We start from the raw sequence: 144,179 nt of genomic DNA, 5'->3' as shown, positions 1-144,179 counted from the left end.
GCGACTCTGAGATTGAAATGGTCAAACAGCTGTAGTTGAAATACGAGGTACGTTCTTCCGGCTTATCTATATTCCTTCAGCCCCCAAGTCTTCAGATTATGAGAGAACTAGAATGATCTGTAGACTTTAAAATATAGGCCGAGATCTTTACCTTTGAAACTTTTCTTGAATTCAATAGACACTGGTAGAAAAAGGGCCTATAGTCCCGGTTCTTAAGGGCCTTTAGTCCCGGTTCCTGAACCGGGACTAAAGTGTCGGTACTAATGCCCTGACCCTTTAGTCCTGGTTCAATCCAGAACCGGGACTAAAGGGCGCGGCCACGTGGAGCTCCACCTTTAGTCCCGGTTGGTAACACCAACCGGGACTAAAGGAAATTTTATGATTTTTTTTTTGAAAAAAAAATTTGAAATTTTTTTTTGATTTTTTTTTATTTTCAAACTTCTGAATTATTTTAACCTCTAGTCTGTAATCACCACCCCTCATCACTTCTCAATTTATCCTCTAATCACCCCTCATCATTTCAAATCATCTAACTTCCCGAACGGTCACCCATCCTCCCACTCCCCCAGCCTGAGCACGCTTATCTTCCGGGTTCTATTCTCCCTCGCTCCAAGTCTGCACTTGTTGTTTTCCTGACAATAGTAAGATGTCAATCCTATTAACCTTCAGGAATTTTGCTTGAGCATGAAGTGACACATTTCACTGTTTGAGTTTGAAACTATTGTTTTAAAAAACAATAATTATTTAGTAACACTAATATTTCTTGAATAATTAGTTTGACCATTGTTTGACCACAGTTTGACCAGATTTGACCAAAATTGAAATAACTAAAATAATTATTTAGTAACACTAATATTCTAGAATAATTAGTTTGACCATTGTTTGACCACAGTTTGCCCACTATTTGAATATTTTTCAATTTTTTCCACTCTAGATCTTAAAAGCCCCGTAACTTTTTTTCTATTAGGTTTTTGAGGATTTTGAAAATGTTTAACGGGGTTCCCCCGATTAAATTTGGATGTAACTTTTTGAGTAGATGATTTTTCATATAAAAAACTTTTTCATCCGAGTTAGTATGCAAAAGTTATGCCCATTTCTACAAATTTCAGAGAGATTTTGCAAATAAAGTCAAAATTCACATTTGCAAATTTTCCCAACAACTAGACCACATATCACATGAGAAACTTATTTTCTTTTATTTTTTTGACATTTCCATTATTTTCTTTTATTTTTTTTAAAACTGAAAAGGCGATCCACAGGGGGGGGGTAGAGTTTGAAAATGGGACCTTTAGTACCGGTTCGTGGCACGAACCGGGACTAAAGGTCTCAACCCCATTAGTCCTGGTTCGTGCCTCAAACCGGGACTAAAGGTCTAATCTTTAGTCCCGGTTTGAGGCACGAACCGTGACTAAAGGTCATCGCACCCTTTAGTCCTGGTTCATGTCTTAAACCGGGACTAAAGGGCCCGAGTGAACCGGGACTAATGCCTTAGCCGCACGAACCGGGACCAATGCTCACATTAGTCCCGGTTCTAGACTGAACCGGGACTAATGGGCTGAGCCGGCCTGGACCATAGCCCTGTTTTCTACTAGTGAGAACAAAGCTTCACCTGTAGTCCCCAAGGGCCGGTTCATTTTGATCATAAGTGAGCCGGTACTTTAAATTGTTTGGTACCGTATTCAAAGGACTTAATACTCCGGCTTAACCTTGAGAAACTTGCTGAACTGCATACATTAGCCCCCAAGTGCCAAGTGATGTTACTTTGTAAGGTACTTGGGACTTAAAGTATGTCTTTAGTCATAAAATTTTGATTTGGCATACATTAGCCCCCAAGTGTCAAGTGGTTTTTTGTAAAGTACTTGAGACTTGAATATTGATTTTTGAACTTGAAGCAAAATCTTGACTCATCAGAATGTTTTGTAGAATGCCTTATCTGAATTGAACTCGCAATTGACTAATGCAAAGACCCGGCTAGCGAGTCAGGAGGCAGAAATCAAATCTGCTAACTCCAAACTGCAAATAAGTCTCTCTGAGACGGAAAATTTAAAGACCAGCTTCGCTGCCAAGAAGGAAACTTGGGAAGAGGAAAAAACGCTTCTGACCCAACGCGCTGAGAAGACCGAAACAGCACTTGAAGAGATTTCAACAGAGCTGAACGAGTTAAAGGGCCGGGTGTCTCAAATGGTGGCTGCCATCTTTGGTAAGCCATTCGACTTTAATTTTATGTGCTTTTTACTGATCCGGAGTATAAGCCGCCATCTGACCTTGTGTATAAAATATGTGCAGGCCCACGAAGCAAAAATCTGAGCCAAGATCCTTTGATTAAACTGAAGGCAGTGTATACTTTGGTAGAACAACTATATATTGGCGCACAGCGGGCACTTGCCGCCATCTCTCCTGCCAATCAAGGACCAAATTGGCTCAGCGACATCCTGAAGAAACTGTCAATCCTGCCTGCCAGATTTCAAGAAGTGAAACGCTCCTATGCGCGAGCCGGGGCTTTGACTGCCCTGAGCCATTCCAAGGCTTGGGTGCCAGACCTAGACCCGGCGGACGTGGCCAGAGGCTATCCCACCGTGAAGGAAGACGGATCTCCCTTTGAGCGGATAACTTCATGGCTTGCGTGCGTGGAGTCCGGCCTCAGGCAACTACCCTTGGAGATGATACCAATATTGACAAATATCAGCCGGGTTTTGATAGTGAGAATAAGAAGATGGCCACTCCCTCTTACAAGGTAATAGATTTGATCCCACCGGTAAGAGAAAACACATTTGCCCCGGAAGTTGACTCGGTCGTCCTGATCGACGACAAAGCCGAATTTGTCGCCGTGAATGGTTTTGATTGGTCAAAACCCAACTTCCAGCCAACAGAAGGTGGTGAACCGGCACAGGAGGAACAATGATCATCTTCGTGGGCTTATAAAGACTTGTAATAGCTTAGCTGTGAAAACACTGTATGCTTTGCTTATGCCATCATGCATAAAACACTTCTATGTGATTCTGTGTTTCCTGATGCCAATGTATGCATCGTATTTAATGTTTGTTTCTGCAACATTTGAACTCTGTTCTTGTATATACAAAGAAAAGACTGGCTTGGCGGCTTAGAACCAAACGGGTTAAAACACCCGATTTATAGCCAACATGTTTACCATAATAGGAACCAGAGACAGATATAAACAAAGGACAAGGGCTGAGACTAACTCTTTTAGTTAATGCAGCAGGTAATTGTGTATAAGTAATAACCATACCTTGTACCTTTTGATCCTTAGACCGCCGGCTTGAATAACCCGGGTGATGAAATTAATAATTCAAACTTTATGAGAAGTCAATGCTTTTGAATAATCAATGATCATTATACCTTGGTAGCTGTGTTGGCAAATAGTCGAGCCGGTGAAGAAGACCAGGCTAATTATTTGTAATATTGATACAACAAAAAAACTAAAAGGCAAACAACAGATAATAAGCATAATTTAACCTTGTATTCAAAAGGTTGGGGGCTTCTGATTCGAATACGATCAGTAAACCGGACCAAAGGGGTTAAGCTAAGGTTCAAATACGACCATATAGCCCCCAGTGGTTTTGGCGTTGCGCCGATCAAGAGGGTACCGACAGCTATGTTCTCTTTGGTTCGAATATGACCTATGTTTGAACAGAAAGCCCCCAAATGACCTTGAGAGGTTTTTAACGACCCTGATTCGAATACGATCCAAGTCGGACCCAAAAGGAGTTAAGCTATGATTCGGATATGATCAATAAGCCCCCAAGTGAGTTTGGCCTTGAGCCGATCAAGAGGGTTACGACAACTATGTTCTCTTTGGTTCGAATACGACCTATGTTTGAACAGGAAGCCCCCAAGTGACCATCAGATTTGCAGCTAGATTCGGATACGGTCATAAGCCGGAACAAAAAAGGTTAAACTTGATTCAAATATGATCGGCTCCTAAATAGTCATTTGAAAATAAGAAATAACAAAGATGCATAATCTTTGAAAAGAAAAGAGACCGATATCGGTCTTACTTTATTACTTATCATGGTATATACAATGTCAAAGTATGTACATGATGAGAGCCAGTGGCTCAAGTGTAGTATGGCCGAAGTTGAGCAATGTTCCACGGCCGGCGGGTCTCCTCCTCCGACTTACGTGAGTCTTTGTGCTCTCGAACATCAATGAGGTAATATGACCTGTTGTTTAAGTTCTTACTGACCACAAAGGGTCCTTCCCAGGGTGGGGATAACTTGTGTGCATCTGACAGATCCTGGATGAGCCGGAGCACCAGGTCGCCTTCCTGAAAAGTCCTGGGCTTAACCCGGCGGCTGTGATAACGGCGCAGGTCCTGTTGATAAATTGCTGACCGGGCCGCTGCTAAGTCTCTTTCTTCATCCAACAAGTCAAGTGCATCCTGTCTGGCTTGTTCATTATTAGCTTCAACATAAGCCGCCACACGGGGCGAGTCATGACGGATGTCACTAGGCAACACAGCTTCTGCTCCATAAACCATGAAGAAAGGTGTGTAACCGGTCGACCTGTTAGGTGTGGTGTTGATACTCCACAACACCGAGGGTAATTCCTCTACCCAACAACCCAGCATTCGCTGTAAGGGAACCATAAGCCGGGGTTTGAGACCTTTCAAAATTTCCTGATTGGCTCTCTCAGCTTGACCATTGGATTGAGTATGAGCTATAGAAGAAACATCAATCCGGATGTTCTCACGTTGACAAAACTCCTCCATAGCCCCTTGGGATAGATTAGTGCCATTGTCAGTGATAATGCTGTGTGGAAAACCAAAACGGAAGATCACCTTTTTCATGAACTGAACCGTCGTGGCCGCGTCACACTTACTCACTGGCTCCGCCTCAACCCACTTAGTGAATTTATCAACTGCCACCAAGAGATGTGTCTTTTTATCCTTAGACCTTTTGAAAGGTCCCACCATGTCAAGCCCCCAGACCGCAAATGGCCAAGTGATTGGAATCATCCGGAGCTCCTGAGCCGTCACATGCGCCCATTGTGCAAACTTTTGACATCCATCACATCTGCTGACCAGATCTTCTGCATCAGCGTGAACCGTCAACCAGTAAAAACCATGACGAAAAGCCTTGGCCACCAGAGATTTTGACCCGGCGTGATGACCACAATTGCCTTCATGGATCTCATGAAGGATTTCTTAACCTTCTTCGGGGGAAACACACCGCTGAAACGCTCCGGAAACGCTGCGATGGTATAACTCTCCATCCGAAACCGTCATTGACTTAGACCGCCGGGTTATTTGTCGAGCCAGGGTCTCATCCGCTGGTAACTCTCCTCGGGTCATGTAGGCCAAGAACGGCACTGTCCAATCTAGGATGACATGAAGATCCGCCACCAACTGCGCCTCCGGGTCAGGAACAGCTAAATCTTCTTCTGTGGGCAACTTGACAGAGGGGTTATGCAAAACATCCAAAAAGGTGTTAGGTGGTACCGGCTTACGCTGAGACCCCAACCGGCTTAAGGCAGCAGCCGCTTCGTTCTTTCGATGGTCAATGTGCTCCACCTGATAACCTTTAAAATGCCTTGCAACAGCATCAACCTCCCGGCGATGAGCCGCCATGAGAGGGTCCTTGGAATCCCACTTGCCTGATACCTGTTGAGCCACTAGATCTGAGTCGCCAAGACATCTGACTCGACTCAAACTCATCTCTTTTGCCACTCGGAGACCATGGAGCAAGGCTTCATACTCTGCTGCGTTGTTAGTGCAAGGACACATCAACCGTAACACATAACAAAAAATTTCACCTCGCGGAGAGGTTAACACAACTCCAGCCCCCGAGCCTTCCAACTGTCTGGACCCATCAAAATGAATAGTCCTATACGTGTTGTCTGGTTTCTCTTCTGGCATCTGCATCTCTGTCCAGTCATTAATGAAGTCAACCAGTGCTTGAGATTTGATCGCAGTACGTGGCACATACTTCAACCCATGAGACCCCAAGCTCAATTGCCCACTTGGCGACTCGCCCAGTGGCTTCTCTGTTTTGAATGATGTCTCCCAAAGGAGCAGAGCTAACCATGGTGATTGGACGTGCCTGAAAGTAATGCTTAAGCTTCCGGCTTGCCATGAACACCCCATATACGAGCTTCTCCCAATGTGGATATCGTTGCTTGGATTCAATTAGCACCTCACTAACGTAGTAAACCGGCCATTGAACCGGATGCTCCTTGCCAGCCTCCTTGCGCTCAACCACAATAGCCACACTAACAGCTCGTGAGTTGGCGGCCACGTATAACAACAGCGGCTCTTTCTCAACTGGAGCAGCCAGGACCGGCGGCTTAGCAAGCTGTGTTTTCAGATCTTCAAAAGCTGAGTTTGCAGCATCGCTCCAAACAAAATCATTTGTTTTCTTCATCATCTGGTACAGAGGCATTGCCTTCTCCCCTAACCGGCTTATGAACCGGCTCAAAGCAGCAACACGGCCCGCCAGTCGTTGAACATCATTGATGCATGTTGGTTTGGCCAGGGATGTAATTGCCTTGATTTTCTCCGGGTTAGCCTCAATACCTCGGTTAGACACCAAAAAACCCAAGAGCTTGCCGGCTGGGACTCCAAAAACACACTTGGCTGGGTTAAGCATCATTTTATAGACCTAGAGATTATCGAAAGTGTCTTTCAGATCTGTGACCAAGGTTTCCTCTTTCCTGGATTTTACCACTATATCATCCACATAAGCATGAACATTACGCCCAATTTGATCGTGAAGACAATTCTGTACGCACCGTTGGTAAGTCGCCCGGGCACTCTTAAGCCCAAAAGGCATAGACACATAGCAGAAAGCCCCAAAAGGAGTGATAAAAGCCGTCTTCTCCTGATCCTTAACTGCCATCTTGATCTGATGATAACAAGAATAAGCATCCAAGAAACTCAAACGTGCGCAACCCGCCGTAGCATCAATGATCTGATCGATACGGGGGAGGGAAAAAGGATCAGCCGGACAAGCCTTGTTCAGATCGGTGTAATCCACACACATACGCCAGGTGCCATTCTTTTTTAGTACAAGCACCGGGTTGGCTAACCACTCTGGGTGAAAGACTTCTACAATGAACCCAGCCGCCAAAAGCCGGGCCACCTCTTCTCCAATGGCCTTGCGCCTTTCTTCATTGAACCGTCAGAGAAATTGTCTGACAGGTTTAAACTTTGAATCAATATTGAGAGTGTGCTCAGCGAGTTCCCTCGGGACACCCGGCATGTCTGAAGGTTTCCATGTGAAGATGTCCTGGTTCTCACGGATGAACTCGATGAGCGCGCTTTCCTATTTTGGATCCAAGTTAGCACTGATGATGAACTGCTTGGATGAGTCGCCAGGCACAAAGTCAACCATCTTGGTGTCATCAGTTGATTTGAACTTCAACACCGGCTCATGCTCTGTTGTTGGTTTCTTTAATGACGTCATGTCTGCCGGGTCAACATGATCTTTGTAAAATTTTAACTCCTCTGTTGCACAGACAGATTCAGCATAGGCAGCATCACCTTCTTCACACTCCAAGGCTATTTTCCGGCTCCCGTGTACTGTGATGGTGCCCTTATAACCCGGCATCTTAAGCTGCAAATACACATAACACGGCTGAGCCATGAATTTGGCATAAGCCGGCCGTCCAAACAGAGCATGATACGGGCTTTTGATCTTAACCACCTCAAAGGTTAATTTTTCTGCTCTGGAGTCATACTCATCCCCAAAGGCTACTTCCAGTTCAATCTTACCCACTAGGTATGCCGACTTGCCAGGAACCACACCGTGAAAAACAGTGTTGGATTGTTTAAGACTCTTATCAGTCAATCCCATCCGGCGGAACATCTCATAATAGAGGATGTTGATGATGCTGCCTCCATCCATGAGTACTTTAGTGAATTTGTATCCACCAACCTGAGGTGCTACCACCAGAGCCAAGTGTCCCGGATTATCGACCCGGGGTGGGTGATCCTCTCTGCTCCACACAATAGGCTACTCTGACCAACGTAAGTAACATGGAACCACCGGCTCAACGGCATTGACGGCCCTCTTGTGAAGTTTCTGGTCTCTCTTACATAAGCTAGTGGTAAATACATGGTATTGCCCGCTATTCAGCTGCTTTGCATTGCTCTGATATCCGGACTGATGTTGCTGATTACCTTGGCCGGGTTGCGGATTATACCCCCCTTGGTTACCAGGATGACCCTGACCGTGGAAACCTCCTCCACCTAAGCCCGCGCCTGGGCCTTGGAAACCGCCTCCACCTGAGCCGCCACCTGGGCCGTGACCTCCATCAAACGCGTTTGATTTTTTAAACACCTTCATGATCGTACAATCTTTCCACAGGTGGGTGGCTGGCTTCTCCCGGGTGTCGTGTTTTGGACAAGGCTCATTCAATTATTGCTCAAGGGTGGGACCTAACCCGCCCGACCGAGGGGGTTGTCTGCCCTTGCGCCATTGATTTCCGCCCTGTGCATTGGTGTTAGCAACAAACTCATCAGCCTTACGTTTATTACCTACTTGATTTGCCGGGTTATGCTGGTGACCCTTGCTGTTGCCTTTCTTCTTTTCCTTCGTTGCCTTTTCTTCATCAGACACCAGGTCCTTAGTAGTATCAGAATCAGCATACTTGACGAAAGCCGCCATTAACATTCCCATGTCATTACAGTCACGCTTGAGCTGCCCCAGCTTCTGCTTCAGAGGTTCAAAACGGCAATTTTTCTCCAACATCAAGACCGCTGATCCGGCATCCACCTTATCAGATGAATGTATTATCTCCTTGACCCGGCGCACCCAATGGGTTGTGGATTCACCATCCTCTTGCTTGCAATTGGTCAGGTCCACAATCGACATAGGCTGCTTACACGTGTCTTTAAAGTTCTGGATGAACCGGGCCTTCAACTCCGCCCATGAGCCGATAGAATTGGGTGGCCATCCCTTCAACCAAGTACGAGTTGTTCCATCTAACATCATAGTGAAATACTTGGCCATTGCTGTATCGCTGACCTCCAATAACTCCATAGCCATCTCATAACTCTCAATCCAAGCCTCGGGCTGTAAGTCGGCCGTGTAATTAGGTACCTTACGAGGCCCCTTAAAGTCCTTTGGCAAACGCTCATTACGTATGGCCGGCACCAAGCAAGGAACGCCTCCGGTTCTTGTGGCCACTCCTGCCTCAACCGAGGTTGCTGGATAAGCCGGAAAAGTTTGATGAGCCGCCTGGTCTGCTGCCATTTGAACTGCTCATTGCGCCTCTTGACGAATCCTCTCCTGATCTGCCAAGTTAAGGGCTCCAGCCCGTATCGGCTCATGCCTGTATGGACGGTTGTGGCGTTGAGCATTTCTTGACATATCTGCGGATTCCATATGCCTACTGTAACTCGGGCTCCGGCTTGGGCGAGGAGTTGAATGGATCCTGTCTCGACTGTAGGAGTATGCATCCTGCTGCGCCAGAGCTGTTTGAAGAAGTTCTCTTACCCTCCGTGTTTCAATTGCCACCAGTGAGTCACCTTCCATCAAAAGAGCTGCCAGACGAGCCGATGTTGCGATGAGGTTTTCCAAAGGGTTGGAGAAGTGTCCCGGCGGCGTTGGGACGTAATGTGGCGGAGCGGTAATTATACAAGGCGGATCCATGGCGCGCGGCTGGATGGGTGCGCCGGGTGTTGTAATCCAAGGTGCCTCCGGCGGGTTACTTCCCCCGGCTCCGGGTGTGTGAAAAAGATTCCTAGGATCGAGCGTCAGAGGCAGACGTGATTGGGTTTTCTGATGCCTCCTCCTCATGACCTCGTTCGACGCGTTCAGATCCACCGAGAGCCGGAAGGTCCCCGCTTGAAGCTGTTGAGCACGAACGTCCAAAGCCGCCCACTCTGCTGCCATCCTGACTTCCTCTGCGGCTAGATTTTCTTTAGCTTGCACCATCTCTTCACGTACGCGTGCCACCTCTACGTCATGTTGGGCTTTATCCGCCGGCTCTACCACGGCAGTCAACAGAGTCATCAGTTTATCCATGAGGTCCATCAAGATCTGAGCTGGGGGGCACGCGGGGTCTCTTGACCTGGCTGCGGCCGACCTGGTAGCTGTTGCCGCCACTGCTGTAGAGTTCTGCCCGGGCTGTGTCCCTGTCATGAAGACTCTGGCCCAATTCGGCGGCTCAAGAGGGTCCGGAATACTCCTGCCATCGAAACAGCCCCCGAGCATGCCGTCTTGCAGTTGGTATAAAGAGTTCGTCTCGCCCGTTGATGAAGCAGTATCAGAACAGACGGCCGTCTCACAGCCCTCCACCGATCCTTCAGAGTATTCACCGTCGTGGACGCAGCCTACAAAGGCATGCTTTACGGTAGATTGAACACGGGCGGTCCTCGTGCGCCGAGCCGTTTCGATGAGGTTGGTGTGGACGTCCGGCTCAGGACCGGACTCACCGATCCGGCCTATGAAGACGTGAATTCCGCCGAAGGGGACCCGGTATCCGTACTCAATTGAGCCGGCCTCCGGGCCCCAGCCTTCGTCGTCGATGTAGAGCTTGCCTCAACGACTCTTGGTCATCCGGCCCACAGCGTATCCCTTGAGCACTTCGAAGTTGCCCTTCAAGAACTCAAATCCACCATGCGCTGGCCCCACGGTGGGCGCCAACTGTCGTGGAATTGTCACGGCAGATGTCCTAAAGCAAGGACTTAGTCGTAGGGCCATCGCACTAGGAAGCTTAAAGGGGTTAATCGGGACAAAGGACACGAGAGGGTTTTATACTAGTTAGGCCCCTTATGATGAAGGTAAAAGCCTATGTCTAGTTGGGATTGGTATTGCTGGGGTTTCGATCACCAAGAGGCTCAACTCGTCGGCTTGGTTATCGACTTGTTGTTTCTTGCCCTCAGCCGCCACCGGGTCGTCCCCTTATATACATGGGTTGACGCCTGGTGGCCTACAGAGTCCCGGCTGGCTCATAATCGTGTCCGGCTCGGTGACTTCCTTTACATGCCTTTCTTTAGAAGTCTTTCCTTACATACGGCAGTTTACAATATCGGGCCTTAAGCCGCCCCCAGGACTTTGGGCCTTCTATAAGGTTTAATAAACTATCATCTTGGATGTTCACTGGGCTTCTTATGTAACCCGCCATTGGGGCTGACCCGGCCCCTCCTAGGCAGGTCATACTGATAGTAATATCCCCAACAATATCAGAATAAGTTCACTCGACAAACTCTGAATGGATCAAGGCGACTGAAAATAAAGTTGAAGTTCTAGTGTGGTTCGTCGAACCAAGTAAAATGCCCCCGAAGCATAAGAATCGGGTCGGAACCATCTTCAACCTCTTCTTCCCTTGGATCTCGACCCATTCGGGGGCTAATGACGATGACATGTACCTAGGGTAGGGTAATAGGCCTGACCTAGATGCCCTTCCCAAGGACACTGCCCTAAGATCAATGGCATTCAAAGCACAGCAGCATCCACCGACTGGAATCACCTCAGAGTGCAACCCACTCGACCAACAATTCCACTCGGATAACCCAATTCCATTCGACCAGTATATCATCATTCGACCGTACTAGAAACCACTCGGAGTACAGAAGATCTAAAGTCACTCTGGATGGCAACGGTCAGGCGTTCACTCCATAGCGTTAATGATCATTTATATGTCGTTATTGTTGGCGTTACCAGTAACATCTCACCTTAATGTACAATGAACACCTTGTAACGTGGGCTGGCTGGGGTCCTGGCGCACTCTATATAAGCCACCCCCCCTCCACTGGGACAAGGGTTTGCACCCCTTATAACTTCACACATAATCCAGTCGACCGCCTCCGGGCACTGAGACGTAGGGCTATTACTTCCTCCGAGAAGGGCCTAAACTCGTAAATCTTGCGTGCACAACCTCACCATAGCTAGGATGTTGCCTCCTCCTATGTACCCACTATTCTACTGTCAGACTTAGAACCACGACAGGTGAATCAAAAGATGGTGAGCACAAGGTCAAGGGAAGAATGAAAATCCCATGGAGGTATCCCATAGGCTAAGTCCATGTTCGGGAGGGGAGGGAAGGCTATGGAAACTAAGCACCACAACCTTCTAGAGAGGGGGCAATATTATGTTCGTGAAAACTTCCATATATCTTCGGTTTGTCAAATTTGTTCCCAAATGATCAGTGTTATACGTGTGGCACAAAGTAACGTCATCCTGACATTTTTTATGCTAAAGTTGCCATCTTAAAACCCCCAAAAAACGGAAGCTTGCCATCCAAACAGAAAGTTACCATCCTCGGGTACTAAACTTGCCATCCAAAAACGTTAGGGCGGAATTGCTTCATGCCACACATGTGGCACTTATTAGGGTTCAATTTCTTTGCAACATGATGTTTTGGTAACTATTACATATTGATACTTGAATTAAGATGACATGTGCATGTACAACCTTGAGCCATAAGTTGATCCACCGATGCATTTACCATTAATAGGAGGTGAATATCGAAATTATTATTGATTTTTATTAAATTGCATTTTTTCGACATTCATATGTTCTCCTGTTCTTTGCATTTTTATCCAGATTTGTTATGATTTCTTGATTAGAAGGGATTACGAGGGGGGTGGGGTGCCCATGGCCTATTCACATATGCACACAACCTAGACTAGTCATTAGTGGAGAAGTTAAACCCTACTAACAATAAGGGAGATAATAGAGCTCTTTTGTTGGACCATGTAACCCCAACAAATCTACCAAAAAATGATGGAACATGAAATAAAGAGAATGCACACCACATTTACAATGTACCAAATCAAGTCAAACAATTACTAAAATATACAAATTGATTCATGCCAATTTTAAAACAAAGTAAAACCCTTCATATATTTGTATTAATCGTTGACATTACAATGCCAAAATGGATGGCGCAACACTAAAGGAAATATGCCCTTGAGGCAATAATAAAGTTGTTATTTATATTTACTTATATCATGATAAATGTTTATTATTCATGCTAGAATTGTATTGACCGGAAACTTAGTACATGTGGGAATACATAGACAAACAAAGTGTCACTAGTATGCCTCTACTTGACTAGCTCGTTGAATCAATGATGGTTATGTTTACTAACCATAGACATGAGTTGTCATTTGATTAACGGGATCACATCATTAGAGAATGATGTGATTGACTTGACCCATCCATTAGCTTAGCACGATGATCGTTTAGTTTGTTGCTATTGCTTTCTCCATAACTTATACATGTTCCTATGACTATGAGATCATGCAACTCCCGAATATCGGAGGAACACTTAGTGTGCTATCAAACGTCACAACATAACTGGGTGACTATAAAGATGCTCTATAGGTGTCTCCGATGGTGTTTGTTGAGTTGGCATAGATCGAGATTAGGATTTGTCACACCGAGTATCGGAGAGGTATCTCTGGGCCCTCTCGGTAATGCACATCACTACAAGCCTCGCAAGCAATGTGACTAATGAGTTAGTTGCAGGATAATGCATTATGGAACGAGTAAAGAGACTTGCCGATAACGAGATTGAACTAGGTATTGAGATACCGACGATCGAATCTCAGGCGAGTAACATACCGATGACAAAGGGAACAATGTATGTTCTTGTGCGGTTTGACCGATAAAGATCTTCATAGAATATGTAGGAACCAATATGAGCATCCAGGTTCCGCTATTGGTTATTGACAGGAGATGAGTCCCAGTCATGTCTACATAGCTCTCGAACCCGTAGGGTCCGCACGCTTAACGTTCAGTGATGATAGGTATTATGAGTTTATGTGTTTTGATGTACCAAAGGTAGTTCGGAGTCCCGGATATGATCACGGACATGATGAGGAGTCTCGAAATGGTCGAGACATAAAGATCGATATATTGGAAGCCTATGTTTGGACATATGAATGGTTCCGGATGAGTTCGAGCATTTTCCGGAGTATCGGGAGAACCCCCCGGGGAGTATATGGGCCTTATTGGGCCTTAGTGGAATAGAGGAGAGGAAGGGAAAAGGTGGGACATGCGCCCCCCCTAGCCCAATCCGAATTGGGTGGGCCCCCTTTCTTTTCCCTTCTCCTCCCCTTCCTTCTCTCCTACTCTTACTACTTGGAAGGGGGGAATCCTACTCCTGGTGGGAGTAGGACTCCCCTAGGGCGCGCCATAGAGGGTCGGCCCTCCCCCCCTCCTCCACTCCTTTATATACGGGGGAGTGGGCACCCCATAGACACACAAGTTGATCATTGTCTTAGCCGTGTGTGGTGCCCCCCTCCACCATAATCCACCTCGGTCATATCATCGTAGTGCTTAGGCGAAGCCCTGTGCCAGTAGCATCATCATCGTTGTCATCACGCCGTCGTGCCGACGAAGCTCTCCCTCGACACTCAGCAGGATCGAGAGTTCGTGGGACGTCACCGAGCTGAACGTGTGTAGATAGCGGAGGTGCCATACATTCGCACTAGGATCGGTCGGATCGTGAAGATGTACGACTACATCAACCGCATTGTCATAACGCTTCCGCTTAGGGTCTACAAGGGTACATAGACAACACTCTCCCCTCTCGTTGCTATGCATCACCTAGATAGATCTTGCGTGTGCGTAGGAAAATTTTGAAATTACTGCGTTCCCAACAGTGGCATCCGAGCCAAGTCTATGCATAGATGTTATATGCATGAGTAGAACACAAAGGAGTTGTGGGCGTAGGTATATACATATTGCTCGCCATCACTAGTTGATTCTTGATTTAGCGGTATTGTTGGATGAAGCGGCTCAGACCGACATTACGCGTACGCTTACGCGAGACTATTTCTACCGACGTGCTTCGCACACAGGTGGCTAGTGGGTGTCAGTTTCTCCAACTTTAGTTGAATTGGATTCAATGAACAAGGTTTTTCTGAAGGTCAAAAATCAATCACTATACCGCGTTGTGGTTTTTGATGTGTAGGTAAGAACGGTTCTTGCTCAGCCCGTAGCAGCCACGTAAAACTTGCAACAACAAAGTAGAGGACATCTAACTTGTTTTTGCAGGGCATGTTGTGATGTGATATGGTCAAGACATGACGCTAAATTTTATTGTATGAGATGATCATGTTTTGTAACAGAGTTATCGGCAACTGGCAGGAGCCATATGGTTGTCGATTTATTGTATGAAATGCAATCGCCACGTAATTGTTTTACTTTATCACTAAGAGGTAGCGATAGTCATAGAAGCAATAGTTGGCGAGATGACAATGATGCTTCGATGGAGATCAAGGTGTCAAGCTGGTGATGATGGTGATCATGACGGTGCTTTGGAGATGGAGATCAAAGGCACAAGATGATAATGGCCATATCATATCACTTATATTGATTGCATGTGATGTTTATCCTTTGTGCATCTTATTTTGCTTAGTTTGGCGGTAGCATTATAAGATGATCTCTCACTAAATTTCAAGGTACAGGTGTTCTCCCTGAGTATGCACCGTTGCTACAGTTCGTCGTGCCGAGACACCACGTGATGATCGGGTGTGATAAGCTCTACATTCACATACAACGGGTGCAAGCCAGTTTTGCACATGCAGAATACTCAGGTTAAACTTGACGAGCCTAGCATATGCAGATATGGCCTCAGAACACTGAGACCGAAAGGTCGAACGTGAATCATATAGTAGATATGATCAACATAGTTATGTTCACCATTGAAAACTATTGCATCTCACGTGATGATCGGACATGGTTTAGTCGATATGGATCACGTGATCACTTAGATGATTAGAGAGATGTCTATCTAAGTAGGAGTTATTAAATAATTTGATTAATTGAACTGTAATTTATCATAAACTTAGTACCTGATAGTATTTTGCATGTCTATGTTGTTGTAGATAGATGGCCCGTGCTGTTGTTCCGTTGAATTTTAATGCGTTCCTAGAGAAAGCTAAGTTGAAAGATGATGGTAGCAACTACACGGACTAGGTCTGTAACTTGAGGATTATCCTCATTGCTGCACAGAAGAATTACGTCCTGGAAGCACCGCTAGGTGACAAACCCATTGTAGGAGCAATGCCAGATGTTGTGAACACCTAGCAGAGCAAAGCTGATGACTACTCGATAGTTCAGTATGCCATGCTTTACGGCTTAGAACCAGGACTTCAACGACGTTTTGAACATCATGGAGCATATGAGATGTTCCAGGAGTTGAAGTTAATATTTCAAGCAAATGCCCAGATTGAGAGATATGAAGTCTCCAATAAGTTCTACAGCTACAAAATGGAGGAGAATAGTTCTGTCAGTGAACATATACTCAGAATGTCTGGGTACCACAACCACTTGACTCAGCTAGGAGTTAATCTCCCTGATGATAGTGTCATTGACAGAGTTCTTCAATCACTGCCACCAAGCTACAAGAGCTTCGTGATGAACTATAATACACAAGGGATGGATAAGACTATTCCCGAGCTCTTCGCAATGCTAAAGGCTGCGGAGGTAGAAATCAAGAAGGAGCATCAAGTGTTGATGGTCAACAAGACCTATAGTTTCAAGAAAAAGGGTAAAGGAAAGAAGGGGAACTTCAAGAAGAACAGCAAGCCAGTTGCTGCTCAAGTAAAGAAACCCAAGTCTGGACCTAAGCCTGAAACTGAGTGCTTCTACTGCAAAGGGACTGGTCACTGGAAGCGGAACTGCCCCAAGTATTTGGCAGAGATGAAGGATGGCAAAGTGAAAGGTATATTTGATATACATGTTATTGATGTGTACCTTACTAATGCTCGCAGTAGCACCTGGGTATTTGATACTGGTCCTGTTGCTAATATTTGCAACTTGAAACAGGGGCTACGGATTAAGTAAAGATTGGCTAAGGACGAGGTGACAATGCGTGTGGGAAATGGTTCCAAAGTCGATGTGATCGCCGTCGGCATGCTACCTCTACATCTACCTTCGGGATTAGTTTTAGACCTAAATAATTGTTATTTGGTGCTAGCGTTGAGCATGAACATTATATCTGGATCTTGTTTGATGCGAAACGGTTACTCATTTAAATCAGAGAATAATTGTTGTCCTATTTATATGAGTAATATCTTTTATGGTCATGCACCCTTGATGAGTGGCCTATTTTACTAAATCTTGATAGTAGTGATACACATGTTCATAGTATTGAAGCCAAAAGATGCAGAGTTGATTATGATAGTGCAACTTATTTGTGGCACTACCGTTTGGGTCATATTGGTGTAAAGCGCATGAAGAAACTCCATTCTGATGGACTTCTGGAATCACTTGATTATGAATCACTTGGTACTTGCTAACCATGCCTCATAGGCAAGATGACTAAAACTATGTTCTCTGGAACAATGGAGCGAGAAACAGAGTTATTGGAAATCATACATACTGATGTATGTGGTCCAATGAACATTGAGGCTCGTGGCGGATATCGTTATTTTCTTACCTTCACAGATGATTTGAGCAGATGTGGGTATATCTACTTGATGAAACATAAGTCTGAAACATTTGAAAAGTTCAAAGAATTTCAGAGTGAAGTGGAAAATCATCTTAACAAGAAAATTAAGTTTCTACGATCTGATCGTGGAGGTGAATATTTGAGTTATGAGTTTGGTCTTCATTTGAAACAATACAGAATAGTTTGGCAACTCATGCCACCTGGAACACCACAACGTAATGGTGTGTCCGAACGTCGTAATCGCACTTTATTAGATATGGTGCGATCTATGATGTCTCTCACTGATTTACCGCTATCGTTTTGGGGATATGCTTTAGAGACAGTTGCATTCACGTTAAATAGGGCACCATCAAAATCCGTCGAGACGACACCTTATGAACTGTGGTTTGGCAAGAAACCTAAGTTGTCGTTTCTTAAAGTTTGGGGCTGCGATGCTTATGTGAAAAAGCTTCAACCTGATAAGCTCGAACCCAAATCGGAGAAATGTGTCTTCATAGGATACCCAAAGGAGACTGTTGGGTACACCTTCTATCACAGATCCGAAGGCAAGATATTCGTTGCTAAGAATGGATCCTTTCTAGAGAAAGAGTTTCTCTTGAAAGAAGTGAGTGGGAGGAAAGTAGAACTTGATGAGGTAATTGTACCTTCTCCCTTATTGGAAAGTAGTTCATCACTGAAATCAGTTCCAGTGATTCCTACACCAGTAAGTGAGGAAGCTAATGATGATGATCATGAAGCTTCTGATCAAGTTACTACCGAACCTCGTAGATCAACCAGAGTAAGATCCGCACCAGAGTGGAACGGTAATCTGATACGTCTCCAACGTATCTATAATTTTTTTGGGACTAACCTATTAACCAGAGGCCCGGCCCAGAATTGCTGTTTTTTGCCTATTTTAGGGTTTCGAAGAAAAGGAATATCAAACGGAGTCCAAACGGAATGAAACCTTTGGGAACGTGATTTTCTCATCGGACATGAACCAGGAGACTTGGACCCTACGTCAAGAAACAAAGGAGGAGGCCACGAGGTAGGGGCGCGCCTACCCCCCCCCCCCAGGCGCGCCCTCCACCCTCGTGGGCCCCCTGTTGCTCCACCGATGTACTCCTTCCTCCTATATATACCTACGTACCCCCAAACGATCAGATACGGAGCCAAAAACCTAATTCCACCGCCGCAACTTTCTGTATCCACGAGATCCCATCTTGGGGCATGTTCCGGAGCTCCGCCGGAGGGGGCATCCATCACGGAGGGCTTCTACATCAACACCATAGCCTCTCCGATGAAGTGTGAGTAGTTTACCTGACCTTCGGGTCCATAGTTATTAGCTAGACGGCTTCTTCTCTTTTGGATCTCAATACAATGTTCTCCCCCTCTCTTGTGGAGATCTATTCAATGTAATCTTCTTTTTTGCGGTGTGTTTGTTGAGACCGATGAATTGTGGGTTTATGATCAAGATTATCTATGAATAATATTTGAATCTTCTCTGAATTCTTTTATGTATGATTGGTTATGTTTGCAAGTCTCTTTGAATTATCAGTTTGGTTTGGCCTACTAGATTGATCTTTCTTGCAATGGGAGAAGTGCTTAGCTTTGGGTTCAATCTTGCGGTGTCCTTTCCCAGTGACAGTAGGGGCAGCAAGGCACGTATTGTATTGTTGCCATCGAGGATAACAAGATGGGGTTTTTATCATATTGCATGAATTTATCCCTCTACATCATGTCATCTCGCTTAAGGCGTTACTCTGTTTTCATGAACTTAATACTCTAGATGCATGCTGGATAGCGGTCGATGAGTGGAGTAATAGTCGTAGATGCAGGCAGGAGTCGGTCTACTTGTCTCGGACGTGATGCCTATATACATGATCATACCTAGATATTCTCATAACTATGCTCAATTCTGTCAATTGCTCAACAGTAATTCGTTCACCCACCGTAAAATACTTATGCTCTTGAGAAAAGCCACTAGTGAAACCTATGGCCCCCGGGTCTATCTTCATCATATTAATCTTCCAATACTTAGTTATTTCCTTTGCTTTTTACTTTGCCTTTATTTTACTTTGCATCTTTATCACAAAAATACCAAAAATATTATCTTATCATATCTATCAGATCTCACTCTCGTAAGTGACCATGAAGGGATTGACAACCCCTTATCGCGTTGGTTGCGAGGAGTTATTTGTTTTGTGCAGGTACTAGGGACGCGCGCGCAACCTCCTACTAGATTGATACCTTCGTTCTCAAAAACTGAGGGAAATACTTACTCTACTTTGCTGCATCATCCTTTCCTCTTCAAGGAAATCCAACGTAGTGCTCAAGAGGTAGCAAGTAGAATTTATGGCGCCATTGCCGGGGAGTCTACGCAAAAGTCAACATACCAAGTACCCATCACAACCCTTATCTCCCACATTACATTATTTGCCATTTGCCTCTCGTTTTCCTCTCCCCCACTTCACCCTTGCCGTTTTATTCGCCCTCTCTCTCTCTATCCTCCCTCTCTTTCTCTATTTGCCTCTTTTTGCCCGCTTGCTTTTTGTTTGCTTGTGTGCTGGATTGCTTGTTTGTCACGATGGCTCGAGATAACACTAAATTGTGTGACTTTACCAATACCAACAACAATGATTTTATTAGCACTCCGATTTCTCCTCTTACCGATGCTGAATCTGGTGAAATTAATGCCACTTTGCTAAATCTTGTCATGAAAGATCCGTTTTCTGGCCTTCCTAGTGAAGATGCCGCTACCCATCTAAATAGCTTCGTTGATTTGTGTGATATGCAAAAGAAGAAAGATGTGGATAATGATATTGTTAAATTGAAGCTATTTCCTTTTTCGCTTAGAGATCGTGCTAAAACTTGGTTTTGTCTTTGCCTAAAAATAGTATTGATTCTTGGAACAAGTGCAAAGATGCTTTTATCTCTAAGTATTTTCCTCCCGCTAAGATCATCCCTCTTAGAAATGATATTATGAATTTTAAGCAACTTGATCATGAACATGTTGCACAATCTTGGGAGACGGTGAAATTAATGATACGTAATTGCCCTACTCATGGTTTGAATTTGTGGATGATTATACAAAAAATTTATGCCGGATTGAATTTTGCTTCTAGAAATCTTTTAGATTCGGCCGCGGGAGGCACTTTTATGGAAATCATATTAGGAGAAGCTACTAAACTCCTAGATAATATTATGGTTAATTATTCTCAATGGCATACTGAAAGATCCACTAATAAAAAGGTTGCATGCGATAGAAGAAATTAATGTTTTGAGTGGAAAGATGGATGAACTTATGAAATTATTTGCTAGTAAGAGTGTTTCTTCTGATCCTAATGATATGCCCTTGTCTACTTTGATTGAGAATAATAATGAATCTATGGATGTGAATTTTGTTGGTAGGAACAATTTTGGTAACAACGCGTATAGAGAAAATTTTAATCCTAGGCCTTATCCTAGTAATCCCTCTAATAATTATGGTAATTCCTACAACAATTCTTACGGAAATTATAATGAGATGCCCTCTGATTTTGAATCTAATATTAAAGAATTTATTACTTCGCAAAAGAATTTCAATGCTTTGATTGAAGAAAAATTGCTTAAGATTGATGATTTGGCTAGGAACGTTGATAGAATTTATCTTGATGTTGATTCTTTAAAGATTAGATCTATTCCTCCTAAGCATGATATCAATGAGTCTCTCAAAGCCATGAGAATTTCCATTGATGAGTGCAAAGAAAGAACCGCTAGGATGTGTGCTAAGAAAGATGCCTTTATAAGAGCATGTTCTTCTATTTCCTATGAAAATAAAGATGAAGATCTAAAAGTTATTGATGTGTCCCCTATTAAATCTTTGTTTTGGAATATGAATCTTGATGATGATGGTACTGAATATGATCCACCTTTACCTAGAAGGTGTTCCAAAAATTCGGAGTTTTTAGATCTTGATGCTAAATTTGATGAAAGTGGGATTGTAGAAATTAAAACCCTAGATGTTGCTAAACCCACTATTTTGGATTTCAAGGAATTTAATTATGAAAATTGCTCTTTGATTGGTTTTATTTCCTTGTTGCAATCCGTGCTAAATTCTCCTCACGCTTATAGTCAAAATAAAGCGTTTACTAAACATATCGTTGATGCATTGATGCAATCTTATGAAGAAAAACTTGAGTTGGAAGTTTCTATCCCTAGAAAGCTTTATGATGAGTGGGAACCAACTATTAAAATTAATATTAAAGATCATGAGTTCTATGCTTTATGTGATTTGGGTGCTAGTGTTTCCACAATTCCAAAGACTTTGTGTGATTTGTTAGGTTTCCGTGATTTTGATGATTTCTCTTTAAACTTGCACCTTGCGGATTCCACTATTAAGAAACCTATGGGAAGAATTAATGATGTTCTTATTGCTTCAAATAGGAATTATGTTCCCGTAGATTTTATCGTTCTTGATATAGATTGCAATCCTTCATGTCCTATTATTCTTGGTAGACCTTTCCTTAGAACGATTGGTGCAATTATTGATATGAAGGAAGGAAATATTAGATTCCAATTTCCGTTAAGGAAAGGCATGGAACACTTTCCTAGAAATAAAATTAAATTACCTTATGAATCTATTATGAGAGCCACTTATGGATTGCCTACCAAAGATGGCAATACTTAGATCTATCCTTGCTTTTTATGCCTAGCTAGGGGCGTTAAACGATAGCGCTTGTTGGGAGGCAACCCAATTTTATTTTTATTCCTTGGTTTTTGCTAATGTTTAGTAATAAATAATTTATCTAGCCTCTGTTTTGGTTGTGTTTTTTTTAATTAGTGTTTGTGCCAAGTAGAACCGTTGGGAAGACTTGGGGAAAGTCTTGATATCTTGCTGTAAAAAGCAGAAACTTTAGCGCTCACGAGAACTGCTGCCATTTTTATTTGAAAGTGATATTTAGTTAATTATTTTTTGTATATGATTAATAGATAGACTACTCACGTCCAGAAATTTATTTTAGAATTTTTGGGGTTCCAGATCTTGCGCTAGCTACAGATTACTACAAACTGTTCTGTTTTTGACAGATTCTGTTTTCCGTCTGTTGTTTGCTTATTTTGATCAATCTATGGCTAGTAAAATAGTTTATAAACCATAGAGAAGTTGGAATAAAGTAGCTTTAAAACCAATATAAATAAAGAATGAGTTCATTAAAGTACCTTGAAGTGGTCTTTTGTTTTCTTTCGCTAACGGAGCTCACGAGATTTTCTACTTTGAGTTGTGTGTTGTGAAGTTTTCAAGTTTTGGGTAAGGATTTGATGGATTATGGAACAAGGAGTGGCAAGAGCCTAAGCTTGGGGATGCCCATGGCACCCCCAAGATAATCTAAGGACACCTAAAAGCCAAAGCTTGGGGATGCCCCGGAAGGCATCCCCTCTTTCGTCTACTTCTATCGGTAACTTTACTTGGAGCTCTATTTTTATTCACCACATGATATGTGTTTTGCTTGGAGTGTCTTGTATGATTTGAGTATTTATTTATTAGTTTACCACAATCATCCTTGATGTACACACCTTTTGAGAGAGCCATACATGATTTGGGATTTGTTAGAATACTCTATGTGCTTCACTTATATCTTTCGAGTTATATAGTTTTGCTCTAGTACTTCACTTATATCTTTTAGAGCACGGTGGTAGATTTGTTTTATATAAACTATTGATCTCTCATAATTCACTTAGATTATTTTGAGAGTCTTAAATAGCATGGTAAATTTCTTAAATAATCATAATATGCTTGGTATTCAAGAATAGTAAAAACTTTCTTATGAGTGTGTTGAATGCTATGAGAAGTTTGATGCTTGATAATTGTTTTGAGATATGAAGATGGTGATATTAAAGTCATGCTAGTTGAGTAGTTCTGAATTTGAGAAATACTTGTGTTAAAGTTTGTGATTCCCGTAGCATGCACGTATGGTGAAGCGTTATGTGATGAAGTTGGAGCATGATTTATTTATTGATTGTCTTCCTTATGAGTGGCGGTCGGGGATGGGCGATGGTCTTTTCCTACCAATCTATCCCCCTAGGAGCATGCGCGTAATACTTTGCTTTGATAACTTGTAGATTTTTGCAATAAGTATATGAGTTCTTTATGACTAATGTTGAGTCCATGGATTATACGCATTTTTCTTCCTTCCACCATTGCTAGCCTCTCTAATACCGCGCACCTTTCGCCGGTATCATACACCCACCATATACCTTCCTCAAAACAGCCACCATACCTACCTATTATGGCATTTCCATAGCCATTCCGAGATATATTGCCATGCAACTTTCCACCGTACCATTTATTATGACACACTCCATCATTGTCATATTGCTTAGCATGATCATGTAGTTGACATTGTATTTGTGGCAAAGCCACCATTCATAATTCTTTCATACATGTCACTCATGAGTCATTGCATATCCCGGTACACCGCTGGAGGCGTTCACATAGAGTCATATTTTGTTCTAAGTATCGAGTTGTAAGAAAATAAAAGTGTGATGATCATCATTATTAGAGCATTGTCCCAGTGAGGAAAGGATGATGGAGACTATGATTCCCCCACAAGTCGGGATGAGACTCCGGACGAAATAAAAAAAGAAAGAAAAGAGGCCATAAAAAGGAGAAAAGGCCCAAATAAAAAAATGAGAGAAAAAGAGAGAAGGGGCAATGCTACTATCCTTTTACCACACTTGTGCTTCAAAGTAGCACCATGATATTCATGATAGAGAGTCTCTCATTTCGTCACTTTCATATACTAGTGGAAATTTTTCATTATAGAACTTGGCTTGTATATTCCAATGGCGGGCTTCCTCAAAATTCCCTAAGTCTTCGTGAGCAAGCAAGATGGATGCACACCCATTTAGTTTCTTTTGTTGAGCTTTCATATACTTATAGCTCTAGTGCATCCGTTGCATGGCAATCCCTACTCACTCACATTAATATCTATTGATGGGCATCTCCATAGCATGTTGATACGCCTAGTTGATGTGAGACTATCTTCTCCCTTTTTGTCTTCTCCACAACCACCATTCTATTCCACCTATAGTGCTATATCCATGGCTCACGCTCATGTATTGCGTGAAGATTGAAAAAGTTTTGAGAATGTCAAAAGTATGAAACAATTGCTTGGCTTGTCATTGGGGTTGTGCATGATTTAAATACTTTGTGTGGTGAAGATAGAGCATAGCCAGACTATATGATTTTGTAGGGATAACTTTCTTTGGCCATGTTATTTTGAGAAGACATGACTTCTTTGTTAGTATGCTTGAAGTATTATTATTTTTATGTCAATATTAAACTTTTATCTTGAATCTTTCGGATCTGAATATTCATACCACAATTAAGAAGAATTACATTAAAATTATGCCAAGTAGCATTCCACATCAAAAATTCTGTTTTTATCATTTACCTACTCGAGGACGAGCAGGAATTAAGCTTGGGTATGCTTGATACGTCTCCAACGTATCTATAATTTTTTTTATTGCTCCACTCTATATTATCTACTGTTTTGGACATTATTGGGTTTTATTATCCACTTTGATATTATTTTTGGGACTAACCTATTAACCGGAGGCCCAGCCCAGAATTGTTGTTTTTTGCCTATTTTAGGGGTTCGAAGAAAAGGAATATCAAACAGAGTCCAAACGGAATGAAACCTTCGGGAATGTGATTTTCTCACCAAACATGATCCAAGAGACTTGGACCCTACGTCAAGAAACAAAGGAGGAGGCCACGAGGTAGGGAGCGTGCCTACCCCCCCCCACCAGGTGCGCGCCCTCCACCCTCGTGGGCCCCCTGTTGCTCCACCGACGTACTCCTTCCTCCTATATATACCTACGTACCACGATCAGATACGGAGCCAAAAACCTAATTCCACCGCTGCAACTTTCTGTATCCACGAGATCCCATCTTGGGTCTTGTTCCGGAGCTCCGCCGGAGGGGGCATCCATCACGGAGGGCTTCTACATCAACACCATAGCCTCTCCGATGAAGTGTGAGTAGTTTACCTCGGACCTTCGGGTCCATAGTTATTAGCTAGATGGCTTCTTCTCTCTTTTTGGATCTCAATACAATGTTCTCCCCCTCTCTTGTGGAGATCTATTCGATGTAATCTTCTTTTTTGCGGTGTGTTTGTTGAGATCGATGAATTGTGGGTTTATGATCAATATTATCTATGAACAATATTTGAATCTTCTCTGAATTATTTTATGTATGATTGGTTATCTTTGCAAGTCTCTTCGAATTATCAGTTTGGTTTGGCCTACTAGATTGATCTTTCTTGCAATGTGATAGAAGTGCTTAGCTTTGGGTTCAATCTTGCGGTGTCCTTTCCCAGTGACAGTAGGGGCAGCAAGGCACGTATTGTATTGTTGCCATCGAGGATAACAAGATGGGGTTTTTATCATATTGCATGAATTTATCCCTCTACATCATGTCATCTCGCTTAAGGCGTTACTCTGTTTTCATGAACTTAATACTCTAGATGCATGCTGGATAGCGGTCGATGAGTGGAGTAATAGTGGTAGATGCAGGCAGGAGTCGGTCTACTTGTCTCGGACGTGATGCCTATATACATGATCATACCTAGATATTCTCATAACTATGCTCAATTCTGTCAATTGCTCAACAGTGATTCGTTCACCCACCGTAAAATACTTATGCTCTTGAGAGAAGCCTCTAGTGAAACCTATGGCCCCGGGGTCTATCTTCATCATATTAATCTTCCAATACTTAGTTATTTCCTTTGCTTTTTACTTTGCCTTTTATTTTACTTTGCATCTTTATCACAAAAATACCAAAAAAAAAATATCTTATCATATCTATCAAATCTCACTCTCGTAAGTGGCCGTGAAGGGATTGACAACCCCTTATCGCGTTGGTTGCGAGGAATCATTTGTTTTGTGCAAGTACTAGGGACGTGCGCGCAACCTCCTACTGGAATGATACCTTGGTTCTCAAAAACTGAGGGAAATACTTACTCTACTTTGCTGCATCATCCTTTCCTCTTCCAGGAAATCCAACGCAATGCTCAAGAGGTAGCATAATCCTGTTCTCGAGGTCATGTTACTTGACCATGACGAACCTATGAACTATGAGGAAGCGATGATGAGCCTAGATTCCGCAAAATGGCTTGAGGCTATGAAATCTGAGATGGGATCCATGTATGAGAACAAAGTGTGGACTTTGGTTGACTTGCCCAATGATCGGCAGGCCATAGAGAATAAATGGATCTTCAAGAAAAAAACTGACGCTGACGGTAATGTTACTGTCTAGAAAGCTCGACTTGTTGCAAAAGGTTTTCAACAAGTTCAAGGAGTTGACTACGATGAGACCTTCTCACCTGTAGCGATTCTTAAGTCCGTCCGAATCATGTTAGCAATTGCCGCATTTTATGATTATAAAATTTGGCAAATGGATGTCAAAACTGCATTCCTTAATGGATATCTTAAAGAAGAGTTGTATATGATGCAACCAGAAGGTTTTGTCGATCCAAAAGATGCTAACAAAGTGTGCAAGCTCCAGCGATCCATTTATGGACTAGTGCAAGCCTCTCGGAGTTGGAATATACGCTTTGATAGTGTGATCAAAGCATATGGTTTTATACAGACTTTTGGCGAAGCCTATATTTACAAGAAAGTGAGTGGGAGCTCTGTAGCATTTCTGATATTATATGTAGATGACTTATTGTTGATCGAAAATGATACTGAATTTATGAATAGCATACAAGGATACTTGAATATGAATTTTTCAATGAAAGACCTCAGTGAAGCTGCTTATATATTGGGCATCAAGATCTATAGAGATAGATCAAGACACTTAATTGGACTTTCACAAAGCACACACCTTGATAAAGTTTTGAATGAGTTCAAAATGGATCAATCAAAGAAAGGGTTATTGCCTGTGTTACAAGGTGTGAAGTTGAGCTAGACTCAATGCCCGACCACTGCAAAGATAGAGAGAAAATGAAAGTCATTCCCTATGCTTCAGCCATAGGTTTTATCATGTATGCAATGTTGTGTACCAGACCTGATGTGTACCTTGCTATTAGTTTAGCATGGAGGTACCAAAGTAATCCAGGAGCGGATCACTGGACAGCGGTCAAGAACATCCTGAAATACCTAAAAAGGACTAAGGATATGTTTCTCGTTTATGGAGGTGACAAAGAGCTCGTCGTAAATGGTTACGTCGACGCAAGCTTTGACACTAATCCGGAGACTCTAAGTCACAAACTGGATACATATTTTTACTAAATGGTGGAGCTGTCAGTTAGTGCAGTTCCAAGCAGAGCGTCGTGGCGGGATCTACATGTGAAGCGGAGTACATAGCTGCTTAGGAAGCAACAAATGAAGGAGTCTAGATGAAGGAGTTCATATCCGATCTAGGTGTAATACCTAGTGCATAGGATCCAATGAAAATATTTTGTGACAATACAGGTGCAATTGCCTTGGCAAAGGAATCCAGATTTCACAAAAGAACCAAGCACATCAAGAGATGCTTTAATTCTATCCGCGATCAAGTCAAGGAGGGAGACATAGAGATTTGCAAGATACATACGGATCTGAATGTTGCAGACCTGTTGACGAAGCCTCTCTCATGAGCAAAACATGATCAGCACCAAGACTCCATGGGTGTTAGAATCATTACAATGTAATCTAGATTATTGATTCTAGTGCAAGTGGGAGACTGAAGGAAATATGCCCTAGAGGCAATAATAAAGTTGTTATTTATATTTCCTTATATCATGATAAACCTTTATTATTCATGCTAGAATTGTATTAACCGGAAACTTAGTACATGTGTGAATACATAGACAAACAGAGTGTCACTAGTATGTCTCTACTTGACTAGCTCGTTGAATCAATGATGGTTATGTTTCCTGACCATAGACATGAGTTGTCATTTGATTAACGGGATTACATCATTAGAGAATGATGTGATTGACTTGACCCATTCGTTAGCTTAGCACAATGATCGTTTAGTTTGTTGTTATTGCTTTCTCCATTACTTATACATGTTCCTATGACTATGAGATCATGCAACTCCCGACTACCGGAGGAACACTTAGTGTGCTATCAAACGTCACAACATAACTAGGTGACTATAAAGATGCTCTACAGGTGTCTCCGATGGTGTTTATTGAGTTGGCCTAGATCGAGATTAGGATTTGTCACTCCGAGTATTAAAGAGGTATCTCTGGGCCCTCTCGGTAATTCACATCACTACAAGCCTTGCAAGCAATGTGACTAATGAGTTAGTTGCGGTATAATGCATTACGGAACGAGTAAAGAGACTTGCCGGTAACGAGATTGAACTAGGTATTGAGATACCGACGATTGAATCTCGGGTAAGGTACATACCGATGACAAAGGGAACAACGAATGTTGTTGTGCGGTTTGACCGATAAAGATCTTCGTAGAATATGTAGGAACCAATATGAGCATCCAGGTTCTGCTATTGGTTATTGACCTGAGATGAGTCTCGTCATGTCTACATAGTTCTTGAACCCGTAGGGTCCGCACGCTTAATGTTCGGTGACGATCGGTATTATGAGTTTATGTGTTTTGATGTACCGAAGGTAGTTCGGAGTCCCAGATATGATCACGGACATGACGAGTCTCAAAATGGTCGAGACATAACGATCGATATATCGGAAGCCTATGTTTGGACATCGAAATGGTTCCGGATGAGTTCAGGCATTTTCCGGAGTACCGGGAGGTTATCGGAACCCCCCGGGGAGTATATGAGCCTTATTGGAATTGAGGAGAGGAAGGGAAAAGGTGGGAGGCGCGCCCCCCTAGCCCAATCCGAATTGGGTGCCCCCCCTTTCCTTTCCCCTCTCCTCCCCTTCCTTCTGTCCTACTCCTACTACTTGGAAGGGATGAATCCTACTCTCGGTGGGAGTAGGACTCCCCTAGGGCGCGCCATAGAGGGCTGGCCCTCCCCCCTCCTCCACTCCTTTATATACGGGGGAGGGGGCACCCCATAGACACACAAGTTGATCATTGTCTTAGCCGTGTGCGGTGCTCCCTCCACCATAATCCACAACGGTCATATTGTCGTAGTGCTTACGCGAAGCCTTGCGCCGGTAGCATCATCATCACCGTCATCACGCCGTCGTGCTGACGAAGCTCTCCGTCAACACTCAGCTGGATCGAGAGTTCGTGGGACGTCACCGAGCTGAACGTGTGCAAATCGCGGAGGTGCCATACTTTCGGTATTACGATCGGTCGGATCATGAAGACGTACGATTACATCAACCGCGTTATCATAACGCTTCCGCTTACGGTCTACAAGGGTACGTAGATAAGACTCTCCCCTCTCGTTGCTATGCATCACCTAGATAGATCTTGCGTGTGCATAGAATTTTTTTTGAAATTATTGCGTTCCCAACAAACACTGCATGCCATCAATGATCTAGTTGCAGTAGTAAGAAGAGGAGAACAAGAGGGAATCGATGTTTATAGGGATGTCAATCGATGTCTCATCTAGTAGTTGGTGAAGATTCTTTGATTCTTATGCCTGCTGGTAGGAGGAATGCAAGTAATTTGAAGATTTTGGATCAATATTGTGCATGTTGGAAACCAAAATGGATGCCCAATTGCCCAAATTCCCAAGCACCATAATAGAAAGCCCAATGCATGGCACATGAGCCGGCTATGAATGTTTTCTTTCTTTGGGACCGCCTAAACATCACACGACTCAAAAAACTATATCAACTTTAGTCGATTATATCCGAACCGTAGGATGTCAATCCAACGGTCCTGTTCCGAGCAATGTTTATCTTCCTCATCGCAATCCATCTCCTTTCCCGCCTAGATGCCTTCTGCCTTCTCCTCGCCTTTGCCGCCCTTGGCCATCATCGTCGGACAAACAACACTCTTGCTCGTTCCACAAGACCTCACCGAGTACGCCATGGTCAACTGGGACGTTGTCAAAATGGTACGACCCATGCTAAATTCTCAGGCAACTTAGAGCAACTTCAATGGAGCGACCCATTTTGTCCACATGCGTCCGTTTGGGTCGACGCAGACAAAAATGGAGGCCCAACGCGCCGACACAAACCCAAATCTCGTCAGCCTGGCGTCCACGCCGACCCATTTCCGGCCTAAAATTGCGCCTGGAATGCATCGGCGCGGACGCGAAGCGGACGCGCCACGCGTCTCCTCGGCTTCCGCCGCGTCTCCACTTGTAGGCCACCTAACTACCGCCCGTTGTCTAATTTATGACGACCACCAATAGCGGGCTCACTAGTCAGCCAGTTGAAGCGTCCTTTTTTAACCATACGTGCGGTGGGGGGCGGCCTCATCCACTTTCGTCCACATCTAGCCCCCACCACCCCCTCGTGCTTCCTCGCTAGTGACACCAAACCCTAGCAAGCAATAGGCCTCTTCGGCATCAGCAGTGTCAAGGTAAGGGAAAGGCCAATGATGTCTAGGACAGCGTGCGGGCGCAGTATTTTTTTTATGTTTTAATTAATTTTAATTAGGTTTAAGTGGACTTTGGCCAGCAGTTGACCGGTCACTTATGTTTAATTATGTTTATTTCTGCGATTTTTTTCTACACCGGCACATTTGGGTCCATCTCCTTGTTGGACGGTCAAGCCGACCCATTTGAGAGTCTGGCTGACCCAAATGAACGAAAAGCGGATAAAGCGCGCGTCTGTTTGGGTCGTGATTACTCTTAGAAATAGCCAACCCGTTTTTCTTTACATCATTCATGTACTTGGAGTTGGAGGTGATGAACGTCTTTTTCCTGAGAAAACCCAAATACGGCGTGGTCACCGCTCTCCGGCCCCACAAGACAGCCGCCGCAGCGCAGCAAGCGGCGCGTGGGCCCATGTGATCCGGAAGGAAGCTTCCGCGAAGCAGCGACGGCTCTCTGCTCTGGCTCAAAACCCGCCCATGTCCGTCCGCTCTCCCAGCAGCACCAGAGTACCATCCACCACCGGCATGTCCGCGCCAGATCCGATCGACGATCCGGCCCCCGAGCCGCCGCCGGCGATGGACGCCGCGCTCCCGGCCGCCGTCGTCGCCACCATCCTCTCCCGCCTCGACGTCCGCTCCCTCCTCCTCGCCTCCGCCGTCTGCCGCTGCTTCCGCTCCTGCGCCTCCCACGCCCTCTCCTTCCTCCCCGCCTTCCACCTCCTCGTCAGTGCCTTCGCCTCCGCGCATCCCGTCGCCACCGCCGACCGTCCGACCGCGACTGACTGACTTACGTCTCGTGTTTGTGTGCATGTTGGCTGGACCAGGAGGTGGTGCTGACGCACAACCTGCTCCGCCCGCTGCTGCCGCGCAACCCGGCCCTGCGGAGCCTCCGGCTGGACGCCGCGCGGCTCGACGACGACGCCGTCGACTGCCTCGCCCGCCCCGGCCTGCACGAGCTCACCCTCCGCAACTGCAACAACATCAGCGGCCGCCTGCTCCGCGAGCTCAGCGCCACCTGCCCGGATCTCAGGTATTAACCCCGCTGCACACGCCCCTGTATGCATATCACAAATCGCTTGTGTATGGCAAATTATGTTTGGCTCTGTTGTGCAGTGTGAAGTTGACCTTCAGAAATAAGTATATCTTCTTTTGCTTGGATGCAGGGTGCTGTCTCTGAACTCACTTGCTGATCGGAGGGGCTTGGCCATGACATTCTCTGATCTGAGGGCGTTGCTCGATGGATGTTCCAGTTTGGAGGTAGGTCCGGGTCGGTTTGATCTCAGATTTGATTTTGTACAATCATCATCTCCTTTGACTGAACAGCACCGTGCAGGCCCATTTTGGAGCATTTAATAGTGAATGATGCTATTGCTATCAACTTCTAATTGACTTACATTGCATGATCTTCTGACTAATATACAACACACTAGCTGAAGTCAATGCTGAGGCCTTGAGAGTTTATGCTTAAACAGTTGTGTGATTTACTCTGAGATTGGAGTACCTTTATCGGTATGTAATTGAACTGACAACTTACATACTTTTTATTTGCAGACTCTCCGCTTGGCATTTGATCTCTCAAAGTTCGATAACCCCAGTTTCAGCCATGTGTGGTCATCTGCTTCTGAAGGCCTGTCCTCTCTTGAAATGGGTTTTATTCCATTGCAAATGTTACTTGCACTTCTGGCTGTGGCTATTGAGTCGCGACAACGCATTGGTTATGTCAAGGCACCTGTCTTTTTTCCTAGCCTTCAGAAGTTGCGCCTCACAGTTGAGTTCATCACCGACCATTTGATTGGGTCCATATCAACAGCACTTCCATTACTGACACATCTGGACCTTCAGGATTCACCAATTATGGAACCTGAATCTGCAACTGCAACAGATCTCACAGATGCTGGCCTTCAGCAGATCAATCCGAAGGGTAAGTTGAAGCATTTATCTCTAATTAGAAGCCAGGAGTTCATATACACGTCTTTCCGCCATGTAAATGACCTGGGAATTCTGCTAATGTCCGAGAAGTGCACAAATCTGGAGAGTATCTGTCTTGGTGGTTTCTCCCGTGTAACGGACACCGGGTTTAGGGCTATCATACACTCTTGTCCAGGTCTTCATAAGCTTAAGGTGACTAATGGAAGCCATCTCACTGATCTTGTTTTCCATGACATTGTTGCCACCTCCCTTTGCCTAACACATGTGAGTCTGAGATGGTGTACTCTACTAACTGATGCTGGGATTGAGAGGCTGTCATTCAACAAGGGTCTCAATGTTTTGGATCTTAAAGATTGCAAGAGTCTGGGTGATGAAGCTGTAAGAGCTCTGAGCTGCCTTCCCAGGCTGCGGAAATTGGTGTTGGATGGAACCATGATCACTAATCAAGCAATGGAGTATCTGGGCGTTGGAGTATGCCCGCTAGCTTCATTATCTCTGAGGGGCTGCTATAAGCTAACAAATGATTGCATACCCTTGCTGTTTGCTGGTTCTGTTAAAGAGAGCCTACATGCATTGGATCTCTCAAGAATCCCAAGTCTCACCGACGACGCTATCATGGTGATAGTGCGGACCCGAACTCCTCTTACTGAGCTGCGGCTGCGAGAGAATCCAGAAATAGGGGATGCTTCTGTCAAGGCTCTTGCATCCATGCAATTCGAGGGGGTAACTCGCGGCAGCACCTTGCAGCTGCTGGATCTCTACGACTGCGGTGGGATCACATTACTTGCAATGAAGTGGTTTAAGAAACCACTCTTCCCAAGACTGCGATGGCTCGGGCTAAAAGGCAGCTTGAACAGGATCATGGTCGACGCCCTGGTTCTAACCCGCCCTTTCTTGCGTCTAGCATGTGGCGGCGAGGAACTGGGGACACCATACCGGGACACATCCGGCGAGTGGTGTCGGCACGAGGACGATGATTCCGAAGATCTTGAGCCCTGGCACTTGGACGGTGAGGCAGTATCTGATGCCGAAACCGTCAACGAGTAATGCAGCAACTTGGCTCTATGCTGCCGTGTGCCATGTTTGCTTGCCCCAGAATGATCGAAACAGCTCTCATCAGTCATGTGTTGGTCTCTTGTTGTATTACCGGATAAGCTATATTTTCTTGCTGTTATCTTTCCTCATGTGCCCGTTCCGTGTGCATATGGCAACCTGTCTGTTGTTACATCACACTATGTATGTTGTATCCAGATTCTGGACGTTATTTATGGAAATATTTGTTCTCTCACATGTTGATGAACCTACTCCCTCTGTTCCAGAATATAAGACGTTTTTGCAAGCTATACATCGCGTTATGTACATGTCGTATCCAGATTCTGGACTGTTATTTATGGAAATATTTGTTCTTTCACATGTTGATGTGGTTCTTTCATACCTACTCCCTCTGTCTTATAATATAAGACGTTTTTGCAAGCTTTTCTCGACGCAAGCCTTTGTCCGGCCGATTTGCTGAGCTTTCTATTGATTTTTCTTGGCTTTGCCTATAGCTTTTATTTTTATCATCAGGTGGATATATTCATATGTTGTATATACAGTGTAAGTTAATCTTCCTGCTGCCATCCTCCAAATGAGCACCCTCATAAAGTGAAATAAATCCATCATCCTAAGCTAAATTGCAGTATTGTACCCCTTGTCCCAAAATAAGTATCTCAACTTTATACTAACTCTAGCACAAAGTTATACCAGATGTGAGATACGTACTTGTTTTTGAGACGAAGAGTATATAATGTATATTCGGTGCCAGATCATTTCGGCAAAAAATAGCGAGTTCCCTCGCCTCACACGTAACCTGTGTTCTGAGTGGTTGTGGCAAAAGGCAGTTCAGGCCTCCAACTTGCCTAATCACCCACGAAACGTGCGATGCTATTGTTGTGTGGCAGACGTGTGATGTTTATGCATTGTTGTTGAAAGCTCTTAAATGCATGAAGCATCCGACGTTAGTATGACATTGTTGCACAAATTTTGGCAATAAAAACATCATACGGCTTATGTTGTGCGAGTGTGTGGACTTTTCTTGTTGAGAAAGTATGTGGATAGATTTAGTTAACAAGATCAAAATTATTCGCAGTTTTTTAGAAGTACCACATTTATATTAGTAACATAAACAAATTTCAGCAAATATGACATTTCTCTGGAGTAATCCAAAGAGAAAGTATAGGAAACACTCGCAACATATGAGATTTGCAGAAAATTCCTCTTCATCCCTGTAGCCACCAACAAAATGACCAAAAACTTCGACCACCGCCCTCGCCCAAGCATCCGCCGGAAAGGAGAAGAAATGGCCTCCATTTAGTCAAGATCCAAGAGAAAGCCATGGCAGTTGCGTTGTAAGTCCACCACGACTGTCACCACACTTCTCTGTGGGTGGTCGGCCCGAGAAAATCTCCACCCCACTTGGACCACGACTCTGAAATTCTCGAGCAGGGATGTGGCCGAGAGGCTCCAGAACCGCCAACCATCTTTCGTCGCCGAAAAAACTCTTCCTGCACCATCTCTCTGACGAGACCAGCGCCTCAGCGGTAGCCACCTCCAACACAAACACTTCCGACTCCGCGTTGGCGATGGAGGAACAACCTACGTGACGGACAAAGCCAAAGAAACAGGAGCCCCAACAAGACCTCCCCCGCCCTCCGGCATCTTGAAGACCTTTCCTGGGAACAAATCCACGGCTCCTCGATGCGTCGTAGAGCGCCATCGAGGCAGTGGCCCAGAAACTTTCATTCGCGACAACGACATCGTCACCAACCGAGCACTGACACCCGACGAACCAATCATACACCTAGACAAATAGAGAGAAGGAACCGGGCTTCCCCGTCCTGCCGCTGGAGCCAGAGCGACTGACGGAGGGAAGGGGAGCCAGCGGCGTAGGAACAGGAACCGCTCGCCTCGATATCGTCCAGGAGAGACGGGGGCGAGAACCGTTGTGGGGAGTTGCAGTTGCTTCAGTAAAATGATTCACAGTTACTATGACTTAGGCATGTACAATGGTGCTATCTTAGGATAAATGATGAGGTGAAGGAGAGAGAAATCATAAAAAAGGCTTGTCTTCTCTTATTTAAGAAAAGACAAGAGATAATCTCTTAGCACAATTTGTCTCACCATGTTTTAAGGAATGGCTAGTTATTAAAGATAAGGCTAAGATATAATTTATTATAGATTTTTTTTGTTATCTCTAAATGATATGTAAGATTTAAGATAAAACTATCTTATCAATCTTAGTCCACACACCAGACGCATAAAATTCCAGAATCCAGATACACGCAGAGTAGAACAGAGTACTAGTACAACACCAAACGCACTAGTGCCAGCACCTGACGTCTGGTCTAGTGCTGGTTCGCGCAGGCGCCGAGGAGCGCGGCCAGCCGGTCCAAGAGAACCAGCGCCGTCGCGCTCGGGGGCTCCCGGAGGAAGAACTGGTGGTCCTCGCCGACGGAGTCGAGCAGCTCGGCGTCGCCCTCCGCCCACCCGCTCCCCAGCAACCCGTCGTGGTACGCCTTGCCTCGGAGCCGCAGCTCGTCCTCGGCGAGGCAGACGAGGGCGCGGTCGCAGCCGAGCCGCCGCAAGCTCGGCGCCCCGTCGGCCACCGGGTTGACCCGCGGGTCGTCCAGCCCGGCGGTGCGGCCGCCGCACGCGAACGGCCACAGCTCCTCCAGCTTGCCCCTCAGCCACGAGTGCTCGCCGTCGGCCTTCTCGGCCGAGAGGAAGTAGGGATGCAGGAGCCCGAGCCCCCTGACCCGGGCGCCGCGGGGGAGCGCGTCGGCCTCCTCGCCGGCGCGGAGCGCCACGTTGTGGGCGACGTTGCCGCCGGCGCTGTACCCGACCACGAACATCCGCGCGCGGTCGCCGCGGTCCCGGAGCCACGGTTCGGCGCCCTCGGCGGCCCACCGGAGCGCGGCCCACGCGTCGTCGTAGCAGGCCGGGACGGGGTGCTCCGGCGCGAGGCGGTACTCGACGGACACGCCGAGGACGCGCGCGCGGGCGCACAGGCGGTTGAGGAACGCGTGCTCGGGTGCGTCCGCGGCCGAGCCGCCGACGAGGCCGCCGCCGTGGAGGTACACCATGATGGGGAGCCTGTCGCCCGCGCCGTCCGGAGGGCGCGCGGGGAGGTAGAGGCGGGCCCACACGCCGGTGGCCGGGTCGAAGACGACGTCCCTGGAGGCGACTCCGGTGGCGGCGTCGACGGAGGGCGGGACGGCGTCCACGGGGAGCAGGCGCTCGACGCGGCCGCTCCTGTACTGCCGGATCACCGGCACGAACTCGAACGAGACCTCGGACTCAGGGTCCATCTGACGGGTGAAACGACACGGCAAGGAATCAGGGATGGCGCGGCGGGCGGCTATGGCAGTGGAGCAGGCGCGCGAGCGGGCAGCATCATTTGGAAGATGGAGATGGGCGACGGCGGAGCATCGGGGAATGGCACGGAGATGCTCCCGATAACCCTCTGCTCCCCGCCGTATGATAATAAACAAAACAAAAAGAGGAAGAAAGAATTGTGCTTCCCGCCGTTCTAGCTCTGTTGTACCGTGTGCCGGTCAACGATTGAGCCGAGATCTGATGGCCAACCAAGCAGCTGAGCGATGCAAAATTTGTTTAGTAAATTTTCTGTTCACGAACATGCCGGACGCCGTCTATTTGTATCCCTACTCACATGGCAATTATGAAACAGCATTCTCTAAGCCAATTATCAAACGGCCCCTGATTTTAGAGCAATTCCTACGCGCCGACCCATTTCGTTCGTATGTGTTTGTTTAGATCGTCGCGGATAGAAAAGTCCGCTCAATGTGTCGACCCAAACGAACGTGCGTTCGTTTTTCGTTCGTCTGTTGATCCATTACCAAGTCAATTTTGGGCCTGATTTGCGTCGGCACTGACACAAAGCGGACGCGCGCCTATTCTCCCCTGCCCCGTTAGTCGGTGGCACATTGGCCATCTTCTGCCCCGTCCCGTCGTCGTTGCCGCCGTCTCCCAGTTTCGGTGTCTCCGCCAACAGCTCGTGCCTCCACACCTTCCCCACGCCGCCATCTCCCATGTCGCCGCACCGCCTTGCCGCCGGGCCACCGCAGCTCCCCCCAACTCCGACGTTGTAAGGTCCACGATGCGGCTATATCTCCCACGTGTCGGAGCACGACTTAGAGGCATAACCGCATTGTAGACATGTCGCAAGAGGGGTAATCTTTACACATCCCATGTACTGAATAAGGAAAGAGATACATAGTTGGCTTACAATCGCCACTTCACACAATACATGAATAAAGCATTACAACATCCAGATACAATCAAGGTCCGACTACGGAACCAAAATAAAAGAAGACTACCCCTAATGCTACAGATCCCCGATCGTCCCAACTGGGCTCCACTACTGATCAACTGGAAATGAAACAACACAACAAACAAGATCTTCATCGAGTTCCTCCTTGAGCTCGGTTGCGTCACCTGCACGGTTCAATGACACCTGCAAGCTGGTTTTGGAAGTATCTGTGAGTCACGGGGACTCAGCAATCTCACACCCTCGTGATCAAGACTATTTAAGCTTATAGGAAGGGTAAAAGGTATGAGGTGAAGCTGCAGCAAGCACTAGCACATATGGTGGCTAACATACGCAAATGAGAGCGAGAAGAGAAGGCAAGGCACGGTCGAGAAACTATGATCAATAAGTGATCCTAGAACAACCTACGTCAAACATAACTCCAACACCGTGTTCACTTCTCGAACTCCGTCGGAAAGAGACCATCACGGTTACACACGCGGTTGATCCATTTTAATTAAGTTAAGTTTCAGGTTTTCTACAACCAGACATTAACAAATTCCCATCTGCCCATAACCGCGGGCACGGCTTTGAAAAGTTAAAAAACCCTGCTGGGGTGTCCCAACTTAGCCCATCACAAGCTCTCACGGTCAACGAAGGATATTCCTTCTCCCAGGACGACCCGATCAGACTCGAAATTCCGGTTACAAGACATTTCGACAATGGTAAAATAAGACCAGCAAAGTCGCCCGGATGTGCCGACAAATCCCGATAGGAGCTGCACATATCTCGTTCTAAGGGCACACCGGATGAACACTACGTACAACTAAAACCAACCCTCAAGTTTACCCGAGGTGGCGCTGCAAGTGGCTCTGTTTTGGACCAACACTCAGAGGAGCACTGGCCCGGGGGTTTAAAATAAAGATGACCCTTGAGTCTGCAGAACCCAAGGGAAAAAGGCTTAGGTGACAAATGGTAAAACCAAGGTTGGACCTTGCTGGAGGAGTTTTATTCAAAGCGAACTGTCAAGGGGTTCCCATTATAATCCAACCATGTAAGGAACGCAAAATCAAGGAACATAACACCGATATGACGGAAACTAGGGCGGCAAGAGTGGAACAAAACACCAGGCATAAGGCCGAGCCCTCCACCCTTTACCAAGTATATAGATGCATTAATTAAATAAGAGATATTGTGATATCCCAACCAATATCCATGTTCCAACATGAAACAAGCTCCATCTTCACCTGCAACTAGCAACGCTATAAGAGGGGCTAAGCAAAGCGGTAACATAGCCAAACAACAGTTTGCTAGGACAAGGTGGGTTAGAGGCTCATGGCAATATGAGAGGCATGATAAGCAAATGGTAGGTATCGCAGCATAGGCATAGCAAAAGAGCGAGCAACTAGCAAGCAAAGATAGAAGCGATTTCGAGGGTATCGTCATCTTGCATGAGATCCCGCAAGGAAGAAGAACGAGCCCATGAAGAACACAAACGGACGTAGTCGAACGAATCCTCACAAACGCAACATTATCGGAACCAACCCGAAGAAGCGACACCGGAAAGAAGCACACAACAAAGTAAACAACCAACACATAAACATGGCATGATGCACAACCAAGTATGATGCATGTCCGGTTTAATGAAGCATGGCATGGCAAAGTGCACAAACAAAACTACAAATTAAGTGGAGCTCAATATGCAACGAGTTGCATATTGACGGAACACCACATTCAATTTATTTAGTTCGATCTCGTTTATGTACCCAACAATATTAAATGTTGGTTAACATGGCAAGAGGTGAAGCATAACAAAACTATATCATTTAAATAGTTTAAATGGGGCCGGATATAACAAAAAACAAATCCGGTAAATCCCCATATGCATTAGCAATTTGGTGCAACAAAAATTTTAAACATTCTTGATGTTGTTATCATAATGCGGATGACATGTGCAAAACTTATGCAAGTTTTAAAGAAAAGTTGATAAGAGAATTATATGGAGCATTTGTCATCGTGGCGGAAAGAAAAGGGGTGCCACGACAACGATAACGAAAACGGTGCCACGGCAGCGTTCCGGTTCCATTAACTCGATTGAGATACTGATGCAATGGAGAAGTGTGCGGATGCGTGCAAAAGATGGTGGGGCGCTCCCGGATTCCGGGTGTCCCACGAGTTGGTGGCAAGGAAACGAGTGACAATTTGGGCACGGTGCAAACATGAGCATCTCAAACATCGCAAGCATTCGTTCACGGACGTCGTCTCGAGGTTATACCTTCGAAGCGTGCAAGCGGGACAGTTCTCGTTCGGTGCAAAGTAGAGGAAGTAGACGTTCTCGCGACGGCGGTAGTGGAAGTAGTCGTTCTCGCATGCTCTAGGGTCGACAGTAGAGGTTCTCGCGATCTCGGCGATGGTAGTGGTACATGTTTATCGTTGCACGAGTTTCCGTAGACGTTCATGTCATCGGTGTCGTGGTACTTGGGGTCTTCGGACTTTCCGGTCCCGTTCTTGCGACGGTAGTCGTTCACGTTCGTTTCAGAGAGGTACTTGATGACTCCAACGTCTTCAGGGCGACGGTAGTTGTACACGGTCCACGAGACGTCGATCGTTCGGGGTCCGACTTGCGGGTCTTGCCGACATGAGGCATTTTTGTGTAGACGAACTTGGCGCATCCGAAGGGTCACACTTGTCGTTGTGGGAACTTGGTGAATCCGAGGTCTTTGAGGGTCGTCGTGGTACTTGACGATATCCAGGACAATCTTGTGACTTGCCGGTCTCGACGAACCGTCGGGGTACTTCGTCTCGAGTTTTGTCGACGGTAGCGGAACTTGCGTCGGTCGTCGTGGTACTAGGGCCCTGATCTTGGCGTGATCCAAAAAGAAGTCACGATGTTGGGGAAAGACCCGAAAGTGCTCCCAGAGTCAAACGCAGGGTCATGTGTAGCGGGCGAGGAACTGCTGCTCGAAGTAGGGGGCTGGCGAGAAGGGACCTGCAGGTCATCGGGGCTTCGCGCGCCGGCGACAAAGGACGACGAGGAGGCGGAGGAGGAGCTCTGCTCCGAGGAGCTGGTTGCCGGTGGCACGGCGGACGACAGGGTCGAGCTGGAGCAGGGACTCGCCGGCAGGGCAAGAACGAGGTGAAGCGGGGCCGGTGATGATGTGCAGAAGGACAGCGAGGTTCGACGATGGTGCATGGGGTCGCGCTGGCATGGGGAGGCGCTGGACTTGGGTTCTGGCGGGGGGGAGGAGGCACAAGAAGTCGAGGCCAGGGCCTCGGGGCGGAGCTTTGAGCTCGGCCGACAGTGTCCATGGAGAAGGGTGGCGCTGAGGCAGGGTGCGCGGGGCTCTCGGACTTGAGCGGCGGCGGAGGTTGGTGGTGCTTGCGGGGTAGCGGAGGTCGCGGGCTGGCAGCGAGGACGAGATCGAGAGGAGAGGTGGCGCGGCGTACAGGAGAGATGGGATCGAGGGAAGGGAGAGAACGAGAGGCCAAGGGCAGTTGGCGGCGCTGCGGGAGGGAACAAGAGGGAGAGATTGGATCGGGTAGGGTTAGGAGGGAGTGGGCCAGGGAGGCCGGGCTGGCGTGGGAGGTTAGGCGGCCCAGGTGTAGATGGCCTAGGTAGAGGCAGGTGCGCGGCTGGCCTAGGGATGGGCCTTAGAGGCCGGCCTGCTGGGCTCTCTCCTCTCTCTTCTCTTTCTCTAAATTCTCTTTTCCCATTTAAAAACAAAACAGAAAAAGAGAAAGAAAAGAAAGAGAAGTTAGGGATGGAATCTGGGCATGGGGATAATTTTCACGGACTCGCAAAAATGCGCATGTTCCAAGAAAAATGGAGTGGGCATTTTTGAAAGTTTTAAATTCAAACTCATTTGATTTAAAATCAAATGGTTTGAATAGGAAGTGAGGGTTAGGAAGGTCCAAAAATGTTCGAATTTTTGGTGGAGCTCCGGAAAATGGAGAAATGATAAAAAGCAAAGTTTGGGGACCAAACTTGAAGCGAGAAAAGTCATGTGATTATTTGCAAGTGTGTTCATGGGTGATTCCGAAAATGGAATATTTAATATAGCTCCCTAATAACGGGAGGATATGTTATAAAGAGAATCACCATGTGAATTCCCTCGGTTTAAATGGACCGAAGATCCATGCAATTTATTTAGTGAGTTTTAAAATGGGTTGCGTGATGACATGATGCAATGCACATGATGCAAAGATGAAATGCAACGGACCAAACAAATCACACGACAAAACCCGGAAATCATGGAAGGCACCTGAAGCTCCGGTCTTGGGGCGTTACAACACTCCACCGCTACGAGAGGATCTAGTCCTGAAATCTAGAATGGCACCGGAGGGAAAACAGAAGAGAAAAGAGAAGAGGTAAAACTAAGTTGCTTATTTGACAAATGAGTGAAACCAAAGAACCTTGAAAAGGTTAAGCCATTTCGGGAAAAGAATACAACGGAGATGAACGAAGTTGAAAACACTCCGTTAGAAAATAGGAACAAGGAAGAACAAATTCAGGCAGCACTCCTGTTGAAAAGTGATCTTGACAAGATGAAAAGAACTTGAGCAGAGGACACAACACTCTGGTTAAATGGATAAGCAAAGGAAAGAAAATGATCTTGACAAAAACAAGAAGATGGGTTCAAGAGAGCAACATCACAATGCCTCCGGAAGAAATGAGAGGATGGAATGGAATGAACGGAGGAGTAAACAATATCTTCTACCCCAAATGAGCTTGAAAGCAGCTTTAGGAGAAGGGTCGAACGTAGTTGTTGGAAAACCAACAACAAAAAAGAGTAAGCTTGTTGTGGGCTTATGGAAAACACGTCGATATCTTGAGGTGAAATTCTGCCACTAACGAAAAATAATAGATTGGATTGAAATGAACAAGGAGATGAGAAGCTTATCTCACCGGAAGGATAAATGAAGGCCTTGGGTCATTTATAAGCACCATAAAAGCAACAATCCTTAGGGAAAGCTTTAGGTGAAATATAACCCAAGATAACTCGAATGAAGAGATTGGTGGATTTAAAATACCTCATTCTTAACAACATGTGAATCATGAAACATGAACTCAAATTATCAAGAATGACATAATACCACCTCCAATGATATGGTAGAAAGAATTGCACTCCGGATTTCAAGATGAAGAATACTTGAGCTCCTATGAAAAGAATCTCGATGAACCCTTCGAGAAGGAATTTAAATCCTTGAAGAACCACCATGTAGAGCCTCCATGAAGAACTCCGGTAATAAAAGGATGATAGAAAGAAAGAGAAGTTGAGAATATAAGGTGAAGCCTTAGAATGATTTAGATGGATCTTCGCGACGATATAATGTGGAAAACTTGGAACTCCGGGAAAAGAAAAGATGAAAACAATTGAAACCAAGAACTTGATGAGCCTCCGGAATAAGGAATTAATCACTTGGATGAAACAAGAATAAGAATTATGTTATGTGTATCCTTCACCAATTTAAGTTGATTGACAAGAAATGGATTTGGCATACTACTTATCCTCGTAGAAAGATAAAGATAGATATAGCGCAAACTTGAGAAAAGACTTCAACGAACCACCGGTAGGATTGGAAAGAACGAATGAATCGATATGATACCAAGAGAAAAGGAATTTTGAATGAACCACCATAAGGATTGGAAATGAACGAAGTAAATGGATGAATCACCAGTAAGAATTAGAGAACGAATGAAGATACTTGAGGAAATTTGATACAAGAGAACGAACAGAGAACGAGCTAATTAAAGATCACTTGAGCGATGCACCGGTAAGATTTGGATAACGAGAGCTGAAAGCTGGAATGAATAATATTTGAAAAGATGGCCTTCGGAGGAAAGAAATGGAAAACAACTCATGAAATGCTCCAGATGGGTGAAAAGAATTCTCACAATCAAAACAATTATGAGAGGATGTCATAAGGCTAGCACCATGAATCTTGAAGAGAATGGAGCAAGATTTAGAGGGAAAACTCTTCTTCGGTCTTCAAATGTTGATAATGATGATGAGAAGCACCACCAAGAATTGTTGAGGCACTCCAGAATGACGAATTTAAAGGTTGAGCCAAACGATGAAAAGAGTTTGAAAGATCTTGTAGAAAGACATTTGACTGATGACAAATCATTCTTACGCCAACTTTGAAATGAATTTGAGAATAACTCCGGTAAAATTAGAAGAGTCAGGTAAGATCCTGGGAAAAGACCTGTGGGTTAGGGCCCACTCAAAAGAAACACCACTAAACAATTACATGAAAAGGAGATAGCACCGGTTGAAATAAATGGCTAGAATGAGGTAACAACCTCGAAATAGGTTGAGCTGATCTTGAATTACAAGGCGAGTCTTCTGAGATATCTTCAGCACTCCGGAACAATTGAATAGCAAGCGGGGAAGATTAAGAGTTGCAACGATATAAAAAAGCATTGAAACGAGGAAAAGATATGATCAACAAAGCTTGAATTAGATCCACCGGAGAAGAAAATGAGTGAAGAGTGACGACCTTGAAGCTCCGTTAGAATCTTCATGAGAATCACCAGATTAGAATGTTGACGGAAAAGAATGGAGAGACTTCACATCAGTAAGTTGGATACTAGATTAAGAAATCTTAGTCCTCGAAGAAAAAGGGTGGGAGGGCGGGAAAAACAAAGACAACTTGGGACGGATGAAACAAACACCATTGGAAAGAATTGAGAATTGATCTCGCAAATGTAGGAATGATCGGATCCACTTGAATTGAAGCACACCGGTTGACAAGGATTGACATGATAAACTCGATGATCGAGAAAGATTGGTATTCACATAGAAATATGAGAACACCGCTATGGAATCAACATTTGACATTGAAGCAACTCGAATACCACAACTGAAAACAAAAACAAAGGATTGGCTTGCAAAATAAGCCGGAACAAACATATGATAGAGATTTCGTCCGAAGTTTTCGTGGTGGGGCCTACACGGGCTCGATCGTACAACACCATCATGTACAAGGCAGTGCACATGACATACGAAGCGTCCCCGAGTCAGCATAGCCAAGGACTCTTTAAGACACAACGAGACCACTGTAAAACCAACCATGGACAGGCGGACCACTAGACGTTGAACCCCAATTTCATATCATACATCTGTCGGAAAGATATCCTAAGAGCTACTTGAAATCCTACTTATAAACTCCCGAAATTTTCCGGTTATGCAATCAGGTGTTGGGGATACAGGGGAAGCATAATATCTCACCCAAAACTAACAAATCCTACATCCAGCTGTATCCATCCTTCAACACATAACCAAGAAACCTTCGGAAATCGTTTACCTCAACCTTCGAAAAGTATCCGTTATACGAGTTATGGCAATACTCCCGAACTCCCGCCCTAGTACTGGGTGGCGTCGAGGTTATCTCACCAACAACTGCATAAAAGAGATTTTCGATGTCGGCGAAACTCAGGTATTCCAAAACTGCAACGATAAAATTGTGACGACAACACCTCGGAGCTCAACTCCCCGGGACACTACCACAACCCCTAAATGTCAGGAGGCACCAAGAACAACGTTCTCGTCACAAAACCATCGGAACGATTCCAAGATACCCGCGTGATCCTAAATTTTTTAGTGAAATTTGAGAAGAGAAGAGTCAAAACTCTACGTCAGGATGCCTCACCAGAGCGACGAAGGGACTGAGGAGTAAAAAGAATCCTACTCTCCGATATATATAATCCTAAATGACTCAAAACATTTTTCTAGACTCAACAACGCCAGTGATTCGATCAAGCAGGGGGCTCCTAAAGTCGGGGAAGGCTCTGATTACCAACTTGTAACGCCCACGATGCGGCTATATGAAAGCACAAGTGCTCCCTAGGTGGTTTTGATAATTGATGAGAACATATCTCTTGTTGGACTAACATTTCGATCTAGCATGTTTCAGATAAGTTCAACAATGGAGTGGCATGGACTAAAGGTTGTGGGAACTCCTTCAAGATGCTAAGGACAAAGGATTGGCCAAAGCTTCAAGCTCAAGACTCTTCATCTTATATTTTAGTGATCCAAGATCACATTGAGTCTTTAGGAAAAGCCAATACTATCAAGGAGGGATGAGGTGTTGCTTAATGAGCCTCTTGCTTCATGTGCTTAGTGATATGCTCCAAAACCCTCAACTACTTTCCCACTTCCACATATGACCTAAACCCTAAGCCAAACTCGGTCCTACCGATTCCTCATATCCGGCGCCACCGAGTTTCACTTGTCATAAGCCACTGCCAAACCCTAATCAGTTCGGTCTCACCGATGGGATCTCGGTCTCACCGAGATGGGCTTGCAAACTCTCTATTACCCATTGGAATATTCTCGGTCCCACCGAGATATGCAATCGGTCCCACCGAGTTTGCTTGACCAAATCTCAGTTTCACTTATTACCCAAATCGGTCCCACCGAGTTTGTGTAATCGGTCAAACCGAGTTTTGGATTTACCCTAACCCTAGCACATCGGTCTCACCGAGTTGATCTAGTCGGTCCCACCGAAATCTCTAACGGTCACTAGGTTTACATTTTCGGTCCGACCGAGTTTATTAATTCGGTCCCACCGAGATTGGAAAACTGTGCGTAACGGTTGGATTTTGTGTGGAGGCTATATATACCCCTCCACCTTCTTCTCATTCGAAGAGAGAGCCATAAGAACACACACACCATTCCAACTCATATGTTCTGAGAGAGAACCACCTACTCATGTGTTGAGACCAAGACATTCCATTCCTACCATATGAATCTTGATCTCTAGCCTTCCCAAGTTGCTTTCCACTCAAATCTTCTTTCCACCAAATCCAAATCCTATGAGAGAGAGTTGAGTGTTGGGGAGACTATCATTTGAAGCACAAGAGCAAGGAGTTCATTACCTACACACCATTTGTTACTTCTTGGAGAGTGGTGTCTCCTAGATTGGCTAGGTGTCACTTGGGAGCCTCCGACAAGATTGTGGAGTTGAACCAAGGAGTTTGTAAGGGCAAGGAGATCGCCTACTTCGTGAAGATCTACCGCTAGTGAGGCAAGTCCTGTGTGGGCGATGGCCATGGTGGGATAGACAAGGTTGCTTCTTCGTGGACCCTTTGTGGGTGGTTGCTTCTTCATGGACCCTTCGTGGGTGGAGCCCTGTGTGGACTCGCGCAACCGTTACCCTTGGGTGGAGCCCTGTGTGGACTCATGCAACCGTTACCCTTCGTGGGTTGAAGTCTCCATCAACGTGGATGTAGGATAGCACCACCTATCCGAACCACGGGAAAAACATCCGTGTCTCCAATTGCGTTTGAATTCTCCAAACCCTTCTCTTTACATTCTTGCAAGTTGCATGCTTTACATTCCGCTGCTCATATACTCCTTGCATGCCTGCTTGATATGTATTGTGTGTGTTGAAATTGTGCCTAAACTCCACTCAAACCTAAAAAGCTTAAAAATTGCAACTTTAGCATGAAGTGTCTAATCACCCCCCTCTAGACACATCTACTTCTTGATCCTACAAGTGGTATCAGAGCTTTGGTCTCCATTGCCTTGGTTTAATCACTATTGGAGGAAGATGGATGTGTCTACTCTAGGGAGTCTTAGACATAGAGTGCCTATTCTTGATGGAAAATATTTTCATGAGTGAAAAAATGAGATGCTTGTAATTGTCAATCAATATCACTTGAACAAGTATATTGCTAGCCCTTGTGCACCCCATATTGATCCCTTGCATCCTACCCTAGATGAAGATATTGACATGATTCGCAATCTTAGAACTATTGAGCTCATCATTAGAGGATTGCCCAAAAATTTGATTGCTAGTCTGCCTACTCAAAATTGCGCCTATACTATATGGAAATTTCTTGAGGAACGGTTTCCCAATCATTCCTTGAAAACTTTGGATGAAATTCTCCATAAATCTATTGCCTTGAGTAAGATGAACTCTAGTGATCCTAGTTTTGGTAAATGTCTTCTTGAACTTGCCAATCTTAAGCATGCTAAAGGAGATGTTGGAATCATTAATGATATCATACTCAAAGCTATAAGAATTCATAAAAGTGACCACTTTGATGATCATTTATCTGATAAAGTACCCTCTCTAGGAAATGATGGATCACAAGATCATGATGAACATGAATATTACGATGATGTTGATAGTGACTTCGATCTTGATGATGCAATGAGACATTTTGGTCTTATGACAAATCTTCGGGGATATGAATCAGGAGGAAAGGAATGGGTTCTTGATAGTGGATGCACTGATCATATGACCGGAGATGAAGAGATGTTTCGTGAGCTTGCTGAAAATGACGGTCCTCGAAAATATGTCACCTTTGGTGATAATTCAAAGGGTAAGGTGGTTGGCCTTGGTAAGGTGGCCATCTCACATGATAGTTCCATTCAAAATGTCATGCTCGTTGAATCTCTTGGCTACAACTTACTTTCAGTATCTAGACTTGCTGATTTTGGTTTGAATGTCCTATTTACCGAGGTAGACTGCCAAGTATTTCGTCGAGACAATCATAAAATGGTCTTTACGGGTATGCGTAGAGGAGATCTTTACATTGTCGATTTCTCTAAAAAGGCACAACCTAAAACTTGCTTTGTTGCTAAATCCTCAAAAGGTTGGTTGTGGCATAGACGACTAGGTCACGTTGGCATGAGAAACCTTGACAAGCTTATTAAAGGAAATCATATCCTTGGAGTTAACGATGTCATATTTGATAAGGATAGACTTTGCAGTGCTTGTCAAGCAGGTAAACAGGTTGGAGGAAGACATCCCGTGAAGAACATCATGACCACAAGGAGGCCACTCGAGCTACTTCACATGGATCTTTTTGGTCCCAACGCCTACAAGAGTCTCGGTGGAAATTATTTTGGTCTAGTTATAGTTGATGACTTTTCAAGATTTACGTGGGTGTTCTTTCTTAATGACAAGTCGCAGGTCCAGAAGATCTTAAGAAACTTCGCTAGGAAAGCCCAAAATCAGTTTGATGTGAAGATCAAGAAGGTTCAGAGCGACAACGGAACGGAGTTCAAGAACGCAAATGTGGACACCTTTCTTGACGAAGAAGGGATTTCACACGAGTTCTCGGCTACGTACACACCTCAACAAAATGGAGTTGTTGAGAGGAAGAACCGGACGCTCATCGAAATGGCAAGAATGATGCTTGATGAATACAAGACGCCAAAGCACTTTTGGGCAGAAGTAGTTGAGACAGCTTGTCACGCAACAAATCGCTTATATCTTCACAAGCTACTCGGCAAGACGGCATACGAGCTCCTTACCGGTAACAAGCCTCAAGTTGGATACTTTCGAGTATTCGGCTCAAAGTGCTACATTCTTGATAAGCATCATCGTTCAAAGTTTGCTCCTAAATCTCATGAAGGTTTTCTACTTGGTTATGGCTCAAACTCTCACACTTACCGTGTCTACAACAATTTCACCCGAAAGGTTGAAGAGACGGTAGATGTGAAGTTTGATGAATCTAATGGCTCGCAAGTAGAGCAATTGCCAATTGATGTAGGAGACAAAGACCCTTCAGAAGCAATTCAAGACTTGTCCATTGGCAAGATTCGTCCAATGGAGGTGAAGGAGAGTACTTCATCCGTCCAAGTGGAAGCTTCTACTTCACGACAAGGTGAACCAAGAATCGACACGGAAGCATCCACAAGTGGGACACATCAAGATGAAGAAAACGAGGAAATACGTCAAGACGAACATCAACAACCTCCTTCTCCACCACAACAAGAGAACGACAACGTCAACAATGAAGAAGGCCAAGAAGAAGAACAAGATGAAGAAGATGTTCAACGAAGACCCAAGCAAAAGCTCTCACGAGTTTGAGCAAGAATTGCCAAAGATCATCCCGTCGAGCAAATCCTCAATGATATACAAACCGGGAGAATCACTCGCTCAAAAACTCGTTTAGCTAACATTTGTGAAAACTATTCATTCATCTCTAGCATTGAACCTATGAAGGTTGAAGAAGCATTGGAAGATCCAGATTGGATAAACGCTATGCATGAAGAGCTACATAATTTTGAGAGAAACCAAGTTTGGACATTGGTCGAGAAGCCCGACAACAACCACAACATCATTGGTACCAAATGGGTGTTTCGCAACAAGCAAGATGAAGATGGACAAGTGGTTCGCAACAAAGCACGTCTCGTCGCCCAAGGATACACACAAGTCGAAGGTATGGACTATGGTGAGACGTATGCTCCCGTTGCTAGACTTGAGTCCATTCGCATCTTACTTGCCTATGCTAATCACCATAATATCACCTTGTACCAAATGGACATTAAAAGTGCTTTTCTAAATGGTGAAATAGAGGAGGAAGTTTATGTCAAACAACCTCCCGGCTTTATCAATCCTAAGAAACCAAATCATGTTTACAAACTTCACAAAGCTCTTTATGGTCTTAAACAAGCTCCTAGAGCATGGTATAAATGCTTGACCAAGTTCCTTACTACAAGTGGTTTTGAAATTGGTAAAATTGATTCTACTCTTTTTACTAAAAGGGTTAATGGAGAACTATTTGTATGCCAAATTTATGTTGATGATATCATATTTGGTTCAACTAACCCACTCTTTAGTGAAAAGTTTGGAAAGCTAATGTCAGAAAAGTTTGAGATGTCTATGATGAGTGAACTCAAATTCTTTCTCGGGTTGCAAATCAAGCAAACTAAGGAAGGTACATTTGTCTCTCAAACAAAGTACACCAAGGACTTATTCAAGAAGTTCAATATGCAAGAATGCAAAGGTATGTCTACACCCATGCCTACTAGTGGACATAATGATTTAACTAAAAATGGTGAACCGGTTGATCAAAAGGTTTATCGCTCTATGATTGGTTCACTGTTATACCTATGTGCTTCACGTCCCGATATTATGCTAAGTGTGTGCATGTGTGCACGATATCAAGCTGCTCCTAAAGATTGTCATCTTAAGGCTGTGAAAAGGATAGTAAGATATTTAATCCATACACCAAATTTTGGCATTTGGTATCCTAAGAGGTCTTCTTTTGATCTTGTTGGCTATTCCGACTCGGATTATGCCGGAGACAAGGTTGATAGAAAGTCCACTTCAGGTACTTGTCAATTTCTTGGTAGATCTCTTGTGTCTTGGTCTTCCAAGAAACAAAACTCGGTATCCTTATCCACTGCCGAAGCGGAATACATTGCCGCTGGTTCATGTTGTGCTCATTTACTTTGGATGACCCAAACTCTTAAAGATTATGGGATTTATGTGAAACATGTTCCACTGCTTTGTGACAATGAAAGTGCTATCAAAATTGGTCATAATCCTGTACAACATTCTCGGACTAAGCATATTGAAGTTCGTCATCATTTCATTCGAGATCATGTTGCTAAGGGTGATATCAATCTTAAGCATGTTCGCACCGATAAGCAATTAGCGGATATATTCACTAAACCACTTGATGAGAAAGCATTTTGCAGGTTGAGAGGAGAATTGAACATCATTGATGCTTCGAACTTGGAGTAGAAACTCCATTGGATACATGCAAGACATGAGCTTATGACTAATCCATGATATATCTCTTATGATAACTATCTTATGTCTTGGATACATTTGTATCTTGCATGTTGTCTAACCCATGTAGGTGCTTGGTTGAATCTAATTCCATGAGATTGCGACTCACTCATATCCTGAGCGATCTCTACATCACCAAGACTCTACACAATAGTGGTTGAAGACAAGGAAGCACAAAACCATACAAACATATCCTTTGACAAATTCTATGATTGAGCTTCATGATTGTCATTTTTGGATACACAAGTGCTCTTCCTTGCAAGAACTAACCCATGTAGGTAGATGAACTCAAACTCCAAATGGTGCTCCCAACTCTCAATGAGATACATCAACCTTGAGCACCCACACAAGTTCAACTACATGAGCAAGAACCACATCACCACCCAAGGTATGTTATTTCATCTTAGAGAAGCTTTACTCCAAGACATGAGTCAAAGCAACTCAACAAGATGTAAATACATCAAGATGCTTAAACAAAAAATGGTAACCCCATTTTGAGCTTAAACGATGAGTATGACCTATGATCAAGTGTTCTCACTTGACTCCTAAGTCAATATACTCTAACATAGGTGACTATGTCACCGCCCAATTCTAGATGAAGTTCTCTTGTGTTCTTTTCTGAGTTATTGCATTTGTCCCTTGCATATTTGTTTCTTTCTTTTTCAATCAAAAAAAACTTCATCTAAAAACTTTCACTCTTTTCTTTTTGATTTTTGTTCTGCATATTTCTGCATCAAATTCCTTGCAAATCTTTCAGCTAATTCATCGCAAATCTTTGTGAGATCTTACTTGACCAGTGAGCTGAGGTGACAAGTGTTTCTCTCTGTAATGAGCTCGGTTTCACCGAATAGCTATTCTCGGTCCAACCGAATCCCTTCGGTACTACCGAAACATGCCACTCGGTGCCACCGATTTCAAAATAGGAAAAACAGTTTGCCACACATTCTATATTTCTTCTGATCCAGCTCCACTCAATGAATCTTGTCCTCTACAAGCATCACAGTTTTATTCACTGCTTTGTACTGATTCTCAAGGACCAAACCTATTCGACGGATTCCAGGAAAAACCTTCTTGGAAATTGATGTCAAAGGGGGAGAGAGAGATCACATCAAAGCTTATCATCAGAGAGAGAGAGAGATCACATCAAAAGCTTATCATCTACAAAGGAGAAAGTACTAAGGGGGAGAGAATACTCAGGGATCCCAATCCCAAATGCTTGATGCTCAAGAGGAGAGATGCCACATGTCTTTTTTGGGGGAAAGACATGTTCATATGAACTCATTTGAATTTAGTTCTACTCATATCTTTCAGCTCTGATTTTCTGTTTCCTATCTTCTCCCAATATCCCATGTCAGATTCAGGGGGAGCAAGACACCTAAAGGAAAGAAATCAGTCAAATTCATTGCATATCTTTATTCTTGGGGATATGTTGAATTCAATATGGTACCTTGTAGTCACTCTCTACATGACATCCCAATCTTGGTATTCTTGTGGTTTCTTTTGTTTGCTCTGGCTAGTGGACGTACCTGTGTTATCTAACCTTGTTTGTGCAGGTTCAGTCCATCCTAAGCCAACTCAAGACCACAAGGTAAGTATATGCATCAAAATCATGAGTATGAGGAGTTCTTGCTTATGTACATACTGTTTGCAAGAAGGACTCATGAGCATGAAGGTATTTTCTTTGATAATCTTTTGCTCTGATGCATATGGCCAAGATACATGTAACACTTTGCCTACTTTGTCATGGTTATGCTCTCACATGCCTCTCTATTTCATATTTACATGAGTGCATACATGTAGGGGGAGCCTATGCTTGTTACATGTTCTTCCAAAGCTTTACTTGCTATTCTTTATATCTTTATCTAAAGCTTTGATGTATGTTGCCATCAATTACCAAAAAGGGGGAGATTGAAAGCACAAGTGCTCCCTAGGTGGTTTTGATAATTGATGAGAACATATCTCTTGTTGGACTAACATTTTGATCTAGCATGTTTCAGATAAGTTCAACAATGGAGTGGCATGGACTAAAGGTTGTGGGAACTCCTTCAAGATGCTAAGGACAAAGGATTGGCCAAAGCTTCAAGCTCAAGACTCTTCATCTTATATTTTAGTGATCCAAGATCACATTGAGTCTTTAGGAAAAGCCAATACTATCAAGGAGGGATGAGGTGTTGCTTAATGAGCCTCTTGCTTCATGTGCTTAGTGATATGCTCCAAAACCCTCAACTACTTTCCCACTTCCACATATGACCTAAACCCTAAGCCAAACTCGGTCCTACCGATTCCTCATATCCGGCGCCACCGAGTTTCACTTGTCATAAGCCACTGCCAAACCCTAATCAGTTCGGTCTCACCGATGGGATCTCGGTCTCACCGAGATGGGCTTGCAAACTCTCTGTTACCCATTGGAATATTCTCGGTCCCACCGAGATATGCAATCGGTCCCACCGAGTTTGCTTGACCAAATCTCAGTTTCACTTATTACCCAAATCGGTCCCACCGAGTTTGTGTAATCGATCAAACCGAGTTTTGGATTTACCCTAACCCTAGCACATCGGTCTCATCGAGTTGATCCAGTCGGTCCCACCGAAATCTCTAACGGTCACTAGGTTTACATTTTCGGTCCGACCGAGTTTATTAATTCGGTCCCACCGAGATTGGAAAACTGTGCGTAACGGTTGGATTTTGTGTGGAGGCTATATATACCCCTCCACCTTCTTCTCATTCGAAGAGAGAGCCATAAGAACACACACACCATTCCAACTCATATGTTCTGAGAGAGAACCACCTACTCATGTGTTGAGACCAAGACATTCCATTCCTACCATATGAATCTTGATCTCTAACCTTCCCAAGTTGCTTTCCACTCAAATCTTCTTTCCACCAAATCCAAATCCTATGAGAGAGAGTTGAGTGTTGGGGAGACTATCATTTGAAGCACAAGAGCAAGGAGTTCATTACCTACACACCATTTGTTACTTCTTGGAGAGTGGTGTCTCCTAGATTGGCTAGGTGTCACTTGGGAGCCTCCGACAAGATTGTGGAGTTGAACCAAGGAGTTTGTAAGGGCAAGGAGATCGCCTACTTCGTGAAGATCTACCGCTAGTGAGGCAAGTCCTGTGTGGGCGATGGCCATGGTGGGATAGACAAGGTTGCTTCTTCGTGGACCCTTTGTGGGTGGTTGCTTCTTCGTGGACCCTTCGTGGGTGGAGCCCTGTGTGGACTCGCGCAACCGTTACCCTTGGGTGGAGCCCTGTGTGGACTCGCGCAACCGTTACCCTTCGTGGGTTGAAGTCTCCATCAACGTGGATGTAGGATAGCACCACCTATCCGAACCACGGGAAAAACATCCGTGTCTCCAATTGCATTTGAATTCTCCAAACCCTTCTCTTTACATTCTTGCAAGTTGCATGCTTTACATTCCGCTGCTCATATACTCCTTGCATGCCTGCTTGATATGTATTGTGTGTGTTGAAATTGTGCCTAAACTCCACTCAAACCTAAAAAGCTTAAAAATTGCAACTTTAGCATGAAGTGTCTAATCACCCCCCTCTAGACACATCTACTTCTTGATCCTACACTATATCTCCCACGCGCCGGAGCACGACTTAGAGGCATAACCGCATTGTAGACATGTCGCAAGAGGGGTAATCTTTACACATCCCATGTACTGAATAAGGAAAGAGATACATAGTTGGCTTACAATCGCCACTTCACACAATACATGAATAAAGCATTACAACATCCAGATACAATCAAGGTCCGACTACGGAACCAAAATAAAAGAAGACTACCCCTCATGCTACAGATCCTCGATCGTCCCAACTGGGCTCCACTACTGATCAACTGGAAATGAAACAACACAACGAACAAGATCTTCATTGAGCTCCTCCTTGAGCTCGGTTGCGTCACCTGCACGGTTCAATGACACCTGCAAGCTGGTTTTGGAAGTATCTGTGAGTCACGGGGACTTAGCAATCTCACACCCTCGCGATCAAGACTATTCAAGCTTATAGGAAGGGTAAAAGGTAAGAGGCGAAGCTGCAGCAAGCACTAGCATATATGGTTGCTAACATACGCAAATGAGAGCGAGAAGAGAAGGCAAGGCACGGTCGAGAAACTATGATCAATAAGTGATCCTAGAACAACCTACGTCAAACATAACTCCAATGCCGTGTTCACTTCCCGAACTCCGCCGGAAAGAGACCATCACGGTTACACACGCGGTTGATCCATTTTAATTAAGTTAAGTTCCAGGTTTTCTACAACCGGACATTAACAAATTCCCATCTACCCATAACCGCAGGCACGGCTTTCAAAAGTTCAAAAACCCTGCAGGAGTGTCCCAACTTAGCCCATCACAAGCTCTCACGGTCAACGAAGGATATTCCTTCTCCCAGGATGACCCGATCAGACTCGAAATCCCTGTTACAAGACATTTCGAAAATGGTAAAACAAGACCAGCAAAGCCGCCCGGATGTGCCGACAAATCCCGATAGGAGATGCACATATCTCGTTCTCAGGGCACACCGGATGAACACTACATACAACTAAAACCAACCCTCAAGTTTACCCGAGGTGGCGCTGCAAGTGGCTCTGTTTTGGACCAACACTCAGAGGAGCACTGGCCCGGGGGTTTAAAATAAAGATGACCCTTGAGTCTGCAGAACCCAAGGGAAAAAGGCTTAGGTGGCAAATGGTAAAACCAAGGTTGGGCCTTGCTGGAGGAGTTTTATTCAAAGCGAACTGTCAAGGGGTTCCCATTATAATCCAACCGTGTAAGGAACGCAAAATCAAGGAACATAACACCGATATGACGGAAACTAGGGCGGCAAGAGTGGAAAAAAACACCAGGCATAAGGCCGAGCCTTCCACCCTTTACCAAGTATATAGATGCATTAATTAAATAAGAGATATTGTGATATCCCAACCAATATCCATGTTCCAACATGGAACAAGCTCCATCTTCACCTGCAACTAGCAACGCTATAAGAGGGGCTGAGCAAAGCGGTAACATAGCCAAACAACGGTTTGCTAGGACAAGGTGGGTTAGAGGCTCATGGCAATATGGGAGGCATGATAAGCAAATGGTAGGTATCGCAGCATTGGCATAGCAAAAGAGCGAGCAACTAGCAAGCAAAGATAGAAGTGATTTCGAGGGTATGGTCATCTTGCCTGAGATCCCGCAAGGAAGAAGAACGAGCCCACGAAGAAGACAAAGGGACGTAGTCGAACGAATCCTCACAAACACAACGTTATCGGAACCAACCCGAAGAAGCGACACCGGAAAGAAGCACACAACAAAGTAAACAACCAACACATAAACATGGCATAATGCACAACCAAGTATGATGCATGTCCGGTTTAATGAAGCATGGCATGGCAAAGTGCACAAACAAAACTACAAATTAAGTGGAGCTCAATATGCAACAAGTTGCATATTGACGGAACACCACATTCAATTTATTTAGTTCGATCTCGTTTATGTACCCAACAATATTAAATGTTGGTTAACATGGCAAGAGGTGAAGCATAACAAAACTATATCATTTAAACAGTTTAAATGGGGCCGGATATAACAAACAACAAATCCAGTAAATCCCCATATGCATTAGCAATTTGGTGCAACAACAATTTTAAACATTCTTGATGTTGTTATCATAATGCGGATGACGTGTGCAAAAATTATGCAAGTTTTAAAGAAAATGTTGATAAGAGAATTATATGGAGCATTTGTCATCGTGGCGGAAAGAAAAGGGGTGCCACGACAACAATAACAAAAACGGTGCCACGGCAGCGTTCCGGTTCCGGTAACTCGATTGAGATACCGATGCAAAGGAGAAGTGTGCGGATGCGTGCAAAAGATGGTGGGGCGCTCCCGGATTCCGGTTGTCCCACGAGTTGGCGGCAAGGAAACGAGTGACAATTTGGGCACGGTGCAAACATGAGCATCTCAAACATCGCAAGCATTCCTTCACGGACGTCGTCTCGAGGTTATACCTTTGAAGCGTGCAAGCGGGACAGTTCTCGTTCGGTGCAAAGTAGAGGAAGTAGACGTTCTCGCGACGGCGGTAGTGGAAGTAGTCGTTCTCGCACGCTCTAGGGTCGACGGTAGAGGTTCTCGCGATCTTGGCGACGGTAGTGGTACATGTTTATCGTTGCATGAGTTTCCATAGACGTTCATGTCATCGGTGTCGTGGTACTTGGGGTCTTCAGACTTTCCGGTCCCGTTCTTGTGACGGTAGTCGTTCACGTTCATTTCGGAGAGGTACTTGATGACTCCAACGTCTTCGGGGCAACGGTAGTTGTACACGGTCCACGAGACGTCGATCGTTCGGGGTCCGACTTGCGGGTCCTGTCGACATGAGGCGTTTTTGTGTAGACGAACTTGGCGCATCCGAAGGGCCACACTTGTCGTCGTGGGAACTTGGTGAATCCGAGGTCTTCGAGGGTCGTCGTGGTACTTGACGATATCCAGGACAATCTTGTGACTTGCCGGTCTCGACGAACCGTCGGGGTACTTCGTCTCGGGTTTTGGTGATGGTAGCGGAACTTGCGTCGGTCGTCGTGGTACTAGGGCCCTGATCTTGGCGTGATCCAAAAAGAAGACATGATGTTGGGGAAAGACCCGAAAGTGCTCCCGAAGTCAAACGTAGGGTCGTGCGCAATGGTCGAGGAACTGCTACTCGAAGTAGGGGGCTGGCGAGAAGGGACCTGCAGGTCATCGGGGCTTGGCGCGCCGGCGACAAAGGACGACGAGGAGGTGGAGGAGGAGCTCTGCTCCGAGGAGCTGGTTGCCGGTGGCGCGACGGACGGCAGGGTCGATCTGGAGCAGGGACTCGCTGGCAGGGCAGGAACGAGGTGAAGCGGGGCCGGTGATGATGTGCAGAAGGACGGTGAGGTTCGACGATGGTGCATGGGGTCACGCTGGCATGGGGAGGCGCTGGACTTGGGTTCCGACGAGAGGGAGGAGGAGGCACAAGAAGTCGAGGCCAGGGCCTCGGGGCGGAGCAGCTCCGGGGTGGAGCTTTGAGCTCGGCCGGCAGCGTCCATGGAGAAGGGCGGAGCTGAGGCAGGGTGCGCGGGGCTCTCGGACTTGAGCGGCGGCGGAGGTTGGTGGTGCTTGCGGGGCAGCGGAGGTCGCGGGCTGGCAGCGAGGAAGAGATCGAGAGGAGAGGTGGCGCGGCGTACGGGAGAGATGGGATCGAGGGAAGGGAGAGAACGAGAGGCCAAGGGCAGTTGGCGGCGCTGCGGGAGGGAACGAGAGGGAGAGATTGGATTGGGTAGGGTTAGGAGGGAGTGGGCCAGGGAGGCCGGGCCGGCGTGGGAGGTTAGGCGGCCCAGGTGTAGATGGCCTAGGGAGAGGCAGGTGCGCGGCTGGCCTAGGGATGGGCCTTAGAGGCCGGCCTGCTGGGCTCTCTCCTCTCTCTTCTCTTTCTCTAAATTCTCTTTTCCCATTTAAAAACAAAACAGAAAAAGAGAAAGAAAAGAAAGAGAAGTTAGGGATGGAATCTGGGCATGGGGATAATTTTCACGGACTCGCAAAAATGCGCATGTTCCAAGAAAAATGGAGTGGGCATTTTTGAAAGTTTTAAATTCAAACTCATTTGATTTAAAATCAAACTCATTTGATTTAAAATCAAATGGTTTGAATAGGAAGTGAGGGTTAGGAAGGTCCAAAAATGTTCGGATTTTGGTGGAGCTCCGGAAAATGGAGAAAGGATAAAAAGCAAAGTTTGGGGACCGAAGTTGAAGCGAGAAAAGGCATGTGATTATTTGCAAATGTGTTCATGGGTGATTCCGAAAATGGAATATTTAATATAGCTCTCTAATAACGGGAGGATATGTTATAAAGCGAATCACCATGTGAATTCCCTCGGTTTAAATGGACCGAAGATCCATGCAATTTATTTAGTGAGTTTTAAAATGGGTTGCATGATGACATGATGCAATGCACATGATGCAAAGATGAAATGCAACGGACCAAACAAATCACACGACGAAACCTGGAAATCATGGAAGGCACCTGAAGCTCCGGTCTTGGGGCGTTATAGACGTCGCCACGAGCACGAAGTCGCCCCCTGCGGCCCCGGCCAGCTCCTTCGTCCAACACCTCCCCGATGACGCCGCCATGCTCGTTGAACGTCGCCAGGTCAGCCACCTGGTCCAGGGGAGGCGCGTGTTTCTTCGTCGGCCAGCTTCTTCATTATCGCTCGCAAGCTGTTCAACAGTTTGCCTCAAGGTACAAATGGATTCCGTTGATGAGTTCTTTTTCCATAATTTTCTGTGCGACTCCGACCATTCCTCATCCAACGATGAGAATATGCTGGCTGCTGTGCTGGTCCATGACCACCTTAATAGGCAGCGACCGTTGTTCCGGAGCTCGATCCCGAGGCACATTCCGGCATTAAATCGCAACCGAGAGAGTGGCCATTTGCTTCTTTGGAAGTACTACTTTGACACAACAAACCCGTTTTTCAAACATCAAAAATTCTGGCGGCGTTTCCGTATGGCTAGACATGTTTTTGACCGCATTAGAGTGGGGGGGGGGTCGGATGCGATAATTATTTCGAGTGCAAAGAGGATGCCCTTGGAAAGATTGGCTTCTCATCTTATCAGAAATGCACTGCAACTATCCGGATGCTTTCATACGGAGTGCCCAGTGATCTCATTGATGAGTACGTCCGTATGAGTGAGTTTACGTGCCTAGAGTCCATGTACAAGTTCTGCAAGGCTGTGATTGTTGTGTTTGGCCCTGAGTACTTGAGAGAGACGACTGCTGAAGATACAACCCCCTTGTTGGCGATGAATTCCAGCAGGGGCTTCCTAGGGATGCTTGGCATCATAGATTGCATGCACTGGGAGTGGAAGAACTGCCCTTCTGCTTGGTAAGGGCAGTATAGGGGCCATGTTAGGGCTTGCACAATTATACATGAGGCAGTGGCCTCACAAGATCTCTGAATCTGACACTCTTTCTTTGGCATGGACGGACCGGCCAATGATATCAACATGCTTCAACGCTCGCCAGTGTTTGCAAGGCTTGTCGAAGGCAACTGCCCGCCGGTGAATGTTAACATCAACGACCACAACTACAACAAAGGTTACTACCTAGGTGACGGTATCTATCCTCAGTGGACCACTGGTGTGAAGACAATCCCCAACCCTGTTGGAGAGAAGAGGAAAAGATTTGCCTAAGAGCAAGAGAGTGCTAGGAACGATGTCGAGCGTGCCTTTGGTGTTCTGCAGTCTCGATGGGGCATCGTTCGGTATCCTGCTAGAACTTGGAGCACCAAGAAATTGTGGGAGGCAATGACTGCTTGTGTGATCATGCACAATATGATCGTAGAGGATGAGCGTCCGAAACGTATATACGATCAAGGGTTTCAATTTCAGGGTGACAGTGTTGTTCCTGAGCATGAAGGAGGAGCGGCAACGTTTGCATAGTTCACCCAATTTCATCATCAAATGCGTGATTGGGAAACTCACATTTAATTGCAAAATGATTTGGTTGAGTATATGTGGGCTCATGTTGGCAAGCAATAGAAGTATCTTTTTTTAAATTTATTTGAGACAATTTAATTTTTATTCGGCTTGTAAACTATGCTAAGTTTATTTGGTTGTGAAACTATGCTATTTTTGTTTGCTTGTGAAACTATACAAAATGTGTGTATATTTGTTAAAAAACGACGGCCGGCCGTCCATGTTCGCAAATATAGGTCACCGCGTTGAGCGCACTACCAATCCAAATCATAAACAGAGCGGGCGGCCGATCCAAACGTACAAAAAACGAACAAAATCACCATCTATTTGGGTCGACGTGTTGGAGTTGCTCTTATGAGTTGAGGGCATAAGAGCATCCTTAACACTAGTGTAGTGTCAAAAACGCTTTTATATCATGAAACCGAGGAAGTAGTTGGTTAGGTGCATCCAAAAAGTACTCCCTTTAACCGGGTTTATAAGGTTCATTTGGTTTGTCGCATCGATAAAAATATCAGCATCTACATCCGCATATAAATAGAATATTAAAATATACCTCATGTTAGATATAATGATAATCAACATTTTCCTTAATAAACTTGGCCTAAAAACGTTCAATTTAAGACAAAATCAAATGAGCCATGTAAACATGATAAAGGTGGGAACAAATTTTGCGGAAGCCTCAACAATTTATTTTGATGATTGCTATCATATGCAATGGCCGAGTCAGGAATTGAAAATCAAGGGGGCCAAATGACTCAATCTTTTGATAACAGGGGGGCACACATATACTAATACATGCATTTTCCCTAAATTCTGCAATGTTCATCTTCTAACTAGCAGCAAATCAGTGATGGGGGGAGGGGGGCATAGGGCCCCTGCTGGCCCCCGTCTCCGCCACTGATCATATGCCATGTGAATTCTTATACTTTATTATAAGCCATCGGGTTGTAGCTGATAGGACATTGATGAGTCGAGGAAGGTGGAAGGAATGCAGCTAACGGGTCGCCGGTGCCGGAAACACACCGGTAGAAGACACCGACAGAACCATGGACACTGGAAAATGCAGGTCCAGGGGTCCCTCCGAAGGCAGCAATGGCTGGGAAACAACCACTTGGCCTTAACACCACCACACTACAAACGTCACCACAGCTCGGACACATCTGCGTCGAGGCTGGCCCGCAAGCCTCGGCTAGCATGGCGCCATTGTGGCCGCAACGGCTGCCCCTGCACCCCGACTAGCATCAACGTATGCAAAATAGAGGAGCTGGGTTGCACCTTCGGGGGGACTGTAGGGGAGCAATGGTAGGGTTGAGCACACCACGTCGCAAAACGTGCCAAATGGTAGGGTGGAGCAGCCCCCTTCCTTCCTCTGGATGCACTTCCGACATGGGTTGGGAGGTTCCCTCCGGCTGCTGCTCCACCCTGTCGTCTGGCACATGTTGCGACGTGGTGTGGCCTTCAACACTATTACTGATCCCCTATAGTCACCCTAGATGGCGCTAGGGGAGGATGGATCTGCCCCGCCACCACCATCCCCAGGCTCAGCAAGGCTTCGCTGGCAAGCCTCTGGTGGCGGTGATACGAGCGGAGGGTCAAGGAAGTGCCCGCTGGTGGCGGTGGCTAGGGTATCTCCAGTGTCGCCTTGGGGGTGCCGCCACCACCATCCCCAGGCTCAGCAAGGCTTCGCTGGCAAGCCTCTGGTGGCGGTGATACGGGCAGAGGGTCAAGGAAGTGCCCGCTGGTGGCAGTGGCTAGGGTATCTCCAGTGTCGCCTTGGGGGTGCCGCCACCACCATCCCCAGGCTCAGCAAGGCTTCGCTGGCAAGCCTCTGGTGGCGGTGATACGGGCGGAGGGTCAAGGAAGGGCCCGCTGGTGGTGGTGGCTAGGGTATCTCCAGTGTCGCCTTGGGGGTGACGTAGGGGACGGGACGATGGGCATCTCTTGCTGGTCGGTTAGTTTGAATCCTAGTTTTTTCATAACCACACCTCTTTTGTGGTCTCTGCCTTGGTTATAGAGATTTCGGAGGCATACCTAACAAAAGTAATAATGTGAAAGCATATTAGCTCAGATATGTTTTCCTTTTGCAGATGCATACCTAAAATGTTAATATTTCCAAAAGGAAAATATACAATTTAATTCCATATTGTAGCTGTACGTATACATATGAAGTTTCTTTCAGGGCTATATAAAACTTGAGAAATGTTTTATTAAGGATCCTCTTAGCCGGCAAACATTCGCTAGAAGGAGATGGCATTTCGAATGATTTCACTGCCAGTGTTAGTTGTAAGGATGATGACAACCTCTACATGACCGTCTCTTGAGAAAAAAAGGTACAATTGGTTTAAAACTGCCACCATTTGATCTCGTGAAACAACTAAAACTGCCAGAAAAAAAGCGTTTGTTTGCCTTCCCGCTCTCAGCCGACATCCGCTAGGTAACATTACAGTTTTTTAATTACTCGGTATCTTCTTTTCTGCAGAGAGGACTGATTTATTGCAGGTTATGATGATTTGTTTTGAGAATAAATTTTGGCCATGACAAATTTGCCGTAGCTCAAGTTTCTGAAGCTTGAAAAACATAGCCAAAAAATGGGTGCTTGGTATCTAACCTTTTTTTCCAACAAAAATAACAGATTTATTTGCTGATAATGGATTTTGTTCATGGCGAATTGCCGCAGAGAAGGTTGCCCCACCTGTCAGAACTCAGGACAGAAATGCAAAACATACGGGGGCGGGGGCTGACTGGGCAGCGCATTCCTTCCCAGTCTCGCACTCGCTCTGCAGTAGCACCTGCCTCTGTCTCACACTCGCTATCTCCTACCCACCTATCCCCCGTCCGTCCGTCCGTCTAGGTCTGGAGAAGCGGCGATGGCGGCGCCCGTGACGGTCTACGGGCCGGCGATCTCGCCGGCGGTCGCCCGCGTGGCGGCGTGCCTGCTGGAGAAGGACGTGGCCTTCCAGCTCGAGGCGGTGGACATGTCCAAGGGCGAGCACAAGTCCCCCTCCTTCCTCAAGCTCCAGCCCTTCGGCCAGGTCCCCGCCTTCAAAGACCACCTCACCACCGTCTTCGGTCGGTACCAACTTCTCCTGCTACTTCTGCATCTAGTATCTTCACATCTTGTTTTGCTTCCCTATCAATTGCAAGTGCCATTCGTTGACAAAGATGTACAGTTTACTTAGATCTGCATACATTTTATCAGTAATTATCCAGTTTCTGAATTGAGGGTAAATTCCAGTGCTGGCATGTTCATATGTATGGATGATTGGTTGACTTTCCCCTGAATGTGAAAGAAAAGAAAGATATCTGTAAAATGGTCGTTTGTGTTCACAAGTTGTATGGTTCATCTTTTGGCAGAGTCAAGGGCTATTTGCCGTTACATCTGTGACCAGTACTCGGACCGTGGCAACCGGACTCTCCTAGGCCGGAAGGAAGACGGCGCGGTAGGCCGCGCCGCCATCGAGCAATGGGTAGAATCTGAAGGCCAGGCATTTAACCCTCCGAGCTTGGCCATCGCATTCCAGCTCACCTTCGCGCCGCTCATGGGTATGGCCACCGACATGGCCGTGGTCGAGCAGAATGAGGCGAAGCTCGCCAAGGTGCTTGATGTATACGAGCGGCGGCTGGCGGAGAGCCAGTATTTCGCCGGCGACGAGTTCACCCTTGCCGACCTTGTGCACATGCCCAACACTGATCTTCTCGTGAGCAAGACCGGCAAGGCGGGTCTGATCACCGAGAGAAAGAACCTGTCCAGATGGTGGGACGAGGTCTCGGCTCGTCCGTCGTGGAAGAAGGTTGTCGAGTTGCAGAGTGTACCACGACCCTCTAAAGCTTGAGGCCCCCTTCATCTTTTAGTCGAGCAGCTTCTGGTGGTAATTAGTCACATTCTGTTATGTGTTGCCATTGCTGTTAAAGTGTGAAATGTGAAAGACTCGGGCCGCTTTGTACTACTCCTTCTATCTATCTCTGCTATTATTAAGTTTGTGCTTGGTTGGATTACTACCCTGTTACTTTCTTAATGCAGTTGCTGTAAGAACTTGATCGCATTGCATAATCCACATAAATCTATTTATGAGATGTTGGTTCACTACCCTGTTACTTTCAGTGGGTCACTGACAATCTCTTTCCCTACTGAATTTTACTCCCTCCATTCCAAATTATTTGAAGTTCTAGCTTTGTCCCAAGTCAAACTTAAATAAGTTTGACCAACTCTATAGAAAAATGTGCTAAATATCTACAACATCAAGCTGTTGATCCACGCCTTAAGCTAGGTGATATATATGTACGGTAATGCAAGATGGCACATCTTGATTCAATTATTGATCCATATATTGTCTTACTAGCAGTGTTGGGATTGGGGTGTATGATTCGAAGATAAATAACAAGTGCGAGTTGTCATTTGTAGTATTTGGCCTTCTCAAATATACTTGGATAAATCCATTCTGGACTACAAGAAAAGTTGAGAAACAAATAGAGTCCTGGCAAATATGAGGCGGCTCAAATGTTCAAACAATTCCGCGGTGTGCTAATGCAAGCTAAATAATACTTATTTCAGTTGCTGAGAATGAGATGCTGATTATCACTTGGGTGAATGCATATTGGCAGCTTCTTATTTTGCCTCTTCACACCATTATCAGTAATATAATATGTAAAATTTGAGCATGAATTCATCTTGTCATTTTACAGGTACTACTACTAATAAATCAGTTATGTTCTACCAAATGAAACATACTGGGATTGAAAGCTAAGCACATTCAAAGATTCCTCCATCAGATGAGCGGTTCAATTATACCTGACTCCATATGGGGGATGTTGCTTTTGTCGAGAAATATATTCTTGCACTCTGACAGAAGTCATCAGATCTTCGTTACTGCTGGTACTTGATGCCAACCTTCTTACTTATCCAAGCCTGATAGTATTGCTGGCTGAAGTGCAAGCTAAATGCTCAGGATGACATGCTGATTATCACTTGGGTTAATGCATTTTGGCAGTTTCTTATTTTGCCTCTTCATAGTAATCTAGTAATATGTAAAACTTAAGCAACTGAATTCAGCTTGTCATTTTACAGGCACTACTCCTGATAAATGAGTTCTGTTCTTCTACCAAATAGAACATACTGGGATCGAAATCTATGTGTGTGCATGGATTTCAATCCCAGTATGTTTTTTCTTCCATCAGACCAACGGTTGAATTATATACCTGACCCCATACGGGAGACATTACTTTATGTCGAAAATTTTATTCTTGTACCCTAGCAGAAGCCATCAAATCTTCATCACAGCTGGTACTTGATGGCAATCTTCTTACTTATCCTAGCCAAATTCTATCTATCAATTGTCCCAAACCATCCATGCCAACATCATGAGCTCCTCATATGCTAAAAATTTTCTCAGTCAAGTTATGAAAGACTGGATTATAAACATATACCTGACTAGTGACTCCATACGGTGGACGTTGCTTTTATCGAAAAAATTATTCTTGCACTCTGACAGAAATCATCAGTCTTCGTTAGTGTTGGTACTTCGATGCCAATCTTCTTACTTATCCAAGCCAAATTCTCTCTGCCAATTGTCCCAAACCATCCATGCAACATCAGAGCTCCTCATATACTGTTTTGAGCTTTCTCAGTCAATAATCAAAGACTGGATTGTAAATAAATAATGCTATATATTTTGCTGGGCTTGTTTGCTACAACAGACATTATGATTGCTGCAAGCAAGAATCCAGAACCACACTTTCTCTTTACACTTTCCCTTTCCAATTGTAAAATATTGTGCTAGGTAGCAAGGGCAAGGCAAGTATGGAATTCCACCTTTTCTTTTCTTCAAATACCTTGCATTGAAACCTGCGGTCACCATTCCTCATTGCCATTGCATAGCCTGACAAAGAGATCAATCAAGCCAAAGAGAAAGGATGGCTTCAGGCTTGCAGGTGTTTGGCCAGCCAGCATCCACCGATGTTGCCAGGGTTCTGACATGCCTCTTTGAGAAGAATTTGGAGTTTGATCTCGTCCGCATCGACACATTCAAGAGACAGCACAAGCTTCCTGAGTTTGTCAGGCTGCGGGTAGGATGCTTCGATCACTTCTTATTCAGTTTCAAAAAATCTTGAATTAGGTAAAGCATGTACTAATTTTTCCATTCATCTTTTTGCAGGATCCAAGTGGACAAGTGACATTCAAGCATGGCGACAAGACTCTTGTCGGTAAGGAGAACATGAATACAGTTATTATCACGTTACATTTCTGGATTCAGTTTTCTTTCAAGGACTGAAAGGCAATGTGAACCTTCTGTGCAGATCCAAGGGCTATTTGCCGGTACCTCTGTACCCAGTTCCCAAACCAGGGAAACAGGAACCTCTATGGAACAGGTTCTCTGGAGCGGGCATCAATAGAACAGTGGCTGCAAGCAGAGGCTCAGAGCTTCAACCCTCCCAGCTCGGCCCTCGTGTTTCAGCTGGCATTTGCTCCTCTTCTGGAAATTCCTCAGGACCACATGGCCATTGCAGAGAATGAGAGGAAGCTTCAGCAAGTCCTCAACGTTTACGACGAAATACTCTCCAAGAATGAGTACCTGGCTGGCGATGAGTTCACCCTGGCCGACCTCTCCCACCTTCCGGACTCGCAGTACATCGTGAGTTCAGAGAGAGGGAGGAAGCTCTTCACCTCCAGGAGGAATGTGGCGAGGTGGTTCGACAAAATCTCGAGGCGCAAGGCCTGGGAGCAGGTTGTCAAGATGCAGATGGAGCATCCTGGGGCCTTTGAGTAACGCCTTGGTGGTTGCAAGCAAGTATTTTGAGTTCATCTTGAAGAGCTCTCTCTGTTTATCGATCGTACTGTCATGTGTTCTTTCATCATTGTTGCTACTTGTGTTGTCGTCATTTACTGAATCCTCACCGACGTTGTCTTGTGAACCAGAATAATATGAGGCCTGTTTGTGATGTGTTATGTACATTGCGCCGTTTAAAATGCTTTTGCCCTGGTGTGTACTCTACTGTCTTTTTTTCACATGTACCATTTTATTAACAGAAAGAAACTTGATTTTTTTTCAGGTGTATATTTCACTAATTTCATTTCCAGTTAGTTCTTGTTTGCAAATGTTGTTGTATTTACATGTTCTATGAGCTTGCATTCTGGTTGCATATTTCGTGCGTAACGGCTGATATTGTGAAACATAATACATGAGGGGATCTCATCAATTTGAGCCGCATTTGCTCGAAAGTCAAGATGCCTAGTCAAAAGCCCAACTTAATATTTCTTGACTTTCGACCAACATACCTATTTGATTGTTTTCTCTCAGAAGCTTGGGAACGCTAAAACTTCCCACATTTTTTTTTGAACCAAAAACCGTAGAACAATCGTTCTACGGTAAATTTCATTCAAAAGAAAGCAAAGTTATGTACAACAAAGAAAATAAAATACAGACTCCACCATCTAACCAACACCAACTCTAGGAAAATCCATGATAAATTAAGTTAGATTATCTGTAATCCATCCTCTGAAAGCATCTCTGTCTTTTTCTTTGGTTCTGAAGAGTAACAACTTGAGATCATCTCTGAGAAGATTTCTCTATGCTAGAACTGATGGGTTGAGCTTTGAAAATTTTGGAGTTTCTCTGCATCCAAATGTGCCAGCAACCCATGGTGATGATGCTCATTGCGACCTGCTTGGGTAACTGGCTTAATAACAAGTTAATTTCATCGAAAACATTGATGCCTCTGAATTTAGAAGGGACAATTGAATCCCAGCATTGAAGAGCAAAAGGGCAGTCCCAAAGCAGATGAAGGCTGGTTTCCTCATAAGAACAATTACAGAGTTCACAATTGTAGCTTGGCAAATGGAACTGTTTTCTAAAGAGAAGATTCCTGACATTTACTCTGTCGTGCAATAGTAGCCAAAGGAAGATCTTGTATCTTAACATAGCAACACTTTTCCAAATATTCTTGAACAGTGGATAGGCTACCTCTTTTCCTTGCAAATGACCATACATTTGAATAGCAGAGAATCTATCATTCTGCTTGTTCCATGGTAAACACCATTTGTCCAGAGAGTCATTCAGATGGGTGGCTTGCAAGATGGCAAAAAGCTCTTGAAATTGCTGGTGTGCTTGTATGGTCAGAGGGGTAAAAAAGTGTTCAGATACCTCCTCCAAACCATTGATTTTTTGCACTGAAATTTCCTCATGCCTGCTGAAAGAGAACAGCTGTGGGAATCTGTCTTTCAATATGCCTTGATTCCAATTGTCAATCCAAAATCTAACAGTGTTCCCAGATCCTAACTTGGGGACAGCAGTCTGTCTAAATTCAGGCACCAACTTGAGAATACTTTTCCACCAAAAAGATCCTTGTGGAGTAGTGGAAATCATTCTATCTGGATAATAAGCCTCCCAAATCAATTTGACCCAAGGAATATCCTGCTGATTTAAGAATTTGTGGACATGTTTCATAAGTAAGCATTTGTTATGACTTGCAATATCCAAAACTCCCAGACCTCCTTTTTCTTTGGGCTGACATACTTTGTCCCAAGCAATCAGGGCAGTGCCTCTATCTTCCATACTATATTTCCTCCAGAAAAAATGTTTGAGATATTTCTTAATCTGCTCCATGACACAAGAGGGCAGTGCTAGAGTACACATGAAGAAAATGGGCAAGCTGTAAAACACAGACTTAACCAGAACTATCTTGTCCCCATATGATAAGAGGGAGGAACAACCAGCCAACCTTCTTTCAATCCTTTGCATAATGGGCATAAAATCCTCAATCTTTGGCTTGGAGAGGTGATACGTCCATTTTGCATCATGCTTTTATATCGATATTTATTGCATTATGGACTGTTATTTCACTTTATGTCACAATACTTATGGTTATTCTCTCTTATTTTACAAGGTTTACATAAGGAGGGAGAATGCCGGCAACTGGAATTCTGGGCTGGAAAAGGAGCAAATATTAGAGACCTATTCTGCGCAACTCCAAAAGTCCTGAAACTCCACGGAACATCTTAAAATAAATAAAGAAAAATCCATGCCAAAGATGAAGGCCAGGGGGCCCACACCCTGCTCACGAGGGTGGGGGGCGCCCCCCCCTAGGGCACGCCCCCTACCTCGTGGGCCCCCTGGTGGCTCCCCGATGTCCATCTTCTCCTATATGAAGTCTTTCGATGAGAAAAAAATAAGAAGGAACTTTTCGGGACGAGACTCCGCCGCCACGAGGCGGAACCTTGGCGGAACCAATCTAGAGCTCCGGCAGAGCTGTTCTGCCGGGGATACTTCCCTTCGGGAGGGGGAAATCATCACCATCGTCATCACCAACGCTCCTCTCATCGGGAGAGGGCAATCTCCATCAACATCTTCACCAGCACCATCTCATCTCCAAACCCTAGTTCATCTCTTGTATCCAATTCTTGTCTCAAAGTCCGGGATTGGTGCTAGTAGGTTGCTAGTAGTGTTGATTACTCCTTGTAGTTGATGCTAGTTGGTTTATTTGGTGGAAGATCATATGTTCAGATCCTATATGCATATTATTACCCCTCTGATTATGAACATGAATATGCTTTGTGAGTAATTACGTTTTTTCTTGGGGACAAGGGAGAAGTCTTGCTATTAGTAGTCATGTGAATTTGGTATTCGTTTGATATTTTGGTAAGATGTATGTTGTCTAGCCTCTAGTGGTGTTATGTGAACGTCGACTACATAACACTTCACCATTATTTGGGCCTAGAGGAAGGCATTGGGAAGTAATAAGTAGATGATGGGTTGCTAGAGTGACAGAAGCTTAAACCCTAGTTTATGCGTTGCTTCGTAAGGGGCTGATTCGGATCCATATGTTTCATGCTATGGTTAGGTTTACCTTAATACTTTTGTTGTAGTTACGGATGCTTGCAATAGAGGTTAATCATAAGTGGGATGCTTGTTCAAGTAAGAACAGCACCCAAGCACCGGTCCACCCACATATCAAATTATTAAAGTATCGAACGTGAATCATATGAACGTGATGAAAACCAGCTTGACGATATTCCCATGTGTCCTCGGGAGCGCTTTTCCTATTATAAGAGTTTGTTCTGGCTTGTCCTTTGCTACAAAAAGGATTGGGCCACCTCGCTCCACTTTATTTACTTTTGTTACTTGTTGCTCGTTACAACTTATCTTATCACAAAACTATCTGTTACCACTTATTTCAGTACTTGCAGAGAATACCTTGCTGAAAATCGCTTATCATTTCCTTCTGCTCCTCGTTGGGTTCGACACTCTTACTTATCGAAAGGACTACGATAGATCCCCTATACTTGTGGGTCATCAAGACTCTTTTCTGGCGCCGTTGCCGGGGAGTGTAGCGCCTTTGGTAGGTGGAATTTGGTAAGGAAAAATTTATATAGTGTGCTGAAATTTACTGTCACTTGCTACTATGGAAAGTAATTCTCTGAGGGGCTTGTTCGGGGTATCTTCACCCCGTCCAATAGAGCAAAGAGTTGCTCCTCAACCTACTGAACCTATTGAAAATGAAACTCCCTTTGAATTTCCTTCGGGTATGATGGAAAAACTACTAGCTAACCCTTTTACAGGAGATGGAACAAAGCATCCTGATGAGCACTTAATATATGTGGATGAAGTTTGTGGATTATTTAAGCTTGCAGGTATACCCGATGATGTTGCTAAGAAGAAGGTCTTCCCTTTATCTTTGAAGGGAGACGCATTGATATGGTATAGGCTATGTGATGATATGAGATCATGGGACTATAAAAGATTGAAGCTGGAATTTCATCAAAAGTATTACCCTATGCATCTTGTTCATCGTGATCGCAATTATATATATAATTTCTGGCCTCGCGAAGGAGAAAGAATCGCTCAAGCTTGGGGGAGGCTTAAATCAATGTTATATTCATTCCCCAATCATGAGCTCTCAAGAGAAATAATTATGCAAAGTTTTTATGCTCGGCTTTCTCATAATAATCAAACCATGCTCGATACTTCTTGTGCTGGCTCTTTTATGATGAAGACTATTGAATTCAGATGGAATTTATTGGATAGAATTAAACGCAACTCTGAAGATTGGGACCTCGACGAAGGTAAGGAGTCAGGTATGACACCTAAGTTTGATTGTGTTTAATCTTTTATGGACACCGATATTTTCCGTAAGTTTAGCACTAAATATGGACTTGACTCTGAGATAGTAGCTTCTTCCTGTGAATCTTTTGCTACTTATGTTGATCTCCCTAAGGAGAAGTGGTTTAAATATCATCCTCCCATAGAAGTAAAAGTAGCTGCACCTATTAAAGTTGAAGAAAAGACCGTCATTTATAATGATACTATTGTTCCTATTTCTTATGTTGAGAAACCACCTTTCCCTGTTAGAATAAAGGATCATGCTAAAACTTCAACTGTTATTCGTAAAAGCAATATTAGAACTTATACACCTCCTGAGCAAGTTAAAGTAGAACCTAATATTGCTATTGTTCAAGATCTCTTGTATGATAATATTGATGGGCATGTTATTCAGTTCGAAGGTGAAACTGCTAGAATTGCTAAACCTTGTGATAAAGATAAACATAGACATGTGGTAGGCGTGCCTGTTATTTCTGTTAAAATAGGAGATCATTGTTATCATGGCTTATGTGATATGGGTGCTAGTGCTAGTGCAATACCTATTGACTTATACAAAGAAATTATGCATGACATTGCACCTGTTGAGTTAGAAGAAATTGATGTTACTATTAAACTTGCTAATAGAGATACTATTTCACCAATGGGAATTGTTAGAGATGTTGAAGTCTTGTGTGGGAAAACTAAATATCCTGCTAATTTTCTTGTTCTTGGTTCCCCACAAGATAGTTTTTGTCCCATTATATTTGGTAGACCCTTCTTAAATACTGTCAATGCTACCATAGATTGCAAGAATGTTGTTACTGTTGGCTTGGATGATATGGTTCATGAGTTTAATTTCTCTAAATTTAGTAAACAACATCGTGAGGAAGAATTACCTAGTAAGGATGAAATTATTGGTCTTGCTTCTATTGCCGTACCTCCTAGTGATCCTTTAGAACACTATTTGCTAGACCATGAGAATGATATGTTCATGAATGAAAGAAGGGAAATAGATGAAGTATTCTTTAAACAGGAACCTATTCTGCAACACAACTTGCCTGTTGAAATTTTAGGGGATCCTCCTCCACCCAAGGGTGATCCCGTATTTGAGCTTAAACCTTTGCCTGATAATCTTAAATATGCTTATCTTGATGAAAAGAAGATATATCCTGTTATTATTAGTGCTAACCTTTCAGAGCATGAAGAAGAAAGATTATTGAAAACTCTGAAGAAGCATCGTGCTGCTATTGGATATACTCTTGATGATCTTAAGGGCATTAGTCCCACTCTATGTCAACATAAAATAAATTTGGAAGCAGATGCCAAACCAGTTTGTGATCCTCAACGACGTCTGAATCCTAAAATGAAAGAAGTGGTAAGAAAAGAAATACTCAAGCTTCTGGAGGCAGGTATAATTTATCCCGTTGCTGATAGTGAGTGGGTAAGTCTTGTCCATTGTGTACCTAAGAAGGGAGGTATTACTGTTGTTCCTAATGATAAAGATGAATTGATTCCACAAAGAATTATCACAGGTTATAGGATGGTAATTGATTTCCGCAAATTAAATAAAGCTACTAAGAAAGATCATTACCCCTTACCTTTTATTGATCAAATGCTAGAAAGATTATGCAAACATACACACTATTGCTTTCTAGATGGTTATTCTGGTTTCTCTCAAATACTTGTGTCGGCTAGAGATCAATCAAAGACTACTTTTACATGCCCTTTTGGTACTTTTGCTTATAGACGTATGCCTTTTGGCTTATGTAATGCACCTGCTACCTTTCAAAGATGCATGATGGCTATATTCTCTAACTTTCGTGAAAAGATTTGTGAGGTTTTCATGGACGGTTTTTCCGTCTATGGTTCCTCTTTTGATGATTGCTTGAGCAATCTTGATCGAGTTTTGCAGAGATGTGAAGAAACTAATCTTGTCTTGAATTGGGAAAAGTGCCACTTTATGGTTAATGAAGGTATTGTCTTGGGGCATAAAGTTTCTGAAAGAGGTATAGAAGTTGATAAAGCCAAGGTCGATGCTATTGAAAAGATGCCATGTCCCATGGACGTCAAAGGTATAAGAAGTTTCCTTGGTCACGCCGGATTTTACAGGGGGTTCATTAAGGAATTCTCAAAAATTTCTCGGCCTCTGACTAATTTATTGCAAAAAGATATACCATTTGTCTTTGATGATGATTGTGTAGAAGCATTTGAAATACTTAAGAAAGCATTAGTCTCTGCACCTGTTGTTCAGCCACCTGATTGGAATTTACCCTTTGAAATTATATGTGATGCTAGTGATTATGTTGTAGGTGTTGTTCTAGGGCAAAGAGTGTTGGGGAACGTAGTAATTTCAAAAAAATTCCTACGCACACGCAAGATCATGGTGATGCATAGCAACGAGAGGGGAGAGTGTGATCTACGTACCCTTGTAGACCGACAGCGAAAGCGTTATGACAACGCGGTTGATGTAGTCGTACGTCTTCACAGCCCGACCGATCAAGCACCGAAACTACGGCACCTCCGAGTTCTAGCACACGTTCAGCTCGATGACGATCCCCGAACTCTGATCCAGCAAAGTGTCGGGGAAGAGTTCCGTCAGCACGACGGTGTGGTGACGATCTTGATGTTCTACCGTCGTAGGGCTTCGCCTAAGCACCGCTACAATATTATCGAGGATTATGGTGGAAGGGGGCACCGCACACGGCTAAGAAAACGATCATGTGGATCAACTTGTGTCTATGGGGTGCCCCCTGCCCCCGTATATAAAGGAGTGGAGGAGGGGAGGGCCGGCCCTCTCTATGGCGCGCCCTAGGGGAGTCCTACTCCCACCGGGAGTAGGATTCCCCCTTTCTTAGTCCAACTAGGAGTCCTTCCATGTAGTAGGAGTAGGAGTGAAGGCAAGGGAAAAGAGAAGAGAAGGAAGGAGGGGGCGCAGCCCTTCCCCCTAGTCCAATTCGGACTAGGCCTTGGGGGGGCGCCCAACCTCTCCTATCTCTTTCCCCTAAAGCCCAATAAGGCCCATATACTCCCCGGCGAATTCCCGTAACTCTCCGGTACTCCGAAAAATACTCGAATCACTCGGAACCTTTCCGATGTCCGAATATAGTCGTCCAATATATCGATTTTTACGTCTCGACCATTTTGAGACTCCTCGTCATGTCCACGATCTCATCTGGGACTCCGAACTCCTTCGGTACATCAAAACTCATAAACTCATAATATAACTGTCATTGAAACCTTAAGCGTGCGGACCCTACGGGTTCGAGAATAATGTAGACATGACCGAGACACGTCTCCGGTCAATAACCAATAGCGGAACCTGGATGCTCATATTGGCTCCCACATATTCTACGAAGATCTTTATCGGTCAGACCGCATAACAACATACGTTGTTCCCTTTGTCATCGGTATGTTACTTGCCCGAGATTCGATCGTCGGTATCTCAATACCTAGTTCAATCTCGTTACCAACAAGTCTCTTTACTCGTTTCGTAATACATCATCTCGCAACCAACTCATTAGTTGCAATGCTTGCAAGGCTTATGTGATGTGCATTACCGAGAGGGCCCAGAGATACCTCTCCGACAATCGGAGTGACAAATCCTAATCTCGAAATACGCCAACCCAACATGTACCTTTGGAGACACTTGTAGAGCTCCTTTATAATCACCCAGTTACGTTGTGACGTTTGGTAGCACACAAAGTGTTCCTCCGGCAAACGGGAGTTGCATAATCTCATAGTCATAGGAACATGTATAAGTCATGAAGAAAGCAATAGCAACATACTAAACGATCGGGTGCTAAGCTAATGGAATGGGTCATGTCAATCATATCATTCTCCTAATGATGTGATCCCGTTAATCAAATAACAACACATGTCTATGGTTAGGAAACATAACCATCTTTGATTAACAAGCTAGTCAAGTAGAGGCATACTAGTGACTTTTAGTTTGTCTATGTATTCACACAAGTATTATGTTTCCGGATAATACAATTCTAGCATGAATAATAAACATTTATCATGAAATAAGGAAATAAATAATAACTTTATTATTGCCTCTAGGGCATATTTCCTTCAGTCTCCCACTTGCACTAGAGTCAATAATCTAGTTCACACCGCCATGTGATTTAACATCAATAGTTCACATATTTATGTGGTTAACACCCATAGTTCACATCGACATGTGACGAACACCCAAAGGGTTTACTAGAGTCAGTAATCTAGTTCACATCGCTATGTGATTAACACCCAAAGAGTACTAAGGTGTGATCATATTTTGCTTGTGAGATAATTTTAGTCAACGGGTCTGTCATATTCAGATCCGTAAGTATTTTGCAAATTTCTATGTCTACAATGCTCTGCACGGAGCTACTTTAGCTAATTGCTCCCACTTTCAATATGTATCCAAATGAAGACTTAGAGTCATCCGGATCAGTGCCAAAACTTGTATCAACGTAACCCTTTTACGATGAATCTTTTGTCACCTCCATAATCGAGAAACATATCCTTATTCCACTAAGGATAATTTTGACCGCTGTCCAATGATCTACTCCTAGATCGCTATTGTACTCCCTTGCTAAAAAACAGTGTAGGGTATACAATAGGTCTGGTACACAACATGGCATACTTTATAGAACCCATGGTTGAGGCATAGGGAATGACTTTCATTCTCTTTCTATCTTCTGCCGTGGTCGGGCTTTGAGTCTTACTCAATTTCACACCTTGTAACACAGGCAAGAACTCTTTCTTTGACCGTTCCATTTTGAACTTACTTCAAAATCTTGTCAAGGTATGTACTCATTGAAAAAACTTATCAAGCGTCTTGATCTATCTCTATAGATCTTGATGCTCAATATGTAAGCAGCTTCACCGAGGTCTTTCTTTGAAAAAACTCCTTTCAAACACTCCTTTATGCTTTGCAGAATAATTCTACATTATTTCCGATCAACAATATGTCATTCACATATACTTATCAGAAATGTTATAGTGCTCCCACTCACTTTCTTGTAAATACAGGCTTCACCGCAAGTCTGTATAAAACTATATGCTTTGATCAACTCATCAAAGCGCATATTCCAACTCCGAGATGCTTGCACCAGTCCATAGATGGATCGCTGGAGCTTGCACATTTTGGTAGCACCTTTAGGATTGACAAAACCTTCTGGTTGTATCATATACAACTCTTCTTTAATAAATGGGCACTCTGGGCGTAAGTCCTTTTTGGCCCGACCTATGTCGGGATTCCTTCCCCAACGGATTAGAGAAGGTTCTAGAAAAAATTTCCACAACCGGCCTTTTTGTTTTACCTTTATCTTTTCTTCTGGTTTTCTTTTTCTTTTTTCTTTTTTTTCCTTTTACGTTTTTCATTACTGTTCAGTTTTTTCTTTCTCCTTTTCCTTTTCTCCTTTTCTTATAATTTTTTCTAGGCATCTTTCAAATTTGTGAACATATTTTCTCAATTGGTCAACAAATTTTCAGATACACGAATATTTTTTGACCTCAAGACCATTTTTCGAAATCATGAACTTTTATGACAAATTCACGAACAATTTCTAAATTCATGAACATTTTCTGAACTGACAAACATTTTTACAAGTTAACAATTTTTTTAGAAAAAAGTGAACATCTTTTTGACACCCGTGAACATTTGTTTCAAATCAACGAATATTTTTAAGAAATCAGGGGAATAATTTTTTTAATTTACGAAAAAAATTGCCGAATAATTTTTTGAATCAGCGAACATTTTTTGAATCAATGAATTTCATGAATAATTTTCTAAAAACCAACTCATGGACAATTTATAAATTTTCTAAAATTCATAACATATTCTCCAAATCATGAACCTTTTCTTTAAATTCATGAACATTTTTTAAAATCATTACATTTCTTGATTTAACAACCATTTTCTACAACCACGCAATTTTTTTGAAAAAAGTGAACATCATGTTTCACACCCCTGAACATTTGTTTCGTATGAACGAACATTTTTCAGAAATTTGCATCAATTTTTGTAATTTCGGGAAAATATTGGTATACATTTTTTTTGAATCAGAGAACATTTTTCGAATTGATGAACTTTTTTTAAATTCATGACTATTTTTCCATATTATAAAGACAATTCCTGGACAATTTTTAAATGTGTTAAATTTCATTACATTTTTTAATGCATGCACATTTTTTTTCAAAATTCAGAACATTGTTTTTACAAATTCACGATTTTTTAAAATCATGAACATTTTTTGAATTGACAAACATTTTTAACAAATTTGCAGACATTTTGAATAAAGTGAACATCTTTTTGGAACCCATGAACATTTGTTTTGAATCGACAAACATTTATCAGAAATTGGGGAACACGTTTTGTGATTTACAAAAAAATAAGTGAACATTGTTTGAATTAGGGAACACTTTTTTGAATGGATAAACTTTTATTTTTTAATTCATGTAATTTTTTATAATATTTTAAAAACAATTCAGTTACAATTTTTAAATTTGTGAGCACTTGTTAAATTTTTATAAAAAAATTTAATGCATGAACATTTTTTCAAAATCGTTAATATTTTTGGAATACACAGACATTTTTTTTAAAATGATGAACATTTTTTACAAGTTCTCAAACTTTCTTTAAAAAAAATGAACATCTTTTATGAAACTAGTGAATATTTGTTTCGAATTAATGAACATTTTTTTAGAAGTTGGGGGAACAATTTTTGTAATTTATGAAAAAAATTGCGAACATTTTTTTGAAATACATGAACACTTTTCAAATCAGCCAATTTTTTTGAAATCGATGGTTTTTTGATTCAAGATTTTTTTTAATCTCGTGAATATTGTTAAAACAATTCATGAACAATTGTGAATTTATGAACATTTGTTCATTTTCATAACATTTGTTTTGTATATGAATATTTTTAAAAAAATCATGAATATTTCTGGAATACGCGAACATTTTTTGAATATGTGCACATTTTATGTAAAATCGTCAATTGTTTTTGAATATGCGAACATTTCATGATTTCTTGATATTTTTTTCCCAAAGGCATGTTTTTAATTTTCGGAACTTTTGGCAATCCCAATTTTTGAGAATAGAAAAAAACACAAAAAAGTGAAAAGAAAGTGAAAAAACTCAAAATTAAGAAAATAGAGGGCCTGCAAATGGGCCTACCCAAACGGGCACGCTGGGGGGCGAGGGGTGATGGAAGGTTTCTGAACATGGATTGGTCTGATAAAGCCAATATTTAAGCAAATCAAATATTTTCTGAGAGCACTAAACCTTATTTCTTTTAGGATTGGTTCTCACTCACTGCCTGATAGCAGGCTTGGCCAATGAGACCTATTGTCTTATTGTATTGGCTCACTTCACTACTTTGGAGGATGAGTTTTCCCTCCATATTACCATATCTCTAGAACCAATAATTTTCTATGCGGAATTACTGAAGTCAATCACTTACTGTCAGTACTCAACAGTTTTCTTTTGAGGTCTATCCTGTAGAGGTAGTCAAATTGGATCAATGATCTATTTTTAGGTTTCGTCGTAAACCTAATTGGTTACTTCCAGTTGCATAAATCAATAGTTAAAACCGCACTCAAAGGTAGGGCGTTTCCCATTGATATAGGAACTTTTGTACCAGAAACAATAGTATCTCCAACTATAACCCCTATGGGATGCAAAATATATCTCTTCTCACCATTCCCATAGTGTAAGCAGATAGACTTTTGTTTAATAGCACAGCTGAAGCAGTCAATATATCCATTCTATCTAGTAGATCATTATTTACCAAATCAGATACTTGTGAAATTGATGGACTCGATGTGCATGTCGGTCAAGAATAGGCCTAGCTACGGATTTTTGCTACGATGACCTGACCCACCCCAACTTTTCGTTTGAATTGTTGTCTGAGTTGATTGACTCTGCTTCGGGTACTTGGGATGAGCAGCCAATCACGTCAATTTTCAGTCCAATTGATGCAAGAAGCTTGCCATTTCAAGTTCAAGGAATGGGGAAGTGTTCCATTGAGAAATGTTTTTGACATATTTTGCCTTTCTAGGTTGGTGGGCGCTTTCACCATTCATCCATGGATGTTTTAGCGAGTGAACTAGGTTTTTATTCGAGAGCGAGCTAGGTTTTTAGTGGTATTCCTTCTCCGGCTTCTATTTCTTCCGTTAAGGGGGATTCCGGAAAAGATGGAATAGGAAGACATGCTTTCAGAACGTACATTAACTGAAAGTTGGTGAATAAGGTGTATATGCCTCTTGTCTATGGTAAGACACAACATAGTGCAGCAGCGAACATCCAGAAGGTACTTGACTTTATTAGAAAACATGCTGAAACCAACAAAGTGGAGGAATATTTTTTTTTGCATCCCGGGACAAGAAATTCCTAGCCGTTGCTAGGCTGAGCCATGTTAGCAAAGAGTGGCTTCTCCAACAATATGAGGATAAATCCCTTACCAAAATGGTAGTGGTTCCAAACCCCTTCAGTGTACAATTGAAAAAACTAACAATACGAAAGCAACAATCATCATTTATACTAGGAATGCCTTCCTCTACCAAACGACAAAGAGTTGAAGATAACGAAGGAAAGTGGGTCGAGGGATTTCTTTCAACCCGGTGGTACCCGGAGAAAACGTTGCCGCATGCCCTATAGGGATCATCAAATTGATAGGTAGGAACATAAAATGAAACATTCTGGAGCTACAAAGATAGTTATTAAATCATTAGTGCCACATAAAAACTTCCCCCTGGAGTAGCTGTTAATACAAATAACAGAAACTCTGTTATAGCCATTTCTGTACATTCTCTATAGATAGAGGAATACATAAAATTGAACATAATAAAATGACCATTTCCTGATCAGAGGTTTGAGCTTCTATGGCACAACCTCCTGCAGATTTATTTTTACCGAAGGACAGGACTTCCAACAAACAAAGAAGTGAGTTGAAGCCTTCCTTTCGGCCAGGACATAGAGGTGGCTCTAAGAATTCCTCTATTTAGAGTAAGAAAACCGAAGGAATTCTCATACACCCAGGAGGTGAATTGGAGTCTACCGATTAAACCTTTGCTAATGGTGGAATTACCAAACCTTTGCCCATGGCCGAGAAAGAAGCCATGTCCAATTCAATAATTACCTTTCTTTTGTCTCTATCTTTGGACTGAATACCATTATTTTGATCGTTTATGAATCTTGAGGTTGCTTCAATGCATCTGATCCCTCTCCTCAACCTTCTCCTCCTAAATCTTAGAATCCTAATGCCGCAGGAACGGGAACGAAACGAAATAAAGCATTTCTAGCGGATGAGCTTCTCTTCATTTTGTTTGTAGCTCTTTTGTTTGCCAGAATAGCTTGTTAGCAAGAAATTACCTTCTTAGGAAGCGAAGAAGAATACACCTGGTTGAGAATGCCCTCGTTGTTTGAGGTAAGTACAAAGGAGATCAGATCTGTCCCAGGAATCGAAGGATACATAAATATGAAATCAAGCATAGATTATAGGAAACAAGCAAACAAAACATGTTGGATCCCATCTTTAACTACACAGAGCAACAACCTACTATTGATTGATGATCTTACCTTCCTGAGAGTTGAGGCACAACATATGACAATGTCTACACTGGTTCAAATCCAGCTCCGCCAAAAATCTGGGGCTTCATGAATATGAACTAAATCCTTTTGTTTGTCTTCCATACAATAAAATGTTTGATCTATAGAAACAAAAGATAAAGAAAAAAGGGGAGCAATGCAAGCCCTTCTCTTTTCCTAGAAAAAAACCCAGAGAATCAAACTAGAGACAACGCAGCACGCAGTGCGGAATAGGAGCTCCCGGGCAAAACGACTCAGGAAAACAAAATAACCACACATGTGTCCAATCGCTACAAGGGACAACCAAATTGTCAGGGGTGACCCCCCTCCCCCCTCGCCCCACTTAGATTCGTCCCTACTCATATGTACTCCCTCCATCCCATATTAATTCTCGCTAGTTGGCCTCCTCCCCAAGAAAAGTCTAGGGTTCCCCTGTCTCCCGCCAGCACCGCCGTCGTCCGCTTCGTCTCTGGTGGCCTTAGGGCCATGGCGGCGTGCTGGATCTCGGCCCTTGTTGACAGGAGGGCTATTTTTTCAGTTGTTTCTTTGCGTTTTCTTAGGGTTTGTGTTCTGCTCAGGAAGACGAGACGACGGCGACTCCCTGAAGATGGAATAAGGTCCTCCCCGCCTAGCACCCGTCCCGATGGTATGTCTAGCATCATCGGTGGGCATGTGGAGGTGTGCCTCCGATGGATCTGTCCTTGGTAGATTTGCTTGGATCTGGTCGTAGTTCGTCTACGTTCATGTGTTTTCAGGTTGGATTCTTCTGATCTACGCTACTCTTTATCGGCGGCAGTTGTTGTTCTGCTGCGCTGGTACTATGGGGCCTTAGCACGACGATTTCCCAACTATCTACTACAACATGTTTTGCCCGGCTCCGGCGAGGAGGAACAATGACGGTGACACCTTCGGCTCGCTTCAGTGTTTATAGTCGTCGCTAGGTGGTCTATGAATTTGGATGTAATTTCTATTATTTTAGGTGTTCGGTGTACTGCCATGATTAAAGATGAATAGATCGAAAGTTTTCTCGGGGAAAAATTGTCGCTAGTAAGTATTCTTGGTTGGGATATAAATCTACTATTAAGCATGCAGATCCACCTGAATCTGTGTCGCAACCACCTCAGGGCATCTACAATGGTGATATCTTAGCAGTGCCACGTAGGATAAATGATGAGGTGGAGGAGAGAGAACTCATAAGAAAAGACTTGTCTTCTCTTATTTAAGAAAAGACAAGAGATGATCTCTTAGCATAATATGTCTCACCATGTTTCTAGGAATAACTAGTTATTGAAGATAAGGCTAAGAGATGACGCATTGTAGACAATTTTGTTTGTTATCTTTAAATTACATACAAGACTTAAGATAAGACTGTCTTATCAACCATTGTACATGCCCTCACACGCAAAGGCACGCGCGCCACGGCAAACCGAATCAGTGTAATTTTTAACCCAAAGCACGCACCTTATTACTGAACACACTGCCTCGTTGGATCGACCATAAAGCCTTGGTTTGTCCGGCGACGCATCTTCCGCGGCCAATTAATTTCCAGGCCTTTGATCCCTTGCTTGGCAGGCACTCGTGCCCGTACGAGGATCTACCTTGTAGCCCCAATGCTTTGCCATACATCTAATCTAACCCGATCTCATAAGCATCTTTCGTGCTGGTTACGTACCACATCCGCTAAAGGATCGATGGTCACCCTGGAGAACAACATCAATGAGATGGGTGTTTTTGTTCCTTGCTGGAGACAAGATGCATGGCACCTCCAAAAGAATCCTGCCGGCCGTATGGGCTCTCCTCTTTACCTTTGGTAGCTTTCGCTTTCGCCGGTAATCCTCTGCGCCAAGGCAAGCATATTTTGCCGGTTGCCCGCTAGCTATAAAACGCCTGGCCATGGATCCTATGGTCTCCATCAGCAGTCAGTCGCTTCACTCACTCACTCACTGATCACCGGCCTGCAGATCGGTCGAAGCTAGTTGAAGGTCTCTCACCGAGAAATTTGAAGCAATGGCGGCGGGTCTGCAGGTGTTCGGGCAGCCGGCGTCGACTGACGTGGCCAGGGTGCTCACCTGCCTCTTCGAGAAGAACCTCGAGTTCGAGCTCGTCCGCATCGACACCTTCAAGAGGGAGCACAAGCTGCCCGAGTTCATCAAGCTAAGGGTGCGTATCATCATCCCTGCCATCTCCATCCATCCATCCATGCATCCATGGTGCACTTTCTTAATTTGGGTTTGATCATGTATAATCTCACTGTTGACGATCGTCCGTCTCGATCTGCAGGATCCTACCGGGCAGGTGACTTTCAAGCATGGTGACAAGACCCTTGTTGGTAAGAAGCAGAGTTAATTCTGATCCAAAACAGCACACCGATTGAAGAATTTAATTACAGAATGTGGTTCTTGTCTTCTCTTCTGGTGGCAGATTCAAGGGCGATATGCCGCTACCTATGCACCCAGTTCCCGGAGGACGGCAACCGCGGGATCTACGGCACGGGGTCGCTGGAGCGCGCGTCCATAGAGCAGTGGCTCCAGGCGGAGTCGCAGAGCTTCGACGCCCCGAGCTCGGAGCTGGTCTTCCACCTGGCCTTCGCGCCGCAGCTTAACATGCTCCCCGACGAGGCCCGCATCGCGGAGAACGAGAGGAAGCTGCAGCAGATGCTCGGCGTCTACGACGAGATCCTCGCCAAGAACCAGTACCTCGCCGGCGACGAGTTCACGCTCGCCGACCTCTCCCACCTGCCGGCCTCCCACTACATCGCCGGCTCCCAGAGGGGCAGGAAGCTCTTCACCTCCAAGAGGCACGTGGCCAGGTGGTACGACGCCATCTCCAGCCGCGCCTCGTGGCAGCAGGTGGTCAAGATGCAGCACGAGCACCCCGGCACCTTCGAGTGATCGGCGAGCTCGATCGCCGTCTGTCATCCATCGGCAACATGCATGAATCTTTCATCGGGCTTCATACCGTGATGTCTCCGTCAAGGTCCCTCTCGTCTACGTTCGTTCGTTCGTTGTCGTGTTGGCTAAAATAATGTGAAGCCCTAAAGCGCGCGGTGTCTCTCGTAATGTCTTCCATTTTGCAACACCATTGTCCTTCCAGGGGTTGTAATGCTCAGTTGCTTTCAGTTCAGCAAATAAATTGTTCCCAATCGAGCATTCTTGCTCGTTTGTCTTACATGTGACTTGATTTTACAGGAGACTACTTTGTAGATGAAGGCATTGATATGCATGTTCTAAGACACAAATGACAAATTTTGATGTTGCATGATGACAGTGACCCAATGAGCGCAAGAAATCTCAAATTGTGCATATAGAAACATTTTTACTTGTTTTTTTTGATAAAAAAATGCTTTTATTAACTTTAAATATAGTATCAAGCGGATATAAAACCTGATGAGTTACCCCCGATCTCTGCATAACTAACATGACACTAAAAGTCTGGGAAGAAACCAACATATGGGCAACAATAGAGTCATATAGGACCGACATATACCTATGTCGAAGAAGGTGGTAGACCGATCCAGAGATTATGCTGCCTCTCATGTTGGGTAATAACTCCGTGGCGACCTACTCCAATCGCCTACACACCGCTTTGAATAGCGGCTGTTACTCTGTTCGGTGTAGCGTAGACCACATACGAAGCGAGTGCGTATAACTGAAAATAACTTGCAAAGGAGAAGAGTTTATGCTATTAGAAATCAAATCATTTCTACATAGAAAAAGCAATCATAATAAGCCATACACTTTCACCCATAACGTATTGACCCTATTTGGAATACCGTCCGGCCAATGACCAAAAATATTTACAACACTTATGGGTGACTATAATTGGATGCTGTTTGGATGACTAATCATGTAGTATGCGCAAACTCTTCCAATGGAATATCTGGGAATACTAGTAAATCAAGGCCTCCTGTGGTTCAAAGGAAAAGTGTAGAAAACACATAGAAATAGAGTTTTTTTTTCTACAGTGGCATCATTCAAACCTTTGGTTCAAAGGAATATAGCAAAGAAAAATTTGATTTTTTGTTCCTTTTGTCTTAGTTTAAGAGTTAAAAACACATGCATTTTATAATCCAAATGGACCTCCTTTCAAAAAAATTACGCACGGAAAACAAGAGTAAGATCTTTAGTAGGAGTAACATAATACCATGCTAGTTATACATTTTCATGTTGTTTGACTATGATTTGACATAATAACATGCTAATTATACCTCCTTTTAAAATTCATGTTGTTTGACTTTGATTTTCATGCTAATTATACATAATAACTAGTGTAAGATCCTTGTTGACATAATAACATGCTAATAACGCACGAAAAAAGATATTACTTTCCTAAAAATGTCACTGAAATAATGGAACATTCATGAATAAAATAGTTGAAACCTACCTAGAGAAAAATATTTTTGATTTTTTGAAACACAAATGAACTTGTTTCAAAGATTATGTTCACGTTAGTAAAGGTTTGGCGATGCAATGGTGTGTGTGTGTGTGCGTGTGTGCGTGTGTGTGTGTGTGCGTGTGTGTGTGTGTGAGAGAGAGAGAGAGAGAGAACGTGGGTGGTGTTCACAACATTCTTGAAACAGGCTTTTGCTCCGCTTTATAAATAAAGCAACTATCATGTCTGTCGTGGTTTTGTCACGGCAGATGTCCTAGAGAAAGGACTTAGTCGTGGAGCCATCGCGACGGGTTAGCTTGAAGGGGTTAAAGCGGACACAGGGACGCAAGAGAGTTTATACTAGTTCGGCCCCTTCGGTGAAGGTAAAAGCCTACGTCTAGTTGTGATGGAATTGATGGGGTTTCGATGACTAGGGAGCAAACAAGCTTTGCCTATGTCTCGAGTTGTTGTCTGTTGTCCTTGAACCGCCGCCGGGTCGTCCCCTTATATACACGGGTGACTCCCGTCGGCTTACAGAGTCCCAATACCGGCTCATAGATGTGTCGGGTTTGGTCTCTACTTATTCCTAACTTACAATACAAGTTAACTACTAAGGCCGGTTTACGGCTACAGGCCTTGAACCGACCATGGGTCTTGAGCACTCATCTGCCTTCTTGGGCTTTAACATACTTAACTACTGACGAAGCTAACCCGGCCCAGACAGGCCGGTTTACGCCCAGTAGTAATATCCCCAACATTAGGCCCCAGATTGATTTGAACGGGTTCATGTCAATCCTTTAACAAAAGCTTCATCTTCAACATCTTCTCATAAATTGGTAAACCTCCATGATATCATCTTCTCTGATTGCTGTAAACCGGAGTGACGTCACCTGTCATAACGAAGCTATCCATTATGCTTCTTTGTTTAATAGATCTGCGGAAATCGAGGCGACAGCCCCATTTCGTGGCCCCTTAATTGTCGCGCCTGACACATGTTCTTTCGCCTTATAAATAGGACCGAAGGGTCATTTCTTTTCTCCCTTCGTGCCTTCTTCGTCTTCCTCGCGTTGCCAGCCTCGGAGCTCCGCCGCCGCCGTCGACCTCTGCCTCATCTTCGGCCTTATTATACCTGAGCCATTAGTTCTACTTATGTACATATTACAACGATGTATATATTATGATTAACTGTAATAAACCGGAACCTCAGCTAAATCGGGGTATCTGTTCTTTTACATCATGTGTGGTTACACGGAGTTGTTCTAAAGCGGCTTCCGGTTTACCCCTTGAGTTCGCTTTGCTAAAAGCATCGTGTCATATCACTTGGAGGATTGGTCGTGTCCGAACCAATACCATACCTCTTGATAGGCGAGAGCCACCAGATCACTTGGGGACTTGGTCACGTCTGAACCACTCATGCCTCTTGATCGGCCTAAGGCCACAGAATCACTTGGGGGCTTGGTCGAACCCGAACCATCGCCATGCCACTTGGTCGGCATAAATGTCACGGTTTCATTTGGGGACCTGGCCGACTAGAACCATAGTTACACCTAACGGGAGCTTGGTCGTGTTCGGCCATGGTAACGCCATTTAATCAGCTCAAATAAACCTTTTTGCAAACTGTTTTCGCATTGCTTTTGCTTCGCACTTTTCTTTGCAAGATACTTTTTTCTTTTTTATTGCGTTCTTTTTAAACCGACAAAGTTTTTCAACCAATCCATTGACGGAACACAGTTCACGTCAATCCGGAGACTATTTGTCCGGTTTGATCCTTGTTGTTAACATCATCTTATGGAGTAACACGGTGTTTATTATAACCCGGCACGGTTTACATGGTAAACCAGCGTCATGTATATATACAGGAGCTGTTATCTCCTCCAACAGTGTGGGTTTGCAAAACTCCGCTTCAAGGTTGGCCAAGCCAACTTCACACTCAACGATGGCAGGTATTATGTATCTCAAAATTTTGGTTATATACTTAAAAAAAATTTGGATGTTTTGACTTCATATATGCAGACATCATATTCCTGGGGCATCGGCACAAACATGCCAAAAAACATAAAAGAAAAAGGGGGGAAAGACCAACAAGTGTCCGGAAGCTCAGGAGCTCTGTGACGAGTCAATTCAGCGCACGGTATCAGTCATGCCGTCCATCATGCGGCCCAGCCAATCATGATTCCTTTGTCTAGATAATGAGTGCCAGTGGTGCAATAATGCAAGGAATTTGAAGATAGAGTCAGAGGAGCGGCTAATAAAATAACATGTTCAATAACCATCTTGTTGCGCGTCGTCGGCAGGGTCCATGCTAAAACGACGAATGCAAGCCAGAAGAGGTGTCTCCTTGTCCCGGTCTAGTTGGCCCAGGTTTGAAGTAACCCGACCATGTCTGGGGATGTCAGTCGGGCCCGGAGCCTCACGGAGAAAGCACCAAAGAAACCGTGCCGCCAAGTGTCCACAACATACATATGCTGTCAAATAACAAAAAAAAAAGAAGATTCAAATATAACTCAAATGTATGGGGATGTATAGCCACTCCGCTAGGTAGTGGATCCGTTAGAAATGAGTTTCCCGCAGATGACTATTCCCGAAGGTTTTAGAGCATTTTTTTTGAGTCCTTGTATGAATTAGGTTTTTTTATTAGTAAAAATAGGCAATACATCTCTTTCCACAGTGTATGAGCAGGGACGCTATAAGTTTTATTGGCAGTCCTTTTTCTTTTCTTTTCCTCTTAATGAATATTGGTACTGGTCCTTTGCTTTTGTCTCTTGCTTGCTTAACGGGGTTTTGTATGTGTCATGTCACGAGATTCTGATCTTACATGCACGTGGTACGGTGATATTTTCATCTGCTCATAGTCGAGAGTGGTGTTCTGGCTTATAGGTGTAGATAAAATGTGTATTTAGACAACGGGTGCATCTACGCCTATGAGCCAAAGTAAATTTCACAACAAAAACAGGCCTCTGTTTTCTCTGCTTTTACATTTTATCTCTTATGATATATCTCAAGATCTTGCTCAATGCCCACACTCATTTTGCTTGCGGGTATAATCATGCATCCATGCTGCCGTGCCATGGCGGTGCCACACACACCAGACAATCTTGTGACACAGATAACTCTCCCCTTTCCCTTTGGCGCCCACCCACCCGACCCCCTTTGCTCTTTACCTCTTTTTTCACTTTGATTTTCCAGGCTTTATTTAGGTTTACCCTTGGACAAGCAAAGCATTTTGTTCCCTTGGCTTTGGCAACTATATAAGGACACTACATCAAATCAGCAATGCAAACCAGGCATCGCTCATACATTTGCGGCTTTCCAATTTGGTCTCAAGCTTTCGCTTCACATTCCGGTCCGGTTGAGTGCGGTGCAGCTGCAATGGCGAGCGTGAAGGTGTTCGGGTCGCCGATGTCGGCGGAGGTGGCGCGCGTTCTCATGTGCCTGTTCGAGAAGGACGTGGAGTTCCAGCTGATCCGCGTCGACGCCTACCGCGGCCCCAAGCGCATGCCCCAGTACCTCAAGCTCCAGCCCCTCGGCGAGGCGCTCACCTTCGAGGACGGCAGCCTCACCCTCTCCGGTAAGCTCTAATAAGCTCTAAGCGGCGGCCGGCAATGGTGGTAGGTGCATGGTTCATTCACCATGGTTTCTGATGATGGTAACCATCTGTGCTGCATGCAGAGTCGAGGGGCATCCTGCGGCACATCTCGCACAAGTACGCCATGCAGGGCAACCCGGACCTGATCGGCACGGGGGCGCTGGAGCGCGCGTCCATCGAGCAGTGGCTGCAGACCGAGGCGCAGAGCTTCGACGAGCCCAGCGCCCAGATGGTCTACAGCCTCGCCTTCCTGCCGCCCGCCATGCCGCAGAAGCTCAACAACGGCGACGGCGATGGCAGTAATGGCACCGGGGCCGTGGTGAACGCGTCGGCGAAGCGCGTGACGGCGGCGGGGGCGGCCAAGGAGGAGGAGATGCGGAAGCTGTTCGAGAAGAGCCAGAGGGAGCTGGAGAAGCTGCTGGACATATACGAGCAGCGCCTGGAGGAGGCGGAGTACCTGGCCGGCGACAAGTTCACCATCGCCGACCTGTCGCACCTGCCCAACGCCGACCGCCTCGCCGCCGACCCGCGCTCCCGCCGCATGTTCCAGCGCCGCAAGAACGTCAGCCGCTGGTGGGACAAGGTCTCGCAGCGGGAGGCCTGGGCCTACGTCAAGAGCCTGCAGCGCCCTCCCACGTCCATCGGCGCCGGCGCCGGCGCGGGCGCCGACGCCGCGCAGAACCAGCAGCAGCCGCGGACCGTCGAGGCGCGGGACGGCAGCAGCAACAGCCACAACTACCAGCGCGACCAGTACGCCGACGCGAGCGACGGCGGCAGCAACTACCAGCGCAACCAGTCCGGCGAGCACAGCGACTACCAGCAGAGCCGGACGGGCGACGCGCGGTACTGATCGACGACGATCGAGCGCGAGCATGGACCTGAGAATGCGCTGATGCATACAGTACCTTTCTGTGTTCCTGTGTTTGATCCGCTGGCCTGTCCACTTCGTCGTAACTTGCTTCTTTTGTGGCCTGCCTGCACGTATGTGTGTTTTGTTTGCACCGGTACCCTTTTCTTTTCCCCACCGTTGTTGTTAATCGTCATGGCGTCTCCTGTGTAATAAAAAGTTTGCCACTTTCTTGATTAAACTGAAGATTGTGTTGTGCGTCAAAATGGTCCAACTTCACTTTCCATGCAAAGGATTCAATTACTTTAATTTTAGATAGAAAATGCACTAGGGGTTGATCGCGGCCTGCTACCCGAGTAAATTGCAGGAAATCATCACTTTGATAACTAGGTTAGCGAAACACTACGTTACTTTCTTTTTGCAGAAAACAATATTTCTTGTGTAATCCCTTTGCAAAAACCATTGATCAATGGCTTTGCCTCGGTTAAGCGCATTTATGATAGATAGGACCCACTAGCTAGGCTAATCAATGGTTTTTTCCCCCTGGTATATCCCCTAGTATTTAGCCCATGTGCCAAGTAAAAGAGGCCCAAAACGCAATTTGTCACAGCCCATTGCGCCCCCCCCCCCCCCCCCTCATGGCCATTGTGGTTGTGGCATACAAGAGATCAACTAGTTAACGAGCACTCCTTTTCTAAAAGAAAAGTTAACGAGCGCTCCTTCGGGAGCCTCGCAATGATCAGCGTCACTTGGCACGCTCTCAGCCATTCGCCATGTGTCGCGTTCTGGGCGCTTTCTTCGGATTTTTTTATTTTATTTTTCTGCACGTGTTTTCAGCTTTTTAAACAGGGTTTTTCCGGATCTTTTTTACGTTTTGGTTTTCCACCAGTCTTCCTTCGCTTTTCTATCACAATTTTTTTTTCTGAAAACAAAATTTTGCGCTAAAAAACGCGTTTTTCCCCTTTCGCGAGAGTCACAGTTTTGCTTCCGCGAGAGGCACGGTTTTGTTTTCGCGAGAGTCACAGTTGTGCCTCTAAACGGAAAAAAACGCGTTTTCTGTTTTTTTTCCTTTCGCGGGAGGCACGGTTTTGCTTCCGCGAGAGGCACGGTTGTGCTTTAGCGACAGTCACGGCCGTGCCTCTCGGAAATGAAAAAAAAACATGTTTTCTGTTTTTTTTCTTTTGCGAGAGTCACGGTTTTGTTTCCGCGAGAGGCACGATTATGCTTTCGTGAGAGTCACGGCCTTACGTCTCGGAAGCCGAAAAAACACGTTTTCTAATTTTTTTTTTCCTTTCACGAGAGTCACGGTTTTGCTTCCGCGAGAGGCACGGTTGTGTTTTCGCGAGAGTCACGGTTGTGCCTCCTCAGAAACGAAAAAACGAGTTTTCTCTTCTCTTTTTCCTTCCGCGAGAGTCACAGTTTTGCTTCCGCGAGAGGCATAATAATGATTTCGTGAGAGGCATGGCCGTGCCTCTTTCGGAAAGGGAAAAAACTCATGCTCCAGGTTCGGTTTTTCCGTCTGGTTTTTTTGTGAAAAAAAATCGTCAAAACCTATTAACATGGGATCTAGTTTTGAAGATCTCGACGCGAGGAATCCAACGCTGAAAGCGGTTCAAGATTTGAACGCGCGGTTTAAGAGATAAAACGTTTTGAATAAACGAATCTATGAAAAAGAAAAAACTCTCAGGTTGCGACATGTGATACACATGCAATGCGCCACTTGTCGCAACCTGAGAAAGTTGGAGTGATCTTTGCAACGAGTACTCCTCAACTATTTTAAGCCGATGAAAATGGAGATATCAAAAAGTCGGTGGTGTTCTTAATCGGTTGGACTGAGATGTAAGCTTAGGTCTGACAATAGTCGATGGGTAACGAACATGTTGTTACCGAGGGCTCTGGCAGGGAAGTGGAACGAGCCATGGCTTTCCCATGATCCCACATTTTACATATATGTGTTTGTTTTAGGTAATTTTCAACGGTAACCCGTAAAAAACCTTTCGCATCTGTCCATTGACAGGGGGAATCAGTCCTTGGATACGGATGCGGGAGGATGCCATCCAACCATAGAGGCATACATCCTGTCTTCTGAGTTTTTTCTAGTCCGCACGATCAAGTAGCCGCATGCAAAGGGCACAAAAATTCAAATAGTCGCATGTAACAGTAGTTCAAATTTGTTTATGCATTTGAATAAACTCCTCAAATGTAGCAGGATTCTGGTCCAGAAGTTGGATAGGATCACCCATGTTCACAAATTCCATAGCTGCGGCAGCATCGTCACCCTCATCCTCAATGATCATATTCTGCATAATCACACAACATGTCATCACCTCCGACAAGGTCTCTGAATCCTATTGTTTTGCAGGTCCACGAACAACTGCAAAACGGGCGTGAAGAACTCCAAATGCCCTCTTGACATCCTTTCTAGCTGCTTCTTGTCTTTGGAAAAAATCCTTTTTTGGCCAACTAGGTTTGAGATGGTGCTGACAAAGGTACCCCATGGAGGATAGATACTGTCAACCAGATAGTAGCCCATTTTGTACTCATGTCCATTGACATTATAGTGGCAAGGAGGAGCTTTTCCTTCAACCAGCCTCGCAAACAACGACGATCATTGCAGCACATTGATATCACTTTGAGACTGCATCAAGAATGATGGTGGGCTTCTTAACATGACCCTGATATTGCTCTTGTAAAGCCTTCAGACAATTCTTCCATTTCCAATGCATGTAGTCAAGAGATCCAAGCAAACCTGGCCACCTTCTTGCTTCTGATATTGACAGGAGCTTCTCTGTGTCTGCCACAGTTGGTTCTTTCAGGTACTGAGATCTGAATACCTCGACCACGGCAGTTGCAAACCTGACCGTGGCATCTCCGCTTGTGCTCTCAGAAATTTGTAGGTACTCGCCCCATGAATCAGCGGCCGTGCCATATGCAAGCATTCGGAGTGCGGACGTGCACTTCTGGTAACCAGAGAAGCCAATCGTTCCCACGGCGTCCTTCTTCAGGATGAAGTAGTCATCGTAGGACCAGACACCATGGTACAAACGATCGAAGACAGTCTTGCGCATCCGAAAATGCCGGCGAAAATGGTCAGCGAATAGTGCATCAGGGGCAAAGTAGTCGGCCATCAGTGTCAAATGCCCACACGCCCTATTGCGGTTGAGCACTAGATGACCTTTGATCGAGCCCTTGAAATTGAGAACATGCTCCTCTGCATGCTCCGCATCTTCAAGGAGCGCCTGCATCATTGCCGTCTCATCGGAGTACTCCTCCTCGTCCGATGAGCTGTCAAATGACTCAACATACTGCTTGTATATGTACTCCAAATCAGAATCCATTGCTACAAACAAGAAGGGACAGCTGTTTTCAACTCCGGCGATTCAGCGAACAGTTGCCGGGCATGGTAGAGGATGGTACCTGGCGGCGGTCAGGGGACAGGGTGAAGGAAATATGCCCTAGAGGCAATAATGAAGTTGTTATTTATATTTCCTTATATCATGATAAATGTTTATTATTCATGCTAGAATTGTAATAACCGGAAACTTAGTAGATGTGTGAATACATAGACAAAACAGAGTGTCCCTAGTATGCCTCTACTTGACTAGCTCGTTAATCAAAGATGGTTAAGTTTCCTAACCATAAACATGTGTTGTCATTTGATGAACGGGATCACATCATTAGAGAATGATGTGATGGACAAGACCCATCCGTTAGCTTAGCATTATGATCGTTTAGTTATATTGCTATTGCTTTCTTCATGACTTATACATATTCCTCTGACTATGAGATTGTGCAACTCCCGAATACCGGAGGAACACCTTGTGTGCTATCAAACATCACAACGTAAATGGGTGATTATAAAGATGCTCTATAGGTGTCTTCGAAGGTGTTTGTTGAGTTGGCATAGATCGAGATTAGGATTTGTCACTCCGAGTATCGGAGAGGTATCTCTGGGCCCTCTCGGTAATGCACATCACTATAAGCCTTGCTAGCAATGTGACTAATGAGTTAGTTGCGGGATGATGCATTACAGAACGAGTAAAGAGACTTGCCGGTAACGAGATTGAACTAGGTATTATGATACCGACGATCGAGTCTTGGGTAAGTAACATACTGATGACAAAGGAAATAACATATGTTGTTATGCGGTTTGACCGATAAAGATCTTCGTAGAATATGTAGGAGCCAATATGAGCATCCAAGTTCCGCTATTGGTTATTGACCAAAGATGTGTCGGTCCGATAAGTTAAGGCTCGCGGAGGGTATCATTATTTTCTGACCTTCACAGATGATTTGAGCGGATATGGGTATATCTACTTGATGAAACACAAGTCTGAAACATTTGAAAAGTTCAAAGAATTTCAGAGTAAAGTGGAGAATCATCGTAACAAAAAAATAAAGTTTGAATGATCTGATCGCGGAGGCGAATATTTGAGTTACGAGTTTGGCCTTCATTTAAAACAATGTGGAATAGTTTCACAACTCATGCCACCTGGAACACCACGGCATAATGGTGTGTCCGAACGTCGTAACCGTACTTTATTAGATATGGTGCGATCTATGATGTCTCTTACCGATTTACCACTATCGTTTTGGGGTTATGCATTAGAGACAGTTGCATTCACTCTAAATAGGACACCGTCTAAATCCGTTGAGATGACACTGTATGAACTGTGGTTTAGCAAGAAACCTAAGCTGTCATTTCTTAAAGTTTGGGGTTGCGATGCTTATGTGAAAAAGCTTCAGCCTGATAAGCTCGAACCCAAATCGGAGAAGTGTGTCTGCATAGGATACCCGAAAGAAACTGTTGGGTACACCTTCTATCACAGATCCGAAGGCAAGATCTTTGTTGCTAAGAATGGATCCTTTCTAGAGAAGGAGTTTCTCTTGAAAGAAGTGAATGGGAGGAAAGTAGAACTTGATGAGGTAATTGTACCTTCTCTCGAATTGGAAAGTAGCTCATCACAGAAAACCGTTCCCATGATACCTACACCAAGTAAAGAGGAAGCTAATGATAATGATCATGAAACTTTGGATCAAGTTACAACTGAACCTCGTAGGTTAACCAAAGAATGTTCCGCACCAGAGTGGTATAGTAATCCTGTTCTGTAAGTCATGTTACTAGAATATGACGAACCTACGAACTATGAGGAAGCGATGATGAGCCCAGATTCCGATAAATGGCTTGAGGCCATGAAATCTGAGATAGGATCCATGTATGAGAACAAAGTATGGACTTTGATTTACTTGTCCGATGATCGGCGAGCCATTGAAAATAAATGGATCTTCAAGAGGAATACAGGCGCTGGTAATAGTGTTACTATCTACAAAGCTCAAATTGTCGCAAAAGGTTTTTGACAAGTTCAAGGTGTTGACTAAGATGAGATTTTCTCACTCATATCGATGCTTAAAGTCTGTTTGAATCATGTTAGCAATGGCCGCATTTTATGAAATCTGGCAAATGGATGTCAAAACTGCATTCCTTAATGGATTTATTAAAGAAGAGTTGTATATGATGCAACCAGAAGGTTTTCTCAATCCTAAAGGTGCTAACAAAGTGTGCAAACTCCAGCAATCCATCTATGGACTAGCGCAAGCATCTCGGAGTTGGAATATACGCTTTGATAAGGTGATCAAAGCATACGGTTTTATACAGACTTTCGGAGAAGCCCGTATTGATAACCCACAAGTATAGGGGATATCAATAGTTTTCGAGGGTAGAGTATTCAACCCAAATTTATAGATTCGACACAAGAGGAGCCAAAGAATATTTGAAGGTATTAGTAGCTGAGTTGTCAATTCAACCATACCTGGAGATTAATTATCTGCAGCAAGTAATCAGTAGCACAGTAATATGATAGTTTTGGCAGTAGTGACAGCAGCAACGGTAAAAGTAACAGCGATAGCAGTTTTGTAGCAAGTGTAACAGTGATGATGCCAGTAGTAACTTAGCAGAAACAATATAAGATAAATTCATAGGCATTGGATCGGTGACCTGTTGGATGATATTCATCATGTGACAGTTATAACCTAGGGCGATACGACACTAGCTCCAGTTCATCGATATAATGTAGGCATGTATTCCGTAAATAGTCATACGTGCTTTATTAAAAGAACTTGCATGGCATCTTTTGTCCTACCCTCCCATGGCAGCGGGGTCCATATTGGAAACTAAGGGATATTAATGCCTCCTTTTAATGGAGAACCGGAACAAAGCATTAACACATAGTGAATACATGAACTCCTCAAACTACGATCATCACCGAGAGTGGGCCCGGTTGTTGTCACTCCGGGGTTGTCGGATCATAACACGTAGTAGGTGACTATAACTTGCAAGATTGGATCTAAAACATGGATATAATGATGAATTCATAAACGGTTCAGATCTGAAATCATGGCACCCGGGCCCAACGTGACAAGCATTAAGCATGGCAAAGTCATAGCAACATCAATCTAAGAACATAGTGGATACTAGGGATCGGGCCCTAACAAAACTAACTCGATTACATGATGAATCTCATCCAACTCCTCACCGACCAGCGAGCCTACGAAGGAGTTACTCACTCCCGATGGGGAGCATCATGGAATTGGCGATGGAGATGGGTTGGTGATGACGAAGAACGAATATCCCTCTCTCCGGAGCCCCAAACGGACTCCAGATCTGCCCTCCCGAGGAAGAACAGGGCTTGGCGGTGGCTCCGTCTTGTCGATCGCGATAATTCTTTCTCCCTAATTTTTTCTGGAAATATGTGATTTTATAGTATCAGGGGGGTCGTCGGCGGGGCCACCAGGTGGGTACAACCCACCTGGGCGCGGCAGGAGAGGGGGCGCGCCCTGGTGGGTTGTGCCCAACCAGGGGCCCCTCTCTGGTGGGTCTTGGCTCCAAAAATTCTTACTATTGATATAAAAAATCCTCGCAAAGTTTCGTTTCATTCCGAGAACTTTTATTTCTGCACAAAAACAACACCATGGTAGTTCTGCTGAAAACAGCGTCAGTCCGGGGTTAGTTTCCTTCAAATCATGCAAATTTGAGTCCAAAACAAGAGGAAAAGCATGAGAAAAAGTAGATACGTTGGAGACGTATCAACTCCCCCAAACTTAAACATTTGCTGGTCCTCAAGCAATTCAGTTGATAAACTGAAAGTGAAATAAACTTTTATGAACTCTTTTGCTCTTGTTTGCATAAATAAGCTTAAACAACACCCAGGTTTTCAACCATCATTATAACTAACCATGTCGACAATAACTCTTAAAAATTATAATGACTCATATCAATGACATAATCAGCTAGCGAGCGATAATAAGATATCTCAAATGGCAACACGTTGTCAAAACAACCATGATATAATATGACAATAGTGGTATCTCACTAGCCCTTTCTGAGACCGCAAAACATAAATGCAGAGCACCTCCAAAGTTCAAGCAGTGAGTAAACATTGTAATTCATGGTAGAAAAGATCCAGTCATGATGCACCCAACATTAGCTATACATAATGCATAAATCATGACAGATGTGCTCTACTCAGTTTCTGGCGCTTGTTTTTAGAAGGTGATGACACAACATAAAAGTAAATAGAAAGTCCCTTCGCAGAGGGAAGCAGTGATTTGTAGAGGTGCCAGAGCTCAGTTTTTAAAACAGAGATAAATGATATTTTGAGACATGCACCCTTCTTATTCACTTCACGACCATCAGTTATCAACATATTCCATGCTAAGCACGCTAGTGACGGTTCCCAAGCAATAAAAGTAAAGATTTTGACTCCATTGTGAGTTTTTGTTTGATTATTTAAGAGATGAAACCTTTTTGTATTTTGCAGTTTGGGACTGGGAATCCCTATTACCGCCCATTTTCTCGTGCGATGGCAAGTGAATAAACACTCGACCTGAGAATAACCCGCTTAGCACGGAAGATATCGACCACCTTCTGTCGTTCCATGAATGATCCAGGCACACAAAACGGATAATTTTTAGAAGTTTTTTAGAGGTGGCACATGCAAATTTACTTAGGACGGCAAGGTAATACGTACTGCATATAGGTAGGTATGGTGGACTCATCTGGAATAACTTTGGGTTCAAGGTTTTTGATGTACAAGCAGAATTCCCACTTAGTACAGGCGAAGGCTAGCAATTAAGATTGAGAAGCGGCCAGCTAGAGAGCAACAACGATCATGACCATGCATTATGCATAAGTAACATTGGACACTAGCATGAGTAGGATATGAACATCATGAACATAAATATTATAGAGGCTATGTTGGTTTTGATTCAACTACATGCATGAACATGTACCAAGTCAAGCCACTCGAACATTTAGAGGAGGATACCATATCATCATACTACATCACAATCATTTTAACACTATGTTGATATCCAAGATAAATCATTACTAGCTCCCAGCTACTTATGCATGGCATGAGAAACTATAATCTCTAACTGTCATTGCACACATGTTTAATCATAATGGGCTGAAGCCTGGATACTAGGTTAAACATATTTACACAAATAGAACAAGTCGAGTTCATACCAGTTTCTCTCTGCCACGGCCAGTTCATCGATTATCGTCATTATTGCCTTTCACTTGCACGACCAAATGATATGAAAATAATAATAGTGCAAGAGTGCCATGAACTAAGTTGGAATCTGCAAAATATTTTATTCAACAGAAGAAGACAAGGTAAAATGTGCTCTTTATTAGTTCAACAGTTATTCATATGAGAGTCACTCAACATTTTCATCGTGGTCTTTTCCTCAGTAAGACTCGAATAAAAAGAAAAGAAATTCAGAGAAACACACTGAAATATTTTTGGAGTTTTTGGTTTTCTTCAACAAGCAAATAAAAAGCAAAAACAAGAAAACTTATTTACACGGGAAAGCTCCCAACAAGCAAAAGAAGAACAAGGAAATCTTTTTGAATTTTCTTTTTAGTATTGCTACTAAGCATGCATAGAAAGTAAATTACTACAACTATTTGTTTTGGTTTTTCTTAAGTTTTTTAAACACACAAGAAGAAATCAAGAAAATAAATCTAAGCATGGATGATACAATGAAAAAGTGTGAACACCGATGATACGTCTCCAACGTATCTACTTTTCCAAATACTTTTGCCCTTGTTTTGGACTCTAACTTGCATGATTTGAATGGAACTAACCCGAACTGACACAGTTTTCAGCAGAATTACCATGGTGTTATTTATGTGCAGAAACAAACGTTCTCGGAATGACCTGAAACTTCACGAAGCAACTTTTTGGAAAATATAAAAAATACTTGCAAAAGATGAAGGCCAGGGGGGCCACCACCTCTCCACGAGGGTGGGGGTGCGCCTGCCCCCCTAGGGCGCGCCCCCCTACCTCGTGGGCCCCCTGGTGCCTCTCCGACTCCAACACCAACTCCATATATTGTGTTTCGGGGAGAAAAAAATAAGAGAGAAAAATTCATCACGTTTTACGATACGGAGCCGCCGCCAAGCCCTAAAACCTCTCGGGAGGGCTGATCTGGAGTCCGTTCGGGGCTCCGGAGAGGGGAATCCGTCGCCATCGTCATCATCAACCATCCTCCATCACCAATTTCATGATGCTCACCGCCGTGCGTGAGTAATTCCATCATAGGCTTGCTGGACGGTGATGGGTTGGATGGGATCTATCATGTAATCGAGTTAGTTGTGTTAGGGTTTGATCCCTAGTATCCACTATGTTCTGAGATTGATGTTGCTATGACTTTGCTATGCTTAATGCTTATCACTAGGGCCCGAGTGCCATGATTTCAGATCTGAACCTATTATGTTTTCATCAATATATGAGTGTTCTTGATCCTATCTTGCAAGTCTATAGTCACCTATTATGTGTTATGATCCGTTAACCCCGAAGTGACAATAATCGGGATACTTACCAGTGATGACCGTAGTTTGAGGAGTTCATATATTCACTATGTGTTAATGCTTTGTTCCAGTACTCTATTAAAAGGAGGCCTTAATATCCCTTAGTTTCCGTAAGGACCCCGCTGCCACGGGAGGGTAGGACAAAAGATGTCATGCAAGTTCTTTTCCATAAGCACGTATGACTATATTCGGAATACATGCCTACATTATATCAATGAACTAGAGCTAGTTCTGTGTCACCCTAGGTTATGACTGTTACATGATGAACCACATCCGGACTAATTCTCTATCACCGATCCATTGCCTACGAGCTTTCCTATATTGTTCTTCACTTATTTACTTTCCCGTTGCTATTGCTATCATCACTACAAAATACCAAAAACATTACTTTTACTACTGTTACCCTTTGCTACCGTTACCACTACTATCATATTACTTTGCTACTAAATACTTTGCTGCAGATACTAAGTTTCCAGGTGTGGTTGAATTGACAACTCAGCTGCTAATACTTGAGAGTATTCTTTGGCTCCCCTTGTTTCGAATCAATAAATTTGGGTTGAATACTTTACCCTCGAAAACTGTTGTGATCCCCTATACTTGCGGGTTAGCAAGACTATTTTCTGGCGCCGTTGCCGGGGAGCATAGCTCTATTCTTTGAGTCACTTGGGATTTATATCTGCTTATCATTATGAAGAACTTGAAAGATCCAAGAACAAAGATTTATCCCTCAACTACGAGGGGAGGTAAGGAACTGCCATCTAGCTCTGCACTTGATTCACCTTCTGTTTTGAGTAAGCTTGCGACACCTAAAACTGCTTCTGCTATTCGTTCTGATATGTCGCATGTTATTGATGATGCCACTTCTGCTATATATGATACTTATGATGAAACTACTTATATGCTTGATACTATTGTGCCACTTGGTGAATTTCTGGATGAACAACTTGCTAGGGCTAGAGAGATTGAAAATATTGAATCTGATAATACTGATGAAAGTGATGATGAAGAATCACTTGTTATTCCTAAGGGTTATGTTTTTGATCAAGAAGCCTCTTTAGCTATTTTAGCTTGCAAAGATAGATACGAAATTAAGAGGTTATTAGCTAAATGGAATAAGCAATCTCTAAATGCTAGAATGAAACCTGACCCTGCTTTTGCTACTTCACCTATCTGTGTTACCGATAAGGATTATGAATTCTCTTTTGATCCTGATATAATTACTTTGGTTGAATCTGATCCTTTTCATGGTTATGAATCTGAAACTGTTGTGGCACATCTTACTAAATTAAATGATATAGCCACCCTGTTCACGACTGATGAGAGAACTCGTTACTTTTATATCCTTAAAATATTTCCGTTCTCATTAAAGGGTGATGCTAAGATATGGTTTAATTCTCTTGATCCTGGTTGTGTGCGTAGTCCCCAGGATATGATTTATTACTTCTCTGCTAAATATTTCCCTGCTCATAAGAAACAAGCTGCTTTAAGGGATATATATATATATATATATAATTTTGTGCAAATTGAAGAAGAGAGTCTCCCACAAGCTTGGGGGAGGCTTCTCCAATTACTTAATGCTTTGCCTGATCATCCTCTTAAGAAAAATGAAATACCTGATATCTTTTATAATGGACTAACCGATGCCTCCTGAGATTACCTGGATAGTTGTGCTGGTTCTGTTTTCAGGGGAAGAACACCGGATGAAGCTGAAATTCTATTGAATAATATGTTGACAAATGAAAATAATTGGACACCTCCGGAGCCAATTCCTGAGCCAATTCCTAAACCCACTCCGAAGAAGAGGGGTATTTTATTTATCAATCCTGAAGATATGCAAGAGGCAAAGAAATCTATGAAAGAAAAAGGTATTAAAGCTGAAGATGTTAAGAATTTACCTCCTATTGAAGAAATACATGGTCTTAATTTACCGCCTGTTGAAGAAACATATGATCTTAATCCTGTACCTATTGAAGAAACTCATGGTCTTGATAACCCGACACAGGTAGTAAAGGTAAATTCTCTCTATAGATATGATAAAGCTAAAATCCCATTTACTAAATTTGCTAGCCCATGCTTAGATGAGTTTGATAAATTTATGGCTAAGCAAGAAGATTTTAATGCTTATTTTGGTAGACAATTGAAACACAATTCAAATATGCTTCAACACTTGGGTGATTATATGGCTAATGTTAAAGGTGAACTTAAACTCATTAGTAAACATGCTTCTATGGTTACCACTCAAGTAGAACAAGTACTTAAAGCTCAAAATGATTTGCTCAATGAATTGAATAGTAAGAATAATGATAATGCTGTTAGAGTTATGACTAGAGGTGGTAGAATGACTGAGGAACCTTTGTATCCTGAAGGCCATCCTAAGAGAATTGAGCAAGATTCTCAGAAAATAATGTAGATGCACCTAGTCCTTCTAAAAGGAAGAAAAAGAAAAATGATAGGACTTTGCATGCTTCTAGTGAACCTATTACTGAAACACCTAAATATCCAAATGATATTTCTATTTCTGATGCTGAAACTCAATCTGGTAATGAACCTGAAACTAGTAATAATGTTAATGATAATGTTCATGATGATGCTCAACCTAGTAATGATAATGATGTAGAAATGGAACCGGATGTTGATCTTGATAACCCACAATCAAAGAATCAACATTATGATAAGAAAGACTTTGTTGCTAGGAAACACGGTAAAGAAAGAGAATCTTGGGTTCAAAAACCCATGTCTTGTCCTCCCAAACCATCCAAGAAAAAGGATGATGAGGATTTTGAGCTCTTTGCTGAAATGATTAGACCTATCTTTTTGCGTATGCGATTAGCTGATATGCTTAAAACGAATCCTTATGCCAAGTATATGAAAGAAATTGTTACAAATAAAATAAAGATACCGGAAGCTGAAATTTCCACCATGCTTGCTAATTATACTTTTAAGGGTGGAATACCTAAGAAACTTGGAGATCCCGGTGTACCCACTATACCATGCTCTATTAAAAGAAACTATGTTAAAACTGCTTTATGTGATCTTGGAGCCCGTGTTAGTGTTATGCCTCTCTCTTTATATCATAGACTTGATTTGAATAAGTTGACACCTACTGAAATATCTTTGCAAATGGCTGATAAATCAACTGCTATACCTGTCGGTATTTGTGAGGATGTGCCTGTTGTAGTTGCAAACGTTACTATTTTAACGGACTTTGTTATTCTTGATATTCCCGAGGACGATAGTATGTCTATTATTCTTGGAAGACCCTTTTTGAATACTGCAGGGGCTGTTATTGATTGCACTAAAGGCAATGTCACTTTTCATGTTAATGGTAATGAGCATACGGTACACTTTCCGAGGAAACAACCTCAAGTTCATAGTATCAACTCTATTGGAAAAATTCCATCGATTATATTTGGAGGTTTTGAATTTCCTCTTCCTACTGTCAAGAAGAAATATGATATTCTTATTATTGGGGATGTGCATATCCCCGTTGAGGTAACATAGTGTTATTCGAAATTTCTCCGGTTCCATGTTATTCGGAATGAGTTCGCTAACAAGACTTGATCAACCTTGTTAGTGGATTCCTTTTGACGATCATGAGATGGATGAAACTAGAAGGCACAACCTTCTGTACCCCACTTTTACTTTATGTTATTTATATTAAATAAAATAAAAATAAATATTTTTCTGTCTGTTATCTGACTATCCATGCAATATAAAAATACCCCGAAAATAAAAGTTCTCCAAATGCCCTGAAATTTAAATATGATTTTTATAGAATATTTGAGAATATTTGGCACTGAGAACACAGCAGGGGGGTCAACCACCTGCCCACGAGGGTGGAGGGCGCGCCCCCTGCCTCGTGGGCCCACAGTGGCCCTCCTCCATTTATTCCTGCACCCACACACTTCTTCTTCCTCCCACAAACATGAATATACAGCTCAAGCCTGAGTCCAAGATCGTTTTGCTTCCATTTTTGATCTCCTTACTCAAAGCACCTCTCAGAAAACTGCTTGGGGAGATTGTTCCTTGGTATGTGACTCCTCCATTGGTCCAATTAGTTTTTGTTCTAGTGCTTTATTCACTGCAAATTTATGATGCCTAGGTGACCATGTTCTTGAGCTTGCATGTCAAATTTATATGGTTCCAAGTAGTTTCGATGCATGATATAGGCCCTAGGCACTTGTAGGAGTAGTTGCTATCAATATTATTGAGTTTGGTTTACTTTTATTTTGAAGTTACTAAAAATTTCAGAATTTTTCAGAAAATGATGAAGAGATTTTGAGGGGCTCATCGAGCCAAAGCTCGAAGGAAAAGGCACCAAAGCCTAAGTATAATCTGCCTCGCACCGCGGAGGTTTGGGCGTGTGAATGGCCTTCCGATTATTTCTTGAGAGTAGCCGGGATTTATGAGAATTTTCATGAATTGGCTAAAAATGCAGGCCTCACCGCTTTCCTCCACGACCAATGCGATCAGTATCTCTTACTCATAAATACCTTTGTGCAAAATTTTCATTTCCATTCTAGGAGCTCACCACCTACGGTGGAGTTCCATTTATATGATGAGCATAAGGAGATGTCACTTTATGATTTTTGTCGGGTTTGTTTAGTCCCTTTCGAGGGCAAGACAGAGGAACCACATCGCAATGATGTGGACGGGTTTATTGATACAATCATTGTAGGGGAAACAAGGAAGGTTTCCGATGCACGAATCACTAGCATACATTTCCCTGTTTTACGCTATTTTGCATTATTTGCTAGTCGTTGTTTAATTGGTCGCGGAAATTGTGGAAACCTTAGTATCCCTGATATTATTATTTTGCTCCACGGTTTATACAGTGATAACTCTGTTAGTATGGGCGGCATTATTGCTAAACGGTTAAGTCTGAACCGTACCAAGGGCCCCATCTTTGGAGGCATCTATGCTTCACGCCTAGCTGCACATTTTAACATACCTATTAGGCATTATGAGAAGGAAGAAAAAGTGATGCCTCGTGTTTATTGAGATTATAAGAGTATGGTGGCACATGATTTTATCGTTAAGAATAGGGAAGGAGAGCTTAAATACAAATTGTTCTTTGATAAACATCATCCTGAGACTATTACCCTGCCTGCTCCTTCTTTGTTTGATTTAGTTGTAGGCCAGTACCTTGTTCCGCTGAAGGCTATTCACGCCTACTGGAACCCTGCACCAGCCATGGAGCCAGAGCTGGAACCACAAGTTGATCCTTCACGACAGTCTAATTACCAGTGGGATCCGGAGATGGTTGTCAGCCAGTGGCAATCGGAATCTTCTTCTTCTTCTCAGTACGACCCCAACTATTATTATGGATATCCGCCAGGCTAGCCGTGCCATAGACCAACTTAGGCCAAAAGCCTAAGCTTGGGGGAGTACGTATTTCCCACCGACATTACATTCATGTTCACACACTCATTGCTAGATGTCGGTGCTCATACTTTTTCATTTGTATCATCCATGCTAGTTTAATTTCTTTTTTATGCTTTCTTCTTGTGTGTTTAATAAACCTTAAGAAAAACCAAAAAAAATAGTTGTAGCTTTTAATTAGTTTACTTACCATGCTTGTAGTAGTAATTAAAAAGAAAACCCAAAAATATTTCCTGTTCTTCTTTTGCTTGTTGGGAGCTTTCCCGTGTAAATAGTTTTATTTCTTTTCTTTGGGGGTCGATAGGAGAAGACCATAATTAAATTGTTGAAGTGGCTCTTGTATGCATACTTGTTGATCTGACAAAAGAGCCCATATTGCCTTTTCTTCTCCTGTTTATTGAATGCTTGCAGATTCCAGCTTAGTCCAATGCACGTGCACTATTATTATTATTCACATCGTTCGGTCGTGCAAGTGAAAGGCAATTATGACGATATATGATGGATTGACTGAGATGAGAAAAGCTGGTATGAATTTGACCTCTTTTGTTTTTTTAAATATGATTAGTTCATCGTTCCTGATTCAGCCTATTATGAATAAACATGTTTGCAATGACAATTAGAGATCATAGTTTCTTGTGCCATGCTTGATTAGCTATGAGTTATAATGGTTTACCTTTCGTGCCAACATGCTATTAAAATGGTTATGATGTGGTATGATAGGGTGGTATCCTCCTCTGAATGATTTAAGTGACTTGACTTGGCACATGTTCACGCATGTAGTTGAAACAAAATCAACATAGCCTTCACGATATTTATGTTCATGGTGGATTATATCCTACTCATGCTTGCATTCGGTGTTGATTAATTCTAATGCATGTTCATGACTGTTGTCGCTCTCTAGCTGGTCGCTTCCCAGTCTTTTGTTAGCCTTCACCTGTACTAAGCGGGAATACTGCTTGTGCATCCAATCCCTTAAACCCCAAAGTTATTCCACATGAGTCCACTATACCTACCTATATACGGTATCTACCTGCCGTTCCAAGTAAATTTGTATGTGCCAAACTCTAAACCTTCAAATAAATATCATGTTTTGTATGCTCGAATAGCTCATGTATCAACTAGGGTTGTCTGTATCTTCCATGTTAGGTGGGTTATTCTTAAGAGGAGTGGACTCCGCTCCTCACTCACAAGATAAATGGCTGGTCACCGGGATGCCCAGTCCCATGCTTTATGCAAACTAAATCAAAATAATTGCAAACAAAACTCCCCCTGGGACCCTTGTTAGTTGGAGGCACTCGTTGTTTCGAGCAAGCCATGGATTGATGCTTGTTGGTGGAAGGGGGATTATAAACTTTACCATTCTATTTGGGAACCGCCTATAATGTGTGTAGCATGGAAGATATCGCCATCTCTTGGTTGTTATGTTGACAATGAGAGTATACCGCTCAAAATATTATTCACCTCTGTTTCAGAACCGAGCTCTGGCACCTCTACAAATCCCTGCTTCCCTCTACGAAGGGCCTATCTATTTACTTTTATGCTGAGTCATCATCCTCTTATTAAAAAAGCACCAGTTGGAGAGCACCGCTGTCATTTGCATTCATTATTGTTAGTTTACATTGAGTATGACTTGACTGGATCTCTTTTACCATGAATTACAATGTCTAGTCAGTCCTTGGTCTTTAAAGGTGCTCTGCATTTATGTTTTGCGGTCGCAAAAAGGGCTAGCGAGATACCACCTTGTTATATCATATTATGATTGTTTTGAGAAAGTGTTGTCATCTGAGATTTATTATTATTACTCGCTAGTTGATCATGCTATTGATATGAGTAAACTTGAGACCTAAGCGTTATTGTGAATGTGGTTAGTTATAATCTTTGCTGAAAACTTGAATGCTGGCTTTACATATTTACAACAACAAGAGCAAACAGAGTTTGTAAAAAAATTTCTTTATCACTTTCAGTTTGTCAACTGAATTGCTTGAGGACAAGCAAAGGTTTAAGCTTGGGGGAGTTGATATGTCTCCAACGTATCTACTTTTCCAAACACTTTTGCCCTTGTTTTGGACTCTAACTTGCATGATTTGAATGGAACTAACCCGTACTGACACTGTTTTCAGCAGAATTACCATGGTGTTATTTATGTGCAGAAACAAAAGTTCTCAGAATGACCTAAAACTCCACGGAGATTATTTTTGGAAATAATAAAAAAATACTAGCAAAGAATCAAGGCCAGGGGCCCACACCCTAGCCACGAGGGTGGGGGCGCGCCTGCCCCCCTAGGGCGTGCCCCCCTACCTTGTGGGCCCCATGGTGCCTCTCCGACTCCAACTCCAACTCCATATATTGTGTTTCGGGGAGAAAAAATAAGAGAGAAGAATTCATCGCGTTTTACGATACGGAGCCGCCGCCAAGCCCTAAAACCTCTCGGGAGGGCTGATCTGGAGTCCGTTCAGGGCTCCGGAGAGGGGAATCCGTCGCCATCGTCATCATCAACCATCCTCCATCACCAATTTCATGATGCTCACCGCCGTGCGTGAGTAATTCCATCGTAGGCTTGCTGGACGGTGATGGGTTGGATGGGATCTATCATGTAATCGAGTTAGTTGTGTTAGGGTTTGATCCCTAGTATCCACTATGTTCTAAGATTGATGTTGCTATGACTTTGCTATGCTTAATGCTTGTCACTAGGGCCCGAGTGCCATGATTTCAGATCTGAACCTATTATGTTTTCATCAATATATGAGTGTTCTTGATCCTATCTTGCAAGTCTATAGTCACCTATTATGTGTTATGATCCGTTAACCCCGAAGTGACAATAATCGGGATACTTACCGGTGATGACCGTAGTTTGAGGAGTTCATGTATTCACTATGTGTTAATGCTTTGTTCCGGTACTCTATTAAAAGGAGGCCTTAATATCCATTAGTTTCCGTAAGGACCCCGCTGCCATGGGAGGGTAGGACAAAAGATGTCATGCAAGTTCTTTTCCACAAGCACGTATGACTATATTCGGAATACATTCCTACATTATATCAATGAACTAGAGCTAGTTCTGTGTCACCCTAGGTTATGACTGTTACATGATGAACCGCATCCGGCCTAATTCTCTATCACCGATCCATTGCCTACGAGCTTTCCTATATTGTTCTTCGCTTATTTACTTTCCCGTTGTTATTGCTATCATCACTACAAAATACCAAAAACATTACTTTTACTACTGTTACCTTTTGCTACCGTTACCACTACTATCATATTACTTTGCTACTAAATACTTTGCTGCAGATACTAAGTTTCCAGGTGTGGTTGAATTGACAACTCAGCTGCTAATACTTGAGAGTATTCTTTGGCTCCCCTTGTGTCGAATCTATAAATTTGGGTTGAATACTTTACCCTCGAAAACTGTTGTGATCCCCTATACTTGCGGGTTATCAACCGACAAATAGGATGATATGTGAACATGAATATAATGTCGGTGAGAACACATACTCCCCCAAGCTTAGGCTTTTGGCCTAAGTTGGTAATTGATCAGTGGCCTGGAGGGTGGTAGGGGTACTGAGGAGCGGGCATCCACTCGTCCCACTGCTGAGGCACCTGTGCAGCCTCTGCAGCAGCCTGAGCGTTCCGGTAAGCAATGATGTCTGCAGGCATAATCCTGTATCCGCCCTCATCTGTGATGAAGTCGGTGAGGCCGACATTGGCAATAGATTGCATGAACTCCTCATGAATTCCAGCCTCTTGCAGGAACGGGGTGTGCGGCCATTCGCACGGCCGTACCTCCGCCAACCTCGGAGGGTGGAGGTCACTGTCAGAAGACTCCCCAATAACACCCTTGGAGTTCTTCTTTGAGCCAAACTTACTGAATATATTCATGTCCGCGTACAATTTTCTGAAAATAAAATAATGAGGTGACAAAATTTTGTCAACAAAACTTCACAAAATTGACAGCAACTACTCATAGGGATACATAGAGGCCATAGCAAGCATTAAAACTACTTAGAACACTAAGAATTCAACATGCAAGCACATCTACAGCAGCACCAAGAGTAGCTAATTATTCAAAGTATAAACCACTAAAACAAAAACTAATTGGACAAATGGTGGAGTCACATACCAAGCAACAATCCCCCGAAACAGTTTTGGAAACGGAGCTTCCAGCAAAGAGATCGAAATCCACGGGTTTGAGTTCAAGAACATGGGAGAGAGAGAGCAATGGGGATTTTTTTTCTGGTGGTGTGTGATGATGTGGGATGAAGAGGTAAGTGAGGGGGCCCACGTGGGGACCACAACCTACCAGGTGGGTTGTGCCCACCTGGTGCACCTCCCTCTGGTATTATTTGCACCAAAAATTCTTAAATATTCAAAAAAAATCATATAAAATTTTCAAGGCATTCTGAGAACTTTTATTTTTGGGTCATTTTTTATTGCATGGGAAATTTAGAAAATAGAAAAAACATGGCATTTTATTTTATTTAAGTAATAAAAACAGAGAATAAAAAGTAGGGATAGAAAATAGTGCTTACTAAATTCATCAACTTCATACCGTTCAAAAATGATTCATTAATAAGGTTGATCGGGTCTTATTAACAACCACTTTCGATTAGCATGAAACCAAAGAACTTTCGTAAATCACTAAGTTACCTCAATGGGGATTTGCATTTCCCCAACAATAAGCATTTCATATTTCTTTTTGACAATAGGTAGAGTGCTACCTCTTGAGCACTACGTTGGTTTTCCCTTGAAGAGGAAAGGGTGATGCAGCAAAGTAGCGTAAGTATTTCCCTCAGTTTTTGAGAACCAAGGTATCAATCCAGTAGGAGGCGACGCATGAGTCCCTCGCACCTACACAAACAAATAAAATCCTCGCAACCAACGCAATAAAGGGGTTGTCAATCCCTTCACGGTCACTTATGAAAGTGAGATCTGGTAGATATGATAAGATAATATTTTTGGTATTTTTATGATAAAGATGCAAAGTAAAGAAAGCAAAATAAACAGTAAAGGAAATAGCTTGTTGATGGAAGATTAATATGATGGAAAATAGACCCGGGGGCCATAGGTTTCACTAGTGGCTTCTCTCGAGAGCATAAGTATTACGGTGGGTAAACAAATTACTGTTGAGCAATTGACAGAATTGAGCATAGTTATGAGAATATCTAGGTATGATCATGTATATAGGCATCACGTCCGAGACAAGTAGACCGACTCCTGCCTGCATCTACTACTATTACTCCACACATCGACCGCTATCCAGCATGCATCTAGAGTATTAAGTTCAAAAGAACAGAGTAACGCTTTAAGCAAGATGACATGATGTAGAGGGATAAACTCATGCAATATGATATAAACCCCATCTTGTTATCCTCGATGTCAACAATACAATATGCGACTTGCTGCCCCTATTGTCACTGGGAAAGGACACCGCAAGATTGAACCCGAAGCTAAGCACTTCTCCCATTGCAAGAAAGATCAATCTAGTAGGCCAAACCAAACTGATAATTCGAAGAGACTTGCAAAGATAACCAATCATACATAAAAGAATTCAGAGAAGATTCAAATATTGTTCATAGATAAACTTGATCATAAACCCACAATTCATCAGTCTCAACAAACACACCACAAAAGAAGATTACATTGAATAGATCTCCACAAGAGAGGGGGAGAACTTTGTATTGAGATCCAAAAAGAGAGAAGAAGTCATCTAGCTAATAACTATGGACCCGAAGGTCTGAAGTAAACTACTCACACTTCATCGGAGAGGCTATGGTGTTGATGTAGAAGCCCTCCGTGATCGATGCCCCCTCCGGCGGAGCTCCGAAAAAGGCCCCAAGATGGGATCTCATGGATACAAAAAGTTACGGTGGTGGAATTAGGGTTTTGGCTCCGTATCTGGTAGTTTGGGGGTACGTAGGTATATATAGGAGGAAGAAGTACATCGGTGGAGCAACATGGGCCCCACGAGGGTGGAGGGCACGCCTGGGGGGTAGGCGCGCCCCCTACCTCGTGCCTTCTTGGTTGATGTCTTGACGTAGGGTCCAAGTCCTCTGGATCATGTTCGTTCCGAAAATCACATTCCCGAAGGTTTCATTCCGTTTGGACTCCGTTTTATATTCTTTTTCTGCAAAACTCTGAAATTGGCAAAAAAAACAGCAATTCTGGGTTGGGCCTCCGGTTAATAGGTCAGTCCCAAAAATAATATAAAAGTGTATAATAAAGCCCAATAATGTCCAAAACAGGATATAATATAGCATGGAACAATAAAAAATTATAGATACGTTGGAGACGTATCAAGCATCCCCAAGCTTAATTCCTGCTCGTCCTCGAGTAGGTAAATGATAAAAACAAAATTGTTGATGTGGAATGCTACTTGGCATAATTTCAATGTAATTCTCTCAATTGTGGTATGAATATTCAGATCCGAAAGATTCAAGACAAAAATTCAATATTGACATAGAAATAATAATACTTCAAACATACTAAGTAAGCAATTATGTCTCTTCAAAATAACATGGCCAAAGAAAGTTATCCCTACAAAATCATATAGTCTGGCTATGCTCCATCTTCACCACACAAAGTATTTAAATCATGCACAACCCCGATGACAAGCCAAGCAATTGTTTCATACTTTTGGTGTTCTCAAACTTTTTCAATCTTCACGCAATACATGAGCGTGAGCCATGGACATAGCACTATATGTGGAATAGAATGGTGGTTGTGGAGACGACAAAAAGGGAAGATAGTCTCACATCAACTAGGCGTATCAACGGGCTATGGAGATGCCCATTAATAGATATCAATGTGAGTGAGTAGGGATTGCCATGCAACGGATGCACTAGAGCTATAAGTATATGAAAGCTCAACAAAAGGAACTAAGTGGGTGTGCATCCAACTCGCTTGCTCACGAAGACCTAGGGCATTTTGAGGAAGCTCATCATTGGAATATACAAGCCAAGTTCTATAATGAAAAATTCCCACTAGTATATGAAAGTGATATCATAAGAGACTCTATCATGAAGATCATGGTGCTACTTTGAAGCAAAAGTGTGGCAAAAGGATAGTAGCATTGTCCCTTCTCTCTTTTTCTCTCATTTTTTTATTTGAGCCTTTTCTCTTTTTTTATGGCCTCTTTTTTTAGTCCAGAGTCTCATCCCGACTTGTGGGGGAATCATAGTCTCCATCATCCTTTCCTCACTTGGTACAATGCTCTAAAAATGATGATCATCACACTTTTATTTACTTACAACTCAACAATTACAACTCAATACATAGAACAAAATATGACTATGTGAATGCCTCCGGCGGTGTACCGGGATGTGCAATGATGCATGAGTGACATGTATGAAAGAATTATGAACGGTGACTTTGCCACAAATACAATGTCAACTACATGATCATGCAAAGCAATATGACAATGATGGAGTGTGTCATAGTAAATGGAACGGTGGAAAGTTGCATGGCAATATATCTCGGAATGGCTATGGAAATGCCATGATAGGTAGGTATGGTGGCTGTTTTGAGGAAGGTATATGGTGGGTGTATGATACCGGCGAAAGGTGCGCGGTATTAGAGAGGCTAGCAATGATGGAGGGGTGAGAGTGCGTATAATCCATGGACTCAATATTAGTCATAAAGAACTCACACACTTATTGCAAAAATCTATTAGTTATCGAAGCATAGTATTACGCGCATGCTCCTAGGGGGATAGATTGGTAGGAAAAGACCATCGCTCGTCCCCGACCGCCACTCATAAGGAAGACAATCAATAAATAAATCATGCTCCGACTTCATCACATAACGGTTCACCATACGTGCATGCTACGGGAATCACAAACTTCAACACAAGTATTTCTCAAATTCACAACTACTCAACTAGCATGACTCTAATATCACCATCTCCATATCTCAAAACAATTATCAAGTATCAAACTTCTCATAGTATTCAACACACTCATAAGAAAAAAAATCTTGAATGCCTAACATAATTAAAGCAAATTACCACACTGTTTTGTAGGACTCTCAAAATAATCTAAGTGAAGCATGAGAGAACAATAGTTTCTATAAAACAAATCCACCACCGTGCTCTAAAAGATATAAGTGAAGCACTAGAGCAAAAACTATATAACTCAAAAGATATAAGTGAAGCACATAGAGTATTCTAACAATTTTCGAATCATGTGTGTCTCTCTCAAAAGGTGTGTACAGAAAGGATGATTGTGGAAAACTAACAAATAAAGACTCAAATAATACAAGACGCTCCAAGCAAAACACATATCATGTGGTGAATAAAAATATAGCTCCAAGTAAAGTTACCGATGGAAGTAGACGAAAGAGGGGATGCCTTCCGGGGCATCCCCAAGCTTTGGCTTTTAGGTGTCCTTAGATTATCTTGGGGTGCCATGGGAATCCACAAGCTTAGGCTCTTGCCACTCCTTGTTCCATAATCCATCAAATCTTTCACCCAAAACTTGAAAACTTCACAACACAAAACTTAAAGTAGAAAATCTCGTGAGCTCCGTTAGCGAAAGAAAACAAAACACCACTTCAAGGTACTGTAACGAACTCATTGTTTATTTATATTGGTTTTAAACCTACTGTATTACAACTTATCTATGGTTTATAAACTATTTTACTAGCCATAGATTCATCAAAATAAGCAAACAACACACGAAAAACAGAATCTGTCAAAAATAGAACAATCTGTAGTAATCTGTAGCTAACGCACGTTATGGAACCCCAAAAATTCTAAAATAAATTGCTGGACGTGATGAATTTATCTATTAATCATCTTCAAAAAGAATTAACTAAATAGAACTTTCCAAATAAAAATGGCAGCAATTCTCGTGAGCGCTAAAGTTTCTGTTTTTTACAGCAAGATTAAAAAGACTTTCCCCAAGTGTTCCCAACGGTTCTACTTGGCACAAAAACTAATTAAACACAAAAAACACAACCAAAACAGAGTCTAGATAAATTATTTATTACTAAACCCGAGAAAAAATCAAGGAATAAAAATAAAATTGGGTTGCCTCCCAACAAGCGCTATCGTTTAACGCCCCTAGCTAGGCATAAAAGCAAGGATAGATCTATGTATTGCCATCTTTGGTAGGCAATCCATAAGTGGCTCTCATAATAGATTCATGTGGTAATTTAATTTTATTTATAGGGAAGTGTTCCATGCCTTTCCTTAATGGAAATTGGAATCTAATATTCCCTTCCTTCATATCAATAATTGCACCAATCATTCTAAGGAAAGGTCTACCAAGAATAATAGGACATGAAGGATTGCAATCTATGTCAAGAATAATAAAATCTACGGGCACATAATTACTATTTGCAACAATAAGAACATCATTAATTCTTCCCATAGGTTTTTTAATAGTTGAATCCGCAAGGTGCAAGTTTAAAGAGCAGTCATCAAAATCACGGAAACCTAGCAAATCACACAAAGTCTTTGGAATCGTGGAAACACTAGCACCCAAATCACACAAAGCATAGCATTAATGATCTTTAATTTTAATTTTAATAGTAGGTTCCCACTCATCATAAAGTTTTCGAGGTATAGAAACTTCCAACTCAAGTTTTTCTTCATAAGATTGCATTAAAGCATCAACGATATGTTTGGTAAAGGCTTTATTTTGACTATAAGCATGAGGAGAATTTAGCACGGATTGCAACAAGGAAATACAATCTATCAAAGAGCAATTATTGTAATTAAATTCCTTGAGATCCAAAATAGTGGGTTGATTGATATTTAAAGTTTTGACTTCTTCAATCCCACTTTTAACAATTTTAGCATCAAGATCTAAAGACTCCGAATTTTTGGAACGTCTTCTAGGTAAAGGCGGATCATATTCAGTCCCATCATTATCAAGATTCATATTGCAAAACAAAGATTTAATAGGGGACACATCAATAACTTTTAGATCTTCATCTTTATTATCATGGAAACTAGAAGAACACGCTTTTATAAAGAAATCTTTCTTAGCACGCATCGTAGCGGTTCTTTCTTTGCACTCATCAATGGAAATTCTCATGGCTTTGAGAGACTCATTGATATCATGCTTAGGTGGAATAGATCTAAGTTTCAAAGAATCAACATCAAGAGAAATTCTATCAACGTTCCTAGCCAACTCATCAATCTTAAGCAATTTTTCTTCAATCAAAGCATTGTAATTCTTTTGTGAAGTAATAAATTATTTAATATTAGATTCAAAATCAGAGGGTATCTTATTAAAATTTCCATAAGAATTGTTGTAGGAATTACCATAATTATTAGAGGAATTACTAGGATACGGCCTAGGGTTCCTCTATACGCGTTGTTACCAAAATTATTCCTACCAACAAAATTCACATCCATAGATTCATTATTATTCTCAATTATAGTAGACAAAGGCATATCATTAGGATTAGAAGAAACACTTTTATTAGCAAATAATTTCATAAGTTCATACATCTTTCCACTCAAAACATTAATTTCTTCTATCGCATGCACTTTCTTATTAGTAGATCTTTCAGTGTGCCATTGAGAATAATTAACCATAATATTATCTAGGAGTTTAGTAGCTTCTCCTAAAGTGATTTCCATAAAAGTTCCTCCCGCGGCCGAAACTAAAAGATTTCTAGAAGCAAAATTCAATCCGGCATAAAAATTTTGTATAATCATCCATAAATTCAAACCATGTGTAGGGCAATTACGTATCATTAATTTCATCCTCTCCCAAGCTTGTGCAACATGTTTATGATCAAGTTGCTTAAAATTCATGATATCGTTTCTAAGAGAGATGATCTTAGCGGGAGGAAAATACTTAGAGATAAAAGCATCTTTGCACTTATTCCACGAATCAATACTATTTTTATGCAAAGACGAAAACCAAGCTTTAGCACGATCTCTAAGCGAAAAAAGGAAATAGCTTCAATTTAACAATATCATTGTCCACATCTTTCTTCTTTTGCATATCACACAAATCAACAAATTTGTTTAGATGGGTAGCGGCATCTTCACTAGGAAGGCCGGAAAACAGATCTTTCATGACAAGATTCAGCAAAGCAGCATTAATTTCACAAGATTCAGCATCGGTAAGAGGAGCAATCCGAGTGCTAATAAAATCATTGTTGTTGGTATTAGTAAAGTCACACAATTTGGTATTATATTGAGCCATCGTGACAAGCAAGCAATCCAACACGCAACCAAACAAGAGACGGGCAAATAAAGGCAAATAGAGAAAGAGAAGGAGGAAGGAGAGAGAGGGCGAATAAAATGGCAAGGGTGAAGTGGGGGAGAGGAAAACGAGAGGCAAATGGCAAATAATGTAATGCGGAAGATAAGGGTTTATGATGGGTACTTGGTATGTTGACTTTTGCGTAGACTCCCCGGCAACGGCGCCAGAAATCCTTCTTGCTACCTCTTTTGAGCACTGCGTTGATTTTCCCTTGAAGAGGAAAGGGTGATGCAGCAAAGTAGCATAAGTATTTCCCTCAGTTTTTGGGAACCAAGGTATCAATCCATTAGGAGGCCACGCACGAGTCCCTCGCACCTACACAAACAAATAAAATCCTCGCAACCAACGCAATAAAGGGGTTGTCAATCCCTTCACGGTCACTTACGAAAGTGAGATCTGATAGATATGATAAAATAATATTTTTGGTATTTTTATGATAAAGATGCAAAGTAAAGAAAGCAGAATAAACAGAAAAGGAAATATCTTGTTGATGGAAGATTAATATGATGGAAAATAGACCCGGGGGCCATAGGTTTCACTAGTGGCTTCTCTCGAGAGCATAAGTATTACGGTGGTAAACAGATTACTATTGAGCAATTGACAGAATTGAGCATAGTTATGAGAATATCTAGGTATGATCATGTATATAGGCATCACGTCCGAGACAAGTAGACCGACTCCTGCCTGCATCTACTACTATTACTCCACAGATCGACCGCTATCCAGCATGCATCTAGAGTATTAAGTTCAAAAGAACAGAGTAACGCTTTAAGGAAGATGGCATGATGTAGAGGGATAAACTCATGCAATATGATATAAATCCCATCTTGTTATCCTCGATGGCAACAATACAATACGTGCCTTGCTGCCCCTACTGTCACTGGGAAAGGACACCGCAAGATTGAACCCAAAGCTAAGCACTTCTCCCATTGCAAGAAAGATCAATCTAGTAGGCCAAACCAAACTGATAATTTGAAGAGACTTGCAAAGATAACCAATCATACATAAAAGAATTCAGAGAAGATTCAAATATTGTTCATAGATAAACTTGATCATAAACCCACAATTCATCGATCTCAACAAACACACCGCAAAAGAAGATTACATCGAATAGATCTCCACAAGAGAGGGGGAGAACTTTGTATTGAGATCCAAAAAGAGAAGAAGTCATCTAGCTAATAACTATGGACCCGAAGGTCTGAAGTAAACTACTCACACTTCATCGGAGAGGCTATGGTGTTGATGTAGAAGCCCTCCGTGATCGATGCCCCCTCCGGCAGAGCTCTGGAAAAGGCTCCAAGATGGGATCTCATGGATACAGAAAGTTACGACAGTGGAATTAGGGTTTTGGCTCCGTATCTAGTAGTTTGGGGGTACGTAGGTATATATAGGAGGAAGAAGTACGTCGGTGGAGCAACGTGGGCCCCACGAGGGTGGAGGGCGCGCCCCCCTACTTCGTGCCTTCCTGGTTGATGTCTTGACGTAGGGTCCAAGTCCTCCGGATCATGTTCGTTCTGAAAATCACGATCCCGAAGGTTTCATTCCGTTTGGACTCCGTTTGATATTCGTTTTCTGCGAAACTCTGAAATAGGCAAAAAACAGCAATTCTGGGCTGGGCCTCCAGTTAATAGGTTAGTCCCAAAAATAATATAAAAGTGTATAATAAAGCCCAATAATGTCCAAAACAAGATATAATATAGCATGGAACAATCAAAAATTATAGATACGTTGGATACGTATCATAGAGGTATTTGAAAACTGCCAATAGTGATTGTCGGAGATTTTTCAATAACATTAATACCATTCACTTGAAATTGTTTTTTCGGAAAGTGCACCTTATGCTCATTACCATTAATATGAAAAGTGACCTTGCTTTTATTGCAATCAATAACAGCCCCTACAGTATTCAAGAAGGGTCTACCAAGGATAATCGACATGTTGTCGTCTTCGGGCATCTCAAGTATAACAAAGTCAGTCAAAATAATAACATTAGCAACAACAATGGGCACATCCTCACATACACCGATAGGTATGGTAGTTGATTTATCAGCCATTTGCAAAGATATTTCAGTAGGTGTGAGTTTATTCAAGTCAAGTCTTTTATATAAAGAGAAAGGCATAACACTAACACCAGCTCCTAAATCACACAAAGCAGTTTTCACATAATTCTTTTTGATGGAGCAAGGTATAGTTGGTATTCCTGGATCTCCAAGTTTTTTAGGCACTCCATCTTTGAAAGTATAATTACCAAGCATAGTGGAGATTTCATCTTCCGGTATTTTTCTCTTATTTGTGATGATGTCTTTCATATACTTTGCATAAGGAGGCATCTACAAGATATCAGTCAAGCGAGTACGCAAAAAGACTGGCCTCAGCATTTCAGCAAAGCTTTCAAATTCTTCATCATCATTCTTTTTATTTGACTTGGGTGGAAAAGGCATAGGTTTTTGAACCCACGGTTCTCTTTCTTTGCCGTATTTCCTAACCACAAAGTCTCTTTTATCATACCTTTTATTCTTAGGTTGTGGGTTATCAAGATCAACAGGTGGTTCTATCTCAACATCATTATCTGGTTCTTTTTCATTGTTTGGTTGAGTGTCTTCATGAACATCAACATTATCTTTTTCATTATCGCTAGGTGAGCGTTCATTACCAGATTGAGTTTCGGCATCAGAGATAGAAGTTTCATTTTCATTATCAGGAGGTTTCTCTACTTCAGGATCACAAGAAGCATGTGAAGTCCTATCATTTTTCTTTTTCTTTTTCCTTTTAGAAGGACTAGGTGAACTGGTGTTATTTCTTTGTGAATCTTGTTCAATTATTTTAGGATGTCCTTCGGGATAAAGTGGTTCCTGAGTCATTTTACCTCCTCTAGTTGCAACTCTAACAGCAAAGTCATGCATATTATGATTCATTTCATCAAGTAATTCTCTTTGTGACTTAGCAACTTGTTCTAATTGAGTTTGAACCATAGAAGCATGTTTTCCAACACCTCTAACATCATTTGCTATTCTAAATAACAAGTGACTCAAGCGAGCAGTCATATCAGAATTATATTTCAATTGTTTCATAACATTTGCATTGAAGTGATCTTGTTTTCTAATGTAGTTTTCAAACTCATAAAGGCATTGACTAGGATGCATATTGTGAGGATTATCATTTTCATTAAACTTCATAAGATAATTTACCTCTACCACCTTAGGCAGTGGTGGTGTATTAAGCCCATGTGTTTCTTCAATAGGAGGTAAATTTTAACATCTTCAGCTTTAATACCTTTTTCCTTCATAGATTTCTTTGCCTCTTGCATATCTTCAGGACTGAGATATAATATACCCCTCTTCTTCGGAGTGGGTTTAAGCGGTGGTTCAGGAATAGTCCAATCATCATAATTTGTCAATATGTTATTCAATAATTCTTCGGCTTGAGCAATAGTCCGTCCCCTGAAAACACAACTAGCACAACTATCTAGGAAGTCCCTAGAAGCATCGGTTAGTCCATTATAGAAGATATCAAGTATTTCATTTTTCTTAAGAGGATGATCAGGCAAAGCATTAAGTAACTGGCAAAGCCTCCCCAAGCTTGTGGGAGACTCTCTTCTTTGATTTGCACAAAGTTAAATATTTCCTGTAAGGCAGCTTGTTTCATATGAGCAGGAAAATATTTTTCAGAGAAGTAATAAACCATATCCTGGGGACTACGCACACAACCAGGAGCAAGAGTATTGTACCAAGCTTTAGCATCACCCTTTAATGAGAAAGGAAATAATTTGAGGATAAAGTAATAGCAAGTTTTCTCATCATGAGTAAAAAGGGTGGCTATGTCATTCAACTTAGTAAGATATGCCACAACAGTTTCAGTTTCATAACCATGGAAAGGATCAGATTCAACCAAAGTAATTAACTCTGGGTCGATAGAGAATTCATAATCCTTGTCATCAATAAAGATAGGTGAAGTAGCAAACTTAGGATCGCATTTCATTCTAGCATTCAGAGATTTTTCTTTATACTTGCATAGTAATTTTTCCAGATCATCTCTATCCTTACAAGCAAGAATATCTCTAGTTGTTTCTTCACTCATAACATACCCTTCCGGTACCTTAGGCAATTCATATTTAGGAGGGCTAGTTATAGCAGGTATTTTAGGAGTTTCAGTTTCAAGCTCATCATCAGAATTAACAACATCATGTTGTATTACTCTAGCAATTTGTTTATCAAGAAATTCACCAAGTGGCACATCATCATTATCAAGCAAGGTACTAGCATCATCATAAGCATCATTCATAGTAGAAGTAGCATCATCAATAACTTGCGACATATTAGAATTAATAGCATGTGGTGGTGTTGCAAGTTTACTCATAACAGAAGGTGAATCTAAAGCGGAACTGGATGGCAGTTCCTTACCCCCCCCCCCTCCCCTCTTCCTTGAGGGATAAATCTTAGTCTTTGTATCCTTCAGATTTTTCATAGTGATAATATAATAATAATCCCAAGTGACTCAACAAGTATAGGGGATCACAACAGTTTTCGAGGATAGAGTATTCAACCCAAATTTATAGATTCGGCACAAGGGGAGCCAAAGAATATTTGAAGGTATTAGCAGCTGAGTTGTCAATTCAACCACACCTGGAGATTAATTATCTGCCGCAAGTAATCAGTAGCACAATAATATGATAGTTTTGATAGTAGTGACAGCAGCAACGGTAACAGTAATAGTGATAGCAGTTTTGTAGCAAGTGTAACAGTGATGATGGCAGTAGTAACTTAGCAGAAACAATATAAGATAAATTCGTAGGCATTGGATCGGTGACTTGTTGGATGATATTCATCATGTGACAGTTATAACCTAGGGCAAGACGGCACTAGCTCCAGTTCATCGATATAATGTAGGCATGTATTCCGTAAATAGTCATACGTGCTTTATTAAAAGAACTTGCATGACATCTTTTGTCCTACCCTCCCGTGGCAGCGGGGTCCATATTGGAAACTAAGGGATATTAAGGCCTCCTTTTAATAGAGAACCGGAACAAAGCATTAACACATAGTGAATACATGAACTCGTCAAACTACGGTCATCACCGGTAAGTATCCCGATTATTGTCACTTCGGGGTTAACGGATCATAACACATAATAGGTGACTATAGACTTGCAAGATAGGATCAAGAACACTCATATATTGATGAAAACATAATAGGTTCAGATCTGAAATCATGGCACTCGGGCCCTAGTGACAAGCATTAAGCATAGCAAAGTCATAGCAACATCAATCTTAGAACATAGTGGATACTAGGGATCAAACCCTAACACAACTAACTCGATTACATGATAGATCCCATCCAACCCATCACCGTCCAGCAAGCCTACGATGGAATTACTCACGCACGGCGGTGAGCATCATGAAGTAGGTGACTATAACTTGCAAGATTGGATCTAAAACATGGATATAATGATGAATTCATAAACGGTTCAGATCTGAAATCATGGCACCCGGGCCCAAAGTGACAAGCATTAAGCATGGCAAAGTCATAGCAACATCAATCTAAGAACATAGTGGATACTAGGGATCGGGCCCTAACAAAACTAACTCGATTACATGATGAATCTCATCCAACTCCTCACCGACCAGCAAGCCTATGAAGGAGTTACTCACTCCCGATGGGGAGCATCATGGAATTGGCGATGGAGATGGGTTGGTGATGACGAAGAACGAATATCCCCCTCTCCGGAGCCCCAAACGGACTCCAGATCTGCCCTCCCGAGGAAGAACAGGGCTTGGCGGCAGCTCCGTCTCGTGGATCGCGATAATTCTTTCTCCCTAATTTTTTCTGGAAATATGTGATTTTATAGTATCAGGGGGGGTCGTCGGCGGGGCCACCAGGTGGGTACAACCCACCTGGGCGCGGCAGGAGAGGGGGCGCGCCCTGGTGGGTTGTGCCCAACCAGGGGCCCCTCTCTGGTGGGTATTGGCTCCAAAAATTCTTATTATTGGTATAAAAAATCCTCGCATTGTTTCATTCCATTCCGAGAACTTTTATTTCTGCACAAAACAACACCATGGTAGTTCTGTTGAAAACAACATCAGTCCGGGGTTGGTTTCATTCAAATCATGCAAATTAGAGTCCAAAACAAGAGGAAAAGCGTGAGAAAAAGTAGATACATTGAAGATGTATCATGTATTTACAAGAAAGTGAGTGGCAGCACTACATCCTTTCTAATAAGTATATGTGAATGACATATTGTTGATCGGAAATGATGTAGAATTTTCTGGAAATCATAAAGGATTGTTTGAAAGGAATTTTTCAAAAGAAGGACCTTAGTGAAGCTGCTTACATATTGGGCATCAAGGTCTATAGAGATAGATCAATACGCTTGATAAGACTTTCGATGAGTACATACCTTGATAAGTTTTTGAAGGGGATCAAAATGGATCAGTCAAAGAAGGAGTTCTTGCCTGGGTTGTAAGGTATGAAGTTGAGTAAGACTCAAAACCCGACCACGGTAAAAGATAGAGAGAGAATGAAAGTCATTCCCTATGCCTCAGCCATAGGTTCTATAAAGTATGCCATACTGTATACTAGACCTATTGTGTACCTTGCCATGAGTTTGGCAAGGGGATATAATAGTGATCCAAGAGTAGATCACTGGACAACGGTCAAAATTATCCTTAGGTACCTAAAGAGGACTAAGGAAATATTTCTCAGTTATGGAGGTGATAAAGAGTTCGTCATAAAGAGTTACGTCGATGCAAGCTTTGACACCGATTTGGATGACTTTGAGTCTCGATCTGGATGCATATTGAAAGTGGGAGCAATTAGCTAGCGTAGCTCCATCCAGAGCATTGTAGACATAGATATTTGCAAAATACATACGGATCTGAATGTGTCAGACCTGTTGACTAAACTTCTCTCACAAGCAAAACATGATCACACCTTAGTACTCTTTGGGTGTTAATCACATAGCGATGTGCACTAGATTATTGACTTTAGTAAACCCTTTGGGTGTTGGTCATATGGCGATGTGAAATGTGGGTGTTAATCACATCCAGATGTGAACTATTGGTGTTAAATCCCATGGCGATGTGAACTAGATTATTGACTCTAGTGCAAGTGGGAGACTGAAGGAAATATGCCCTAGAGGCAATAATAAAGTTGTTATTTATATTTCCTTATATCATGATAAATGTTTATTATTCATTCTAGAATTGTATTAATCGGAAACTTAGTACATGTGTGAATACATAGACAAAACAGAGTGTCCCTAGTATGCCTCTACTTGACTAGCTCGTTAATCAAAGATGGTTAAGTTTCCTGACCATAGACATGTGTTGTCATTTGATGAATGGGATCGCATCATTAGAGAATGATGTGATGGACAAGACCCGTCCGTTAGCTTAGCATTATGATCGTTTAGTTTTATTGCTATTGCTTTCTTCATGACTTATACATATTCCTCTGACTATGAGATTGTGCAACTCCCGAATACCGAAGGAACACCTTGTGTGCTATCAATTGTCACAACGTAACTGGGTGATTATAAAGATGCTCTACAGGTGTCTCCAAAGGTGTTTGTTGAGTTGGCATAGATCGAGATTAGGATTTGTCACTCCGGGTATCGAAGAGGTATCTCTGGGCCCTCTCGGTAATGCACATCACTATAAGCCTTGCAAGCACTGTGACTAATGAGTTAGTTGCGGGATGATGCATTACGGAATGAGTAAATAGACTTGGCGGTAACGATATTGAACTAGGTATGATGATACTGACGATCGAATCTCGGGTAAGTAACATACCGATGACAAAGGGAATAACGTATGTTGTTATGCGGTTTGACCGATAAAGATCTTCATAGAATATGTAGGAGACAATATGAGCATCCAGGTTCCACAACTGGTTATTGACCATAGATGTGTCTCGGTCATGTCTACATAGTTCTCGAACCCATAGGGTCCGCACGCTTAACGTTCGATGACGATTTGTATTATGAGTTATGTGTTTTGGTGACCGAAGTTTGTTCGGAGTCCAGGATAAGATCACGGACATGACGAGGAGTCTCGGAATGGTCGAGAGGTAAAGATTCATATATTGGAAGGTTATATTCGGACATCGGAATGGTTTCGAGTGATTCGGGTATTTTTCCGGAGTACCGAAGGGTTACCAGAACCCTCCGGGGGAATAATGGGCCTTAGTGGGCCTTAAGGGAGAGAGAGGGAAGCCCACGGGGGGTGGCCACGCGCCCCCCTCCTAGGGAATCCGAATAGGACAAAGAGGAGGGGGCGGCGCCCCCCTTCCCTTTCCCTCTCCCTCTCCTTCCTATTCCCTCCGGTGGAGAAAGGAAAAGGGGGGGCGAATCCTACTTGGACTAGGAGTCCAAGTAGGACTCCCCCCATGGCGCGCCCCTCCTGGCCGGCCAGCCTCTCTCCCCCCTCCTTTATATATGTGGGCAGGAGGCACCCCAAAGGCACAGCAAGAAATCTCTTAGCCGTGTGCGGTGCCCCCTCCATAGTTTACTCCTCCGGTCATAGCGTCGTAGTGCTTAGGCGAAGCCCTGTGCGGATCACATCACCATCACCGTCACCACGCCTTCGTGCTGTCGGAACTCTCCCTCGGCCCTCTACTGGATCAAGAGCTCGAGGGACGTCATCGAGCTGAACGTGTGCTGAACACGGAGGTGTCGTACATTCGGTACTTGGATCGGTTGGATCGTGAAGACGTTTGACTACATCAACCGTGTTAACGTAACGCTTCCGCTTTCGGTCTACGAGGGTACGTGGACACACTCTCCCCCTCTCGTTGTTATGCATCTCCTAGATAGATCTTGCGTGATTGTAGGAAATTTTTGAAATTACATGCTACGTTCCCCAACACAGGGAGGTGAACGGAGACGCGGGAGAAGTGGCGGGGAGCCCTGCTGGATGGCCGGAGGTGACGGAGATGCAGATTTCCGGCAGGGGAGTGGTGTGGTGGCCGAGGTAGTGTAGCGACGGCAAGAGAGAATGAAGGAAGGAGACAAAATGGGAAGGATGAAGTCGCAGGGTCCAGGAAGGGTTTTGGGTGAGCCTGGGTGTCAGATTCGTATGTTTCGCGTGTTCGGAATCCCGCAAACCTCCTGCAATTTTGTCTCTGTTTTGCGGGAGAAATCGCGTCCGGACCGCCCCGCGGACCGATACAGGGCCGCATTGGATGGCTCCTGCGGTCCGGACAGCGCGGTCCAGACGGTTGCGGGAGGTTTATGGGTCCGCCTTGGAGATGCCCTTATGTACTTAATCTCTCATATCTTGAAAAAAATATTTATTAGTATTTTTTAACAGATTTATTACTACAATATGCCCATGTTATGAAAAGTTTGACTCATTTCTCCTCCCCCTTCCATCTTGGATTCTTGACTCCACCACTGGTTGCAAGCTTGCATCATTTCTAAACTTGATCGCAATAGCAACATGCCAACATCTCTTTTCAAAATAAGAAGCTAGGCATTAGTTATTTAGTGTTTTGGGTTCAAACGAAGACGAAAGCTGGTTGTGTGCACCATGGAACCATATATCCGAAATTAGGCATGGATCATTCACGTCTTACCATGTACGTATTGTCACGAGATGAGCCCACTCTTGCTAATTCACAAAAATATATGTGAAATTTACTCTTAATTTTATGAATAAGTCCAGACACTCATAGAAAAAAAAAATCCAGCCATACTGCCGCTCCTCGTGCTCTATTATCCACGCCATATGGATTGCCTGATCTGACATCACCAGTGGCATGGCGAAGTTGACCCCACAAGTTTTTCGTCATCCTTTGTGTCTCGGCTATTCCAGGCCTCATTCGGTTTGGAGGATTTTTATAGGAAAAACATGGAAACAAGAATTCCAGAGGAAAATTTCCTATATATGCATTCGGTTTGTAGGAAATACGTAAAGGAATTTCATAGGAATACTATTCATTTCCTATGCTTTTGGAGGAAACTACACATCCACTCAAAACTCATTTTGTGCGTAGGAACGAGGCAAGTCAATTCCTTAGGGTGGCAAGTGCCATCCTATCAAATTCCTATACTACTCCAAATTCCTACGTTTAGATTTCCTCCAAACCGAATGAGCCCCCAAAGTCTGCCACCACCGGCTTGGAGTCCTGGCGCCGCTGCTGGACTTCACAACCTCTGGCCAGGCTCGGGCCTCACTTTTCCACCTGAATCCTAGTCTGAAAAATGAAATGAGTGTTTTTGACAAAAAGAAGAGAACAAAATACTTTATTGTTTTATCTTCAAAATAAATATATTTAATACTAAATACTTTATTGTTTTGACCAAGTTTTTAAAATAAACTATCAATATTTAAAATACTAGTAGATGACTAAAAAATGCAGACGTGTACTTCATGCTGAATCCTTTGTGTTGTGAATGTTGATATTTTTTTTCTTTAAACGTGGACAAAAATGTAAACGTATACTTCATGCTGAATCTTTTGTGTTGTGAATGTTGATATTCTTTTTCTTTAAACGTGGTCAAAGATAGAATCATTTGATTCTTAGAAAAATGAAATATGCACTAAATTTCGGTGCGGAAGAAGTGGTTTTATTAGGTGGCTGAGCCAAGCATGGGCTTGGCGTTTTGAGATCAACATTTTGCAAAGTGCGGCCCGAAACCCGCCCGGGCTGGTCCGCGCTGGATCCGGCTTGCCTGCTCCCTTTCCATGCTTCCATCCGTGCTCCCATTTCATCCTACGGCTGTATTTTTCTCTTTTTTCTTTTTAATCTAATCATCTCCTCCCTAATTTTAAGGGGTGGAGCCGAGCTTTATTTTGTTCCAATCAAATCATGCCACGTATGAGAAAACACGGATGAATGCACGCGGGAGAAGCAGGCAAGTCTCGTCCGTCCGCGCTATGGCCAGCTGGTTTGCTCGTGCGGTCACCCTTCACCCGCCACCCGCAAGAGAGAGACAGCCAAGGGAGACCGCCCGTCCGGTACGAGGAGCTGCTAGCTAGGGCCAGGTGACACGCAGCGAACGGATCAAAGTTGACGGTTTGTCTTGTCTGACTACTACTACTACTCCACTCCAGTACGCAGGCAGGTCTCGCCTTGCCGGCACGAATGTGTTGATTCTCTTCTCCAGAGGCGCAGATCAAAGTTGAACTTACGCAGCACTAGCCCGTTCAAAGAGTTACGGCACTGACCAACTCTTTCGTTCGTCATCTTGCATGCATGCATGCCATCCTTGAACCAGTCACCATCGCCATGCCTATATATGGACGCACGTACACAGCTCACCGCAAACCACCACAACGATCGAGCAAGCAAGCCATCGATCCCACCGCCTCCACAGGAGGGTACGCACCACTCTCACAAGCACAAGCACACACGAACCTCCTACCACCATGGTGACCTTCACGGCGCGCCGGGGCGAGCCGGAGCTGGTGCGCCCGGCGAGGCCGACGCCGACCGAGACCAAGGCGCTCTCCGACCTCGACGACCAGTGGACGCTGCGGTTCTACGAGTCCATCGTCGGCTTCTTCCGTGCCCCGCCGGGCGAGGCGCCCAGGCCGGGCAAGGTGGCCAGGGGCATCAAGGCGGCCGTGGCGGCGGCGCTGGTGTACTACTACCCTATGGCCGGCCGCCTGCGGAAGCTCCCCGGCGGGAATAGGCTGGCGGTGGACTGCACCGGGGAAGGAGTGGCCTTCGTGGAGGCCTCCGCGGACGTGCGGCTCGAGGACCTCGGCCAGCCGCTGGTGCCGCCGTACCCGTGCGTCGAGGAGTTCCTCGGAGACTGCGGTGACACCAGGGATGTACTTGGCAAGCCTTTGCTCTTCCTGCAGGTAATATCATGTTTCTTGATTAGTTGTAGTATTTCATTATGTGGCTTATGGTTGGTGGTGGGATGTTGATTTTCTACATACTATGTATGATGGTTTGAACACTTTATCAATATCAAAATTCTTCTAATTTTTCCGGGATAAATATCAATATTCTAGCAAAATAAAAAAATAAAAGGAGAAAAGAGGGTTGCATCACATAATGAAATTGTTAGCGTCTAACTTTCATGGGAAAAAAGAGCTGTTATATTAGTAAAGTTTTGTCCATCAAATGTTAGCAAATTCCATTCGTCGGTTTTATGTTTTCATAGTAAAATGAATTAAAATCGAAAATTATTTAATGTACTTCAAATATTCATTCTAGTTATATTATTACTTATCACTAGTCTAAATTAAGTTTGTGTTGACGCTTGAATACGATGTCACCAGATACAACTGAGAGAAGTGTATTAATATGATTATCAAAAAAGTGTATTAATATAGAAAGGGAAGGTGAGTGACCCATACCCATGTGCACATGATCATATTAGTTATTTTCATTGCTCGTTTGAATTCCATATATTACAACCTCACCGTATATACATAATGTGTTATGCAGGTGACACAACTAAAATGTGGAGGATTTGTTATTGGGCTTCACATGTGTCATTGCATTGCTGATGGTTTTGGTATTCTTCAATTTATCAAAACTATAGCCGATTTTGGATGTGGTGAACTTATCCCAACCACTTTGCCCGTGTGGAAAAGAGATATCTTCACAGCACGCATGCCACCATCCATTGCACATGTTTACCCGGCATATAAACCATTTCTTCATGGGTTAGAGTGCACGGGAGATGACGTGATCCTATCAACTCCACCAGAATGCATGGAAGTGCAATATTTATTCTTTGGGCCAAATGAGATAGATATTTTGAGAAGCCATGTCCCAGAACACCTCTCTAAATCTACTACAACATTTGAGTTGATTACGGCTGTCATGTGGCGGTGCCGCACATTGGCACTGGGCTATGAATCTACTCAAAAAGTTCGTGTCATGTTTACACTAAATACACGTGGGAGAAGCATTAATGGTGAAAGCGCTGTCCCACGTGGTTACTATGGAAATGCACATTTCTCTCCTATGGTCGAGGTCACCGTCGAGGAGTTGGCTACAAAGCCGCTCGGACATATACTTGAGCTCATGCGCAAAGTCAAGTTGGACACCACAAAGGATCGCATGAAGTCAATGGTGGATTTGATGGCATTATGGCGAGAGCGGTCACCTTTCGGTATGGATAGAACATATGAGGTCAGTGACACAAAGTGGGTTGGAGGCAATGCACTGCAATTTGGGAAAGCTGAGCTGGTTGCTGCTGGCACACCGCATGCTGGAGATTTCACTTCAAAGCTGATAAGCTATCATACCAAGTGTAAGAATAAAGATGGTGAAGACTCAACCGTGGTATCAATCCTACTGCCAAAACCAGCAATGGATAAGTTCACAAAGGAGATGGCATTTTGGCTGAAGAAGTAAAATGGAAATAACATAACAAGTCCACTTTGTTGTATGTATATGTTATTTCCTTCATTTAGTATTATGGTCTAAACACCAACCATAGTTGATTATGTGCTACCATGAAAGTCATGGTGTACTTGTTTCAATGCTTGTATCCTCACTTATGTTTTCCCCAATTTATTAAGCAAATATAAAGAATAAGTCCTCCCTTTGAAATGCATATTGAGGATTCACATGCCCTCCTTTTTGTGAGTCAAGTAACCGCATTCATGTGATGGGAACTTGTAAAGATTATACTTTTTTGAATGTGGAAAACTGATGATCCATATGTACTACACCTACACCAACGAATTGCGAGTTCGAACTTGCTTGTATTATGCGTTTCCACAAAAAGGGGAGTCAAGGTGCTGGTCACTCCTTTCCTTTCTATGTGCTTCATGAGAGGTTCATCTGTTTTTGGTCCAACAAACTACCGATCAAGCATCAATATGGACTTACAAAATTAAATGTCTAAGTAGCTTCGCCTCAGTCAACAATACCAAATGAATGAATGTTGAGTGTATTTGTACTGATCAAACATCAATATATATAGACTTATAAAACGAAATTGTGATCGATTTTCTTCGTGGTCTTTCAGAGTAAGTTTGCCTTGGTCAACATTGCCAAATGGACTATGATCCTCCTCCTCACACACCTCCCTTTTTAAAGCATCTCCAATAGACGCGCCAAATAAAGCACGCGCCGAAAAAGATGCCAATATAGCGCGCGCGATCAAAAACAGCGCTGCAGCAGAAGCTATAAAATAGAGCACGCACAAAAATGAAGCTGCAAATTTAGCGCATGCGGGTTGCGGGGCTGCAAATTTGGGGCACCGGCTTGTGCGCGCGGGCTGCTGCATGTGGGGCCACCGGATTGGGCGCCGTGTTTTTGTGCGTCTGGTAAACCTCCCGCACGCAAAAACACTATTTCAACGCTGCAAAACTTTTTTAGCGTGCGTGTATTGGAGATGCACTTAAGTACTGTGATGAGCCGATGGTAGGCGACCAAGAATTTGAGACAACCAAGCATTTGCAAAAACACAAAAGCCATGTTCCAAAATGCAGGAGCTACATGTTCCACAGGTGAAGAGAGTACTCCCACAAAAAATGACATAAAGGAGACCACGAAATTGAAAAGAACACCAGATGTAGCACAAACCCACAGCAGGCAGGCTTCAACAACACATCGCGCGAACCAATTTGAACATGACTCGCTCGATCGAGACACCAAGATCAGTTTCCGGGTTTATTTTATGTTGCGCACGTAGGACGTTGGTCGATCAGTTCTGCAGCAGCAGGAGCTTGTCGTCGTTGTCCTTGGGCTTGGCGAGCGTCTGCCTGGAGCGCACGCGCGCCTGCAGCCGCGCCATGGCCTGCATGCAGTGCACCGCCACCTCCGCCTGCCGCCGCACGTACGCGCCCCGCGCCACCGCCTGCAGCCTCACCAGGCTCCTCAGCGCCTTGAACGCCCGCCGCGCCTGCAAAACCAAAACGCAGTTTAGATTTAGACGTGCAAATCAATCAAGCGTGGAAGTAACGATCTGGCATGGCGGCCAGCATGGTGAGCACGCGCGCACCAGGTGGGCGCGGAAGTAGGCCTGGATGGTCACCGCGGCGACGTCCTCCCGAGAGAAGCCCTCCCGGCACAGCAGAGCGTACTCCTCGTTAGAGCAGACCGACTCGTCCTCCTTCGCCGGCGCCGGCTCCACGGCCTGCGCGAGCGGCGCCGCCCTGTGGATCGCCTTGGCGACGTCGCCGTTGGCGCGCGGGTTGGTGCTGCTCTCGCGGACGGCGCCGGAGTCCGCGCGGCGCGTCTGCGCCACCGCCTTGCTGGCGGAGTTGAGCCAGCTGCGCCGCGCGGTGCCTGACTTGGACTTTGCGTTGCCGGCCTGCGCGGGCGCGGCGGTGGTCACGCAGCACACGCGCTGTGTCCGCCCGATCGGCGTCGAAGGGGTCCGCGGCGTCCGCGCGGGAGGAGGAGCCAGCGCCGCTCCAGCCGACGCAGCAGCTACCACGGGAGTCCTCGCAGGAGGAGGAGGAGGAGCAACCAGCGGCGCTCCAGTCGACGCAGCAGCTGCCACGGGAGTCCTCGCAGGAGGAGGAGCAACTTGCGGCACTGCAGCCGACGCAGCAGCTGACACGGGAGTCTTCACCGGAGGAACAGCCAGCGCCGCTCCAGCCGATGCCACGGGAGTCCTCGCGGGAGCAGCCGGCGCCACCTCTCGCGCTGGAGCAGCGGGTGCCGCGGGCGCCGGCGCTGGAGCCGCAGGGAATCGGCGGACCTGCTGCGCCCGGCGAGGGGTGCGGGAGCGGACGCCGCAGAGGCGCCTGGCGGAGGGCGTCTTGGGGGTGCGCGGCGTGCGGACGGCGTCCCCGGTGCCGCAGCAGCTGGTGAGCGGCGTGCGCACGCTGCTGTTATCCGTGTCGACGGGGGCGAGAGCGCTGCCCCCGGAAGCTCGGTGGTGGGGGCCGATGCAGCATATGCACGCCGCGCTGCTGCGGCGGCGGGCGTCGCCGGAGGGCTTCGACGGCATGAGGCAGCACATCGCCCGCGTCCTCGGCATCGCAAAGTCGTCGCTGGCGTACCTGGTCGAATGTGGTGCGAGTGCTACGACTTGTGGGAATGGCCGGCAAGGCGGTATAAATGGGCCGGGAGCCGGCCGGAGAGGAGGGAGACGACCGAGGCGATGTGCGCGCCTCTACGGACGTGGGTGTCTGTCGGCGTCGGCGTGGCGGCTTTGTTTAGGGTTAGCGCGTGAGATCGGGGACAGCTTTGTGAGGCGACGACGAGAACGTGGCGGGATGGATGGATGAGCCATGGAAATGTGAACCCAGTTTTTGAAAAGAAAAGAAAGAAAGCAATGTGGTCAACAGAGGCGAAAAAACCCGGTTGTGGCCCGGAGCAAGTCCAGGACTGTTACTGGGCCAGCAAAATATCGCGAGGGCTATGGGCCTGTTTGGTTGCTACAAAATACTATGTGCAAGAGAAAATTCGGTAAAAAAATGGGAAAACGTTTATAATCATCCAACTTATCTCTCTCTCTTTTAAGCCTCCTTCTCTATGCGCCACGTGTGTGCGTCAGGCTGCGGCTGCCCACCGCTTCGCCCCAACCTTATCTTATCTCTAACGCAGCTCCTCCACTCGTTTCTTCTTCTTTCTTCCTTTTACGTCCCATCGCCAAGAGATTAGCCATGGCGAGCAGCCGAGCACCACCACAACAGCTAGGAAAACGGAAGAGTTAGACGCCGGCCGTCGGCACCAACAACCGGAGCTCCTCCGTTGCATCGCTGGAGGTGGCATAGAACACATGGAGGGGAGCCATGGTAAGGACCACCACAACAACGGGGAACCGGGAGGTGATGCCGGTGATACAGATGGCGCTCGTCGATGAACGCCGGTGCTGCAATGCACCAACGCGTCCATGGCCGCCGGTATGCAACACAACAACTTGTCCACGGCCATCATGGTGCGTTACAACCTCGTCCGTGATGCAATGCAACCTCGTGTGCCGTTGCAGTACTCGAGCGCCGGCGGCGGAGCTGCAATGGAGCGCTCGACGCCGGCGGCGGAGCTACAATGGAGCTGCTCGGCTCAGGCGGCGGAGCTCCAATGGAGCGCTCGGCGTAGGCGGCGGAGCTCCAATGGAGCGCTCGACGCCGGCGGCAGAGCTGCAATGGAGCCGCTCGGCGCAGGCGGCGGAGCTGCAATGGAGCCGCTCGGCGTAGGTGGCGGAGCTTCAATGGAGCGCTCGACGCCGGCGACGGAGCTGCAATGGAGCAGCTCGGCGCAGGTGGCGGAGCTGCAATGAAGCTGCAAGTCGCCGGCTACGGAGCTGCAATGGAGCGCTCGTCGATGCCTCCCCCCTGCTCCGACGCACCACTCCCGCGACTGGTCCCGGTGCTGCAGCGCTGCGCTTGTGAGTGGCTCAGTGCAGCGTCGTTGGCGGCTCTTGGGGGCAGCCCGTTGCAGTGAAGCGCTGCTGCCATGCCTAGAGTCTATGGTGTTGCCACGACCGGCGGCGGTAATGTGTTTGCAAGGTGAGGAACGAGCTGGGCAGAGCCTGATGCTGCGAGCGAGCGCGGCATGGCGGCTGCGACTGCGAGCTAGATCAGGGCCGCTCGCTGGAGCTTACCGCGTCTATCTCAGGAATCGCGTGTGCGTGGGGATTTTTTTGAATTGGCTGCGACGCGAGGAAGACGAGGCCACGCGCGGCGTTCTATTGTGTGAGAGCGACGCGGTCTAGGTTGACTAATCCAACGTATCGAGGGATTTGATCGGACGGTTGGGGACCCGACTGATTTCCCGAGGAAATAAGTCGGATGATTCCTAGCAGCCGCAAAAAAAATGTGCATGAGAAAAGGTGCCGCCTGGTCTAAGCCTGAGCTGGGTTTCATTTCGGTGAAATGGAGCAGGGGCAGACCCCCTTTTCCTCTAAAAACTAAGCATGAGTTGGTGATAATTTTTGCCTGACCGGGCAAGTTATTTTTTTATTCATTTTAAATACATGTGGGCATTTCAAATAGACGTCGAAATTTTCTGTATACAGCTTGAACATTTTTTCAGGTACACGTTGAAAAATAAATACACATTGAACATTTTTCTAAATACATGTTGAACATTTATCAAATGCACATTGAACATTATTAACTTTTAAAACATTTATATTACATTGTATATATTTTATTTGAAATTACACAAACATTTATCTGACTTGTCTGAACTAATGTTTAAAAGTGTCACCAACATTTTCTTGAATGGTACGAAACATTTATTTAAACTATGCAAAACTATTTTAACATTGTATAATTTTTTTCTAAAATGTGACAACTATTTTTAGAAATTTGTGAACATTTTTCTAATGGAACGAATCCCTTCTCGAAACAGCGCAAACAATTTTTCTGCACAACATGAATATTCTTTAATTGCGTAATGAAGGCTTTTAACTATTTAATTCGGGTATTTTCCATTTCAGAAATATAAATAGAAGTAACAGATATAAAAAGGAAAAACACAAAGGAAACTAATCTATCACTTCTAGGTCGGGCCACTAAACATTGTGCTTCACCCAAGGCGATAGTCACACGGTCCGCTTAAAAACCACGGCATGTTTGAGTAAAAGGATTGGATAAGTGACAACGACCCAAGTTATTACGGTGTATCATGCATACAACAACACCAAACTATTAAACAATTTTAAGGTGTGGCGGAAGCCTACCCTTGCCAGATTATTGCCTCCACCACTGCTCACGTCTGCTATTTTTTTACTATTATTTTATTCCTGTTTTTAGATTTAATGGGCTATTCAACCAGTCTTCTTATGTTTTTACTTTGATTTACTTTCTATTTTCAAATTAGTTGTTTTCGAATCATCTTTTAAATCACAAAATATATTAAGATTCGCTAACATCATATAGAAATAGTAAAAAACATGAATATTGTTTTAATTCGTGAACAGTTTTTATTCATGAAAAAAGTTTATTTCATGATTTTTTTTAATCAAATTCGAAACACCTTTTGAATTTGCAAATATTTTATTCAAATTTAGAAACATTTTCCAAAATTCTCCAACATTTTTACTAAATCGCAAATATATTTTGAAACTCACAAACATTTTTCAAAGTCATGAGCATTCTTTTTAATTTATAAGTGTTTTTTAATTAATTAGGAAAACAATTAACATGACTAGGCGGATCGCAGCGGCCGCGTCCGCCACCATCGCTACATGAGACGTGTCCAATTGAGGGCCCGCATACCATCCTTCATTGAATGCGCTTCTACAATAAAGGCTATATTTTGGAAACATATGCAGTGTTGCAATGGTCTACGATGGATCTATGTTTTGCAACAAACCTCTGTTGCAGAAATTTGCTGCAATAAGACCTCAGTTACAAAATATGGCAGCAAAACCTCAGTTGTAATTTTTTTTTGGCAACAAAATAGATGTTGCCAGAAATTCTCTAATAAGACATGTGTTGTAATGGTGGGGATGGGCTTGACCGCTCATTGTGGCAGATCATAAAGCTCACGACCTGACTGATCTTTTTAAAAGACCAGCCGGCGGGCGCGTAGCACGCCCTAATTTACTAGCATTTAAAATCCATAACCTTTTTTAGTTCCTAAATAATACTTACAGGATATTTTTTATTTCTGGACATTTTTTTAAAAAATGGAAAGTGTTTAAATAGAAACATGACCCAAAAAAGCGGCTGAATAAATAAATAAATAACGCATGGGCCGCACGGCTCCAGATGCGCGTTTGGGTGACTCCCAGCGTCCTACGCGAGAGGTAGGCAGTTGATAATCTCCCAAGCTGGCCCATAAGCGGGAGAGTTCTTTGTTTTTCTATTTTCACATCATCTAATTTGTATTTCTCAACAAAAAAACTTCATCCGATTTATTTACAGTTTTAGCGTCCGTATTTCCTTATTATTTAATTCTTTTTAGTTTTCTTCTCTTTATATTAACTTTTTTAAAATCACTACCATTTCATCAAATTCTTGAACATTTTCTAAATTCACGAACATTTGACGAATTTGTAAAAAGATTAGGTCACAAAAATGAAGTTTTAGGACATATTTTAAGTTTTCTAAATGTTTTTCAAATTTGAGATTTTTTTTCGAATTTGCGATAATTTTCTCAACTCTTGAAAAAACATTCAAATATGGGAACATTCTAAAATTGTTGAAAAATTTAGATTTTATATTTTTTAAAATGCAAACATTTTCTGGATTTTTTTTCAATAAGATTTTTATGATTCATGATCATTTTTTGAATTCTCAAACCATTTTTGAATCATACATAGTGGAAAAGGGAAGAAATACAGAAGTCGCAGTAGAGCTGGCAATGAGTGGTGCGCTAATGAGCTCACCCACCTCACAGGCTAACGATCAAGCTGTGGTGATCGCTCGATATGTCGTCGCTATAAGCGGTACATAGAGCCCTGACATCTGGGCATTTGGACAATAGGTGAAAAAAAGTAGCCCACCTTGTGCATTCATGGAATAAAAAACATTAAAAAAACTCGACCACCTTGTCCTCTATCAGTTTGGACTTTGGGTGAACTGATCGATGCCCATTAAGTATGATTTACGGCATTCATCGGTCCCACATCTAAATCTCATAGAGGTTTGGTGTTTGAGATGAAAGGGGGTACTCACAAATATTGAGCATAATCATATGCACATATTTCCACCTGTTTGAGATTTCGCTTAAATTGGCCGGTGCATACAATTTGGTACTAGGGCCTCTCTCAGTTCAAGATCCAGCTAGCGCAACTTTAATAAAAATATAATCTACAAACCATCATACGTCCACAATAATGCCCGATATCAAGGATTTTGCTCTATGACCTAAGAAATCTCAACGGAGGGATTTCAAAATTCTCTAGTCTCAATTTGAATCAATCATTAGACGGCATTGGTGTGATCTTATGTCTACGTATCTACGTAAGACATATATAAATATATGCTACAAGCCTATAAGACGGCGACAAGTTGAGGTGGCATGTGCTTAATTAGTGAATGGCTTGCCAAGTTGGCATGACGCTCGTATCTTACAGGCATGTATCTACAGCTGATTATATGGCTTTGGTGAGCTTTTCATGTTTGCCTCAATCAAGAGCCACATTCTCCAGTGATCATTAGTAGGTCGAAAGATATTCTCGGATGCACGAAAGGCTTCACGCCCGGCTTTTCGAAGATGAATGCCACAACAAACGGCCAGCACTTGGAAGATATTCTAACCAGAAAAACCTCCAAACGGTGGCCGGAGACGATCAAGTGCTGTCTTACATGGCGTACAAGTCCGTATACAGATATTTCCATATATTTCACAAGTGGGATGGCCGTCACCAACACAAAAGGCCCTAGCAATTCCTTTCGTATATATTGCACACAAAGTGGTTCGTCAACATTAACAAATGCAGGCCAGATTGCGGAGGAGATCGAAAACGGAAGTGGGTTCGCTACAAATTCGCTGGCCTGCAAGTGTGCAGAAACGGGTAAGTTGGATTCGGCAGCAAAATAGTGGTTAGCTAGGCGGAATCGGTTCTGCGAATTCAACAATTTTTTCTATGCACCAATTGCCTGCCTTCCCGGCAGAATTTGCTTTCGATTTAAAATACGCCATGGGAAAAGAAGAATCAAATGCCCGCGTCTTTTCCGCCTCGGCTTTTTGGCAGTTAGGGTTCTCCACTGACAGGCGTATATCTGCTTCGTATGCCATGCATGCTGAGGAGGACAGAGATCGTCACTTCCGAATTTTGATAGCAGTTGCTTGCGCATCTGGTCCTGGCATGGACGAGTCAAAAAGGACCGAGAGAGCAGGGGTAAAACTTGACCACGAATGGGTGCAATGGCGCACTTGTTCCCGTCAGATTTACTTTCCCAGACCAAATCTTTGCTGGAATCGGTTCGATGCCAAGATTGACCGCACGGCGACAGATCAAGGGGTTGATGGAACGTCTCGGGTTTAGGGTATCTCGAGGTCATCCCCTACTCTCTCACAAATGTCCATCCAGGCTATTCGGACACAAAAATACACTTAAAGGCATCCGACAAATTCATCACATATGTCCTCACTGACCGAAAACCCTAAGTTCATCACAAATCTGGAGGAGAGATGGGGCAGTCCGAACTATCTGCCACGTCAGTCCAAGCACACGGGGCTCAACGCCGAGCCCACTTCCCCTTCCACTCCCCGTACCCATTTTCTTTCTCACCTGCCAAACCAGTCGCATCACCGCCGTTCATACCATTCTCGGGCCCAACAGATCTAGCTATTGTCATCAACAGGCCGATGAAGATGTCGAATGAACCCATACACTCGCACGACACATGACTACTGGGGGAATTCAAGGTCCACATGTCTCACATTTGCGGTGTGCTGGGTTGTGTCCTCGAATCGAGCTCCTAATGCGACCACACGCCATCTCCGCTGCAGGTCTAGCCGCCACCGCCAACCCTTCGTGTGCTAGCATCGCCTCCGCTGTCCCATCGCGGATTCAGCTGCCACACGCCCTCACATTGCGAATCCAGCGGCCACGAGCCATCCCTAGGTGTGTCGCGCTTAAGCGCCGCCTTCCCCTTACCCCGGCAGATCCGATGAGAACGCCGATTGGGATGTTCTTGATGCGTCATTTGATGAGGATCTCATTGCATCGGAGGAGAAGCCACGTCCAGGAGGGTACTCTGGTCTGATGTAGTTCGGTGTCGCGCCATCGAAGCAAGGCGGCTTCAGAAGTCCATCAAAGCTTCTGCGGCTGATGCCGACGAGGAATGAGGCTAGTCACAATGGAAAGTGTCATATATAAATATCATGCATATGATATACTAGTGTATGATACTGCCTTCATGATGCTTAGTTACATAGCTTAGTATCATAATGGCCTCACTTATTGTTATGCATAACACATACTAGTACATCATTTAATATGATACGTATCATATCATGATACTTAATCATCTTTTTTCTCATTTAATTATGTGCGCCTCAGCAAAAATGTCTAGCTGTCATGCATGATACTGCCTATGATACTTCTGTTGTGACCAGCTTGAAAGGGTTCTTCGGACGAAGATGGCTACAACCAACGCCCTTTGAACTTCATGATCCACCTCAACTCTAGTGCATCTTTTACCACTCGTTACTAGTTTAGTTTAGTCGTTTTATCGCCGTTTAGCATGTCTTGGTCGTTTACGTATGTAGTTATTAGTCGTCGATGTTGTATGTATAATTATCTGGAAATTTGCAATGGCACGCGAGTGTGCGGACACTCACCTATCAAGCCCTATCGATTGCTCAATTTGTCTCGCGATTCATAAAGTAATTGAATCCCACACGAGGGCCCAGTAAAAAAGATCCCTCAAAAACTTGAAACTTACAGTTTTTGCATCTAAAAATGCCAAGTTTCAACAAGTTTCAGAGATATAATTTTAAGCAATTTTTTCTGTCAGTCGTAGACACAAAATAATTGATTTTTATCGGTCGCTCGTACTAAGTTTCAACATTGACACTTATCCTATTTTTTAAAATTGCCAACATATATTCAAAATTGATGTTACTTCAAAATGCTGATCACGAAAAAAACACAAATATGAAAATAGAACTTAATTTTAAAAAAGATATAGAACTTTGAAAATCGAAAGCCAAAATACAAAAAGGCGGCACCAGGGCATGGGTGGCCCGCACTTGCGTGTCGTAAATCCTCGTCCTATAATTATCAGTCGTTTTACTATGGTACTATGAATATGTGATGTATGTTTAACCATATTTGGAAGCCTGCGATGTGGACTATGAATTGTGTGAAGTTATGTTTAATCTAAGTTTGGGGAAAAAGTGGTTTGCGGAACATGGGATCGAAAAAATGGGTAGTGTCTCCTCAGGTATCTCTACTTTTTGGATAAGTGAGGATGTCCACAAATATTTGGGAAGGTCTCTTAGCTTGGTATATTAAGATGGAATTACCACAAATGTGTCAGAGAGATAGAGAGAGAGAGAGAGAGAGAGAGAGAGAGAGAGAAGTGTCTCCATGCCCCCACCCCCACCCCGCGCCATCTCCTCTAAGGCAACTTTGGGGATAACCCTAGCGCCGGCGGCGCGTTCCCCTCATCCTTTCCCTTCCCTCTACGGCTGCCAGAGGGGCTCTACGGCACGGGTGCGTGGCCCTGATGAAGGTGGCGGTGGGGTTCTGGCAGCTCCATCGCATATTGTGGGCTTTGGCTCCCGGGGTGATGGCCTGGACCGGTGGCGCACAGTGTGATGGGCAGCATCGGCGGGTGCAGGTGCGTCACCTTCCACGGCTACATGGGCGGCATGGAGGCGATGGACGGCGTCGGTGCGGCGGATCCTCGCAAGTCTGCCGGAGTTCCATGAGGAGATTAGTCCCTGACTCGATCTGCTTCGATCTGTGACGGCGTCGGCCCTAGCAACTACGGTCGTCTTCTCTCGGTGTTGGCTGGACGGATCTGGCGGGTGGGCGAGGATCAGGGGGAAACCCCTGGCCGGCGCGGTGTCCTCCCCAAAGTCGATGCCTTGCGACGCCAATCCCTTCCTTGAGGCTTTAGTGTGGATCCTCTCTCTCCATCCTCCCCCCTGAGCTCAGGCGAAAGCTTATGTTCCTCTGCTTTGGGCGACGATGGCAAATGGGTGCCGTTCTCCTTCCTGAAGGCGTCGGCCGGAGACTACTCAAGGTGGTGGAGTTGTTGGTGATTCGGAGTCGACTCGTGATAGTATGGTCTATCTGTTGCATCCCACTCGGCTCCTGGTGCTCCCTCAACCGATGCATGGTGATGCCCTCTTCGTGGATATGCGCCATCATTTGACATATCGTGTTCGGCGCTCTATCTTGTCGCTACCAACGTTGGTGCTCATTTGGTCGACCATCCATGTATGTGGGTCTGGTGTTGTGCTTCTCCTTTGGTAGCTTGGGCACCTTGAGCTAGGTTTTAGTGGGAACCACTATGCCGTCCACCGGTGCGGCCCCCGTTGAGCTTGAATGAACGGGTGTGGCCCTTTGCAGCGGTGGAGATAGATCAGGTGCTAGAGTGTTCATGTTTGGCTCTTTGGATGTAGCCGGCACATGATACTTGCACGGTGGTGCCCGCATCTCGAGACCTTATTTTGCTAGTTGGTGTTGGCAACACTGGTCGTCGACAACGGTGCTCTATGCTTTGGCTCAATGTTGTAGTTGCCTTTGAGTTGTTGTGCTTAGCACTTTTTTCACTTTGCTTTTATTTCTTCTATATTGTATATTATGGTGACTTTTTAATCCTAGCCGGTTGATAATTTTGTTAATTCAAACTCCTCTGGGGCCGGCGTCTTTTCTCTAAACAAAAGTATGTGTGACCCGGTAGAACCGTAGTCGTTCACTACTTCTATTGAACATGAAAGGTTTTTTCAGCCGTTGAATTGTGCTTTGGACCGGTGCTAGCATGGATTTCTGGATCACCGTTACACATGCACGTACGTACGCATGCATCCAAATGCGACGCACGGCTAGTCAGCGTGACACTCGTACGTACTTCCTCTGTTCGGAATTACTTGTCGCAGAAATGGATGTATTCTATTTCTGCGACAAGTACGTCGATCTGGCTGGCTGGCATCTCTGCTTGCATCACTGGTAGAAAAAGGGCCTATAGTCCCGGTTCGTAAGGGCCTTTAGTCCCGGTTCAGGAACCGGGACTAAAGTGTCGGTACTAATACCTCCACCCTTTAGTCCCGGTTCAATCCAGAACCGGGACTAAAGGCCCTCCACGTGGGCAGTGCGCAGAGCCCAGTCAGGAGACCCTTTGGTCCCGGTTGGTGCCACCAACCGGGACCAAAGGGTCTCCTGACTGGGCTATGCGCACTGCCCACGTGGAGACCCTTTGGTCCCGGTTGGTGGCACCAACCGGGACCAATAGGCATCCACGCGTCAGCACTTCTGTGGCTGGGGTTTTTGTTTTTTTTTGAAAGGGGGGGGGGTTGGGGGTTTTAGGGGGTTAATTTAGGTTTTCATATATTGTGTTAGCTAGTTATAATTAATAGAGAGAAGTGTCCTCTGTTATGTCTGTGCTTGGTCGACGCTACGTACTATACATACGTATATAGAGAGGACTAGACACGCTAGCTAGCTAGTAAGCAAACGAAGGAAACAGAAGATCGTCATGAACATATATGCATATATACAGAGAGAAGTGATATCGACCACCTCTCCTTCTCCGAGAGATTGGTCGAACAACAAGTTCTCGTATATCTATCTGACACTACCGGCTACATATATACAGTAATTATCTCTTACAAATATAATCATACGGACTCAGGGTTAACATAGAATTCTCCGTCTTCAGGGATCACGTGGTCAAGAAAGAATGCCGCCAATTCCTCTTGAATTCCTCGCATGCGAGCTGGTGCTAGGAGTTCATCCCGCTTCCGAAACATCTAATTTAAAGAAGGGGGTCAATACATATATATATGAATGAATGAAACTCAACACAAATGATGGTAATAAAATAAAATTGTGAATGTTGTTATTTACGTACTTCATATTGTTCGTCAGTGTAGCCCCGCTCACAGGTCGTGTGGCGGATGGACTCGCAAACATAGTAACCACAGAAATCATTCCCTTGTTGCTGCCACAACCACTTTACAAGAAATAGAGCTTAATCAAACTGATAAGCAAGAATGTCAAATGGTATTGATGAAACTAGCGCTTGAATGACTAGTAGATGCGCTTAAAATGCTACTATAGCTAGTACTTACTTTCGGGTGTCTAAATTGCAGCTCCTTCGGCAGTCCCGGAGCTTTTCTGGTGAATTTTCTCCAAACCCTGCCGGACAAAGAAAACAATTACTTGATATATCAGGAAATGAACAAAGTTGCTGATATAGTGGATAATGATCGATTTAACTTACTTCTCGAGTATTTGAGTCATGTCTGCATAGTCCTTGGGATCTTTTCGTCTTGAGTCTAAGACGGTTACTAGTCCCTGCTCAAGCTTAATATGTAGGAGAATATAGTGGAAACTGCACACGCATGCATAACTCATCAATTACATTACTATAACCTTGACTAATATATAAGGGAAACCGAATACGCACAAGACAGTAACACTCACTTGAAGTTGTAAGGAAAGAGTATTATATCTTTGTTTTGATTTATTATCAACGATTCTAGCATGCTGGCCTCGGTTTCTGCGGCATGAAATTTAACCTGAGTTGCATCTATGAGATTTGTGTTAATGAACCCAATATCACCGACTTGTCTTTTCTTCAATTCGATGATCTTCAATCTGCATAATATAGTGAGATGATTATAAATACATGCAATGAAAGAGCTAAGCTATATAGAGAAACTTAATGACAGAAGTAGTACTACTTACAGACAGTAGCA

At 43.7% G+C, this 144,179-nt stretch overlaps 9 protein-coding genes and 1 pseudogene across 10 annotated transcripts; 7 read left to right on the top strand and 3 right to left on the bottom strand.

The window, feature by feature from the left end:
* The first annotated feature begins 31,237 nt into the window (after positions 1 to 31,237).
* On the top strand, positions 31,238 to 34,015 carry LOC125528966 (F-box/RNI-like superfamily protein). 2 transcript variants are annotated; one of them, XM_048693386.2, is made up of 5 exons: positions 31,238 to 31,521; positions 31,623 to 31,828; positions 31,962 to 32,055; positions 32,350 to 32,565; positions 32,641 to 34,015. In XM_048693386.2, the coding sequence occupies exons 1-5, from the start codon at positions 31,276 to 31,278 to the stop codon at positions 33,772 to 33,774; spliced, it is 1,896 nt and encodes a 631-aa protein (XP_048549343.2). In that variant the 5' UTR covers positions 31,238 to 31,275; the 3' UTR covers positions 33,775 to 34,015. The 2 variants fall into 2 exon arrangements, with proteins under 2 accessions (XP_048549343.2, XP_048549342.2); XM_048693385.2 differs by having other exon boundaries at positions 31,240 to 31,521; positions 32,350 to 34,015.
* A 2,006-nt stretch (positions 34,016 to 36,021) lies between these two features.
* LOC147973712 (putative carboxylesterase 2 pseudogene) lies at positions 36,022 to 37,490 on the bottom strand (annotated as a pseudogene).
* Positions 37,491 to 63,790: 26,300 nt separating this feature from the next.
* Positions 63,791 to 65,138, top strand: LOC147973711 (glutathione S-transferase F11-like). The gene is made up of 2 exons (XM_087522218.1): positions 63,791 to 64,120; positions 64,406 to 65,138. The coding sequence occupies exons 1-2, from the start codon at positions 63,919 to 63,921 to the stop codon at positions 64,882 to 64,884; spliced, it is 681 nt and encodes a 226-aa protein (XP_087378344.1). The 5' UTR covers positions 63,791 to 63,918; the 3' UTR covers positions 64,885 to 65,138.
* Positions 65,139 to 65,549: 411 nt separating this feature from the next.
* On the top strand, positions 65,550 to 68,021 carry LOC147973710 (glutathione S-transferase F10-like). Its single transcript, XM_087522219.1, has 3 exons — positions 65,550 to 67,114; positions 67,204 to 67,252; positions 67,346 to 68,021. The coding sequence occupies exons 1-3, from the start codon at positions 66,962 to 66,964 to the stop codon at positions 67,813 to 67,815; spliced, it is 672 nt and encodes a 223-aa protein (XP_087378345.1). The 5' UTR covers positions 65,550 to 66,961; the 3' UTR covers positions 67,816 to 68,021.
* Positions 68,022 to 83,605: 15,584 nt separating this feature from the next.
* LOC125528184 (glutathione S-transferase F8, chloroplastic) lies at positions 83,606 to 84,868 on the top strand. Its single transcript, XM_048692690.2, has 3 exons — positions 83,606 to 83,860; positions 83,981 to 84,029; positions 84,122 to 84,868. The coding sequence occupies exons 1-3, from the start codon at positions 83,708 to 83,710 to the stop codon at positions 84,589 to 84,591; spliced, it is 672 nt and encodes a 223-aa protein (XP_048548647.1). The 5' UTR covers positions 83,606 to 83,707; the 3' UTR covers positions 84,592 to 84,868.
* Positions 84,869 to 89,421: 4,553 nt separating this feature from the next.
* Positions 89,422 to 90,745, top strand: LOC125528185 (glutathione S-transferase F10). The gene is made up of 2 exons (XM_048692691.2): positions 89,422 to 89,639; positions 89,741 to 90,745. Exons 1-2 carry the CDS (start codon positions 89,441 to 89,443, stop codon positions 90,505 to 90,507), a joined length of 966 nt encoding a protein of 321 aa, XP_048548648.2. The 5' UTR covers positions 89,422 to 89,440; the 3' UTR covers positions 90,508 to 90,745.
* A 2,386-nt stretch (positions 90,746 to 93,131) lies between these two features.
* Positions 93,132 to 93,842, bottom strand: LOC147973709 (uncharacterized). The gene has a single exon (XM_087524766.1). It carries the CDS (start codon positions 93,840 to 93,842, stop codon positions 93,132 to 93,134), a length of 711 nt encoding a protein of 236 aa, XP_087380892.1.
* A 34,410-nt stretch (positions 93,843 to 128,252) lies between these two features.
* LOC147973708 (acyl transferase 1-like) lies at positions 128,253 to 130,511 on the top strand. Its single transcript, XM_087525075.1, has 2 exons — positions 128,253 to 128,779; positions 129,375 to 130,511. Exons 1-2 carry the CDS (start codon positions 128,342 to 128,344, stop codon positions 130,290 to 130,292), a joined length of 1,356 nt encoding a protein of 451 aa, XP_087381201.1. The 5' UTR covers positions 128,253 to 128,341; the 3' UTR covers positions 130,293 to 130,511.
* Positions 130,512 to 131,339: 828 nt separating this feature from the next.
* Positions 131,340 to 133,018, bottom strand: LOC147973707 (uncharacterized). Its single transcript, XM_087522216.1, has 2 exons — positions 131,890 to 133,018; positions 131,340 to 131,790 (listed from the first exon to the last, which is right to left on the bottom strand). Exons 1-2 carry the CDS (start codon positions 132,874 to 132,876, stop codon positions 131,593 to 131,595), a joined length of 1,185 nt encoding a protein of 394 aa, XP_087378342.1. The 5' UTR covers positions 132,877 to 133,018; the 3' UTR covers positions 131,340 to 131,592.
* A 223-nt stretch (positions 133,019 to 133,241) lies between these two features.
* Positions 133,242 to 134,854, top strand: LOC125515640 (uncharacterized). The gene is made up of 2 exons (XM_087522217.1): positions 133,242 to 133,744; positions 133,831 to 134,854. Exons 1-2 carry the CDS (start codon positions 133,634 to 133,636, stop codon positions 134,119 to 134,121), a joined length of 402 nt encoding a protein of 133 aa, XP_087378343.1. The 5' UTR covers positions 133,242 to 133,633; the 3' UTR covers positions 134,122 to 134,854.
* Positions 134,855 to 144,179: the final 9,325 nt, after the last annotated feature.

Source organism: Triticum urartu, chromosome 5A (assembly GCF_056163025.1).
Source record: "Triticum urartu cultivar PI428250 chromosome 5A, HENAU_Tu73, whole genome shotgun sequence".
Lineage (NCBI taxonomy): Eukaryota > Viridiplantae > Streptophyta > Magnoliopsida > Poales > Poaceae > Triticum > Triticum urartu.
The sequence above is the reverse complement of the archived record's forward strand: the minus strand, read 5'-3'. Positions and strand labels throughout refer to the sequence as shown.

Excerpts from the sequence above, each read along its gene's own strand:
- LOC147973708 (XM_087525075.1), top strand. The coding sequence starts at position 128,342 with ATGGTGACCTTCACGGCGCGCCGGGGCGAGCCGGAGCTGGTGCGCCCG. Across the intron at positions 128,780-129,374 it reads AGCCTTTGCTCTTCCTGCAG|GTGACACAACTAAAATGTGG; the intron begins GTAATATCATGT and ends TGTGTTATGCAG.
- LOC147973709 (XM_087524766.1), bottom strand. The coding sequence starts at position 93,842 with ATGGATTCTGATTTGGAGTACATATACAAGCAGTATGTTGAGTCATTT.
- LOC125528185 (XM_048692691.2), top strand. The coding sequence starts at position 89,441 with ATGGCGAGCGTGAAGGTGTTCGGGTCGCCGATGTCGGCGGAGGTGGCG. Across the intron at positions 89,640-89,740 it reads CGGCAGCCTCACCCTCTCCG|AGTCGAGGGGCATCCTGCGG; the intron begins GTAAGCTCTAAT and ends TGCTGCATGCAG.
- LOC125528966 (XM_048693385.2), top strand. The coding sequence starts at position 31,276 with ATGTCCGTCCGCTCTCCCAGCAGCACCAGAGTACCATCCACCACCGGC. Across the intron at positions 31,522-31,622 it reads TCCCCGCCTTCCACCTCCTC|GAGGTGGTGCTGACGCACAA; the intron begins GTCAGTGCCTTC and ends TGGCTGGACCAG. Across the intron at positions 31,829-31,961 it reads GCCACCTGCCCGGATCTCAG|GGTGCTGTCTCTGAACTCAC; the intron begins GTATTAACCCCG and ends GCTTGGATGCAG.
- LOC125528184 (XM_048692690.2), top strand. The coding sequence starts at position 83,708 with ATGGCGGCGGGTCTGCAGGTGTTCGGGCAGCCGGCGTCGACTGACGTG. Across the intron at positions 83,861-83,980 it reads CCGAGTTCATCAAGCTAAGG|GATCCTACCGGGCAGGTGAC; the intron begins GTGCGTATCATC and ends CTCGATCTGCAG. Across the intron at positions 84,030-84,121 it reads TGGTGACAAGACCCTTGTTG|ATTCAAGGGCGATATGCCGC; the intron begins GTAAGAAGCAGA and ends TTCTGGTGGCAG.
- LOC125515640 (XM_087522217.1), top strand. The coding sequence starts at position 133,634 with ATGGTAAGGACCACCACAACAACGGGGAACCGGGAGGTGATGCCGGTG. Across the intron at positions 133,745-133,830 it reads CAACGCGTCCATGGCCGCCG|TACTCGAGCGCCGGCGGCGG; the intron begins GTATGCAACACA and ends GTGCCGTTGCAG.
- LOC147973711 (XM_087522218.1), top strand. The coding sequence starts at position 63,919 with ATGGCGGCGCCCGTGACGGTCTACGGGCCGGCGATCTCGCCGGCGGTC. Across the intron at positions 64,121-64,405 it reads CCACCTCACCACCGTCTTCG|AGTCAAGGGCTATTTGCCGT; the intron begins GTCGGTACCAAC and ends ATCTTTTGGCAG.
- LOC147973707 (XM_087522216.1), bottom strand. The coding sequence starts at position 132,876 with ATGCCGAGGACGCGGGCGATGTGCTGCCTCATGCCGTCGAAGCCCTCC. Across the intron at positions 131,791-131,889 it reads CCTACTTCCGCGCCCACCTG|GCGCGGCGGGCGTTCAAGGC; the intron begins GTGCGCGCGTGC and ends TTGGTTTTGCAG.
- LOC147973710 (XM_087522219.1), top strand. The coding sequence starts at position 66,962 with ATGGCTTCAGGCTTGCAGGTGTTTGGCCAGCCAGCATCCACCGATGTT. Across the intron at positions 67,115-67,203 it reads CTGAGTTTGTCAGGCTGCGG|GATCCAAGTGGACAAGTGAC; the intron begins GTAGGATGCTTC and ends ATCTTTTTGCAG. Across the intron at positions 67,253-67,345 it reads TGGCGACAAGACTCTTGTCG|ATCCAAGGGCTATTTGCCGG; the intron begins GTAAGGAGAACA and ends CCTTCTGTGCAG.